The sequence below is a fragment of the Scomber scombrus genome, chromosome 14 (assembly GCF_963691925.1).
Source record: "Scomber scombrus chromosome 14, fScoSco1.1, whole genome shotgun sequence".
Classification (NCBI taxonomy): domain Eukaryota; kingdom Metazoa; phylum Chordata; class Actinopteri; order Scombriformes; family Scombridae; genus Scomber; species Scomber scombrus.
Genome location: NC_084983.1, coordinates 5,169,566 through 5,277,094, shown reverse-complemented (window position 1 = coordinate 5,277,094; position 107,529 = coordinate 5,169,566). Strand labels below are relative to the sequence as shown.

The window sequence follows — 107,529 nt, the reverse complement described above, 5'->3', positions numbered from 1 at the left end:
TATGCAGAGTGTTAAGGCCATGAATGAACTGCATTGTACTCAAGGTTTGGGTTATCTTGTTCCTGCTTATCTATACATTTTCCAGTTGTGAGGATTTGTATGTTTGTCTAAATCTGTAGAAGATACTGAATTGTTAGGCAGATTTTTGTTCTGCGATACAGAATTTGATTTTATGTGTGACTTGTGTCTATGGAGGGCAAGCCCAGAGGTTCATTCCAGGAAGCAGGTCTAACCTTGAACTCTGAGTTGATGAACCATGAGACAGGAAACTGAGTTTTTGGGTCAAGAACAGCTGATCAGTTCAATCCTCTGAGTGTTGTTCACTCTGAGGTAAGTGCATTAGTGGTGAATAACAAAAGCAGTCATTAATGGAGCCCTGATACTGTGACTCACCATGGCAACAGGTAAATGAAAGGCAGAGCCTCTATTTTAATCCAGTGAATGTCTAGATATTAATGCATGTGTATGTGTACCGTGCACATTTCAGTTTTATTCAGGGTTGTCCATTAATTCATCAACTAACTTAATGATGTGTATCAGGCTGCAGCTACATTACATTTAAATATATTTGTTCAGCTTTAATCTGACGGGGGATAAAACACAACAACCGAAGATGAAAAATATAGTTAAAGATTTAAAATATATATAGATCAAAGACACAGAGACATGACTGCAAGCTCTCAGTTTGATCCAGTAATAATGTGTTTGGTGATATGAATTTGAAAGTAAAATAGATTTTTAAATTTTAGACATCTATTTGTATGTTGGCTCAGCAGTATTCAGTGATGCTGCTTGATCCTGATGACTCACAAACATTAACATATAATCTCCAGTATTACAGGAATGTTCCATCAGTGCAACCAACTACATCATGAATGATAATTATTCATTGATTCTACGTGTCTAAAGCGTCATACCCATTTTTTTGATTTACACATAATGTGTAATAAACATGTCAGTGCAGGAGCTGCTCTGACAAACTGACAGCTGCTTTGTGCACATTCACAGTGTTATTCTGAGCTAAGGATGAATGAATGAGGAAATGAAACAGCGGGTCTGGCTCTGTAAGAGGGAGGAGAAAAATACTTAGGGTTTGTAGAAGAAAACCTGCCAGCGAGCAGGTTAGCTTCACAGTAAGTTACCATGGTAACTGAACAAGAGTTGAAGTTGAAAACAGTTTCTCTCATCTCAAGAGTTTTCATTAAACCTTTTTTCTTGAATACACCCCAGGACTCTTTCAGGAAATTCAGCTGTCATATTGATTCCCCTTCACTGATTCATTCATGTTTCATTTATATTTCTGAATGAAACCTTTTTAAAAGTCTGCAGAATTTGACTATGCGATACATGAGTCAATGAGCACAGGCTTTATCTGCAACACACACACATACATGTATGCACCTACCCTTAGAATGATCACTTGTCTCACACTCACATGCTGTTTGCAGGAAAGCCATCAGCTTCTGACTGACTGCAGGACAAACAGGCTCGCTGGCTTGAGATGCGAGGAGATCCAGAGCAGATGGTCATATTGCTATAAACAGACCGAGACAAACAACAGTAGGTTTGCTGATGATTCAAATGGCATATGCGCAGGGATGTAGAACAATCTTTTAGGCAGTTATCGCTTTTCACCACACAATCTGAATTCATACGAAGACAAAAGAAGACTCGTTCAAAGTGGTGTTTTCTTTAAAAATAACAGTACAAAAATGCTTCCAGTACTTTTTCCAGATAGTTCAACAATAATTACAGTTTACAGCATTCAAAAATAACATTTCATGAGTGAGCCACTTTTAGGAATATGGCAACCGCCACTTATCGCATGATTTTTCTTGTCCATTGCACCAAATGTGTCTTTTTTCTCAGGCTGGTACATTTCATATTTATTTTCTTCTTTTTTTTTTTAAGCAGCAGATTTATCTTGAAAACATGCAGGTTTTTTAGAAGGCTGGTAAGGCATTTGAATATTCAACACGTTTGCTTTGGTTTCAAATGTAAATCTTCCAGAGGAGTGTCAGTGAGTGTGGATAACTGTACCGTTTCCTTTTTTTTCCTTTTTAAATAGTGTGTTAATTATTAACAGCCTCTTTGTTTTGTCAGTATAAAAAACAAAAAAAAACCTCATTACAATTTCTTTCACTTCCATGGGACTGGAGAGGCATCTGGGTGACAGTGATCAAAGCTTTGTACAGTTTCATAAAATCTACTCTACTATGTGACAATGTCTGACAAGTGTGAGGTGACCAGCACCTCCATTCTCTGCTCTAGTAGCTGAACATCTGCTGTGCGGAGCCGGTCTGCTGCTGGGGGTTGGGTGGCTGGTTCTGGCTGGGCCGTCCCGGCTCTTGGCCCTGATTCTGGGCCTCATGACTGTCCCCTTGAGCACCTTCCACCACAGGGGTGACCTGGGTGCCGTCGGCTGCAGGTACGGGCCTCCAGGCCAGAGTCGGAGCCTCCAGCTGGTGACTCATGGGGTTGACGAGAGTGGTGAGGTTGATGAAGTGGGCGACCGACTGGGGCGCCGTGCCCCCGCTGGGACCCACCGTCTCTGGGACGAGTTCGGCGGGCCGATTGTGGAGCATGGCGGAGCCGCTGACGGTGTCGAAGGTGACGGTGAGGATGGAGTTGTCCAGTGTGAGGGGCCGGTCGCTGGCTGTCAGGTGGCCCACGGCTACAGGCTGCAGGCTGGTAAACTGGGTGGCGGCGTGGCTGGTGATGGGTGTGACGGTGATGTTGGTCAGGCCCACCGAGCTGTTGGGGGAGGAGCCTGATTGGGCGTTGGAGTCGGAGAGGACCACCACCTGACAGAACAACATCAGATAAATGAGAAAAAACAGGAGCACAGCAGCAACACAGTGTGAAACGTAACTACACCCATATTTCTTTTCTTTTTAAATCAGTCCACTTGCTTTACATCAAGCCTCTATTTTATGTGGTCTTCAAAAAAAGAGATTGTACATGTTATTTTGACAATAAACCTTTTTGCCAATCTTCAAATCTACCTGCTGGATACTCTGCACAGCAGAGCTCGTCTCGGTCTCATCTCCGACAATGACTGCATTAAATTCAGTGATGGACTCGGGCCTGTGCTCAGTGAAGTCAACGAATTCGTCAGATTCAGAGAGCTCTGGCTCGGCCTGAACCCTAGGCCTCTTCTTGGTGTGTCGGGATGGTCGACTGGACCTCTCCTGAGACATGCCATCTTTTTCCAGGGTCAGGGTGGACTGAGGAAGAAGGTGAAAACATGTCATGATAGAATCAGGTTAGGGTTACCCTCACCCTGCCTGGCTGATCTGGTTCCTACTCACCTGGGGTACAGTTTAAATCTCCATTTTAATTAAATTTGTCTTTTCCCCAACTCAAACATGTAACACAGGATTAATGTAAAAGCAGGAGTAATGCTACGATAGATAATTAAGGAACAAACACTATGCAGTGCGTACAGGCCTGATTCAGCTCATACAGTGAATAAACAGGAACTGAGTGTATATTTGCACTCTAACAGCTCTATATTTAGTGTGCGGTCAAACACATAATATAAGGAACATGACAGGCAGTATCATCAGGCATCAACATCATTTCAACATCTGATTCTTCCATTAGAAATGTACATTGAGCTCAGTAGCTGCTTCATGATCATAAGGGGGCGAATGACCTGCAGCAAAGGTCTCTTGCCAGAATCCAACCAGGGACACTGCCATTATGTGGCATGCGCAGTAACCACCCGGCTACCAAGACACACCAGTATGTTTGATTGTTAAGTGTGTGAGTGTGTGCACTGCACTGGTAAAGTAATCCACAACTTTAATCTAACCTGCACAATGCTGATAGATGAATCATTGATTGTCGGAGGTTCCTGAAGATCGTCAAACTCATCGATTCTCACAGACACCACCTGGTGGCGAAAAGGAAAACAACAACAGTTCAGGAAGAATACTTTTAGAGCTCAATAACACCAACAGAGCTGGGTTTACACATTGTTCCAACAGCACTGATTAACTCACCTCGGGGTGTTTGCGTCGGAGGTGGCGGTTCATGGATGCGCGGGTGGACACCTTGGTCCCACAGAGGTGACACGACTGGGCCTCCACCTTCTCATGGGTCAGGTGGACGTGCTTCTGCAGCATGTACTCTGTCAGGTACTTCTTATCACACGTGATACATGTCCATGTCTTACCCACTGCAGTTAGAGACAAGGAAACAGACCGTTCAGCATGATAAATGCACTGATGTTAACAATCTGCACCACTAGCGGTGGAGTTAAATACATTCACACGTGTGACTTCATAATTGTCTTTTCCAAGGGTGTAGGTTTGTGGTGGGGACCTTTTTGTTGGATGTTCAAAATAAACTCTGCTGCTCTCTATCTCCATCTAAAAAAAAAAAAACACCAAAAAAAAAACCCACGTGCAAACCTGGCAACTCTGCATAGATCTTACCAGTAAAGTTTTATGGAGTTAAAATGACAGGATCATTTGATATTGTTACAAATATTGATAAGGACAATTCAGCCATTCTGTGCCCATGCCATTTACCCTTGGTCAGGCTCTTCATTGTAGAACCCCAAAACTTACAAAAGGAAGTAGAGGTTTATCACAAGTCAAAAATACAAGTGAATACATTAATAAATAATAATGTTAGTTGTTAAATTTTAATGAAGCATGAATATGAATTTGGTCAATCTGATCAAACATGGTTTTACTGGGGAGTTATGTGCTGAACTATGGTTTGGACAGAACGAGACTATCTTGTTTCATCAATTCTCTAGTTTTTGTGCCAAGATAAACTAATGACTGGTGACTGTAGCTTCGTCTTTACCAAGATGTCACGAAATGTCAAACTCTTCCTTTAATTAGTTTTAACAGTTGATAAAAAAAGAGAACCCCCCCGATCCAATTTTCCCCGATTTTGTGTGATGTTCCTGGTCTTAGCACACACTTTTAATCATTTACCTAAATTCTACAATCCCCAAGCAACATTTCTGATTTTGTATTGTGTGTATATGAATATGATATTGTTGTGTCCATCGAGTCAAATATGTAACATTACCATTAGCTGCAGCTAACATGAATATTAAAACTACAACTAGTACTGCTAATTATAGCTCGCTAACTGGAAGTTCTTTATTTAATTAACATTGTGGGTAAGGTGATATTAAATGGCTTACATCTCCATAATGTCATAGAGAACACAAGGAAGTCCAATACTTATTTCCTTTGAAAACCTTAATGACAACAATATATATATTTATAAAGAAAATCATTCATCAAGGTTTCTTCATAACCATTAATTACAATGTATCTGACAAACTGTCAGCTTCTATAAACTATGATTTTTTTAATGCATTAGTGCCAGCTAGTTACATTTTAGCTGTGTGATATCTGTTGCACTCTATTTCAATTATTTAACTGAAAGTATTATTTATATCATATATGTGACTTGTGTGAGAACTTTTCATTATCTTTTGCCAGTTTTGGATCTTTATACTCAATAACGGTATGAATGGAGCTGTTTGGTGCAAAGTGTATGGCAGAGCTATTATGTTGGATTGTAAGGTTGTTTATTCCAGGTTTAAAGATTATTTTTTGCATCCACACTGGGTTTTGACTTGCCCCCCCCCAATCCCAAATCCAGGCATACACGTCCATCTGTTTGAACTGGAGAGCTTTGTTCAGGCTTTCATCCAAAATCATTACGTAACCAGCCTGTCTGGACACCTCTCTGACACCAAGTAACTTGAAGTAAGACATAATTCCAAATGTGACAGGTTACACACACTTTGTTTCCCCACTACTAAATTATGTTGCTATTCTGCTGTCGGGAATCATGGCTCTGAAAAGCTCACCTCTGTTACCACATGAGCTGTACTAATAATATGAGTCCAATGTTTTCATTGGATGTGCCAATGGACTGGTTGGGCAATTTTTTGAAGTTGTCTTGCAGCTATACTGATGATTGTTGTGCTGGCTTCTGCAGGATTGAAATATGTACCAGTGTGTTGAACGGCCTTTTCTTGATGCTTTTTCACTTAAGCATGGCTGACCAATGTTGCCAAAGTCTAAAGTTCTGGTGCAGAGCCTTGTTGTTTGAAAGCCATACAGTATTAAACACACACTTCCCAGGCACTTTTTGCGGATAAGGAAACTGCTAGTGCATGCTAACTTCACTCATTCAGACATTCCCGCCGCCAACTAGCTGTATACGCCAATGTGTGTATCACGTGATACTAGGTGAAGTTTCAATGGTCACACAACCTCCTGCATGACGTACATGTTTTGGGATTTTTATGAGTGCCTTTTAAACTATAAACAAAAACAGTGTACATTACAAACTTTTCCAAAACACTTTAAATTTCAAACCATTTCCCAGCCTGGAAAAGAGTTATCCAGGAATTTCATGATCGTGGGAACCCTCTCTCTCCTTTCTCAACCTTTAACTTTTAGACTTTTACAGAAAATATGTCCTTTTATTTTTAAGTGGTGGTTTGGTTTTTCTATGACCACATAAATCAGGCTGCAGGATCACTTGCTGTCCAACCATAACTACTGAATCTTCTGGCTCTGAACATACCAGGGGCAAAAAAGCCAAATTATAGGCTCCCACGTTCAACTCATGACAGCCTTCTCATAGTCAGAGTGACAAACTGAGAAGTGTGTACCAGTCTGGTTTTAGTATGTCATGAAACACTTGCCTGTATGGATGAGCTTGTGTGTCTCTAGGGTCGTCCTTTCACTGAAGGTCTTCCCACACAGCTCACACATGAAGTCCTTTATACCTGCATGCAAAATGACACATGAACAAATATACAGCATAAACATTGATATGATGGAATTTCTGTGAAGTTGGCACCATCAAAGTCAGTTTGACTATATTGATCGCACATGTTTTTATTTACTCACACCTTTCTTGAATCAGTTACACACACACACACACGTTCTGACTCACCCGTGTGTCTCTTGTAATGTTTCAGCATGTTGACCTTCTGGGCGAACTTGCGGTTACACTCCTTGCACTCGTACTCTTTGATGCCCTTGTGAAGCTTCATGTGGTGCCTCAGAGCGTGCTTGGTTTTCATGCCTGCACGGGAAGAACATATCCACAATGTGGCGACAATCCAAACACTGACTAGTATGTGTTCATTGTGGTGTGTGTGTGTGTGTGTGTGTGTGTGTGTGTGTGATGCAGCGGTGACAACCGGACCTTTCCCGCACTCTGCACACAGGAAGTCTCGGATGTCGTCGTGGACCCTGAGGTGCTCTTTCAGCATGTCCTTCCTCGCGAATGATTTGTTGCACTTATCACAGCTGTGGCTCTTCACCCCTGGATGATCAAATACAAAAAAAGAAACACATGCAAACACTCAATTAAAACTAAAGATGGCTCCATTACAGAATGTTACTTTTCCGTGTCCACTCCTTGTAATGCACAGGTGAGATATACATTATCCTGAGTCATGTATGAAATTTTTATCTATCACAATGTATTCATAAATTTGGGAGGGAACCCAGTCAACTCTCTCCTGTGTGTTAATTTCCACCATAACATTCAGTACATTACATTACATGCCTGTAGGCAGGCGGCTTTCTCCAGCAGGTGGATTTCCTAAATGTCATGTAAACCAGGTACGCTGGTTTCTAATAATAGGGGAAGAACCTGTTTCACATAATGATGCGTTCCTGTATTTAAAATCATTCAATCATTCAGCCTTGGAATCTAAATCTGTCAGTTTTCAGCCTCTGAATGCAACGTGCAATGTGACACATATGCTCACCGGTGTGGATGATCTTGTGTCTTTCCAGGTTACCGATACTATTGAAGATTCTCCCACAAATTTCACATGGGTGGATGTACCTTTAAGAAAGATCAGCAAGTTTGAAATGATAACAGTTAATCTGTGCTGCTGCTTGATCATTTCATATTTCACTTTCACTTTAACTCAAAGTTAGCTTCGGTAGCAAATGAAACCATTTAGTTTAAGTGAAAATAGCACAGTAGCTCTTACACATCCTGAGACTGAAACCTTATTTTTGACATTTGAAACTGCTAAGTGAACCTTGAAGTGAGGTTGGTTTATGAACTGCCGTTTCCAAGAATTAAATTTCACTCTCTACTTTTAAGATGAAAAAAATGCTACAATTCCATTACAACTATGTGATAAGATCAAAAGCTAAAAAAAAAGTAAATAAAAAAAGAGATTAGAGTTGATAAATAAATAAGTTGCCAACTATTACATTAATCACCAATGTTTTAATAATCGATTATTAATTTTGAGTTATTTGTAAGAAGAAAATGTCCAAATTCTTTGCTTCCAGCTTCTTGAATGTAGACTAGTATAGAAAACTGAACTAATCGATTGATTGAGAAAATAATCATCAGGTTAATCAATAATGAAAATAATTGTCAGTTGCAGCCCTAAAAGAGATAATGGCTTTCACATGGATTTTCTACATTAGTGTACTTCAAAATAATGCCTCTAATATTTTGTGCATTCAGTATACAACAGATCCCAGCTGACATTCCTATCTCAATTCTTACCCACTATCTCAGCCTTGACCGGACCAGCTTAAACAAACATAAACGTAAGCTAGAACATGTTTTCTTTCTGCCTCCTGTTTCTTACTTCTGCACTGCGGGGTCGGGCAGCTGCTCTCTGTGGATGACAAGGTGAGCGTTGTACGTGGCCTTCAGTGCGAAGCGGCGATTACAGATCCCGCAGCTGTAGCCTCTCTCTTTGTGCTGCTCCATGATGTGCTTCAGGTACTCTCGGCCCTTTGCGAATGACAGCTGGAGACGCAGATGCGGGAGGGTTCAGGTATTTGTGTGGGATTGTTGGTGAAAAACTAATGCAGATATCGTAAGTTTAGATTAGTCTGCAGGCCTGACAGGACGAAGCTTACTTGACATTTCTTGCAGTTGTACTTGTGGAGCTCCTGGTCGTCGTCGTCTTCGTCGTCGAGGTCCGTGTCGTCGCTGTCGCCCGCCGAAATGCCGATCTTCTTGATGAAGTCCTCTCTCTCCTGCTCGTTCATTAAGGCGATGTCCTGGAACAAAAGGAACTCTTTGAAATTAAATTACTAAAGTGAGTGACAGCTAAGATCCAGAGGGAGTGTCAAAAGATCATTTAATGAGGGGCAAATTTACAAATGGTATCGCCTCTCATCTGACAGATTTATCTACAATGATATACTGATATACTTGGTGTTTTGTAGGAAAAGTGCCTCTTACATTAATGACAAAATGTTTAATGAGCACATATCTACATGGAAACTACTGGAGATGAAGCTGTTTAATGTGACTGCCAGAGAAATCATGTGTTTCATAGTGGTGCAGGGTTTCATTGAGCCTTCTCTTTACACTCTCTCACCTTGAAGTGAACGTGAATGTGATCCCGCAGGACGTCCACGCGGAAGAACTTGCGGCCGCAGATCTCGCAGGTGTACTTCTTATCACCGTGAGTCAACAGATGTTTGTTCATGTTACTCCTGCAAGAGAACACCTGTGCAAACAAACACACGCAGACACGTACGTCACCCATGAACCCGCTGTGCGTTTCGTTCCAGAAGTGGTCACTAATCTTTTCTGCTGTGCTAAGCGCTCACCTTGCCACAGATGGGACAGGGTGAAGGTTCCTTCCTGTACTTGGTCCCTTCCTCTCCGTTGGCTTCCAGCTCCTCTTTCTTCATGTGCTTCGGCCCTGTACAAAATGTATTGTTATTTTAGTTCAGCTATGAGCTTAAAGAAACATGCTGACATGCAACTTATGTGTAGGTTGATGCAGGTTGCAGCTCTCTGCAACATTATAAATGGGAAAAAAAACTGTTTCCATATTTTTCTTGAGGGAATACATATTATGGGCTTTGTGTTTGAGGTGGTGTAACCTCTATTCAATAGTTAGTGATATTTATCTGACCTTTCCTGACTGTGTGGTAATTTGGTGCTCAGTGCAGCATGTGTGTTACACACAGGTGGGAGGTTCCCTCAAGATAAGGCAACACAAAGCAAGTAAATACTTCCAGTAAATGTGCAGGAATTATTACATAATGCTTAAAATAGAAATAAACTACTCTGGAACCAGTAGGTGTGTTTAGATTGGTATCAAAAAATAACTTTGTGGTTAAAGCAGAGAAATCAGAAAAGCAATGAATTAATATATCTGCTAATCTTAGTGAGTAAGTAAATATCTTTTTACACACGGGTTGCTTCACATTGACACACAAACAGTATGTGTTGTCCACAGCTGCTTTTTAAAAAGCTTCTCCTTCAGTTCACTAAATCCTGGTTGATAAATCTGCCATAATGCACGGCTATTTACCTTCATTAGATCTTGACACCAGGCTGCTACTACCTTCCCACAAACACCTTTATACATATCTGACTGGTTATTCTGCCGGTTAAAGTGGGAATCATCACTGTGGCCTCTTATACAGTGAGAATGTTACTGTTACTGAAATAGCCCCAGATTGATCATAAACAGCTTGACCAAACTAATTTTTTTAATTATCTACTGTCATCATACTAATTAACTGTTAAACCCCCACACCATCTGTCTCTGGTTACAGATTTGTGGAGCAGTGTGTTCACTTTGTGGCACTCTGCACCTCCAGACAAAAATATGATTATAATGCAGACACCTTATCTTAAGACTTTGTTATCATGCTTCGCTTTGATTGGCACAGCTGTTTAAGAGCTATGAGAAAGAGAGAGAGGGTGTATTCATTAATCACCACACACACCCATCATTATTCACCTTCACTCAGCCCTTTTTGTAATTTGCACTGCGGCACACACTGTACATGCACCAAAGTAGCAGGTGTGCTTGGAGACGCCCACACGGTCCACATGTCCACTTGCACTTGTTTTGATTGCATGATATAAAAAAAGGGAGGCCCCTAGGTTAATCTTTCCTAAATTGTATATACCGAAACAATAATCCTAAATGAAACTCACCCACTCCGTGCCTCCTGTGGTGCTCCTGCATCACGTCTTTGCGGTAGAACATCTTGTTGCAGATTTCACAGGAGTAGAGCTTCTCGCCGTGCTTCTTCTTGTGCTTGGAAAGGTTGCTGTTGGTGGAGAAGAACCGCGAACAGATATCACACTGGAACGTCTTGTCGTCTGGAGAGAGAGAGAGAGGGAGAAGGAGAGAGAGAGAGAGAGAGAAGGCGACGGAGTGAATGAAAAATCAAGATCCGGCCGGAATGAGATCAAAAACATTTGGGAAAAACAGGAGGGAAAAAGTCTCCTACCTGTCCGGCAGTTATGGAACTTTAAGGCATTTTCCAGGCGAAATGATTTCTCACATGTGTTGCATTTATATTTGTACTCCATGTCAGGCTGGTACATAAAAAGAAGACATTTCATAAATAAATTAACCTGCAGTAACAGTATCTAAAACCCCTTTAGTTAGTTTAGAGTGTTACCCACCATATTCTTGCTGTGCTTGTAAGAGATGTGCTGCTTCAGACTCTCCTTGCGACTGAACAACTTGTCACATTCATCACATTTGAACAACTTATCACCTGGAAGGATATAAATAATTCTGTAATAATAACACCATACATCCGCTCATTCCCAACCTCAATAAGAGATGATGAATTTAACTCGGTCTCAAAAGCCAAAATGAATTTTTCAGCTCGCTGATCTCCACGTACCGTGAGATCGGATGTGTCTGTTCAGATTGCTGCTGTTCTGGAAGACCTTGTTGCAGAGGGAGCAGCGGTAAACCCTCTTGTGCTCTCTGGCCTTGTGTCTCTTCAGGACAACCCCGCTGCTGTCTGAAGCCCCCAGCAGGTTGCTGCTTTCTGCTGTCGTTACTGTTGCTGCTGCTGTCTCTGTAGCCACCGGCTTCGAGCTCTCCACTGGTGGCTTCACATCTGCACACATCAAGAATCCAACGTCAAAGAGAAATTGATAGTACATGAAGCATCGGGGTGGTAATGAGTGTTCAACTGATACTATATGTCTGAGCCCAACGCTGATATTGATGTTTGAGTGTGTAAAATCTGGTAAAATGGTGGAAAAATGAACTGTATTCTTTAAAAAGACAGTAACAGTATAGACAAAATGACAGAAAGATTATAAAATTACTAAATGCAAACTGTAAGTAGAAAAACAAGCAAATACAAATGTATCTAATTTAAATTAAGTACATGACTAAGAGTCACCAGCCATGCTAGCTGCTGTGACAGGCTATACTTGGTTTGAGCTAAATGCTAACTTCTGTGTGCAAAATGCTCACAGTAACAATGCTAAAATGCTAAAACAGAGCCAGAACTATATAATGTTTACCAAGTTCACCATCTTAAGTTTAGCATATTAACACGCCAATATTTGCTAGTTAGCACGTAGCACAGAGTACAGCTGAATTTGATGGCTATGTCAATAGTTTTTACAGGCATTTAGCCACACCACTAGCATAGCTAAAAATAAAAAAAGGTCCAAAATACACAAAAATGCAGCCTATAACACATTTTGGTCACACATAAGAGTTATTTTTAATTTTTTATTGGCTAATTTTTGTATTAACAATAAAAAACATGAAGCTTAAATAACGCTAATTAAATAATGCTAAAACATAGTTTTACAGGCATTTAGCCACACCACCACTAGCATGGCTAAAAATAAAAAGTTCAAATATATATATAAAAATGCAGCCTTTAAAGCATTTTTTGTCATGGCTAATTTTTGTATTCACTATAAACAAACAAAAAAGAAAAAACAGAAGCTTAAATAACACTAACACGGCTCAACAGGAATTATTTCATAATTCGGTGCTTTATTTAAGTGTCCCTTGATCATTGCTCCTTCTCTGACCAGCTAGTGATTTGCAACATTTTCCAAGAATACCATTTACCAACACCTGCAGAGTGTGCTTGAACCTGTCGCAACCTGCTCAGCTCAGTGTGTAAAAGAGAGGGTGAACCTGATGGTGATAGTGCAGTAAAAAGCTAATTATTTTCCCACCGTAGAAAGAAAAGAGTGAGGGTTGTATCTGTGACATTTGTGGTATGTGTCTGAACTATATTATTAAATGCAACCACATACGGTAGAATAAATAGTATCTCTGCTTTTTATGTTGTACATTTGTGAGCGAATAAATGTTGTATATCAGTAAAAAAAATCATGTTTGCTCTTTCTTTGACTGACACTAAATCTTGATGTTTTATCATCGATATTTTACTGTTCATGCCTAGCAGGTTTTTCCTCACCTTTGTTTTTGCCTTTGGCAGGTGTGGCTCCAGGTCTACGTCCCTTGGCTCTCCTACCCCTGCCTTGCCCTCTCTTGGGGGCAGGTTTAGCAGCAGGGGGGGCGTCCTCCTCATCAGGGCCTACCAGGCTCTCCTCCTGGGGCAGGAGCAAGTCGTCCGGAAGCTCCGTTACGGTCTTTGCCTCATCCAGATGACTCAGCATGTGGCCTGAGATCAGCAGAAGCAGGTAGGGGAATCAGAACATGCAACCATGACACAGCATTTCCTCAGTTCAAAGATGTTTTGAAAGGGATGAGCATCCCTCTTCTGCTGGACTCACTGTGGAGAAAAACTGCTGAAAACTACAGCAATCTAATGCAATCAAAAGCATAAAAAACCACAGCTATAACCTTAAACGTAGCTTCCTACTAAATAAAAGAAGAGCTGACATTTGTAAGATGTGCAGACTGGAGGTGACAGATGTTTTGAATGAGCTTACCTGCATTGTTTTCTTCAGCCACCGGGGGCAGGAGGGCTCTAGTTTTCTCTGAGGTCTCTGTTTGGGAAGATGAAGATGTCAGATCTGAGCAAAAGAAAGACAAACTATAAAAGAGCTCACTGTTGCCATGGCGCCTACAAAAAGCACTGGTGCTGTAATGTCATCTACCTGGTGGAAGTGGTGGGGGCTGAAGTGGATACTTAAGCATAGGCTTCTCCATCTTCCTGGCATAAAAAGCTCCATACCAGACCCTCAGCTCTGTTCCTGGGAGCACGTCCTGGGAAACAAACAGCAGAGGCAAAGAGGATGAGCATAAACTCCAATGAAACCCTGAAATCTTTAACAAACAGCAGTAGCCCTTAAGGATGGATGCACGTACCTGGGAGGTGTTGAAGTATATCTCATCGTCTTGCTGGTAAGCCGTCAGATTTTGGTGTTTGTAGTTGGCGGCAGGTCGTACCATCATCATCCAGTTGCAGTCTTCTTCACTGCTGGAGTCAAAACACACTATAGCGCCAACCTTCTGGAAGATCTGTTCACATGGGTGGGTGGGTGAAGGATTAAAAGGGAAGGAAGTTAAAATAAACAAAGAGCGATCACATACACCCATATAAAGCAATTTTGTAGGGTACATGTAAACTCAGGCTGCACCTTCAGAGGGAACGCTCCTTCTGTCTCCAGCTGGGGGACACGCTTAGCCTCAAAAGGCCCAAACCGGGTCCTCTTGACCAGCCGTCGCTGGACAAACACCCCCTCCGCTCCGTCAGCCACCTGTCGGATCTCCAAGCTGCTTGGCAACGAGGACCTGATCCAGGACAAAAACAATAAAATCAGATGCATATTGAAATATCTCAACAACTACTGAACAGACTGCCATGAAGTTTTATATTAACATTTAGGCTCCTCAGAGGTTGATTCCTGCTCACTTTGGTGATGCTCTGAGTTTCCTTCCAGCACAACCATCAGTTTAATATTGTGATTCAGAATAAAATATCTCGACTGCTATCTGAAGGATTGCCATTGCCAATATCTCAATGTCTACTTGATGGAATGGGATCACACTTCGTGCAGATATTCATGGTTCCAAGACAATGTGTTAAAGAACATTGGTAGATGCCACCATGAGGATGGTTTTATTCAAATATCTATGGGATGGATTACCATGAAATTTGATTAAGAAATGTTGATTCCCTGAACTTTCATCTAGCACCAACATCAAGCCTCCCTAATTTATTGATTTATCAATTAGTCCTTTGTTCTATAAAATATCAGAAAATGTTGAAAAATGTTGACTACTGTTAAGTAACGACCAAGACGCAACCTAAGATGATTTATATTGTCCTGACAGACAGAGTAACAACCAAAGTTTACAATCAAGACTAAAGAAACAAGTTAATATTCACATTTGAGAAGCTGGAACAAGAGATTTATACCGTTTTCCACAAAATATGACTAAAAATGATTAATCGATTATCAACATAGTTGAATTTTCTGCTGATCAACTAATTGATTTATCAACTAATCGCTGCAGCTCTATTTGTGTTTAGTGCTGACTAGCAGATATTAGTGTGTTAATGCTCTAAATTAAAATGGTAAAAATTAGAGAAGTTACTTGAGTCCAGCCTCACAGATCTGTTAACATGTCTGTAGACTCTTAAGTCTTGTTAGACATCTACATCACCTTCACCTTGTGCTGTGGGAATACAATCGCTCCATTATATCTTCACGGATTTTTAAAAATAAAATGTGGGTTTGCCTTAAGATACAAATTTAATACATGTGGGATGAAGACTGTAGTGAGCTTTGTATTTATTACAATCTTTGAAAAGCATCTATGGAAGATTTAGAATATTTATAACATAACACTTGTGAAGGCATGTATTTTTATACATCTCTTGCTCGAGGACACTTCAGCAGGGTTGATGCTGCAGGGAGGTTTGGATATCTCTGTGCTTTTGTTAGATCTTAAAAAAAACTGACTTAAGCTCAATGAATGAAAGAAATGATTCGTTTGATTCCGGGTCAGTTAAGTTCACACAGATTCAATCATTCACTCACCGAGCCCGGCTGAGGACGAAGGAGTCCTCGACGGTCACCAGCGGTCCCAGCTCAGGACACTCAGAGTCATGGTACTGGCCACAGTCATCACACCCTGCAACACACATCACACCTGTCACCACTGGCCATCTCACACATTATCACATACACACACACACTGTCAGAACTGGGTTCATACTCACAGATGAACTCATCTGGCGTCTGCTCAGCCATTATGTCAACCTACAAACACAGGAAAACATATTAGTAACATTTCATTAATAGGATGGAGTCAAATAATGAAGAATAGTGTAAATGTGTGTGTGAGGGAATGAGACTTTTGAGTGTGTGTTTGAATATAAGTGAACTTCCAAGCCTGCACACGCGTTTAAAGTGAGACACTGGAGCAGTACTGGATGTATCAGTCCTCCCGCCTCCACAACACAGTACTATCACAACATGTAGTGTTTAACGTTAGGGTGTGAGCTGTAACTACACTTGGAGCACGCATGTTAACGTATGCAGTCCAGTTTAGGAGATGGGATCCAGGATTTCAGCGGTTCCCAAACTCTAGCCGGGTTTTAACTCCGATCTAAGCGGCTCCTCTTCACCAAAATGTAACAAAGAACAGTCGGCATGGCGGATGGACCGGAGACGCAAACCTCCAAACCGGAGTCGATGCTCGTCTCTAGCCGGCAGTGATCAGTGGAGGCGGCTCAGGACGCCTCACAGCTGGCCAGACTCTCCAGCTGCACCTTCTCTACCAAACTGCGGAGACTATTTGTGGATATTGGGTGTATGTTTGTGTGAAAACGCGTTACCTTTTCTGCAAAAGACCCTTCATTTGTCGAATCCTGACTCCGGGTTCCAATCCGCTCCAGAAACGGCGCAGGACCGGAAACGAGCCGCGCCGAGTGCATTATGGGGCATGTAGGCTCATCCGAAGTAACATAAAGCAGCTAAATTAAGCTCTAATTAGGCAATTAGAGGTGTCATTTAGGTCGTTAAACTAAATAACAACATGTTAGGATCACTAAAACATATGAATGTGATCTTATAATTTACAACAAAGCCTGTTTTTGGTGTTATTTATTTTACTAATGGGATAAATTACATTCACAACACTCAGCTCTCAATTGTGGCTTTTTATCCAGATTGCAGTGGCTGATTTTACCATGGAACACACAGCAGTGGAAGAAGTATTCACACCATTTACTTAAGTATGAGTAGTAATATAACTGTAGACTTACTTGACTATGCATTCACAATCTTACTTCAGTTTAAGTACAGATCTATCATATATCATTATGCCATATGGCTCCTTTTGTGGTGTTTTGTGGTATATATATGTATAGATGCATTAACCTGTGAACAGCTTTATTTTGTTGAAAGAGGTCAAAGAGGAGCTGAACTAACGCTACAAAATAAACAAAATTATCATGTGTCAACTAGTTAAATCTGCAAAAACCTGTTTATTCTAAAGGTTTTCACAACTTGCACATCTGTCTGTAACTGCGTTCTAAAAAACTTTTCTTGCAGTGCACTGAGAGGATTTCAACCTGGTTTTAATTACCCTGTTTAAAAAATGTTGAGTATCTTGAAACAGCAAAGACTAACACTGGTTCGGCACTTGAATTATGGCATTAGAAAACTCTTCAAACAAGTTTTGGATATTTATACTACACTAGAAGAAATTTTTGCACTTAATAAGAAAGAATAACAATGGAGATTTTTTTTTCATTAAGAATTAATTCATGTGCTAGAGGCTGATGTTTTTTTAAGATATTCCTTAAAATATCAATAACTAGAGGTCAGATGAATGTATTGGAGAAAAAAACACAATATATCCCTCTGAAATGTATTAGCATAAAATGGAAATATTTAAGTAAAGTACCATGTTAAATACAGTTCTTACATGTACTTTCCACTACTGATTACATTATTTTAACCAGCACAGAGGGATACTGCAGACCTCTGTTAAACAACTAAAGTAACAACATGTACAGATTTATAAGTCACAGGAGCACTGTAGAGGATCCACAGCAGACAGGATACACAAAGTGGCACCACAGTCTCAGTTATCCAATCAATATTTATTGCCGAAAATGAAAGAACTCAATATGTTCATTAGTTACAATCCCTGCAGGGAAATGACTGACACTCTGCATCAGCAGTTAACTCAGTCAGTTTCTGTGCACAGAGCAGATGCCATTTGAGGAAGAAAAAAAAAGAAAAACATCAGGAAGCAGTTTATTAATCACATACAGTTCTACTGCTTACTGAATGCATAACAGCAGCCAATGCTTGCAGGCTGCCATAAGCCGGGGCTCTAAAGCTGAGCATGATTAAAACAACCTGTTTCCCCCTCTTTTCCTTTAAGTTAGAAAAAATGATTCTGTCTCAATGCTTAGAGTTTCTTTTGGTATGATTCTGGGTTTGTTAATATTAAAAAACAAACAAATAAAAACAAAAAAAACAGCTTGCAGTTAATGATGATGATGGAGGGTGGGTGATGAAGAGCGGGGGGGGGATCACAGCTGTCATGTAAATAGACACAAAGATAACTACACACTGTATCTGCACGAGTGTTGTCATAAACAGAGTGTTTTTTTTTAAAATTCTCAGATAGTCTGGTAATGTAAACACTCAGTGAACAGATATGTAATGTGCATAAGCTTCTTGATTATAGACACTGCTGACGGTGCAGGAACACACTTGTCTCTCACAGTCATTCCAACTGTCTTTCAGTCTTCCGCCGGCTCAGGAGCCACCGGTCGAGTCAAAGAATGAGTCCGGACCACGTGTGACGACGTCCTCGGAGTAACTGTAAGGCGATCTGTTGTGTCTGCATCACGTTGCCTATCTCTTTACTGCAGAATTCTTTATTTCATTGAAGAAACAGTAGTTAACACGATGTACGAACATGTCTTCAACAAGCTGCTTACAAAAAAAATACAATCATTAGCTGGATTAAAAAAAGAAAAATTACAACAACAAAAAGAGAGAGAGCAGACAGAATATTTGGCTGCTCTCAAAGGTGTTCACACTTTTTTCTGGTTCAGGTGTTCAAAGCTACATAGTTGTTTTTAAAAACACAATAAAACATTAATGAAAGATTTCATTCAGATCAAATGCAGGACTGAAAGAGCGTCGAACGAGTTTCATTAGTGAAACAAGCGTAGTCGAGTGTAATGTCACAGTCCCTGAATAACAGTTCCCTTTTGACACATTGACAACCCTGCTGATAACAGTAGTGTACAGGAGGAATCTTTTAGGAAGACTAAGAAGAAAAGTTGCATATCGTTTGAAAACACTGCAGAAAGGAGTAAACATAAAAACTCATGTATAGCTAAAGTTTCATGTTAGCCACAGTGTCGCTGCTTATTTTTTTGGAAGGGTGTTAACTTAATGGCTGGTGTTGCATGATAACCATCACAACTAATTTGAAATGAATGGTTTTGATATATTTGCTATACATAAGGCTGCCATTTTTTCTTGGTAACATTTCTTATATGCTAATCACATATAGCTGCTGTACTCATCTTCATTCATTAGGGTTAAAATTACAAGGAATTTAAATGAAGTGTAAAAAAAAAAAACATTGGATGCTTGATAGAAATACCATATTTCATAGTATTAGTGTCAAAAAGTAGTCGTATTACTTTCTCTCACTTGTAGCTGTCATGCAGTGAACAGATCGTCTCCCTTTGTGAATGCTTCTTTAAAAAAAACATGAATCAGAACTACAGAAGAGTCTCTATCACAAGAGCAGCTCCTGTCATTGCACGGTAAAGAAAGGTACTGAAATTGTGCAAATCATACAAATACCACTCTGCTCTTCATCTTTGGTCCTGTTGGTCCATTGTAGGAAAACCTACGGTTCACAGCAGGGATGGTTTTAAAGTCTTTACCCTCAGAGGTAAATAGTGATAGCCCACATCAGTCCCCTCAAGTTGGTAACAAGGCCACTAAAGAACTTTTAGAGATTTCAAAATGTTGCATAAAATTAAATAAAAAGAAACATGCAACGACAATATCATCTGAAATGCCATGAATCCGAGACAGGATACCTTCATGCACACACTTGCTTTGGGTGGAATGTCTGCTTCTTATAAGAAGCAATGAAGCAGGACACGGCAATAAAAGCAGATTTTTTTCCCCCATCTGCACAGCTTTCCCCATTCACAATACACAAGCCCCAGTTTGCAGGTCAGGCATTAGGGGGAGTAAGATAGCTAAGGGAAGTTTGCCAGTGCAAGTTTGAGGTGGAGATGGTGGTGTTGGTAGTAGTTGTGGGAAGGATTGGGGTGAGAGTAGTGAGGGGTGGTAGTAGGGGGGGGGGGGGGGGTCACGCGTGTGGCTCCCCAATGGAGGTAGAGCCATTAGCTTTGCTCTTATTCCTACTCTTGCGGTTGAGCATACGGCTAAGCGTGGCTGTTCGGCTGGCCCGCTCCACTGCGGCAGGAGACTCCAGGTATACCAGATCATTGTGGGACTGGCTCATCCCCGGGTCCTTGCGCTGGTGACGCCGCCGGAAGAAGAGCTTGGCGCTCTTCTGAAGGAAGCTGCCTGTAGCGACAGAAGCAGAGGACAGGAAATAAGTCTTTGTGTTATCTTGACAATATGTCAACATGACTCTGCTCGAGGCAAAATATAAACTCAGGCATGTGTCATATTCTGTTCAAGTATGTCAAGTAGCAGCAATTTGAAGCAGCAGCGGCACAGAAATATGTGTTAGTTGGAAATTGTTGTTTACAGCTGGTGGGGGAAAAAAAAAAATCTGAGAAAATGTGCAATTTATTCCTCTATTCCTAATCACCAACTAACACACAGTGAACTGTACCAACATAGAGCAGCCACATAGTCCAACCTGACTACAAGGCCATTCCTCCTCAGCATAGGATAACATAGCATAGGATGCTCAATATCTGTGAATATTTTTAGGTCAATACAGCTTAACATAGACTAATAAAACTAATCCATGACAAATGAAGAAAGAGATCAGCGTCCTGCACCTCAATAAATAACTCCTACAGCAAAAGGGCTGAACAATATACTACACAACAAATGATCTTTATCGATATTTCAATATGAGATGTCAAATTTACATGATGTGAGTGATGATCTTACCGTGCAGCATCATATTTAATATCAATATTTATCATGTTAATATTGATGAACATATTAAAGTGGACATTAGTAGGAACTGACATCACATTCACAGTACTTTGTTTATATTGTGCAGCCTCATAACACTTCTAAACTCTATTATCTGCTAATATCTAACTGATTTTGATGAATTTCACACTGCATAAAAAAAACTATGTTATCTAGTCTACTGATTTAGTGAACAGACACTACACATACTAGTAGGAGTATGATACTACAGTACAGTACATGTAACTTGTGAGGTAACTTACTCATCTGGACATAATGTGAGCTTAGCACTGCTTTCCTCTAAGATGGCAGTGATGACAGTTCAAAAAAAGGAAAAAAAGGTTGACAAAGTAGGAGGAAAAGAGAAAAGAACATAAAAAACAGACTGCATCACTGAGGAACAACAGATGGCTATGAAATCAGCCAAATGGAGAAAACTGATTAAGGTCTGCCTTTAAGGATTTAAAGTGAGATTTTATAAAATAATAGTAAAAGCAGTTATTCGTAGCATAAGGGCTAGTGAGTCTGTTCTGTGACCTCTCACCTCTGTTCTTTTTGCAGCTGGCCTCAGACATACACATGGACAGCGAGGTATGGTCTAATTCCTCTCCTGTTTGGCTCTCCCAGTCCTCCGGGGGTCGGCCTATTCCGCTCGGGCCTTCCTGGGGCTCCGACGTGTCCGGGGGGCTACTGGCGCCTGTTGCAATTGCTGTGGTCACATCCTGAGTAGAGCTGCCCTCTGACATCGAGGCATCCATCGCTGCGGCGTAGCCCGCCATCAGAGCGAGCTCATCATCCTGAGACAAGGGCGTCTGCAAAATGAAGCACATTAAAATCTATTTGCATGGGCAGCTCTCAGGGCCTGTGTTCACCTCTTATTACATGTACAGTCATTTAGGCAGGAGGACAGCAGCACAGGCACACAAACTGGTTTTCCACTGGAGTTTTAATATTCACTGGCCCATGAACGTATTTCCAGAATAAGGAGTCTCTCCCTGCTCCAAACAAAGCACACTTTGTATCATTTTTTTCCTTTTCATGATCAACCAGTTTAGAGAACACAATGGAAAAAAAAAGTTGGTGGAAACAGATTTTTTAGATCAACAAACACTAGAGACTGCATGGCCACTCCTTAATTCCTATGAATGTTCCTCTCATTGTAACTGTGTATATGAAGGAATAACAGTGAGATTAATCCACTGGAGTGAAACAGTATAAAGTGTTCCTCTGGTTCATGAGTTCATCCTTACTTTGGCGATGCCAGAGATGATGATGGTGCTCTTCTTCACCGGGGATTTGAGCTTCTGCTTGGCGGGACTGGTGGAGTTGTCTGATGGCGGCCTCGGCCACCGGGTCGGTGCCGTTGAGCATCAGCAGCTCTGTGTCAGAGGAGGACAAGGCCTTGCTGACTGTTGCGCCCATCATAGACGCCTGCTCTGAAACACGACGCTCCGACAGCTTAGGCTTGTTGACCACGACTTTCTGGGTAGAGTCTGAGGGAGCACAAAATTATTTTAATCAACTTTTTCATGGAAATGATGCAAGTTCAAATCATAGACTGTTATGATATGCAAAGTGTCCCAATTCCAATGGACAGTGCATTGTAGTAAAGCAGGAACGTGCAGGGTTTTTTGGCGATTGTTGCAGTATTTAAAGCGGTCTTTCGGGAACAAAACGAGACTTTCAGGAAAATTATAGAGACAAAGTTAATATTAACTTAATTATCACATCATCTCAATATTGACATGTGGAGGCATTTACTATAGAACTGTAATAGATATGTAATCATATGAAAGAAAATTGTCTTTGCTTTGAGTAACTGCACATTTACAACAAGATTCAAATACTAGTCATCAAATATCAGCTGATGAATAACAACCTTGTTGCCAATGCAAGTAACGTCTGATCTGCTGGGTGTTGAGATGTCTGGTTTTCAAAAAACTGAAATTCCTGCCAATAGTTTGGTTTTGGAAAAGTTCCTCCACATCCACGTAAAATGTGAGAACACTCAGCATCTCTTCACAAAGACTGTTGCAACTACTACTGCAGAAAAACAGAATTAATAGAAACCTCCACAAGCATCTCTAAGTGTTTGTACATCAAAGGGACAAACGCTCTCTCTGAGTAAGGCTCTGTTATTCCTGTCAGTGCTCTGGTGCTCTACCTAGGTTTAGAAGAGGGAGCGGTCGACCCGGCTTACTCTTCACAGCAGTGATGGTTGTGACCACTGTGCCGCAGGGCATGACTGTACGGTCCATCTCCACCCTCTTAGTGGAGGCTGGGGTGGGAGGATGCCAGGACCTCACCTCACTGGGATCCAGGTAGGTAAACTGAGGAATATGGTTGTTAAATGAAAACCTCAGATACACAAAGATGAAATGAATATGTGATAATATTCAATGTTAACTGGCATGATAGTCTTACGTCAGTAGTAAGTGATCCGGTCACTGTGTCTTTGGTCATGAGTGCAAATGTTTGCTGTCCTTTGGGTTGCTTCTTTACAAGATCAAAAGGCACTGACACCTGACCTAGTAAGGAATCTGAAAAAGAGGAAACACACCTAATTTAGGCTGGTGGCATCAAAACATGACTACAGCTTGAATACAACACAAGTATCAAACGGAATTTCCTGAGTGTTCCTTACTCTCTTGAGGTTCACCTTCATTCAGCAGCTGAATATTGAGCTCTTTTGATCGTCCATTCAATTCACTGTTGAGACAGAAAAATCGAAGAATATTTAGGAAATGCAAGAAAATACAGATGTTGGTTGACTTTATAGATTAAAAAAAGGGTCAAACTTACAAGATAAACGGCTGGTCCCAGGCAGGATTAGTTGTGTTCTTCAGAGTGGAGGTGTTAAACTTCTGTGGAGGGTCATCTAACTGCAGGACACACAGAGGACTCATGCTGCCTACAAACAGAGTAGAGAGCATCTCAGTCAGCATCACAGAAAAAACAGACAGTGTGTGATCCAAGAGGTAATTTCTAATTCATTCGACAATCTTTTGAAAGCTGAACGAACAAAACTACTACTTGATTTAAAGGGCAAAAGGAAGGTCAACCTACATGGTTTCGCAAATGAATTATGCATAGGTTAGAGGAGACTCACAATGTTCTGCTTGAGTGCTCTTCTTCAGCACACAAACTCAGAGGACTTCTATTTAATGGAGCACTTAAAAAGGAACTTTATCAGCCGCAAGCAAACCTCCAATACTGTGAAAGTGATGTGTCCTAATGAATACAACATCAGCAAGAAACCTTCAAGCTTCCACCTTCGAGCATCTACTGCAGCTGCCTTGAATCTGGCTTCCAGCCTACAGGAAGTCTCACTAGTGAAGCTTAACAGTATAACTGCTCTTCACTTAAAGGAAAGCCTCATCAGATAGAAGGAGAAGCCTGCAATGCTGTGTCATGTCTCTGCTGTTGGGCAGTATACTGGAGAAGATTTCTGGACTCCTGAAAACTGCTGAGTCACAATTAGAAAGTGACTCATCACAGGAACTAACAAAACAAGGTTGTTGTGGCTGCTGTGATCTAACATGATGATAAGGTCTAAGAGAGACTTCGTGACTGGACCATGATTTTAAACAGCCCTCCATCATCTCTAAACATTTAGTTTCATGATGCAAACTGGTGCAATTAGCTGACAGCATTGGTTTGTTTTTACTCTGATAATAAGGGAAGCTCACATTAGTGCAGGGCTACCATCACACTGGGTGCGGCGATCCTGAAAAGGCACCATTAACATACAGTCAACAAATGTCAGCTTTGATCAGTAGATTACTACTTTTGACAGAAAAACAAATCTCCTCCATGTTATCTGGAGCTCCTCTGGGTAGGACACCCAGACTGCTTTAGTAAAAATAAACAGCCAGACAGCCAGACCCACCCCATATACTGGTACCATAAAAAAAGATTGTTGTACAGAATGTTGAGTAATTATTAAAAAAAGCATGTTTAATTTGTATTTTATTTGTAATTTTGGGGTTAAATACATAACTGGCTAAATAACTGAAAAGATGGAGAAATTTAAGTTAAAACTGGAATCATTTTAAGTATTATTATTATTAGTAGTAGCATCATTGTGGGATTGCAAAAAAAGGTACTAAACCCTGCCTAGATATTTGTATTTATGCACATGAATCAATAGAATAAGTGAAGCTGGAATTTATTCTATAACCAATTTCACATGTATTATTATATATGCATGAAGAAATGGAAATGGTTAAATCTGCCTCTTGAGATGATTATATGGCTATGGCTGGAACATACACAACCCACACAGCTCATTACTTTTTAAATCAGCCCCACCACTGTTGTTAACGCTACTTAATGATGCTGAACACCATCATGAAATTAGAGGTCCTCATCTTTCTGATTTAGACATCCACACACTGAATTCTGTACCATTTTGACTTAATAGAGGTAGTAAGTTTCTGACAGAGGATGGGAAAATAATCAAACCAATCCTTTCCACAGCTGTACAATATTTGAGGTGATTACAATAAACCAGAGTTGTGGTTCTGAGATGTAGTCTAACACATTAACTGACCACTGTGCCCACAAAGAGACTGACATGGCAAAGAGAATAAAGAGAATAAGGAAGCAGCTTTGGCCATTTCATCACAACTCGGCTGTTTCTAATGGCTGAGCAGAAAAGCATCTGACCTGCAGCATCTTCCTCTTGATTGAGTGTCACTCGGATGTTTTTCACCAGCAGTTTCCAGTCGTGGGCGCGGGGAGGTTTAGGGGGGGAGACCACTTTGTTGTGGGCTTCCTGTTGGGAGACACTATTGTAAGTAAAAAGCCAAATACTCTGTTCACAGCTCAAATAAAATAGGTACAGTGATACAACACATACATCAGAGGGATTTGAGAGCTTTATCTGAATCCTACACCTTTATCAGTATTGGCTGAAAAAGTGTCAATGTGTGAGGACGTATGAATGAACTGTAAGTGTGTGGAACAGGTCCTGGGCCATGTGATAAGATAGTCCACAGAGCTAGTACAGTACGTCTGTGAGCCAATGCAATAAATTCAAGGCAGATTTGTCCTCATCACGTCCTGAATGCAAAAGACTGGCAGCATCACTCACTGCTTGTCACCGCTTCTCACCAGATTCAAACTGTTTGGCACGAGGTCTTACATGAACTTAGCCAGATGTTGGGTGTTGTTGTTGGGCTGAATAGTATATCAGATGATTACTGTCTTTCTGTACAATAAAAATTATATTATGAAATTGTTACACTTGTTTGACAAGTATAATCCCCTAATAGGAATTAAGTTTAAATATGATGCTAAAATTAATAAAAATGAAAAGTAATGCTAAATTAAAATTCTGTTTACCATATTATCATTATCATCATCATGGCTGCCAATGTACTGAAAAGCTTTTTGGATTTTTGGATTTATTTTGGCAAATTTTGGTGCAGCAACTTCTACATTTCAGTGGTTGCTTAGAAACTTCTCTACTTCTCTACTCTGACAGCGTGTGACTGTCACATGACCTCCTCTCATATTAGTCATGAAGTGCTTTGCTTTAGAAATGTTTTTTAGCATCTATCGTTCTTCATGTCAAAGCATTCCCTCTTTATTTCTGTCACATTACAGAGCTCTGATGGATTCACTTTTTGGTCTTCTACTATTGACACTCTTAAATGTGTTGTTTTTTTATGTTAAGATTTCTGAAAGCAGGACCTGAAGCAGTGTGGTGTTTTTTTTTAGAATGAATCTTGCACACAAACAAAGCAGAACATGGAGCCTTATATTGCAATTGTAGGGCATGGATTATGCTAATGGTCACATCTCATGGACGTGGACCTCCGTATGAACAGGCGGCATTCATCAGGCTGATATGAGCAAATTTAAGTTCAGCCAGTTAAGAGAGTTTGTTGAATCCGACTCACACGTGCAAACCTCACAGAAAAAAATACAAGTAAGAATACAAAATGTGTTTGCATGTAGTCCCATGTTTATTTAAACTTGCTTTTTAAATATACAGTGGACCAGACATGTTAGGTGATTTGTTTAAACTGGTTTACCTTTGTTTTGTTCGTGTTTGTACAAATGTCTGTGTACACTGTATTTAGTTACTACTTATCTTGACACGATAATACATTGTGGCGTCCTTATCTTATTTGTTTCTTTTTATGTTTAACAGCAGTCATGTCCTTTTTCTATATATTATTTGTTCCTTATTACAAAACTTTTCATCAATCTCATAAACTAACTACAGTACAGTTTGCTTGTTGTAAATGTATTATAGATTAAACTATTACTGGTTTATCTACATCCTTCACTCCAACCTGCTGTGTATTCATAATATTCTTTGTAAGACAGAGTATTTAACAGTAGTTTGCATGAAAGATGAAGACTCTATGGAAAAAATCCTGCTTACAGAATGCGCAATAGTCCATGATTTGAATTTTCATTCATTCATTCATTGAATGTTGAGTAGGACTATGGAGAAATCTGCATTAGGCATAAACATTTTTAACCTCGAAAGACCCCAAAAAACATCATGTTCTAAAACAGACTGAGGACATCAATATATCTGATTGCTTAAAACTAGATTCATTTATAAACATAATTGGAGGCTTGGTTGGACCTGGGTGACAGACATGATCTAGTACTGTGACTTCAGGAGAAAGCAGATCATCAGCTGGTGCTGGAACCAACTAAAGGATTCATTACTCAAGAAAATAATGAGTAGTTTCATGGAAGCAATAATCAATTTTATCCTGAGACTTCAGTTAGAGCTCAGTGAGAGAAATGATCATGCCTAACAGTCTAGAAATATAACTGTTTATTCAATGCTTTTAATTACAGATGAACACATGATGCATTTTCCAATTAGAAGCACGTGGCGAGACTTCATGTGACAACTGCACAAAAAGCACACCAGTAAAAAACCTTTTTGTATACTTATGTCATAATAATTAACTGAATTTACTCTTAGTACATTAGTGAAGGTTGTTAGTGAGGCATGTGGTCACCATGATTGACTGCTGTATTTATGAATCTTTGCGGAGACGATAGCTTAGCACGTTTAACACATTTGCAATAACGCTTGAGAAGACTCTAAATTGTAATCAAATAAGTCAAAGTGACGCCTGATTTTACTAATCGCCTTGTGAGATCTGACCGGCCATGACAGGCTTGTACACACTTGTCGGAGAAGATGTTATACATCAGGCCAATTCCTCAACTCACCTTGACCTCTGAGGCCTGAGCAGGCCTGCAGCTCAGCAACACAGAGGGACGTGTAGCACATAACAGCTGCCTCAACTGCTCCTTTACTGCTGCTACACTCAAACAGTTGGCATTGTCCTGATAGAGAAAGAGATGATGATATAAAAAAAAAATCACACATTAAAAACATGTTGGTAGTATTATATCAAAAACATTATCTGGAGTAAAAAAGAAAAGAAAAAGAAAAGTCCTTTAATTGACTGGACTGATTAAAAATACGGCATTTTACTTTTCATATCTTGGTAATAACTTACTTACTTAATTTACATGACTTAACAAACATGACATTTAACAGAAATGTGTTCTTATAAAAACAGATAATCACCGTCCCACATTCAGTTTATTATAACAGAAAGTCAACCGTCAATTTCTTTTCACTTTGGTTAAGTAAAACAACTCTTCCTGTAGGAGTGTGTTAGTCTTTTTTTGGTGTATCAGCACTTTTCTACAGCTGTAAAATGTACCTGGGTGAAACAGGGTGTCACCTGCAGCCCCTCTGCCTCCAGGTGAGACACTCCCCAGTTCAATTTGACCTCATCTTTAGCTTCTTGCATCCGAAGATCCAGCTGAAGAACACAGGAGGAAAAAAGTTAAAGATGCTTTATGTGCTCATATGTGTAACTCATCATAAAGCTGAATATTTTCTGACTGAAATTAAGAGTTTGTTTAGGATTATTGTGGTTAGTAAATGCTTTGTAACTCATACAACTGATGACTCAAATATCCGAGTACTAAACCCTCAAACAACTGTTAAACTGTCTCTACTGCACATATTTTCATGAATTCAAACTTAATTCACCTCACCATACAGAAATTTGGCAGTAAACCATTTTATAGTCACTAAAAATGAGAGCATTACTCCAAACTGTGTAATAGAATCTAATTCAATGAGATTCAGTTATATAATCTAATGTAAGAAAGCATGTAAAGAATGATTTTTGCTAGTAGATAACTGTGTCTGCCAAATTGACTTTTAGAAATAGTTCTCCTAAGTAGATATGATCTTGGATACCATTAACAACAGGTAATGTCCAGGTTCCTTGGGTTTATGGAGCTTTATTCTTTAGTTAACAGCCTAAACTGATTTAACATACAGTACCAGTCAAATGTTTGGACACACTTTCTCATTCAAATGAATGTTGACTGGTACTGTATGTACATGTATGTATTACAGTATACTCCTTAATAATTACTTTGATCAGTTTTCAATCTCAAAAAGGAATACAAATGACAAATGTAGGCCAACGAAGAAGAAGATGTGAGGTAATGTAATGCCTCTATCTTCAGCCTGACAAATAGAAGGATTTATTAGAGAAGGTCAGCAAGGTGAGAGTCAGCACACGGTTCAGCTGACAAAGGAAGTGAAAGAAGAGGAGAGAAAAGAGAGTAACAGAAAACAGACCAGACCATCCTGTCCCAGCATGCCTGGATTCCAGTGTAAGACTGAACAGCCGCCTCTGTGATGCCAAACAAAGGCCTCATCAGATAGAAATGAGGACGCTTAGATGGATCCAAAAGAACAATATCCCAGTCTGCATTGATACGACCCCAATCAGTTCATATAAAACAGCTTCAACTGGAAGGTTAGCATAATAAAAGAAATCCATCCTCAGAAACTGTATTGTTTGCCAAAAAGCAGATTATTGCCTTGATTGAATATGTGACCAATAAAATGATTTAATGGTTCAAATCATGTGACAAAAGCACCTGCTGAACTTTGTAAACGTAGTATTTGCATTACAAAGGTGAAGACAAATACCACATGTGTGACATGGGTGTCATCGTAGGCAACAGAGCACGTGATGCGCTGCAGTGGTGTGTTAAAAGACAAAGTACACTCAGGGCTTCACCACAGGGGACTGGGTGTATTATTGTGTCCACATACTGTAAACTCCCGCTGCTTCTGTTCCACGTACCCCTGCACGCATAACATGACCAGCCAGGACCATTCTAGCTTGGTTCTCAGTCAAAAGCTAACAAATGTTCCAGTGGGTGGATGGAGACATTTGAAAAGGCTTTCTGACTGTTCTAGAGTCGAAACAGTGAGAGTGAAAAAAAAAGGGAAAAGAGTCTTCCTTTATGTTCCTCTAACAACACCAGCTGATCCACAACCAAAACAAAACACTAATCCTGACTTTAGCTTTCTAGCCTCTCACTCAGTGTGTATTCATGGCACAATGAGCTCAGGAGCACAGAGAGAGGTGACAAGCACCTTATAGGTTTAAAAATAGCCTTAATACAATTGGGTTAGCCTGCATAGCCGCTCGCATCCATACACCACTGAAGATTTAACACTGAATCTAAGAACACGATGACAGCTTACCACAGCTGAATGCACACTAACCATTACATATCTCATCACATCACCTTTGATGGAACTTCATGCCCACACAGCATCCGAGTCTAACGAGGGAAGACTTGTGAAAGATGGTGGGTGAGTCGCGGGAGTGTTTTACTGAGCGCGCTCCGATTTGTGCTTTGAAATAAAAACAAAACGCTGCTTCACTTTTTTTTTTCCAGGGAAGAACAAGCCGTTATTAGTAATTTGTGTCATATCTTCAGATAGTCATCAATCCTGTATGAGCCGCTGACAAATGTGAATGGAGACAAAGTGGCCAATCTTACTGGAAATGGGCCTGACAGTCGTTTTAATGAGGTCTTAGGGACATTTGCCAAGTACAGAAAGATAACCCGACCACTTAGTCTAATGTTCCTGCAGGCAGTCATCCAATGCTGGGCACTGGCAGCACATCATGTTCAATAAAATCTGCCATTAAACTAAACCGCCCTTCCAAAGGATGTCAAAGACATTTCACCCGCCAACCAAAAAAAGAAAAAAGGAAAAAAAAGAAAATCTGTACAGTTTATCTTGATGAACTTCATGACTTTGATATATGTTCTGTGACCAACGGTAGATGTTTTACCTGCAGCTCCAGTGGAGCCATACACACGGTGTATTTACAAGGATCTGCTGAAGCCACGGCTGTCGATGCTGCGCTGAGACAGAACTGAAGCTTCTCCCCGACCACGCTGCAGCAGGCGGCCTGTTGGGAGAACACAGCGAGGCGTTTAGTGTAATATAAATCTACCGAGGATGCTCGGGCTGAGGCGGCGACAACATTTGCATGCAACCCACATGTAGTTAAAACAGCTTCAGTGGAGAGAGAAATTATATTTTGCACCAAACTGCAAGGTGCAGTGTGTGTCTATCCATGTGTGAAAGGCATCAATAATGCTTCATTGACGATAACTTTTATGTTACTGTGTGTGTGTGTGTGTGTGCAGAGTCTTGTGCAAGAAACCCAAACATGCTGAAATAAGACCAGTGAGATGTGTTTACCACACTAACTTTTACTAAAGTTGATTCAAAAGCTAAATATTTGTCTTAGGAGACCTCCACGCTGAACTGTGAAAAAGGAAAAACATCTGTACAGGAAAAACATCTGTATGAGCCTTCAAAGACATTTTCAGCTCATTCAATCATCTGTGAGGACAATAAATCACCTTCACTGCAGAGGAATGCATCTGTAGCCAAGTAAATCATCCCCACACACTGGTTAAGTGTCCTCAAGCTTGAAATATGCTGTATTTATTCAGTGCATTCATCCTGAATTCACTGTCAGACGAGTGTGTGTGTGTCCAGTTTACTATTAGATTAGTGTGAAGGGAAATCTAAACATAAACATAGGTGCTGGTGCATTCCTGTCTGCATGCTCCTCCTTAGAGCTGAGCTTGACAGCCATGTAAGCTTCTTAACACACACACACACACACACACACACACACACACACACACACACACACACACACACACACACACACACACACACACACACACACACACACACACTGCAGGTGGGTAAAAATAAGCCTCTGTTCATTAAATTCCTCTCACTAACAACAACAGAGCACCTGGTATTTTGGTCCATATCATGATGATCACAAAGAAAAAGGCTGAGCTAGCGTTGAAAGAACAGCATAGCTGACCGCGCCAACAACACAGCGAGCAATTTGTCCCTGTCTGACCTCTCTAAAAAAAATAAAAGTCCTCCAGTGGCGGTTTGTTTCACACTCACAGTCTGTAGCAGGTTGGCACATAATCTGTGTGACAGCATCGTGCAAGTGTTTCACAGCCTTTTTTAAGTTAATTACAGTACAAATCTGAATGAAATCGGAGTCATTCAGAGTGTCAGATTTTTTGTCGAGCATGTGGACACCTGAGAAAAATGCCGCTCAGATTCACTTGTCACCTCCAGTATCAAAGTTTTAAAAGTTGATGAGTCACTGTTTGGTTGTGGCAGGCTCAAACGCAGAAATGAAATAAGGAACAGCCTTTGTTCAAGAAGGTACATAAACATGAAACTTGCAGATCTATAAAAGGTCTTGCTGTATCCTTATTAATGAATAAGCTGACAAGGAAACCAAATGTGTATTTTTTTCAGTGGCTGAAGGAGGATCGTTTGATCGTTTCACAGAGATAACACAAGACAGCCATAATTCCATAAAGGTGATTTTCAGAGAAGGAAAAGCCGCCCAGGTTAATTAATAACAGCAACCCTTTATAGAAAGTGTACCTTGTGCTGAGCAGACTTCTGAAAGTGGGACACTTGGCTGACTGCGAGTTCTGATGCCTCAACGCCATCCTCTTCAAATGTCAACAGGACAGGACTCTGAGGGGACAGAAGACACATACACTTTAAAAAAAATCAGTGAACTTGAAGCTACAAAATGTGCAATAATCTGGGCTGTAAGGTATAACATTGACAACATCCACGGATATGTTCTGACTTGACCTTCCAATGACTTGAGGAAAAAACAGGTAGATAAGAATTAGCTTTATTAGCCAAGTAAGATCTTCTGTGTATTAATGGTCTCTTCTGTGTATTAATGTATCTCTGTGTATTTACACAAAGTAACAACACAACAATTTTCAGGAATAAACACAAGGATTGATAGGAGAAACCGACACTGTGACATGTAAACTGGATACATGATGCAAATAGTGCAAAGATGGTTTACAAGAGGGTGGCAGAAGACGATGTAAATGTTCCACAGCTGAGTGTGCATTAAAACAAGCCAGAGTAGAGTCACATTAATGGTGTTAATCATTAAAAAAATGGTGTAGGACTGGTTTGAACTGACTGAGCCATTAAAAGCTGGGTGTATGACAGCAATGATGAAATTATTTTAACATCCTGTGACAAGCTACACTTTTTTCCCCTTCTTTTTATTGAAGTCACCTGTCACAGGCTATAGTGGTGGCCTGGTGGTCATGAGACTTACCCCACGCTTCCTCGATTGGTCATTTAAAGCCCTGCACCATGCTCCTTTCCACTGACTCTCCCAGCTTTTCAGTGACAGCGCCCATCCCAGCAGAGCCGTGGCTTCCTCCTCCTCCGCATTGTCCTTTACCGCTTTCTGTTTTATTCCTAAAGAGCCATGTTGGAAATACTGTAGGAAATACAGTATGAGAGTAACCAGCGATGCGATGAAAAGCGTGACCATGCATAGCCACTGCGGATCCTCCAAACCAAAATATGAACTGGAACTTTCCAAGTCGGACATGCTTTGCAATTAAAACGATGACTACAGCTTAACACACCTCCTCTGCGAATCTGCCTTGCATCCTCATAGTAATCATTTGGTGAGGGGGAAAAAGCCCAATTCAATGACAGCAATCTCCCATAATAACTGATAACTGCGCTGATCTCAACCCCCAAAACAAATTATCCTTATTGTTACCCATGTTGCAGTAATCCATATAGCAGCTAATACAAAGCCATATAAAAGTCCAAAAAACTATGGGAGCAGGTTCCAGAGCGCTAGTACAAACACCTGAAGGTACTTTCTGTCTTCAAATAAACCTGCAGGGTAACACACTCTCCTCCTCTCATTGAATAACGTTGTTAGCTTAGTGGGCTAATCTTCGCTACGCTTCGCTATTCTTCAATAGCTACAAAACCGCCAAAGTCCCCCCCCAAAAAATGAATTATATCCAAAGTCCGCAGTTAAGCTCCTCCAAACGATATCCAAATATCGAACAAGAGTCCCGGGAAAGCATTTTGAAAGGTAAGAGAGCAGTCCCAGCCGCTGGACGGGGTTTGCGGCGCAGTCTGACTGTAAAAGTTACCGTTTACAAACGGATATGTGGCACGAACTCTAACTCCCAGCATGCGCAGCGACAAATGTAGGCGTTTGTTTTTTTGTATGTTCGTCGTGAGAACCTACGCGTATTTACCAAATACACCAACATATGGTACATAGAAATGTATATTTTAAATAATATAAATGAATTGTACAATAATATGTAAATAAAGTCGAATTAAAAGGCGCGGTTCAGAAAAACGTCTCTGATAGTGTTTTGAACAACGCGACTTGCCGTAGATTGAGCACTGTCATCATTACCACATCACCAAACATTTAGCAAGCTAGTTTCTACTGCAATGTCTCACTGCTCAGTGCTCTCAGGTTACATTTGGAGGTAGGGTAGCCTTTGTTAGAGTCTATTTAGTATTTTATTATACTGTAATAAGCTTTGCAGGATAGGCCCCGCCCGTCCGTAGAGGTAAACAAAGTGGAATTGTTTTTGTTTTGTATCCGCGTCACAGTAGCCATCATCACTGACCGAGACGTCGCTGGCAAATGGAAATAAGTAACATTTCGAAATGAATTGTCGCTCGGAAGTTCTTGAAGTAACGGTGGAGGCGAGGCAGGTGGAAGAGGCTATGCTGGCTTTGCTGCACACCATTTTACTGCATCGCAGCACCGGCAAGTTTCACTATAAAAAGGAGGGCACCTACTCCATCGGGACCGTTGGTACACTGGACATCGACTGTGACTTCATCGATTTCTCCTTTGTCAGGGTGTCCTCAGAGGAGCTGGACAGAGTGATCAGGAAAGCTGTGTCTGAATTCAAGGTAACCGGTAGCTTTAACGTGTGATTATTGATGGTAATGCTTACCCAGGCCTATCATTTGATGTTATTGTATGCTCTGTGTTTACAGGATGCTTTGAGCAACACTGGCAGCGATGGCATGGGGCAGATCTCTCTGGAGTTCTACCAGAAGAAGAAATCTCGTTGGCCTTTTTCCGATGAGTGCATTCCCTGGGAGGTGTGGAGCATCAAGGTCAACGTGGTCAACCTGGCTAACGAGCAGGAGAGACAGATCTGCAGGGAGAAAGTGGGCGAGAAGCTGGGCGAGAAGGTGATCAACGTGGTCGAGGTGATAAATCGCCACGAGTACCTGCCAAAGATGCCCACTCAGTCTGAAGTGGACAATGTGTTTGACACCAGTCTCAAAGATGTCCAGCCATACCTGTACAAAATCACATACCAGATCACTGACTGTCTGGGCACCTCTGTCAGCACCACCATGAGAAGGCTGATTAAAGACACCCTGGCACTGTGAGGATACTCAACAACACATATATGGATGCTTTTACTCAACTGTATCTGTAGTCACAACTGACAACCTTTCTGTGCTTCAGAAACAGCTCTGTTCTTGCTACAGTGAAGCAGTGTCAATGTAAACACCTATTCAGTCACTTTTTGATGTCTCTGCTCTGGTTCTGGTATTGATTGTATGTCCCATTTCTTGATTATGTCATGTCAGTTATTTTAAGGATATCTGGTTTGGTTTTTCGTTTGTTCTTTCCAGATTATCTTCATTTTTTATCATTTAGAAATGCAATGTTGACACAGTAGCAAATTACACAATGTATCAGTTTAATTCTTTAAAAAGGTTGTGTTGCTGAGAATGCCTAATCTGTAAATTATTGTAAATTTTTTTGACAATAAATGTTGTTCGTTGTAATTGATGGTCATTATAGTCTCCTCGGAGTAGAGTTTGCTTCTATAAATCTGTCCTAACCTTAGAAAAGAGGACAACTGCCACCTCTTTCATGCAGAAGATATGGCTGAGTTTGGGAACAGATTTCCTCATCCATGGGAAAACTTCCTCTCTACAAACTATTTCATTGAGAGTGTGACCTTACACATGGGTAGGGCAGGATTTCCAGTTTGCCTTTTTCCAAATTAAAGCAAACACTTCCTTAGGTCACTCCCTAGTTTCCAGTCACAAATTGTCACAGCGGCCCACAGCTTGAAAAACATCCCTTTAACTCGGGTTTGTCTGCCAACAGGATAACGTGTGTGTTTTCACATATTTCAGTTCCACAGGTAGGTGAATCTACAAAGAACAGATGCAAGAAGGTGTTTGTGAACATATGCAGTGCTTTCATGTGCAACACAAACTCATACATCTTATTATATGTGATTGAGGAGAGCAGGTGAGGGATTGTGACTGAGATTTGGTAATACACAACAGGAATGATCTTTGACCTTAATTTAAGAACATGTGTATCACTAAGTCCAGGGCCTTAAACATTGTCTATCATGTAAATACTTATATCTGCTATATATAGAGCATACACTAAGTTAAAACAGTATTTTGGTGACAATGTAAAAAAGGATGCAGAAAATCAAAGTAAACATGGTTAACTGTTTGATTTAGATTGAAATAAGCTCTATAGTTTGGATACTTGGACCTGAGGTATAATTTTCCATGCAAAACTGAATAATTCAAACACCACAAATGTTTGTATATATACTCCATTGTTACTCTTTATTACAGAAATGAAGCACAAAAACTGTAGAAAAACCTAAACACAAAACAGCTGCAAGTCTCCAAAAGCAACAATAATGCAACCAATGCTGATACAAATATTCATTATTGCAGGTAGAGCACAGAAATACTAAAAAGATAAAACTTTCTGTTTACTAACAAAATTGGTACAAAATCGAGAATACAAACACTTCCATGTACACGATTCTAAATATTTCCGTGAAACTTTCAGGAAAGTTCCTCACAAGAAATTAAGAGCACTATTTTCAATACAGATTTCCTCAAAAAAAAAAAAAGGAAAAAAAAAAATTTAACATCACAATGCAATGTGTGTTGCTCACTGAGTGGAAAGCAGGATTCCCCACAGTTCGTGTGGAGCAGTCTTTGAATTCAACATATTCCAGATAGTAATAATTTATACACATTTCTAATCCATCAAGCCAAAGCAGAAGTATATACTTGTACAAGAATACATTGTGAAACAACTGGAATACAATCAAAACACAATCTTTATAATAAATCTTTAGGAAGCAGGAACACTCGCTCACCATTCATAGAATAAAAGATTTTCGCCTGCACGCGGCCTCCCTGTTCTTGACTTTACCCCCCTCTAAATGCCTGAGTCATAAGTCATCTGGAACTCTATTGTGCTTTTACTTAAAATAATATATCCACAAAATATTTTTAAAGGTTGCATAAGGCCATCGAAGCACTGTAAAGCTCAGATCAGATCAGTGTATGAGTATTAACACAACACTGGGTTGCACTGGGGTGGCTGACTTTAATGATTCAGAAATTTTGACAATGTCTAATAAATAGAAATCAATGTTTTTTTCCATATGTATTATTAAAGTTGAACCATACATTGCATTGCTATACTGCAGTGTGCTTTAAAAAGACTTCTCTTGGTATAAGTATTTCATTTATAGCAAGATTTATTTCTATAAGCTGATGTGATGAGCCAAATACTTGAATGATGTTACAGTATCTTGTATTTAGGACACTATCATATCAAACCATAAGGTCCACTCAGCCCATTACTTTCACTGACACTTTCACTTTACTGGTAAGCTGGTCTAAGCACCTTCCAATAATAAAATCTTTCAGCAACATTAAGAGTGATTTATTCCTAATGTGAAAAAGAAATGTTCTCAAATCTTACACACGTTACCAATGATTGCACTGTCTCCTTTACATACAATTATTCACCAGGCTCATAATTATAGAGATAAATTATAAGAACTGAATGAAAACAAGGTTAAACAAGGGGCATATATGGTAGTAAACACATTTCCTGTTCTGTCTTATTGTAATAAATACATCATGTTTTGGTTGAATGGTCTCCAGGCTAGTCCCTGCAGACTTACCTGCTATATGTAAAACAGGTATGTGAGATGCGCTTGTGATACAGTATGTGTTATAACTTTATCTGTTATACTGAGGATCTTGTTCTACCAGCCCAATGAACACATTGACCCAAAAGGCAATTAGGAACCAAAAAAAAAAAAAAACACATTTCCAAGGAATGCCAAGTATGAACAAACAAAATATACTATTAAGCCAATTTATCACTTCTACTTCTGAATCCTGAAACCATAATTATGGCAAGTGAAGGATCCAAAGCAAACATTTTGAACTTAACCTCTTTCGTTTCATAACAGAATCAAACTGTTAAACAAAGTGCATATTGAATACATTGTTGAGGCCACCGTTATTATCTTTAAGGGATGTCACTCACACTAGGAGACTGATCTGATACAAAAGCAAAAGCACTAATCTTAAATTCAACTGCAGCCTCCAAAAAAAATTTAAAGCACTTTTTTTTCTCCACACTCTGAGAAAACAACATATACAGTTGTACTTTTAAGTCAAATGTGGTACAGCTGAAGTAAAGAGGGTCGCAACTCTATACCTTGTTTTCTCATGAACACCTAAATAGGTAAATACATATAGACAACTAAAATAGGTTCAAAATAGATAGGTTATAGATAGTTTTATAAGGAAAATAAACCATTTATAATCATCTCGTCTCACAGAGGAATCTAGCACTTGATTGCACATTCACGTTTACACCTCTAATGATCATGGCCACTTTAATATATGACATTGGAGGCAAGCAAATAAGCTATACATTCAAAGTCTTCCTTTTTGTAGGCTGAGGTGTTTTATTCTAATATTAAGTATTGTCTTTTGAGGGAAAATGCACTACTATCATTTGTCTGATGATCACATGTGGCTGTGACTCTGCTCGTGGCTCCAGAGACTGAACGCCGTCTTGAAGGTTCTGTGGCAGAGTTTGCACATGTACTGCCGCTTAAACGTCAGGGCAGAGAGCGATGGGGCATGGTAAAAGAGTGTGTCTGATTCCTGAGGACCACTTGAATTCTCCATGCTGTTTGACCTCGACAGGGGGCTGTGGCCGCTGGTTTGCCGTTCCAGCTCAGGCCTCTTTGTCGTGTTTACTGATGAGCTACCAGGCTCGGAGCTGCTGGACTCCTCGGCTATTGTTGCAGCGATCGGTGCCGTCTGGGTGGATATGAGCACGGAGGCCTGCGGGGAGGGACGTTCGGAGCTCTGAGGGGTCATGGGAGGGGAGGGAGACAGAGGCGAGGGGTGTCTGTCGATCTCTTTGGCTCCGGGTTCGCCAGCAGTGGACATGTGGGACTGGAAGTGGCTCCAAAGGCGGAAGTTGGTCCTGAAGGCTTTGTTGCAGATGTGACAGATGAATGGTTTGATGTGGCATAGCAGCTCCTGGTGTCGCTCCAGGTCTTTGCGAGAGCTGAAAAGATTTCCGCATTTCTCGCATGGCCACACACCGGGTTCCTCCAGCCCAAATTTGGCAGACTCTGCGTTTTCCATCTCACTCACAGCCTCCTCTAATGGCTCCTCCTTCACCACCAGCTTGCCATGATGGCCCATGCTCAGGTCCTCAGGCACATAGGATGAGGAGTCTTCTGAATCGAACATAGGTGGACCTGAGGAGTCACTGTAAGTAATCTTCTCCCTTGAGCTTCCAGTTGCTAAAGGCTCGTCACTGAAATGCTCCTCCCTGAGCATTTCAGAGTCCTCGTCATTGTTCTCCTGCTCCCTCAGATGAATCTGGTCTTTAGCAGTCATCATGTTTTGGTTGTGGACCTCCACCTGGTGTCGCCATATGCTGAAGGAGGACTTGAAGGTCCGCATGCATTCTAGGCACGTCAGTTTCTTGTACTTACAATGTGCCTCATGGTCCTTCTTGACTGTTGGATTAGAGAATCGGAGGCCACAGTAAGGACACACAGTGGCATGACGACAGCCCCTCTCATGATCACCCTGTTCAAAGATTGAAGACAGCTTCATATTACAAAGCCGACAAGTGTAAACACCAGCGTCTGTGTTCTTCTCATGAATGATCTCATCCTCGTCCTGGTAGAGGACACTTTCTCTTGGTGTGTCCTCCTCAGGTTTTTCAGCAGGATGTGTCCTTAAATGCTGTCTGTACTGAGACTGGAACACAAACACTTTCCCACAGTAAGGACATATGAAGCTGGGCCTTGATCGCTTTTTGGTATGTGCAGGAGATTGTAATCCTTGTTTATTCCTCTTTAACTTCCAAAGCAAAGCTTTCTTTATTTCTCTCTCTCGCACAATATCTATCAACTTCTTTTGAAATTTTTCATCTAGCACAGAGGAGCTGGAGGATGAGGCTGGGTTTTGTACCACACCGTGCTGCGTTTGGCAGTGTGTCCACACTTTAAAGTTGGTATGGAAGCGTTTGTGGCAAATGTCGCAAGCATACGGCTTTTCGGGGTTGTGATACATATTTACATGACGATGTAGTCCAGCACTGGACCTGAAAACCTTTAAACAATTCCAGCATTTGAATATCTTGTTCTGAGGCGGCTCCTCGTTGTTCTCATTAGAGTCACTGCTGGCACTCTGAGGTACAGTTTCTGACGTGCTCTGAGGTACAGTTTCTGACATGTTCTCATCAAGCGAGAGGGCATGTTCTTTAAATATTTTGCTCTTCTTGAACGGGTACCTCCTGTTGTCTGGCCTGTCCTTCCGTTTCACAAGAGGATTGAAGTCTGGCCTTGAACCTTGGTCATAATTTGTTTGCAAGTCTTTAAGGTTGACTGGCAAAGCATCTCCAACTGTGATTCGAATAATATCCATTGGGTCAGCGAGTGGACTGCTGGGCTCAGCTTTCACACTAACCTCTCTATCGACCTGAGTTTCTTCATAATACCTGCTGGGGTACTTTGACCTGAGAACCAGAGGAGATGTTCTTTTTGTGTTGCCATTGTGAGCAGATGTTTCTGGCCCAGATGCTTTTGATACCATTTTAACAACAGACTGCTCACGATTTTGCAGCTCCTTGAGCTCCAGAGTGGGTGAGAAGACTGGAACAGGGCTGTCCATGGATAATGATCTTCGGAGTAGGCTTTTTATGAGCGGCCCGCTCCTGTCAATGGTCTGGCTTGGCTCACAGGCCTGACCCTGAAAGGGCACTTTGGTATTACGGTGGGGCTCCTCATTCTCCTCTTTAGTGTCCTGGTCGGTGGCAGACGGCAGCCTGATGTGCTGCACTTCAGCATCACTGAAAGACACAGATGACGTCAGCTGGGGTCTAACAGATGAAATGTGTGATGAATTCCCTTTTAATATGGAGGCGTATGGATAGGTGGACTTCCTTTCAGAAGCGTCACACTGTTCAGATGATTTCCTGGTAATAGATTCAGAGTTCCTGACCGGTTCAAAGGAGTTGTGTTCCGATGGAGGCTGTGCTAACTCACGGCCAGAGTGGAGAGACGATGATCTCTCTGATGTTTTACTCTGATAATTTGAGCGGGAGGGATGGGTCGTGTCATTCCGGACCCGACACACAATGACGCTCCTTGTCTGGACATCATTCTCGTCCCCTTCTGTGAACGAAAGCCTTTTTCGAGACACACAGTAGGATGCATGTGGCCTTGTTGATACAATGTTGGTGAGGAAAGGGATTCCAAGGCTGTAGCCCAGTTCTTGAATGGCTGCCAGACTGCCTTTGTCCACAAAGAGTGAAGAGGAGTAAATGTAATTCAGAACTATCTCAAAGGCGTCGGGCTCACAGAAGTCCAGGTTCACAACTTTAAGCGAATCTGCGTCCATCCGAGTGAACAGGGATTGGAAATATTCACTGCTGGAGGCCAAAACACTCTTATGGGCCTGGTACCTCTGGTCCGCCACAACCAGGACTACATCACACATCTGTCCCCGCAGGCGCTGCTCATTGAGAAGCCCTAACACTGAGAGGGCATGGGAGGGATTACTGTAATGCACTAGGCTCTCCATGGCTGAAAGACAAGACAAGAAGATTATATTTTATTACAGGAATATAAATACAAAAGTAATCATTAAGCGTGTGTGGAGCTTAAGCACCTGCTCTATTGCCCTCTCATCAGTGTATGTCTGTGTCTGTTGGTCTCATGCCACAACACCCACAGTGTCAGTAATACTGTACTATTATATCATCTCAGCATAAAAACATGACCTCTGTCAATTGTGCTACCATGTAAAAGTTAAATAGGTGGAGTCCAATATCACATGAATTAAATATTACATCTAAAACAAAATCAATACAAATGTATAGTCTATGAAAAGCAAATAAAAATCTATTACAAGGTAGGGTCTCTATTGTATTTCACATAAGACATTAAGGAAATTACTTTTCATATTTAGCAATAATGTGATTTAGATTATAAGTTAGATATAATTTATCATCTGCCACATGATAGTAAATAAAGCCAACTAGATCATTTGATATTGCTCAGTGAATGTGCATTAAGTGTGTGGTCACTGATATAAATAAATGGTACTGTAATGCTTCTATAACTGTATAATCAACTGCTCTGCAACATCCTTTCACTTTCACTGTACTTTTTTGGGTTGTATATTTTAATGTCTTAAATTTAAATTAATTTGTAATAGTGATTTATAAAATAAATTGTATAATATTTTAAGTAGGAGACATGACTGTTTCCTGGGTCATTATGTTTGTGGTGGTTGTTGTTTGTGATGATCACTAGAGGTCATAGTTGAACCATCTCATTTACCACAACATGGAGCGCAGGCATGCAGAAAGACATACACAGCAAGTTTATGGGCATTACATCATGTTATTGGTCAGGAAAAGGAATGAAAATGCAGATCGGTCAAGCTTCCCTCAGCGACTCAGGCCAATGCAGGAAGTTTGAAGGAATTACAGTTAAAGCGGGGGCAGTGTCTGTCAAGCCTTTCAACCACTGGCAGGGTTTCCCGCCTAGCCTGAAATAAAGACCACCTCCACGAATGCCAGAAATACTTTGTAATACAGAGCGAACGCCAAATCTGCTAACTAATTTGATTATGACACATGATGAGTCAGGATCTGGCTGCTTTACCGTCTAGTCTAAAAAGTTTCCTGGGAAAATCCCTACATTTGTAACTGCTTTTACATGACAACATGATCCCTCTGTCTGGTGGTGAAGTACACATTCAGAATAGTGTTGTTACATTATGAAGATGCACAGAGCCCGGCAATAAATCACAACTCCATGAAGATTTAATGAGCTTTTGTTGAAATTGATTTCGGAGATGTTGATTCAACTATTCAGCTAGTCATATTAAAGGCTGTAGATTGATGTGCTGTTGAGTTGTATTGCATTATGCTGATAGAGTGGAAAAATAAACAGCACAACATAAAGAGCTCTTTCTCTCTCTATATATAATGTAAGATAACTCCACAGAACCACAAGCTACAGCCTCTTAAATAACCATGAATTTGGGTTATGGTTAACAGCTGCAATAAAAACGAAACTTCATGACAATCATGAAGGTAGCAGATGTTGAATGCTGCTTCAGGCTGAATTAGTTTAAGCCTGGTGTGGCTTATAAGCTGACAATTAAGAGTATTTAGCATCCAGTAATAAGACACAGATTTATTCATTTTGTTTGCATGGTTCTAATGCAGTCTATCAACCATCAGGGACATACTGTATATAGTCAAGTCAAGTAGTAGAGCCCAGTATTATACAGAAGCAATTCAAAGCACTTTATAGAGTGATAAAAACAGTGAAACAGTAAAAGTCTGGGTAGGACATAGGTACAGACAGGAAGGAACACAGACAGACACAAACACACACACACACACACACACACACACACACACACACACACACACACACACACACACACACACACACACACACACACACACACACAGCTCTTCAACAGGGCAGAAGATGTACATTCTGTCATAGGCCTCTACTGGTTGCATTGAAGTTATCTAACTTTTCTAAATACAAGAACAACTGCATCAACATAAGATTATCTTCTTACTACTTATGACTTCATCACTGTTATCATTATCATTATTATTATTATTTACAATGTTTGCTTTTCACACGGGGGCGTTTATTTTGAAAACTGTGAGCGGAAGGCATGTTACTTGTGTTGACTATTTCTGACACTTGTTATAACAACAGCACCATGAGCAGAAGCTTCATTCATTCATCTAAATACTGCCATCAAGCCGCGGCTGTCTCCTCAACAAAAAAACGTGTAGCCCTTGTGTCAGCTTCTATGAGGAAGTCAGGTATTAGATCATCCATGAGACTAGACGTGGCTCAATTTTTCTCGTCGCAAGTAACTTCTCTCCAGCCGAGACGTCGCTCCTCAGTTTGGACGGACAGACAGGCGTTTCTCTATTTTTTGTGGGTATATTGCGAAAGAAGCGATTGAACGGCCGTTTGCACATGAAGAGGGGAAAAGTTGAGCTCTACCGCGGTAGGCGGGGACGGAGTGAATTATACCCGCTACACCCGGTGGTGGTGGTAGTGCTGGGGTTTGTTTGGCTTTTTTTTTTTTTTTTTTTTTTTTTTTACCCGTCCACCTCCAAAGCGTTTCAACTCGGCCTGACACCGCGCAGTTGCTCAGTGCAAAACAGGTTGTAGCTAGTCCGGTTTTACAGCAGCACAATCCCCCTTTTCGAGTTACGTCAGGGAGGAAAAGGAAAAGGCTTCTCCGCCAACTGTTCCATGTTTCAGCCTCCCCGCTACTGTTGGTTTAACGTTAAGTTTGGTCGGCGCTCCTCACTTACCATGCCCGTCGTCAGTACGCTCTTTCCTCCACACGGCCAGGACTTTATTCAGTGTTGTGTAGGTTTCTGCGCGCTGGTCGTGATTCCATCCATCTTGAATTTGACGTCATCCCACACCAGGGATGAGGTCATCGCAAAGAACGCTCGTCACGTGCGCTGCGCTCTCATAGGCTGGTGACGGACCAGGAGGCGGGACCGACGGAAGACTTGACACTGAAGCTAATTTAAAGGGATAGGTCATATTTTTCATCTCAGCAGTCAGTGTGTCTGCTTATTTTTTTCTTTTAGGCACAAGGTTTTTATGAAAAGCAATGGCAGCTAATTGAAGTTACATTCCATACTGACTTTTTTCCTTTTTAAATTCCCCTTTGATGTTAAAAAAAATAAACACAAATGTTCACTATTATTATATATTCAAATAAACTAAGCCCACTTTTTAATTTTAGTAAATGAAATAAACTCTTTTGAACACCTCTGTTATGTATCCAGCTACTTTATTCGTTAGCTTTGCCTCTGTCTATGTCAACTTTATACTGTGAGTTGCAGATATAATAAATATGCATGTAACTACAAGCCCCCTTAACCCCACTGAAACTAATTAAGTCCTTGACTGAATGGATGCCACAATAGCAAGGCAGTAAGTTTGTGTCATTAATGGCATCCAGTGGGGACATGTTGTTATGTTTATTTGGCCTACAGACGTCTTCATGGAGCGCTCTGTCAGCTGCACAACCTGACAACAGCCTCATGACCCAATCAGGTGGGGCACTGATGCTAAGAAGACCGATTGCACCCTTGCTAAAGCTTGCTTTTATAATTTTTATAATAAAGTCTGAACTAAATCACAAAAATGATGTTCTATTGAGCTGATGATTTTAATTTTGTGGTGTAACTGTTCTGAGAGTAGTGACTTAAGTATATCCAGCTCATGCCTTGCACCCCCTACACACACACACACACACACACACACACTCCAGCACTTGAGCAGTACCCAGTCATTATCATCTAATGACTGAAGCAAGTTTAATCAAGCACATTTTCACACCTCATTACTATGAAAGGAAGCATCATTATTTTAATCACTGCATTGGCCAAGAATGAAAATGTGCATGAAAAGATTTCAAAGAATATAGATCTGTCGAGTTTTCTTTCATCAAATGTAAACAGATATTGATGTTCATAATGTCAAAGTGATGACAAAATCTTGATGTAGTCTATTTTTTGTTAGAACATATCTTTGACAGCCAAAGGATCTCGCTTTTCCTTCGTATAATGAGTGTGAAGGTCATATTTTTCATGGCAGGAAAGATGACAGGGAAGTTCTCACTCCCCCTTGCTTGACATTATTGGCTGACACAGAATGTTAATGCCAGCAGCGTAGCAGGCACTGCCATGGTTACCTGTGTGGAAACCAAATCATTAGGGACTTTGACTCCTCCCATGCCATGTCTCTCTCCCTGGCATCATAAACATGTTTACTGATCCCCAAACTGCCAAAGAATGAGTCAAATGACAACTTAATTATTCTACAGACATAAAAATGAGGCTTGAGCTTTCTTTGTGAATACCATGTGAATCAAAGGCTATTTTCCTCTTTGTAATAACTGACTCACCAGCTTGTCATGCTGCTATACTTCATGGCAATGCAAGATATTCAATTCTGTGGTTTGTAATGTTCTGCAGAAATGAACATCATTTCAGTACAATGACACATATAACTTATATTACCATACATTTTATACTTACCTGATGGCTGCTGTGATTTTGTGATCCATAAGGGACAGGTGGTGGAACAAGGGGAGGAGACAGACAGCCACACAGGAATTAATCTTTGAATACACCCTGAACAGTGAGTTAGCATCAACCTTACGAGAAACATGCACATACAATGTGATCCTTAAATATATAGCTTAGATTATGAGAAAAATGGGTTGGATGCTCTCCACCTGGGTGGCCGTGGCCCTGCTGGTTCTCTGCAGGGGACAAAATATTGAACATGAAGGTAGGCCTCAAGACAGACATGATTTATTACTATTAGAAGGTTATTTTTGTTTTGATTTATGTATTTATTTTTGCTTTACCCGCTATAGTTTGTTTTTAATATTTGTAATGTCAAAAGATGGTAGTTTAGACATGCATCATGTTTTATTTAAGTCAAAATCAAGGAGCATTATTTAAGACTAATTCAAAATATAAGTGAAATTTAGCTTCATTATACAGCCAGAGAGGATCTACCAAAGGCACTTATCCAACAGGCAAATTGACAAAATGTATTTCATTCTAGGAAAAAGCCTTTCTGCATCTGGCTACCATCTATGTATTCACAATGAGACGAGCATTGTGAGCTTCGTCGCGTTGCATAAAGTCCCCTATACTGTGACAAAGCCTTGTGGTGGCTGGCTCCTGTGGAAGACATGCACAGTCACACTCTACAAGATGACCTATCAGTCTGAGTACAAGACAGTGATGAAACAGGTGACCAGGTGCTGCGAGGGATACGTACAGGTCGGCCGTTACTGTGCCCTGCGTGAGTGTGCTGCACATCATTTATCTATCACCAGGTTTAAAGATAACAGCAGAACATGCACAGTTGTGTTTGGTCTTACATTTCAAGTCTTTGTACATGTGTTGGTAAAATCTGATGATATGGCATCACATACTGCACACAGACGAGCAGCATTCATTGTGTGACACTGCGTACAAGACACCAGATGGAAGCTCACAAACTGCTACAAATATCTCACGGCTAATGTATGGTACGTAACATGTTATTTCCTTTGAATGAAGCTGTAAACAGGACTGGGGAGTTCACTGCCAAGCCAGGATCCTGTCCAAATGCAGATGGATTGTATCCCAGATCTGAGGTCTGTGACTGGGACATAGACTGCCCAGGTTGGCAAAAATGCTGCCAGAGATCGGGGTGCTTTGTCTGCAGTGATCCTGCAAGTTAGTATATATCCTGATTGTATTTATGACTTATAGAAATATACAGCCATTATGGTTTTGCTTTTATTAAAGAGTATGTTCTCCCTAAATGATGAAAAGTTGTGAGAAAGTGGTGTCTAGTCATGCAGTTAGTCTCAGAGAGAACAACATAGGTGAATGGAATGTTGTTTATCATGTTCAAAGCTGAGGAGAGTGAGCCTATGGAGTTTCTGGGGTGTAACTGTGGCTACAAGTGACAATTAAGGGATAATACTTCATGCTAAAACATAGTGTAACAGTATAGCACAAGCAGAGGAAATTCATAAACATAAACAACCTGACTCAGTTATGACATTAATTTTAATTCAAATTATTATTATTATTATTAGTAGTAGTACACGCGCTGAGGAAATAGCCTCAGTGGAAATTATTGAGGGCAACACCTCAGTGGAAAGTAACCCCACCATTGATTTTTCTGACTTTCATTTTCCATGCTTTCATCTCCAAACCAGGTCAAATTAATGCAAACATGTCTGCATGCTAGATAACCACGAGGTCTAAGTGGGAAAATATGGGTTTTGGTTGTGATTTGGGTGAACTATCCCTTTAAATAACCTTTTTAATCATTCAGGCTCAGCTAATTATTCTGAGAATGGAGGATACCGCTTCAATGTGACAGTGACAGTGAAGACAGATTACCACCAACTAACGTCCAAGGAAAGAGGTCTTCTGAATCACACAAGATTACTGCAAGCAATGGTACTACTATTACTCATATGAATACATTATATGATTTATACATTATATGAATATTGCCTATTGTCTACATGCCTATTTTAGGGTCATTTCAAGTTTTTTTTTAATCATTAATTGCACATTGATTGTTGTATCTGTGTATCTCGAATAGGTGACTGGAGCTCTGCAGTCTGATATGTCAGTCTATTACCTCAGCTCATGGCCTGTGCATCCATATAGAACAGCTACTGCACTGCTGGTCGCCTGCAACTTTACTCTTTCACTGTACAATGTCACATCAAGGCTGCATCTTCTCCTCAAACACATACAGGAGGTGTCATCTGTAACCGTGAAAGGTGAGGAGACACGCTTGTTCTGTACGGCAGCACTGATCTCTCACTAAGGGGCTTTTTTTTTATTGTTTTTTTTCTCTGGAGAGATGACATTCTTGTAGAGTTTTGAGTATGAATCATGCTGCACAGAACACGTTGTTCAGGAAAAAATGACTCAGTCGCACCACAGTTTCCTTCTCCCACCACTTACTTGAGTGACAGTCATCTGTGGGATGTTTCCTGCAATAGCGGAAAATAACACCAGAGCGAGCACACACAGACACACATACACACAAGCACGCATACACTTCCACACGTTCATATATTAATCATGAATCAGTCATTCTTGTTACATTTGCACAAAAGCACGGTAAATATACACCAACACACACTGCATTGCCTTCAAACTGTTTACTTACAGATAATTAATTTCCCTTTCTACATTGTGTGCACATGTCTAATTTTATGCCAGCATGATAACATTCTGAGATTATTTTCAGACACCTCTGGTCTCCTCAGCCTTTGAATTACATATTAAAGAAAGTCCAACTTGCACATTGCATTTAATTTGCAGTATTTATACCTGAAACCATTACAGTAAAAATACCCCAAAAAAAGATTTTGGCACCATAACTCCACAAACTTAAATTCAATAACTGTTAGGTGAAGTATTTGTATTTTTTTTAATTGACACATTCCCATGGATGATTTCTTGTTGTCGTAGCGCCTTCTGCAAACATGAACCTGAATCCAACAGGATGCACATGTCATTGTAAATCCTGTCTAGCTTCCTCATATTTCTCTATATTTTAATTGCAGATGTAGATGAGTGTGCACACCCTGCTCTCCGTCAGTGCTCCCTTCAGGCAGAATGTAACAACACAGTGGGCTCCTACCGGTGCGCCTGCCGTGGAGGATACGTTGATGTTGATCCCGGCAACCCTGGAGCTCATTGCACAGGTGCGGGTGACTGGGTGGTACATTTCAAGAAGCGGGGAATATACTATATACAGTAATCAAGATGGTTAGAGTCGAAAATAAATACCCCCTAAGCATTCACTGAACACTTCCTTAATCATTCCCCTCTCATCCCTTTGATACTACTTTGACCAAATATGTTTACATTATGCAAGCCTTAAAATTTATGGCAGATCCTGAATAATGCAAATAAAAATGTGGGTTAATTATCAGACCTTTTTTACTTGGAGTTACATCGTCTTTATGGTTTAAGAATTCATAATATGACCAGAAATGATAGACAATATGCAGACAGTACATGACAAATAGGTAGAGTGCATCAACATTTAAACCTTTTGATTAACTGATAGTGATCAAGAGCAAGATCTTGGCCACAGATTAGAGCCACGTGTCTCGTATTTTTTGTGTTTTATCAGATAAACGTGTCGAAGGATGCATAGCCGGTAGATTGTTGTGGGGAATTCCAGCCGTTAACTGACAAGTGAGAGTGCACTGGAAGATTATATGTAAACTAATGTTTTTCTCTTCATCGTCTTATAAGTCTCATCATAGGGAAAGACCCTTAGGTTCTCAGTATCTTGCTGAAAAGGTGAAATTGAATGCAAAGAAACAAACTTAAAAACATGGCAGGGAAACATTCATCACCTGCGCTAACAACAGATGTGCAAAAGACAGAAAAGCACAAGACATGTTGCATCAGACACAAACAGAAATTCTGTGGTAGGACAAGAATGACAAGGTTATGCAAGACTTGTCTTTGACAAAGCTGAAGGGGAACAAAAAACAGTAGATGCACTGACAATTAGAGATGGCAACATGGCAGCCAAAGTAGTTCCTCAAGTTTCTCATATCTGCTTCAACCAGTAAATTGTGGTTAGCTTGAACCTAAATGTAATTCCGTCATCACCTCAGACCACAACTTGTGGCTGGGTGAAGACAAATGACTTCTTTTGTTTTTAAACACAGATATACTTAAATGTTACCAATTTGATATCACCCACAGTATTATCTCTAAAATTAACATTTTGCATAGGAAACTTAAGATTTAACACTGACACTTTTTTCCCCAGCTGACATCACTGCATGGACCCCCCTGCCGTGCTTCCCTCCAACCATGAACATGAACTACACTCCAGCTTCCACCACAACACAGGACCCTCCAGGGAGCAGCACTGTGGGTCCCTTCAACTCCACTGACATCAACATGACTACTACAGCTCTGAGTAATACAAGCTCTGTCCCTTATAATTCATCACATGCTCCTCACTGGACGAGTTCTGCACCTTATACCAGCATGAGCTCAACTGTCGAGTCACCTCTGCCAACAACCGCATGCTGTAAGAAATATTTTATTTTTATCTCAGAGCTGTTCAGAACCTCCTGGAGGGATCACACACAATTTTTGTTGGGCATTTAAAGAGATAGCCAATTCAATGATTCAGTTGCATAAAAATTACATAACTATCAATTTGGAATTAACTTAACAACAACCACAATTACTATACTGTATGGATACCTTGTATAAGTTGAAGGTTGTAGTTCTACAGTGAAAACATCTGCAATACTCATTTTTGTACAACATTAAATCAACAGCATTTATATTCAGAAGTTTTTATATAAATGATAACAAAAAGGAGCAAAAACACACTATATGTAAAACTACAAAGGAGATAACAGAATCAAAGATGGCCACCAGGACCACGTGGCATGTGTCTTTGTTTTGCCTCCACGTGTTCAATCATTAACAGACATGTTAGCTCAAAAACAGAAGAGTGTGTAAAGCGGGAGATTGGAGCTTCCTCTTTGTGTGGGCCTATGTTTAAGAAAGAGTGTGTGTGAGAAAAAGATAGAAGGTTGAAAGTTACATTTGGAGGCATAAACTAACATCAACTTAGCTGTGTTGCTCTTCAATAAACTTAATAACATGCCATAACAGTAAAGCTCAGTGAATACATTAACTAAATCAGTACATGTACATTGAAATTTTTAAAAATGGATCAAGTCTTCTGCTTCTTCATGTGCTGTTATGCTATGATGTGATGCTTTGCTTTTTAATCCTACCGATCTATGGGGACGAGGGGCTTGTTAGTGTGCTGCTTTGTGATCCTGCCAGTTTTGGGTGAGCCATGCCGGGATAAATTGTGGTTTTGTATCGCTGAGAAGATCAGTTGTGCTGGCTGTGCGGCTTCTGTGTTGTAGCCACTGGGGCTAAATAACTTGAATAACGCAGGACCTCGCGTCTTCTGCGGTTCTGTGTGCGTCTGCTTTGAACAGTCCACATGTGAAAGCAGAGAGCTGAGCTATGCCCTCAGCTGCAGTGAAGAGAAGAAAACTCTATTCTCAGAAAGAAACAAAGGTCAGCTGATCCTTTAATTTACCTGGTGACATCATGGAGGGTCATAGGTCACACTGACCAATGGTGATTGGTGGTGAAAAGGATTGTTAGTGATGTAAATTTGTTAAGGTGAGATGCAGAGAGAGTGGTACTTAAGAGTGATAAGACCGGAGTGATAAGACCTGGAGTGTCCAAGAGTGTTGGTTCACTCACTCACTTGGATGACAATACTGATGACTCACTTTGCAGGCTTTTCTCCTTCAGACAGGTGTTGCTGAGGAAGTAGGTCAACACATGTTGCAAAATCTCAGTCCTAATGGCTGTATCATGGTTTTTGGTCGACAGTATGGCTAAACTTGTGTTGGATGGGGACATGTGTATGACTAGCTCTGTAAAGACATCATGGGGTTTCATAAGCTAGTATTTTGCAATAGTGGTCTTACTGACAGAAAATAACACCAAGAAGTTGATCCAAGTGTACTTACAAAGTTAGACAGTGGCGTCTGAGTCACATCAATATTCAGGCTTTTCTCAGCTATTACTGAGTTCAGAATTATTGAGTTTGCTGCTGTAGCTGATAAACCCAAGTTCAGTTATGTATGTATTGCAAGAAAAGTAAAGGACCCTGAGCTACCATCTGTCTTACTGTCAGTACATTTTTGGACTGTGTTGTTAGCTATGTGTGTGAGGGGTGAACTGTAGAGAAGATTGATACCACTCTAATGTTAGAGATTGGAATCCATCTTCTCATCTAGCTCTCTGCAAGAAAGCAATAAGTGTATCTCTCAAAATGTTAAACTACTGCTTAATCCACAATGAATAAATGGCACCATCTTCTCTGCTCCTGTTACCCCACCACCACCTTCCAGCTCCTCCCAACATCTCCAGTTTAGAGTCGGCCAATATCACTGGGACTTCCTTCTGCATAACCTGGTCCAGCCAGTTTCAAACAAACCAGACCTATCGAGTGGTTCTAAGCAACAGGTCAGAGGTCAATGTTTGGGAGACCGGTGACACAATGATGGAAATGAGAGGACTGCTGCCTGGAGAGCTCTACAATGTCACTGTCACACCTCATTCCTGCGGAAGCCAAGGACACACCCTTCATATATTAGTCAGAACTGGTAAGATCTGTGCACATAAATCAGTAGTCTCATTGTGCCACTGTTTGTATATGAACCTGAAATGGTTTAATCTAATAGGATATACAGGAAAAGAGGCTAAGTTGTATATTCACACCTTATAGTAAATTGTTTCTTTGGCCGAATAAATTTTTTCATGACCTACTATTATTGATTTAATGATAATATTACTAAAAGGATTATACAAACATAGGAAATTTAGAAAGGAAAGGAAAGGACCTGTTACCCAGATTTTGTTTTTGAAAATAAGATAAGATTCAGTCACTGATTCATACCCTCAAGGAATAACAAAGGCAATACAATGGCTCTGAATGACTAATATTTGATAAAGAGTCCATTTTCAACCAATAAGCCCAGGGCTGGTAAGAGGGCTGACATTTAATTTGGAAAATGTGTCTATTGTACTAAGTAAGACTTTTCTTTATAGATGCTCAGACTCTTGACGCCACCGCTCGAATTACCCAAATCCAGTTCACTGCTGACCTGCAGACCACCAGCAGCCAGGCCTACAAAAACCTCTCTGCGAGCATTGTAGCTGAGGTAGGCGTGTTATGAGGATTATCCAGACAGAATGGAATGTATCTAAAAATCCTTAAATTTCCACACACAGTAAACATATCAGTTTCAATGAACTAACATGACAAGTGTTATTATTTCATCCATTATGATTCTGATTGTGAGCATGTTTTCTTTGCCACCAACAGATCTACCGATCTCTATCTCCAGAGATGAAGGACATGGTGGATTCCAGCCAGGTGAGAATCGAGATCAGAGGCTTTTCTCCAGGCAGTGTGGTGGTCACCTTCAGAATTATCTTCCCCCCTGATCAAAGCCAAGACATCAAAAATGTGTCCAATGCTCTGCTGAACTCCCTGATGAACAGCTCCAAATACACTGTGGATGAAAACAACACAAGCATAAATGGTATGTCTCTTCTAAGTGTCTTTGATACTGAATATACGTGTAAAGCAAAAGAAAAAATGGCTTTAAAGAATACTCTCTGAATGTATCTTGTGAGTCAAAAAGATGTTAGCAAAAATACAGACTAAGGTGCAGGGAGGATTGTGCTGTAGTTGGATTTTGACCCACACCAGACCAGGGACTAAAAGACAAGATATCCAAGCCGTTTCTTCCTCAATTTTGATACTTTTGGTTTCGATTTATGTGAATTGCCCAACTATGGTAATCTAGCAGAAAATTACTAGAGTAAGTGCTGTCCACAATGACACAGACATTCCGTAGAACACACTTTCTGTTATTACACAATTTCTGTTGGCTTTTTCTTCTTTTTTGGGCTCAGCTTTTTGTACTTGCAGAAAAGGTGTTTTTTCAGTTTTGTGTCATAAAGCAATAAATGTTTGCTTTCAAAATCAATCGAAAGATTTAGAAGTGTCAGACATACTAAAATGTAGTGCTGGGGCTTATTGTCTGGTTATCAAGTGGAAAAACCATTTGGAAGCCAGAAACCTAGAGTACATTACCTAAGAACAGAGGAAAGCCTGACTTATTAAGCCAGAATATTTTGTTTTTTGTAGATTTTGATGAATGTGCTTCAGGGGAAAATGACTGTTCCCAGTGGGCGAAATGTACAAACATCTGGGCTTCCTACACGTGTAATTGCATGGACGGATTTAAAGACAACAACTCACAAAGGCCTGGACGAGCCTGTCAAGGTAATGCCTCACAATCTGATAGTGGTGGAATATATGCACTAAATTTAAGGGTAACAGTATAATATGTTTGCATTTTTTAACCAGGATATCTTTTCTTGTGCAGTTATATTGGAAACAACAACAATACCACTACCACCAACAACATCATTTTCAGTTAGCACCACCACTTTCTCTCAAATAACACTCTCAAGCAGTGATCCAGCTTTAACCACTGTAACCACCACAGTCAGCTCTACCACACTGGTTTCAACCACTCCTCCAGTCACACAAACTGTTGCTACTAAAGGAATCCCAGTTGTAACCACTGCCCCAACCACCACCTCATCTACTCCTACAATCACCTCTACTGCACCAACAACCGCCTCTACTGCACCAGCAATCACCTCTATTGCCTCTATAACCACCTTTACTACCCCTATAACCACTTCCACTGCACCAGCAACCACCTCTACTGCACTAGCAACCACCCCTACTGCACCAGTAATCACCACTACTGCCCCTATAACCGCATCTACTACCTCTTTAACCTCCTCTACTGCACCAGCAATCCTCCCTATTGCCCCTATAACCACCCCTACTGCACCAGTAATCACCAGTACTGCCCCTATAACCACAACTACTACCTCTACAACCACCTCTACTGTACCAGCAATCACCTCTATTGCCCCTATAACCACCTCTACTGCACCAGCAACCACCTCTACTGCCCCAATAACCACCTCTACTGCACCAGTCACCTCTACTGCCCCAATAACCACCTCTACTGCACCAGCAGTCACCTCTACTGCCCCAATAACCACCTCAACTGCTCCTATAACCACCACTACTGCACCAGTGACCACCTCTACTGCCCCGACAACCACCACTTCTTTCCTTGCACCCACCACTTCTTTCCTTGCACCCACCACTTCTTTCCTTGCACCCACCGCTTCTACCCCAACCAAAACCACAACTACTACAACCACCACTACTACCTCAACAACAACCACAACTCCTGCAATACCAACCATGACTTTTAGCCCTACAACCACCATCACTAACCCCACTACCACTGCTATGGCTAAAACTAATGCTACTGCCCTTAGAACTGTCATCAATGCCTATACAGGGGCTATCTCAGTCCAGTGCAGGATTGCTGCCATCACTGTGACAGTTGCCAAGGACTTTTTAATGAGCAGCAGTATAAGGGAGAGCGCCCTGTACCTGGGCAAGGAGGAATGCGGTATCAACAACAGCAATGCCACCCATGCCCAGCTGACCGTAGCGTGGGATGAGTGTGACACTACGCTTGTGCATGTAAGTTTTTTTTCTCTTCTGAAAAATGTCACAAGAAGGAAACTTTTGCTTCTTGTAGATACTATCCTTCCCACTATTCTATCTCTGAAACTGAAGTGCATTAACCCGGAAAATAACCCAAACTGCTTCTGACATCTGGTATTTTAGAATGACACCTACTACACAGCATCTGTAACCCTGATCAACAACATGGACCCATACATCTTACCCAATGGAACAGTGGAGGTACCCAGAATACGCCTGGAGGTTCCCATCATGTGCACCTACATGAGGAGCATGCTCATGTCTGCTGACTTCGGCTCCATGGGGTACGTTCCACTTGCTGTCATGATTACTCAGCATACTAGCTTTCCAGTTTTCATTTCACTAATAGCAGCAGAGCAGATAGAGATATAGAACTTTGTTATTGGGTAAATAACACAAAGGACTAGTGCTTCTTAGAATGTGTAAAATTATGTAACAGATCAATCAATCAAGATAGTGCAGGCAGTGCTTTGCAGTCGTATGGAGGGCTGTATATGTTTTTTTCCCCTCACCCACCTCCAGGTATGCCATGATCAAAGATGTCATCACAGGCTCGGGGTCATTCCAGGTGACCGTGCAGCTGATGAACGGTACAGTGCCTCTACCCCACAACTACAGCTTGTCTCCAGACGAGGCCCTGGTGCTGGAGGTCAGCCTCAACACCTCCTCACCGCAGATTAAAGTAGTCATCAACATGTGCTGGGCCACCCCGACCCCAAACCCTGCAGACACCAATCGTGACATCTTCCTGAACAACAGGTCTGTTACTGTCTACAGCACTATGTGTACTTAGATTACATTAATGTCAGTAATAAATGAACTCTTTCTTTACTGTTTTTTACAATTGTTGCTATGACATTTACAAATGATTAACTTATACAATTATTATGATTACAGATATCACTACTATTACCACTACTTCATAGTTTCTCAGCTTTGGGGTTGAAAATAAAATACTAGTATAACTGATACTCTAATGGCTAGGGTGATAGCCAGTTCCTCCTTAAGATGAACAGCAGAGAGATGGATTGTGGGGTGGTTAGATTTATGTGCACTATAGAGCTGGAACAACTCTGCACTAGTGGTGAATTTGCTGGGATATGTGTACATATCCTAAATTAGTAAAGGAAGTCCTATATTTAGATGAATCTTATGTGCGATACCGCCAAACCTCGCTGTCAGTAACTCAGTGTCAATTCCTGACTCAAAAAAGTATTCTTTGATATCATCAAGTGAAATCATATCAGTGCAAGTCCACCAGTGTCTGTATATGTCAAAAAACACTGACATACAGTAGCAGTCGAAAAGTTGGACATCCTTTTTCATTACAGGGAATGGGAAGGTGTGTTCAAACTTCAACTGATACTGTATATGAAATGTACATTTTTGGTTGTCATTCTATTGATTTAAGAGAATTAAAAAAAATTCTGACTCAGTTTTTCATTGTCCATGCTCCACAGATGCTCCCTAAACACATACACTCAGGTGCTGATGAATGGGAACTCCAGCACATCCCGCGTGTCTGTACAGATATTCTCCATCGTCAAACTTAATATGATCTATTTGCACTGCCAGGTGCAGGTCTGTGTGCAGATTGGATCTGCTACCTGTGTTCCTGTGAGTACATCCTCTATACAAAAAATGTAGTTGCAGCTCCAAAAAGATGGATGAACGTCAAACAATTGATTGACTGAGGCATGTCAATTTTCAAAGAAGAGATTTCTGCTCTGTCAGTGATATTTATGATTATCTTTGCTTATGTTCACTTTCAGGACTGTGTACAAAGAACATCTCGATTTTCAAACACAATTGGAACCGCTGTCGGTTCTACTGGGCCAATACTCAGGTCTGAGAATGGTGAGTGCTCCTATACAGAATAACAATATCTAACATTTTATGTGTGGTTCTGTTATAAAAGAAATACTTTTAAGCTTACAAGCCTCTGCTGTGCTAAATTGACTCAAAGATAGGATTGAATTCCATTTAACAATGGTACTGCAGCTTCCACTCTGCTTCTTACAGGCTGGCTAGTTTTTAAAATGGAAAAGCCACAAAGGTCTTCAGTATCCATTATAAACCTGAGAGTCTCATTTTAGAATGTGAATGGGCTCTTGAATTAGACCAGCAGTGCTGCTGTCTCTGTCATTAGTCTGGTGGAGAGGGAAGTTGGAGTAGATTGATGTAAAATACACATTTCAGAAAACCCTGAAAATGTCATAAAGTATTTATTTGAAGAGAACTGTTTTTTTTTAAATCATATACTTTTCAGTTGAAGTTGACTTTTCAGTTGTTTAATCAGCCTTTGGTCATATTTTACTGTCTGCCGTATATGTGTTTGTTATAAGAGTACTTATAAAAGTCACAGTGTCTATATAATCTTCTAACGTATCAATTTAAGTCATTTTCAGATGAATCCTTTTTTCTTTGTCACTGATTTTTAATACTTTGACTTGACACATATCCTTTCAGAGTCCTTTGATGAGGAATTAAACTCTCTGCAGCTAGTTGGATTGTCCTGTCTTGGAGTGGGCCTGTCACTCTTCTTCATCATTGGTTTCGTCTGCCTTTTCTACTACCAGAGGAATCGCATTGGACACTACAACTTCAGCGTCAAACCCAAGGAGGAGAACTTCACCTACCTTGTGTTTAACACTTAGAGGTGCAGCAGTCACAAGATGAATGTTGTTGCAGCAGATACATTTGGTATGATGTTACACTACAACTGCCACTAAGGGGCACTATTGCACCATTTACACATTGCAAATCTTTGCACATTGAACATCTATGAAGAACACATTATATTTACATTTCACCTGCCCATTGACATATATTAACGATATTAAAATGATAGAATAGTTTCATGCTGGGTTGTCAAATATAAACACTATAAATATTTTATGAATATTTTTAAATTAAAACAAACATAAATATGTATGATTTGTGACATATTTTAAAGATTAAAATATTTTAAGCCACTTTTTGCATATCTGTGAACAAACATATTGAATACTGTATATGAAATTTAATATAATATATTCATAATATTAAAAAGACCCTCTGAGTATGAAGAACATTTCAATACATTTGTAATGCTATGAGTTTGCACTAAGCTTGTTTGTATTGTGTGTGGCTGTATAAATGATCATGTTGATGTAGTCCAGTATGTTTAAAATATACCATTTACAATCCTGTTCAAGCACAATTATCACTTTATTTTCCTTTAGCTGCTATTTTTCTACAATTACAGTTTTAATATTTGTACTGTTACACATCAGAAATATTCATTCTACTCTCACTTGTACAAATTGTTCATTTGTGCTGTAAGTGCTTTGACAATAATAAACATGTCCTGTATGAGTGCAGACACTAGAGGGTGCTGCTGTCACAGTTCCTCAGCTCCGAGAATCAATGCAATGCAAGGTGGCTTCCTGCATGCACAGAGAAAACATGTTCAAATGTTTACAGGAGACGACATAACGTATGAGGTGATACGAGAAGAGGTTGCTATTATAGGTGACATTATGGGATGCGGTGGAGGTGGCAGAGAGAGAGGAGGGGTGTCATGTTCTCTGTTAATCAGATCATCGGTTAAGAAGAAAGATCACTAGTAAGCCTTTCTCAGTTGAGCAGAGCTGAAGAGGGGAATCCAGCCCTCCCTCCCTCCCCTCTTCCACCCTTCTCCTCCCCACACTTCCCATAATCCCGCATTGTTGACTACAGGGTCATAAATGCAGCTCCTGGATCGACGGCGGGTGGTGAATACTAAACAGGAGAGGCTTTCTCTTTGAGAGGGAGGTCCCTGGAGACATGTGGGGAGGCGGGAGAGAGGGGGAGCTTACTACCATCTGGAGGGCTGCTACTGCTCTGTCTCCTAATTAACCCATTCAGCCTCACTGTCTGAGACCTGGCAACCCGTTTCTATGGCAACAGCCCAGTGCAAGGATGGAGGGAGTGATGGATGGAGATGGAGAGAGGGAGAGCGGGGAACCATTTCAGTTCAAAAACGTGAAATGTGACTTTATTATTGATTTAGAACAAAGAAAAAAAAAAACAGTCAAATTTTGTGATGCAAATTTGAACTCCAAATTAATTTCCTCTACCTCATCCAATGAGTGTTCTGGATTTAAAAACACTGTACATCTGATCATTAATAACCTTCACACCTAGAGTGGTGACAACTAGCAAGAGCATTGTTAAATACAAGAAATGAGTGTCTGGGGAGTGATTTGTAAATTCATAAGGCCTTGGAGATTAAGGAGGAGATGGGTGGTGGCGGTGGTGGCGGTGGTGGCGGTGGGGGGTAAAGTAGTTTTCCACTCTGTCCATCTAGGCAATATTCCGGAAAACAGCAGAGCCACATCCCTTCATAATGGCTGCAACCTGATCTGTGTGTCCTTCCTCCCCCTCTTCCTCACATCCGTTTCTCTCCGTTCATCCAGGTCAAGGCGGCCTTGAGACACACACTCATTCATCATACTTTATGGGCTGCGTGCGTGCAGGATAAGCAGGGATCTCCAAAGGCTTTCAGACATCAACTCACACAGGTCATTACTAATTAAACATCCTTATTGTGTTTTCATAGACCTTCCTCCAGGCAGCTGGGATGTGTAATGGATTGTAATCCTTAAATGTGAGGAGTGTAATTGTACTGTCTAGGGTCTCTTGACAAATCTAGGTCACCTGATGGTTAATTCTCAATCACCTGATGTGACTTTTGTTTGTCATTCAATTCCATCGATGTATACATATTTGGTGTCGATGCTGCTTGAGGCTGAAATTCCAGATGTGAAGTTTTTTTTAAAGGGGTTTGGTGGTCTTCAATCTGAATGATTGCATTAATAATCCACCCACAAAAGTGAATGGAACAGCAAAAATAGAGCTTTTCCACTCATATTTTTCTTACTACCAATATCTGCAGTGTAACACAACAGAAATGCTGGAGATCCACTCTCCTTGCACGGCCCTTTGAATTATTTGTGAATATTTCATGAAGACGGCTGACTCACTGATTAAGACTGATGGGTTGAGAGTTACTTCCCCTCCCTGAGCATTTGTTAAAGACAACAGCCTCTCCGTACACAATTCCACAAACCCCAGAAAGCTTCAGCATCAAGGCATGCCTCATACTGTATGGGAGGAGACACCACATCTGAAGCACAGAGCTCAGCTATGCAGTATGGGCACTTTATGTGTGTGTGTTTGTTTGTGTGTGTGTGTGTGTGTGTGTGTGTGTGTGTGTGTGTGTGTGTGGGAATGGAGTGAGGGGATGTGAGCATAATCATATATATTGTCATTTACAGTTTCCTATAATGTTAACAGCAGAATAAGTGGAGGCCAGTTTAATGAAGAACAACATGAACTGTGACAAGGAAACAGCTTCTCTGCACCAAAACTTCAAACCAGCTGCTTTATTGAGTCTCCCTCCTGCTTCTTAATCTCTCTTTCCTTTACAAACCGTACTGTAAGCCATAAATGAAATATCAGTACCTGACTTAATGAGGCACCCAAAAAACCCTGCTAGAAATCATTTCCACAAATGCTGCTTGTGCTTTTTAAGGAAAGTAGGCAGTCCATCCCTCGTTCCTTTTTTGTTGTTGGCTTGGACATCTGACGGGAGCGCACAGTAACGGGTTCAGTCCTAGTTTTTTCGTCCAGCAGGGATACATATGGTGGAATAAACAGGGTTGTTCGACAGTGGACCAGCTCTAGTTCCTGACTAGTTTCAGAGCAGTGTTTTGGATCAAACTTGAGAGGGCTGGGTATGAAACCTCTATACATTCTTTGGTACTGACAGAAATATGTCCATAGCACAGCAGTACTGCAAGCTGGCACTGAATGTCTGGTCAGCATCTTCATTTGTTCTTTGATCAAATAGTTCTTTTTTATTTCATTTCAATCAAAATACTGCCAATTTCAGACCATTTTATTTTGGCAGTTTGTGTATATGCAACATTAAATATCCATTTAGACATATTTTATGATATATATAAAATACTCTGCTTTGACAATTAAATATTTCTGTCTAATATAGTTTTCCCACAAAAAGCTCAAACACCCAGACAACAATTCTTAACATTCCATCTGCTCTTTCTATATATATTTGATTATTTTTAATCTCAAAAGTTAAAGTTCATTCATATGTTTGTGCTCTCTTGTGTATGCTGCATACTGGACCAGATCGGCTTTCAGGCTAAGTCTGCGGGTACATCCCCCCTGTTAAACTCAGATTGAAGATGAGTACAGAGAAACTTCCTTTCTTCAGCATAGAAATGTGAAAACAGCCTTTTTCTGTCAAACTCTGTACATACATCACTCTGGAGGAACTATAAGCAAGTCACATTTGACAGGAGGGGGCATCTGAAAAGTTTAGGTTATTTTGTTAAATGAAAAAAAACAAAACGTTTTTTGTAGAAAAATGTAAGCTGTCGAAAACTATTCCTGAACATTTTCAACACCCGGTCAGTTTCAATTACTCTAACCATACTGTAGTTTCTCCCTTTGTCATGCACTTAAACATCATGGTGTCACATTGCATCTAAATATAAGGGTCCTGTGTCTATGCTACATGCTGAACTCTTCCTCACTTACCCCTATCTGAAAAATGACTAACCATACAACGAAAACTACAATACAGTATGGCAATCTGCAATTTATGCTTATTTATTTACACTAAAACTGATCAATGTACAGTACAGTTGTTTAGGTATTTGTTATATAAGCACTTGATGGTGTGGTATTTCTAATAATATTGACATAATAATTTAAAATAAAATTGCATGAAACCAGAAAATGATGTAGCACCTTCGTGATAATGCCATGGGTCAAACAGCTGTGACCTATGAGCCAAAAGCTGTTTCAAACATGCATGTAAGCGGAAAGTTTTTTTGGTTTTTGTGGTGGGGAAATAACTTCCTTTTTCTAATCCGACTCAGTTGCAAATACTAGATATTTACAGTACAGAGCAGCAGTCTCTGTATAAGGTGTCGCTGCCTCCGTCCACACACACAAGCAGAACTACTCAGTCTGGTTCATATCTAGGGCAAAGCGTACGACTCCGCCGCTCCTCCGAGGTTCGGGCATGTCCATCGGTGGCTGTGGGTCTCCTCCAGAAGCACCCGGGGAATGATGATGACTGGGTCGGAGAATCTCGTCATTAGCATCTCTAGGAGGCAGCATATGGTTAAGATACCAGAAGAAGAAAGAGACAGAAAGAGACACACGATGAGGCATTTCTCTCAACAATAAGTCATTGGGTTGAGTCCAGCTGAGCACCCTGTGACCGCTCATTTCAGAGGAGAATATCAGGCTTCTGTTTGAGGGAGGAAAACTCAAGCTAGAGCATGACTAGAGCCTTCTTTGCCTGTTTTATCTTGTCACAAATATGACAAAAACATCCCTCAGGAACAATCTCTAGAATAAAGTGAATCACGAAATTGTTGCTTTGAAAACTATTACTTTAAAATCCAAGTAAAAACACATATTTTGGTCTATTTCTAACAATGCATTGGACAGCTTTGCAATCACATCAATACAGGCCATTGGCTGGAATCGATACTTTGAACCATCCAATTAGTCGCAGTGACGTGATAAATTACAGGATGCCAATAGTGCAATGAGGGTCTCGGGGTGTTCGGTGAAGGAAAGCTACACGATAAGATGTGCTACAATCTCTATTCCAAATCACGTCTGAATGGAGATTAATAAGCAGTGAAAATAGGAGTGAAAATCATTAACATGCACTTACAATTTCCTTTGAACTGTTTCTTTCCAAAGCAGAGCCTTTTCCCTCATTCCATTCATACTTACCCCCCCCCCCCCCAGGGTGAGTTCATCTTACTGTATATCCAAACTAACACACATTTTTGGGTATCATGCAAAAGTCTAGATCAAATTATTAGACATGAAATCAGATTGCAGGTCCAACAGAAAACAGTGGCAGCATGCTTTCAGAAACACATTTTGGATGAAAAAATGTGATCATTATAATGTAAACACAGTATGAAACGTTTATCCACTGACTGAGATGCAACTCTATGAAATAGTATTGCATGTGATTGCGTGGGTATGAGTAACCTGCCTCATAAATGAGTGTAGAAGTGACCTCTACATTCCCACCTGAGTGGATAATTGTTTATGCAATCATGCAGTTTGTTTTAACCATGAAAAGTGGGTGCATTGTAGCGGCTGACAGAGGGTCAAAGATGGTTGGAGATGACTGGACTAAACCTGAGGCCTCTCTTAAGAAAAGAGACTTCAAGGAACATTACATGTAGGATGTTACAGAAGGCAGTCAGACAGCCCGATTCACCCTCTACTCTATGTGTCCATATGGAAGAGAAATACACAGGCTATGACCTGACGAGTGGTGGACCACCAAGAAAAACAAAAAAAACTGTGCCACTGTAATAGAAAAAAGAAAAGTAAATCATAACTCCATGAGCATGTATGAATGGGAATGAGTTGCATTTGTGGCTCATGGTCAGTTTCTTTTAAGTCGCTCTTGCGGTTACCTGGGATTGGGTAGTGCACAGCCCCACAGATGTTGCTTTAGAGTCTGCACCCAGCCAATATCTCGGATTGGCTGGCAAAGTTGTATGTAGTGGTACTGTTTTAGCACAACCCTTCAAATGAATCAGAATGTCACTCATTAGCACACAACAAATTGGACACAGCATCATCCAAATGTGACATCCTCAAAATACTCTAACAAAGATTAGATATGAGAAAGAACTATGTGATGTCAGCAAATGTAATATCACACAAGTGAGATTGTTCTTTTTTTTTTTTAAGCATAAAGGAAAATCATTTGTATAATAACTTGTAAGAAGCACATGACATTTTTTGTAATGCTGGGATAAGTTTCTGGACACCCTTTGACATGCATGTTGCTCTATAAGTCGGATGAGTTCTTGGAATATATTAGATACATGATGCACAAATAATATATTCTTCAGTTCTCATGTGAGGGCGACATGCAGGGCCTGGAAAGGATGTCAGAGCTCATGACAGAATGCGGCGCAATCTCGGATAAGCATAGAAAGAAGTTGTGAGGGCAAAAATTCTCTTCCATGTGGAGTTATTTAAGAAATACGATAGACAAAGACTGGACAGGAGAAACGCTGACAGATACCTGCAACCACTGATCAGTCGTTCACCATTCTTCTTAACGAAAAAGAATCCAGAAGACATTGATTTTTCTGCTTTTTTTTGCATTTATTTGTAATGTTTCATTAAATATGAGCAAGCAGATAGAAACACAAGCACGTCACAGTCAATCAACTTTTTGTTTTTTTTTTCTCCCCCAAGACATAATTTTCTTCACCATACTTTCTATCCTTATTGGCCTAATAGTCACAAAGATAGCACCGGGTGTGTGGCGTGCTAAGCACTGTTTACATTTACTGCCCCCTACAAGCCCCGCCCTCCCTTGTGTTACATGACATAGCATCCCAACAACCAAAGGCTGCAAAAATGCTAACGAGTCGGGCCCGTTCCCTGATGGGGCACGTGCACAGCTTGGGTAGACATGATGGTGCTGATGGTTGCCACAGAGAGTAGAGACACACGGCCGTCCAATCAGAATGGTAGGATGGAGGGAAGGATGCCGAGCAGCAGAACTAATGAGAAGGGTGGAGTGTGTGTGGGTGGAGCACAATGATGGGTTGACCCATGACAAGACTGCACAGTGCTCTTCTAATCCACAAACAAAAGCCTGTAAAAAAAATGGTGCCTCTATATATATATGCTAAGAAATCAGCTTGATGCTCTAGGGCTCAGCCTAGGACTCAGCCAACGTGAAGCCCTGCTATTATATATATATAGACAAATATAAGCTATATATACAAGGGAGGGTATAGTTAGTTTGAACAGGTAAACAGTAACAATACAACTTACTTCATGTTCCCTTTCTCTTCAACACATCTCACTGAGGAAATTTGGAGGAAACCAGAAGTACAGCTTGATTTGCTTTGCTAGACACACAAAACACAGCACCACCATGTTGAACTTGGCCAGACAAAGCAAAAGTAAATCCGGTGTTCAATCAGCATTATTTCAAATAAACCTCTCAAACCAACATACTGTCATACAAACCTAATCCGACCTGGAAATTTGAGCCAAACCAAGTGCCAAGTGCAGAGAGCGATGAACAGAGAAGCAGTTACACACCACTTATTATGGCATATTAGAGTAAGAGAGGTATTGGCAGATATACTGTAGCTTATTATTATAAAGAAAATGAGATAGTACGTTTTTCACAACTTCAAGACTTGTTATACTTGTGAGCAAACGGCAGTGAATTGTTCATATGTTTGCAACGTGAATCCGTGCTTCATCCCTCTTTAAAGGTGATGAAAAGTGCTATTAAGCAGCAGTATCAGCTGTTTGCTATCGTCCCATGACAGTCTAATCACATTGGTTATGGTCCCCCCTCGGCGGAGCAATTACAAAAAAAGCCAAAAGGAGGTGTGTGTGTTTGTGCGTGCGTTCGAGCACATGCGAACTCCAATTGCGTAACGGCTGTGAAGCTTTACACAGAGATCAGTGTTGTTAATGAAGGCTGCGTTGGTCGTGTTTACACAGAGTTATGCTAGTTGAGATTGACAGCTCTGCATGCTGTGTGCTTGGCAGATCACCCAACTCTTCACTTTCCGATTCTGTGAAATGACTCTAATATTAAATGTCATCGAGACTGCACGGAAGCATTATCTAATTCAGAGGGAATACTCATCTGCTATGCAAAACACTGGCGTTAAATGCATAATCAGTTTAGTGTGACCCAGATGGCTCGTTGGCAACTAATTGGGGTGTTACAAAATAGCCTTGAGAGAACTCAAATATGGGAAAATGAATGAGTTTAACACGAAATGATGAAATGATGAATGTGACACCTGGGTGCTTTTTTTTTTTTTTAACATGATGAATTAAGAATCATTTTACAACAGAGTTTAGTTAAAACCGAGACATCTGATTACAAAGTGACATTTTAATAAAGCGTTGTGATATTGCTCAACAGACTTGGAGCCCTGTGAGCTCCACCATTAACAGAGAAACAGTAGCAAAGATGGCAGAGCAGGTACAAAAACAAGCCATGGATCAGACATTCATGAATAACCAAGCAGGACATTTATCAAAGATTTTCAGATGTTCAGATCTTTTGCTGTAAATTTAGCGAGTGCAGTAACCATTTCCAAAGTGCCAATTTGATTATCTTGTCTTCAAAAAAAAAAAAAAAAGATGAAGAAGAAAAAAAATCCTTGATAAACTCAAAGCAATCTGTTCGGTTGATCAAAGCCAACCCTACAGAATTGCTTGTATTTGGGCCCATGCAACAAGAGCCATCCATTGGCTAGCCAGGCAGCCAGTAGCCATGGCAACCTGGAGATGGAGGCGAGCAGAGTGGGGATGGTGGGTGGCATCAAATGGCGGAGGAAGAGGATGCTCACGCCCACTCGTAACTATAGCGATCTAGCATAGCGTGAGGCGGGAGGAGCAATGACATGTCATGTCTAAACCCCGACATCTTTATTTCTATTGTTGTGGTACGAACGTAGCCAAGAGGTAGTGAAAGACGGAGGAGAAGAAGAATGAGTGGATAGGGAGAGATCGAGCAAAGAAGAAAGAAGAAGGTGAGAGAGACTAAAGAGGAGGACACAGAGACAAGAGAGGAGGAAAACTGAAGAGGTAAAGATGAGAACCTGTAATTAATTTTGCAGCCTCTGTGTTTGTTCCCCCCCCCCCCGAAAAAAATAAAAAATAAAAATAAAAGAAGAAGTAGTGCTAAATGATTTTTACTCTTTTGCCTCAGCCAGTTTGTTGTTCATCTCTTTACTTTTCTCCTTGTCCCCCACCGCCGGCCGGTTCTCGCTCTGGTTCTCCGAGGTGGTCTTCTTGGAGCCCTTCAGCCCGGCGCTCTGCTTATCTTTGGCTTTCTTCCCTGGTTTGCCCTGGCCTGCCGCTGTGGCTCCAGCCTTTTTGGGTTTAGAGCGAGGGGCACTATACCTGTCAACCTAAGGATGTCGGACAGCGGAAATGAGACTCCTGAACCGAAATGCCTGAGTTATGGCTATAAGCACACACATGAGTGAATCCCCCCCCTTCCCCTTAATTCATTTTAAAGCATGATAGAATAGTCTGTTCTCACCTGTTTGGAAGGGTCTATGTAAGGCTCGCTGTACAAACTGCGTATCCTCCTCCTCTCCATGGCCTTGTTGTCAGCCGGCTGCAGCGGGGCTTGCCCCTTGAAGGTAGCGTTGTAGCTGGTCTCTTGACTGGTTTTCCCATCCGGTGGCAGGTACTGGGACTTGGCCCGGATCATCTTTGCCGGCTTCACATCTCTGTAAGCCTTGAATTCAGTTCTGTGGTGGAAAAAAGAAAAAGTCAGCTCTAACACCCATGAATACAGATTGAAAGTCATCATGACAGTGCACATGTGAGGGAGATGATCTGGGTAACACTCTTCTGTCAATTTTCTTCTAGATTTATACCACTATCATCAGTCTTCAAGGTATCAATCTTATTATCTAACTCCCTGCAAAAATCTCTATTAAAAAAAAATACTAAGGCGGTATGACACAGACGTGATAATCCCTGGCCAGAGAAAAGAAGTGAAGTGAGTGGTGCATTAGTACTGTAGAGCAGAGTATGTCAGAGAGGTACTGTAGGTGGGAGGAGGTCTGCACCACAGTCTGTAGTCCTCACACAGCAGTTCTGAAGAAGGTCAGCAGTATGTCATTCACACAGAAGCCTGCCTGCTGCATCTGTTCTGTATCAGTCTCCTCACATTTAAAAAGGCCTAAAGGTAAACTGAACCACAGAGGACAACCACAACAGCTTGATACCAGGTGCATATTAAAGTCATTTGCTTTAATATATAATACACTGCATCACTCTATCTCGCTTTCCTTTACACCTTTTTTTTTCTCTGCAGTGCACTGTTTTCCCTCAGCATTACTCATCCATCCATTTGCAACAAACTACCATATGTTACACATACAGAAACTGTGATTTTATTTTGTATCAGTGATATTAGAGCTGTAAGTAACAATCGGCTGATTATTTTCTCAATGAATCCATTTATCATTTAGTCCATTAGATATACTCACAATCTCCTCTAAGATTAAATATATTAAATTTATTATCACATAAGACAAAGAAAGAGCAGCAAATCCTCACAAATGAGAAGCTGTAACCAGCTAATATTTTAATATTACTGTATGTTATTAAAGAAGAAAACACAGATTCTGCTTACAGAAATCCTCAAATTCTCCTTACAGAAGACACATATGAGTATAAATATTAATTATAGTATAAAACAGATAAAGAGCTGAAATGTGCCTTTGCTTCAAATGTTAGTATAATGTCTGTACTGTGGGGTTAGTTGCTCAGAAAACTAATATAAGATGTTCTAATATGTTTACATTTTTTCTTTTTTCTGTCCTCTTGGCCTGGTCTCTCTTTTACCAGGCTACATAAAGGAAAAATGGAAAAAATTAAACAAATAATATCTGAATATAAAATCTGAATATCTGCCTATATAATAATAAGCACATTTTTGAATGAACTAAACAGATCCATGTGCTCTGGCTGTACTTTGAGCCAAAGTTCACTTCTACAGAGAATGAAAAAATGGGAAATGACAGCATGCCACCGCATATTAATTTCTACTCACTTCTGTTCTTTCTTCACTTAGCTAATTAGTCTCAACATGATACGAAACTGTAATTAAATAACGAAGAGAAGAAAATATAAGTACACCCATACGCATCCCAGAATTTAGCCTCTGTGTTCTCATTTGAAAAACATTTAAAATTGTTTTCATGGTTTTTTGCTTCTCCGGTAATAGGATGCTGTGATGCTGCTGCTAATTAGAAAGGAAAACAGGCTGCTTGCTGGTCCAGGCCAGTCAGCTGCCACCTATCATTCATCCCCAGAGGCTCCAGTGCCATCACAAACACATACTGTAAATCTCTCCAACCCCCCCCCAACACAACACAATTCAGCACAAACACTCATCCACGCAACCGTGAGGCTCAGTGAGACGCCATCCCTTCCCTTCCTTGAGTAAGTAAAGAAAAACCACTATATTAGGCAACACCATTAAGTGCGGACAGAGGAGCGGACAAGGCTAAGCTGCTGCACTGGAGCCTCATTAGAACAATTTGTAAGCCCGATTCATACGCCAAGACATAAAATCAATAAACGGCAACGATGGAAAACAGCCTTGGAGACTGTGTGATCCTGTTTAATGTGTTGTGTTGTGATTTTTAGAAACATCTTCTAATGTGTTTTATTGAGGAAGAGAGGTAATAAGAGTTTAGTTATCTGACTTTGGATCACAGTGAAGGAGCTGACCTCTAGTTGTTCTTGTGGTGGAGCGTCATGGGATAGCACGTGGAAGTGGAAGGATGAGCAACAACAAACTGTGAGACAAGTGAATCAAAGAGCTGGATTAACCCTTTTTTTAAGTGGTTTATAATGATGTATTTAATTAATATCTATGTTGGTAATACTGGTGAATAAACCAGTGATTAAAGAGTTACCGAAGCTGCTCAACTATTTCCATTTGTGCATCAACAGAATTTCAATAAAGGCGTCTGACATTTACAAGTTATTCATTAAATATCCACACGCTTTAACTTTTTCCATTCTATCTTTTCAACAATATAATTAGTCCCCATTAATCTAATCATAAATTAGCCTTCAAGCGCTAACATTTAAGCTGTTCGTGTATTAAACAAGACAGAGGCGTGAAATGTCATTTTAACATAATGTGAAAAGCAAAGTGTTTACATCATAAAGGCTGGTGACAGCGGCGAGGCTGCTGAATAGAGAAATCCCTCCAGTGTGTGTGTCTGGTGTGTGTGTGTGTGAGAGGTGGAAATCACATACAGAGAGCGATTACGTAACAGGACTGAAGTCCACTTTCAATGCTTGACTGGGCCAAGAAGCCACAATGCAAAGACAGGTTATACAACAATGTCCAAGGCCAAGTGTATAAAAGGAGTCACATGACCCCTAGAGGGTGTGAGAGAAAGACAGAGGAGAGAAAGGGACAGATTGTGAGTGCTGACAGGGTTCACAGTGTGAAACACCGGTCTGTACAGTAACATAGCTGCTATTCATGGACGTATGACTGGTTAACAATAACGCCTGTGTCTCGCAGGTCAGTGTGTACTTGGTACTAGTTTAAAAAATAATTGTTGGGAAAGCTTTGCTTGGTTCAATTCAGTTGCCGTCATGACTCATGTCAAGGAGCTTCATCTAGCTACTGTACGTATCATGAGCGTGAAAACATAACATGAGGCTGTTCCCCTCAGCTCTGGAAACATCATCTCAGTGCCTCAGGACACAGTTAACACACTTCTTCTATCACTGAAATTAGCCTTTCATTGAGACTAAAGCATTAGCTTATATTAGTCCTTATGAGTACTGATATTATTTTTATGAATGACAAAGTCGGTTTGTCGGTCGAAACTTAAAAATCCACAAAAATGTTGGATGGATTGAATCTCTCCAGAGTTTCAATCGTAAAAACTTTTATGATTCTTAACTTCTTATCAAGTGACATCATCAGGTTTTATTTGAGCAAGGCTTTGGTTTATGACCAGGTACCAACACTATTGACAGTCCCAACAGTGATAAACTAAATTACTAAAGAGTGAGAGTTTATTAGTTACCACTATACATTGCAATCAAATCCAGAAAAATGACTATTCTGTACAATAATCACAATACGTCCAATGTTTGAATTTTGTTGGGAGTGTGTCTTACAGGTGAAAGGTGATTCTAATAACTCTGCTCTGCTCATGTATGTATGGGGAAACCAAATTAAAAACTCATCTCAATATAAAACAGTTAATGTAATAAAGGACTACTGTACTGTACTGCATTACAACATGGAGGTGCACATGAAAAACTGGCACCTCGTTATGTCTCACTTGCAGTTTAAAATGGAAACCACCAGTCCTCTGAGATTGTTGCATAGCAGAAGACTGAAGAAATGAACATCAGTGATGATACAATTTTAAACAGTGCAGCGTTCAGCTCATTGGCTGTATATAAATAATATAGAGCGCAGTATATAAATTCTTTACAGTCGATGATTCAAACCCACTTATCATGTGCTGCCAGCTAGATGGTAACAAAACTGTCATTTGATAAATGGCAGCTTCATGCTCCAGAAAAAAGCACTGCAGCATCAGATAGCAAACCTCAACCTGCTACTAAAGCACAATTACCTGCTCCTGTGTATTTAAATATATAACTAACAAGTAAACAACTAACTAATGTCTATTAAATGCCTGTTAAAATACTGGAGATATGATATATTACATTATTATTAATTAGAAAACAACTTTAAAAATTCACAAAAAATGAAATTAGTATGTCTTAACAACCGCTTTTAAATCACCTATTACTATTTCCTATTTCAGCATCGTCTCCTGCGTTATTATATTAGAAGATGTTCAGTTCCATGAGTCACTGAGTCTCAGGCTATGCATATCATACTGCCTGATATATCTCGCCGTATGACTAAAGCTGTTTTGAACGACCCCGCTGACCCGCTGTGGTGGAGGGGATGTGCTGAGAAAGGCCTCGTCACTACGACCGAACGCTGGCACTGACAGGGGGTGGAACGGCGCCAGGGTACAGCACCGCTGAGCTGAATGTATCCCTTGCTCTACAACGTGCCACAATCTGGACCGCTCACCAACAGAGAGCCGTGAGAGAAAAGAATAAAAACAAATCTCGGCAAATTTCTGCCCCCCGTTGGAATCAAACTGCGTGGAGACGCTCAAGTCGTCCCGATGAATAATCGGAAAATAAAAGCATGATGACAGGTCGCAACATGGAGTAGAGTGTAAAAATTAAATCGAATTAATTTCAGTAAAAGTTTCCCACTGAGGAAGACTTAACAAGTATTTCAAAACGAGTATTCTGGACTGTTTCTGTCAGACAAAACAAGCTGTTTGAGGATGCTATGTGAAACTGTTAAAGGGTAATTCTTCACAATTTTCATCAATTGTTATAATATTATTAGAATCCGGAAAATAATAGTTGGTTGCAACTTTAATGTCTGCATATGGATGCAGTATAACAAGTCATTTTGCTTTTGTATGTGACTCTGTGTAAGCTATAAATACATCCGTGCTCTGACACCGCTGAGACTAACTTCTGTGCAGTCATCAGTAATAGTGACCACAGCGATTTCTGAGACTAATTCTACACCAGTGCTGGCACCAGAGATAAAGGGTCCTGCCGGCTTCTCTCGGAGTATTCCAGGGAATCAACCGGCCTACGAGCAGCACCGCAGCTTTACTTCCTAACTGTGTTGTGTGTCAGCGGGTGTGTAGAGCCTGGCTGCTGGTCAATCCTCCCTCCCTCCTTCTTCTTTTGGGATCACTTTGGCTTCATCTCTATCTCTCAGTGTCTCAAAGGAAACAGTGTAACATTGTAGTATTACAGGGGATTTTTCATTGGTTTTCATTGGATGGCTCCAATGCAAATTTCCATACAAACAACAATCATACTATAGCTTACAAACTGTGTCAAAAGTGTGTCGTTGAGCATTTTTGTTGTGCACTTTAGAATAAAGGTGCCAGTTTTTCACTGAGTGTAGGTTATTAACAGAGGTCAGTGTTTAGTTACAGCTCTGTGTTTTACTGGATTACACTATCTTACATAATTCATTCATACCCAGAATCAAATCAGAAGATATTTCCATGTGAATTAACTGTAATCAGATATGATGAAGTCAGATTAGTTGAGTTATATAAGACAGTTAGCTTTTAGCTGGCAGAGCTGTGACTTGATGCAACAAATGAATATCAGCTGAGATTTTAGGATTACATTCTGGCAACAATATGTGGAGATCTCACACAGCTAAAGCATACTGGTTTTATTTTTAGGGAGGAGAAATATCAAAGCGCTTTTACAGCAAATGAGTTTTGTAGTTGGGACATAAGAGACGTTTTTTTTTCTGTTACGTCCCGTCTGTCTGATATCAGAGCTGAAGCAGAATGGGTGTTTCCGCATTCACCGCTTGTCAGTAGAAACATGAGGCTTTGCCGGCTCTCAAAGAGGATCATTTTTAAATCCACCAGAATCCACTGGCCTCTTTACAGTGTACTCTCTGGTTGCCACAAAAGCCACGATCTGTAAACGTGACATACATTCATTTAGAGTTGATGAAGCGTCCTCGTCTGGCGGAGAGGGAGGGTTTTATTTTTTCCAGGTGAAAAATATGAGAGAAGAAAAATCAAAAAGAACTTCTGAGACTCCGCTGCCGTGAAAAATGTCGAGCTGTGGTACGTGACACAAATTATAATAAAAAATTCATGCTTCTTCAGCCTCTCTCACATCCTGAACTCAACCAACCTACATTATCTGTCTTACTGTCTGTGATGAAACCTCCTCTCCATCTCCATCATTTTCATCTTCACGCATCACATAATGGAACAAATAACACTGACAAGATGAAGAGTGGGCTTTTTGACAGCAGTACCGCTAACAAAAAGAAGACATTAACAAAGGCTCCAGCAGCTACTGCCTCACACTCATGACTTATTCTCATGCAAAAAATGGCATTTTAAATGTAATGCAGGAAGCTGGCTGCATAAAGGTTAGAGAGGGGGTTTGTGACTAGAATGCTTACTGTAGGCAAGAAGAAAAATAGTTAACGATGGTTGGCAGTAAAATATTATAGTTGGCTTTATGATTTCCCAGGTACACTGCAGGAAAAGAGCCTTTGTGTTCAGCAAGCTCTCTGCGGAAAAAAAATAAATGTTTATAAAAATTGCAAGTGTCCTCCTAAGAACGGAGCTTTATGTTTAATTGGCACAGTGGAAAACAGCACAATGGTATGGAGGGCTGACTTTGAATAGACAATGAATGTGCTCCATAAATTAAAGTTGGTTCCAAAGTTTTACTGGAACTACGGCCTGAATGATGCAGGATTTTTGAAGCTGATACAGATACATTTGAGTTTAAAAAAATCTGATACCAGGCGATATTCCCTTTCTACATAAACATATACATTTTGTAGCATCAAAGTAGGGCTAAGCAATTTGAGCAACATATCAAATTGCAGATTCTTGTCTATAAATAAAACAGGCCTGTAGGCTTTGTATTACATTGTATTAAGCACACAGTATTAGACAATATAATATAGAAGCAATAGAACCAAACTTTCCTATTTAAACTATAGTTCTCTAGAAAAGCTGACCAATTAAAGCTTAATTTATGATATTAAGAAGATATTACATTAGTGGTATATTAACCTTACTCAATATAATTCAAATATAATCATGATATTAAAAAGTGATGTTAAATTTACTGATAACAGCTGTTACTTCTGCTATATTTAAGATAATAATGACCAGCTGCTATAGTGACTAAATCTCAACAATGCATCTGCAAGTCAAGCAAGTTGATTGTGGATTCAGCTCCTGTCGGGAAGTGGGTGTGTGACAGAGATGAAAGCAGATTCAAATGTACCACATATTGCTATAAATAGAATAAGAAACTGCCATCAGAGTAACATCAGTGCGTGTTTACCTGCATGCAGCCCAGAGAGGCATCATTTCAGTTTAAGTTGCACTTTGCAGGATAGGCTGCTGCACAGTCTCAGTTCAGAGGTTTTAAGATAACATAAGCTTAAACATGGGAGATACAGACGACTCTGTCTGGTCACCAGCTGTATGTCATTTACACTGGACCACTGCCAAGCTATCACAATGACGTAGATCATTAACTTACAAAGATACAACCTCTCTGCTTCCCGTTTTTTGAACAGGAGAAGGTCACGGTCCAATCCTTATTTTTTAAAACATCAAAAATGATAGATAGTGGCGTTTCTTCTTCATCAAAACCATCTTTGACACCAGCATAGCAAGTCACAGAATGGAAATGAATTAACTGAACTGTGACGAAGAAATGTACTGGGAGAGAAACTGCAAAATAAACATATGGTCCCTGCTGTTCCTAAACTACCTGAAACACACATTTGCCAATTTTTGTTACTTGTTTTATGATACCAACATATCTATAATGAGTTATTTTATAGCTGATTTATAAGTCTAGCTCTAACTGCAACTAGAGGAGGACCCTAGACTGAACCCAGCATCTTCAAACAGCCCAGATTAGAATAAAAAAGCAGCCAAAGGGAAAGCGGTTCTCTGTGTTTATGTGAAGGTAAATTTACTTCATGGTCTATTTAACAATTTCCTCCAAGACAGATAGATGTTTGTGCCTCTCTGCAGTCTGAAGGTTATTAGACAGGACGTCAGGACTGACTGAAGCACCACTACATACTGTAACTGACTTTCAGATATCTGATGCATCATTTGCTGCTACACTAAATGCTCATTGTTGCAGTATATATATTAGCTTTATATAAATCATACATAATATAATATAACATTATGTATGATGATGTCCAAATAAAGCTTTAGCGTAACAGAATACAGTGATATAAACATTGCAAATGATTAATATTCATTTCAAATGCATTGTCCAGTCCTGAGGGTGCAGCCATTGGTTTAGAAAGTTGACAGAAAGTTCATGAGAATATAACGAGTTAAAACTGCACTGATGCAACTACTGAGTCATAGAGAAGTGATATCAAGAAAAGTCACAGCATACTCTCACACAAATGTCTTTTTACTGCATGTGTTGTGTGTTCATGTAAATAAGTGTGCTTGTTACTGTGTGCTCATATCTGCTGTATTAACCCACAGCTGACCTGCTTCGAGTCTCCGCTGGCAGAGGAAAAACAGAAGGCTGAGTGGGTTTGTGCTTGTCACGGTGCTGCCATTTCATGCCGTTGGGTGGGGTGGGGGGGTGGAGGGGGTGGGGGTAGGAGGGGTAGTGCCCTGAGCTGCACCCCCGCCGACTGCTCAGCAACGCAGGCGTGGCAGTAAGGCACCAAACAGCTGTACTGTAAAGACTCACTCATCTCACAAGACACAACGCACCTCTGCCGCCCCAATCACACTTCAGCCATACTTCCATATGTGCAATCTGTGATATCACTGAGCCAAAATGTAATAAACTTAACACTGCGAAATAAATGTTAAAATAAAAAATAAAACACTGAACTATTTAAAAAAATCCACTAAAAACCAGACTGCAGCAGTACAATAAACCAACTACCAGCCTTCATTAAACATAAATGCACTCTATAACCCCTTCAATAATACATGCCTCCAAGAGGCATGTGCACATGTGTATAGTGACTGTGATGTTTGTGACTGGATGCTCATTCATCCACCAGTCTCCATCATCCTGGGGAACGTTGCATAATAGGACAGAGATTAGCCTGGTGGACCTAAACATCAACAGTGCTTGGCAACAGTTCCGCCTTGAGCTTTTCATGTCATTTAATTAACTCCTGTGAAGAAAAAGATTGATAGCGCTGTAATGTTTTCACAGACCTACCTCCCAGCTGTGTGCTCCAAGAAAACAGACTCCCCAATTGTTTCGTTGTTTTTCTATAGATTGAGTGATCCCCAATTCAATCCTGTACTGTACAAAAACACATTTTACAGTAGAAAGAGGCCAGAAATGCAGCTACTGACAAAGCTTGAGTGTGATTTCCATATAATAAAGTTTTTCTCCTGAGCACAGACTCACTTTTGTACATTGACTTACAGAACCAATCAAAAGTTTGGAAACACTTTTGAATGAGAAAATGTGTAAGTATTTAATGTGTAAAACTTCTAATCTAATAATTAAGCATTCTCCCAGTGTCCACCATGACTAAGAGTATTTGCATGACACCAATTTTGACCTCTATGACCTTTTATGGGCGCCTGAAGAGCCTCTGAACTCTCTGGTTGGTTAGTCTACATAATGACATGCAGTGTAAACTCACTTGTATGAGCTCCCGCCTGTAATCTCCTGTTTGATCTGTCTGTTCACAGCATCCACCGCTGCCCTGCCTTTGCCCTCTCCCTCCACCTTCGGGACAACTTTCTTCTCCACCTCCGCTGCTTTACTGGACCGCTTTTTCCTCTCCTGCGTCTGGACCAGGTCTTTCTCCTGCACCTTGTCAGCGATGGCGCTCTTCTCCACTCCGGGATCAGCATCCGCCGCATGCTGTTTGACGTGCCTGGACTTCTCCGGTGCCCGCTCATCACCTGCGGAGGTGTTTGGGGGAGGTTTCTGTATCCAGGGATGGTCGTACCGTTTTGGGATGGGCCAGGGCTTGTAGTCCTTCTGGTACTGGGTCTCGCTGTTGAACGGTGTTTCAGGTCCGTGGTACTCGTTCTTGGGTTTACAGCTCGGTTCGGGTCGCACTCTCCAATGCTTAAAGTCCTCGCGCATCACCGAGCTACACACGCGCTCTTCGGAGACGCACCTTCGCGGCGCGCGTGCCGTGTTGGCGCTGGACTCAGCGCGAGGCGGCTGCGTTTCTATGGTGACCCGGGCCTGCGGAGGCTGCAGCTGGATGTGCTGCATCTCAGAGACGTCCGTGTACTTGGTGAAGACCAAAGGCACCGCAATGTCAGCCTTGTCCAGCTGGTTCCAGAAGCGGGACATGCAGCACGCCCTGCTGATGCAGGGCCACGCCATGCTGAGGCTCACACAGCTCCACTAACAGAAGAAGAGCACCGGATCCGAGACGAGGCAGAAATATTGCTCAACCCTCCGGTATCCTGCCGTGAGAGAAACAAGATGTCCGTGTATGTGGTTGCACAGATGACTCCAATGCTGTTGGCGTTAGATTAGATGATGAGGTGAATCCATTGCGCTTGTAAATTGCACTGACATGGATTTCAAAGGAGTCTATCAAAAACAAACCGTGTGCTGATGTTTTGTGCACAGCTCGTGTCCGTGTCCGCTCTGTCCCGTGCGTCCTGCTACATCACTCCACGACAGAGTACTGCAAGGGAAAACGGCCCCGCCCGCCTGCTCAGCATCCCGGAGACAAAACAGGAGCCGAGATGGAAAATGAAAGTCAAGCCAGACAGAATATGAAAGAACTTCCGGGATATCCCACCCCCTAAAATCCACCATGGAGTAGGATCATTAAAAAACGCACAAAAGAAAACAAAACCCATTATAAATGATATATCATATAGCCCTTATATGCTGGTTTATTCATTTCCCGCTGCGCATTTGTAGCCATACACACTCAATGAAGCCTGCTGCTTCAATTTTGAAAATGGGAAAAACAATAATTTCCGATATGAGGCTGATAAACACAGGAAGCTTGACCTGAACGCGGTGTTTTCACGCACTCTGCGTTAGTGGTTACAGGAGGAGGGACGTTCAAGAGATGCGCTCTTTCTATTCGTTAATATTTAATCAAAACAAAATGAGAAAAATGAGTAGTGAAAATGACAAACGTTCTTCTCTGATATGTAAAAAGGTAGAACAACATATTTTAGAAGGATAGATAATAAAATATCACAGAAGAAATATAAAGCCTTCACCAGATTAACACATAGCATAGGCCTATATGTGAAAGTCATGTTTTTATATGCAATAAAGGTATGAAATATGGTTTTCTTATTTGAATAGTCACATCAAATCTATAACATGGTCCTCTGACTCTGATTCATGCACAATTGTCTTTGAGACATAGAGTGTGTATGCATTAGACTGTGCCAGCAAATAGTAGAGCACATGAATAATGCCAACTCATTACACACCCTGAGGGCCTGTTTCACACTGGAATACAATTTCTAAGACATCTGAAAGACAAGCACGTTATTAAAATAGCGCTTTTCTTCTATAAAGACGTCTGGCAGCTCATGTTTAGAAGCAACAATCACTTTTAAACATTAAAACATTCCCCCCTTTTTTAAAGCTGCATTCACTTTGCAAGTGGGTGAAGGGTGTAATAACTGACTGACTGAGAGAGGTTTCAACAATCAAATTGTTAGTGAGATAATTAAAGTAGATAATCCTTGAATAAATTAATAATTTATGAAGATGTAATCAAAGCAAAAGCAAAGCAGCATGACAATCAAACACAGTGGCTCTGGCAAATGTCAATCTAACAGAAGCTGATGAGGAAAATGGATGAAAAGATAAAGAAGACAAAAAGACTGAGAGGTGTTTTTACATTGACTCGATTAGTGATGGTTGGCTCCTCCACTATCTCCTGCTATCTGTTTTCCTTCTTCATAAACACCTCAGAGAACCTTTTACTGTGTTTTACTTAACTATACTCAACACACCTTCATTATGGACTGAGATACAAGGCTGTACTAAACTTTAAGTGAGTATTACCTTCATTTAAAAGTTTTTCATTCAAGGCTGATAATGACTTTTAAGGAATGTGTCAAACCTCTACTGATGACCTTTATCACTCTCATCACCCTGGAGCAGTTTTATGATTGCACAACCAGCTGCGGCTTCCTTTACAACTTTAAAGACCAACACATCATACAGTCATGCCGTGAGTGCCTGCCTTCCATGCGGTGAATGACATTAAAAAAAAGAAAAAAAGTAAAGTCAACATAAAAAGGCCTTTGACATTCTCCACTTCCCCTTTTTGTATGACTTGAATGTTTGAATGGTGTGCTCTGTGTTTCAGCAGCTCCTTACTCACAGGGTTAAAGGTCTGATGAGGTAGATATGGATTGACAAATCAAACCTTATATTGAGTTTCTGAGATAACACTGTCAATAGGAGGTAATGGTGGAAAGGTGAAAGGGCAGACTTTGGACTCACTCCACAACTTGTCTTCTTTGCCAGCGGCTGCAGCGCCTCGGTTTTGTCTCTCTCTGCTCGTGGAAAACATGAAGATTGATTTCGCTCCAGCCGACGTGCCCATCCAAAGGAGGCTGCAGACGGCCGCGGTGGGGCAGTGGGTCTTCTCCTTCCTTGGACTGGGTGAGTGTGTATGTTTATATGTGTGTGTGTGTGTGTGTGTGGGGGGGGGGGTGTGTGTATAGTTGAGTGCACTGGACATATCAGGAAATAGGGATGATACTGACCCAAGACCTACAAATCTGCTGCAGTTAGTTCCTCATTTCTTCACAGTAAATGCTAAAACATCTTGAGCTACAGCTGATCTTGGGTAAAGTGAGTAAATATGAGAAGAAGCAAATTACTGACCACTGTATGGCCAGGAGAGGGAGCCATGCAGGACATGACCAGAGCTGATCTGGTCAGTAAGGTCAAATAGATCATATATTCTTTAAAAACAGACTTTCAATCATTCTTTTCAATCAAGCCTGAATCTAAGTCCACTTATTGTAATGATTAAACTCTGAAAGTCAGGTGCTGTATATGATTCCCAGAGGTACTACTGTACTGTGTACTTTAAATAATCCAAAACCTATCAGATTATCAGAGGTGAAAACTGATGATCTAATAGAAAACACATTATACTAGGTAGCAGTAAAATCTCTAATGGTGATGCAATCATCTGAGTCTGTCAACTCAGGCTCACTTTATTGCACTAAAATAGAACGATTCATATGCTTTAACATGCAAACTTGACACCATTCATCCACAGCATGTCTGCTATCAGTAACCAGCCGAGGCAGACTCCCACTACCATTCATAAAATGTATAAAGCCTTGCATACATGATCCTGTAGTAACCATTCATGTAGTGTCTGATGCATTTTTTATGCCAGACAGAAACAGAACGGATGGTTGGAGGTTGTCTAATGCATTTATTTACAGTGTGCTTGCTGCTCACCACACAAATTCCACTGCTTGTCTTTCTCCCCTCAGCACCAACATGCATCTTCCTGTTCTTTTACCTGCTGTTCACACGGTTCTGGTTGATCAGCGTGCTGTACACCGTCTGGTGGTTCTTTGACTATGACACTCCTTCACGGGGAGGCCGCAGGATACCTTTCGTGTGTGGCCTCAAACTATGGGATTACATGCGGGATTATTTCCCCGTCAAGGTGAGATGTAAACAGTTGTAAAACGGTTGATATGCGAGGCCCACATGTATATTGTATATGCACAACACCTCCCCTGAGCGCCCTAAAGTCCATGTAAGGTGGGATGGAATTTACCTCTGCAGGTCTCTCTGCTAGTTAATTTTTATCTAATCTTTAATCTCCAGCTACATACGAGCAGTTGCTTTATCTCTGTCCTTGGCAGCAAATGGACCACTCACGGATGACGCCCCTCAGTTCCCATATAGTCATGTGCTGTATATGTGCACATATCTTCCCAAAAACATTTGAGATGTCTGATTGAACACGATGCTGCAGGCTGTGTCTATGTTTATCTGCTCCGATTTAAATCATTTTCACTGAAAATACAAATGGACTCTAAGATAATATGACAACCAGGATTAGAGTGCATATAAGACGCAGTGCCAAATATGTGAAGTGTAAATAGACATTTAGAAAATATTCTGTTTTTATAATTAAGTCAGTACACTTGAGTGATTTGCATACAAAAAAATAAAACTTTAATGGTCCATTTGTTGTTGCATTAAAGGAATAGTCTGCATTTTTGCAAGGCTTTCAAAGGAGCAGGAGGAAATAGCTAGCCTGGCTTTGTTGCAGTTATTAATGTTTTATAGAGGGTTATGTGCTAGACTATTATTAACATCCTGGAATCTTCTAGTCATTGTCATAAAATTGTGTACTGATATCCATACTGCCCAGAAGATGAATCCTCATGATTTTAGTGACCCCCTGATTATTTTGGCACCACAATCAGATGAACATTTTTAATTTTGTCAATATTTGAGTTTTTTACCAAATACTTGCCAATCTATCAGTGTCAGCTGCACTTTGGATTTTAGCAACATTAGCAAGGTAATATGCTAAACATATGGTGAACATGGGAAACATGGTACACCTTATACCTGCTTAACATCAGCATGTTGGCACTGTCATAGTGAGCTTGTTGGTATACCGACATCAGCATTCAGCTCAGAGCTCCATTGTGCAGACAGCATCACAGCAGGACTATAGACTCTTAATCTTGTTTACCTTTGGACAGACCCCTAACTGGTCCCCCTAGATGAAGAGTGCTATCAATCTTCATCAATTCTATTCATTCCTCTATCCACATTGAGTGTCTAAGCATAGAGGACATTGTATCGCTGCACAGATTGTAAATCCCCCTGAGGCAAATTTGTGATTTATTATATTTGGCTTTACAAATAAACATTGACTTGACTCTTTCTTAGCTATTGGCAAGAAAACAAATAAGCTTTTTTCCCAAGATGCAAAACTATTCCTTTAATCTAATAGCAGCACAGTTCCTTTCTCTTTTACAGCCATATCTTTATTAATATATATTTTTAAGTGCTTCCAACAGCAAAGAAACAAAGATAACAGAATGCAAAGAACAATAAATTGAAAACCATATATAATCAGTAAATATAAGTGAAATTAAAATAAATATAATTGGAAAAAAATACAAAAACAAGTGAAATTCTGTTTTACACAGGGGCTTCCCCTATTGATACATCATGGTTTGCGTGTTCCCTTTCATTATTTGCACATCGTAGTTAATCTAAAAGATAAAGTTCACATAGAGCTGACCAATCAAGCATTAACAAGAGTGAGTTCAGGTGACTGCAGAGGACCACTAACATTTATACCGTGTCCATCACATTCATCAAATTACTCCATATTGTCCATATATTCTATAAAAGGAGCACAACTGTTTTCAAAAAATGAGTTTTACCTTTAATGATACAAGTATTTCTTTCTTGAGGTAAAGTTGTAGACAGACCTTTAATCCAGTTAATGATTTTGGTTTACTGATCGTATTCCAATAGAGTGACATAACCCTTGTATAATCTCCCTCCAAAACTGTTTAACTTTGTCGCGTTCCCAAACACGGTATAAAAAAAGGAGTTAAATAAAAAGGTGCCCTGCTAGAGATTTACTCTGGCTGCTCACCAGAAGCTGCTGCAAACCAGAAATAGTCAGTGTTGAGCTGAATTAAGCTGGAGAACACAGAAAGCACACCCATGCTGAGAAGAAAATAAATCACATAACTGTAACATTCAAGTGACCATGAAACGTCTGCTAGAAACTGGACACTACACACAATATACTTTATTCAGTGATCCTGGGTCAATACATCTAACTCATTCCCAGTGTTGTGCAGGTTCCCATAAAAAAACTGACTCTGCAGGTTCAGCATTGAAATTCAACACATCATTTGGAAGCACAGTATACTTACTGTCTGGCAGCCTCTTGTGTCCCTCTAGTGGTCATGCATGATTACTACACATACATGACTGGAGGTACATTTATATTACTGGCTTTTTTTTTAAATCATGAAAATCCATTTTATATCAGATTGTCTTTACTGTTAGATGTTGGGTGTAAGATTTATTTTAACCTTGAAAAATGTCTGGCGAGCACCTCGTCTGAGGAAATGAAAAAAAGAACAACATCCCCTGCTGACAAAAACACCACATTACACGGGTCCCCATCTTACCCCCGAGGCAAGACTGATACTTTGGACTGTGCTGATAAGTGAGAGTGCAACAACAACACAAGGTCAACAGCATTTTAAAACATAGACCATATAAGTGCTGCTACGAACCATTTGGTTTATTAATCAGATATCTATTTTATGATTGTTTTAAAGATGAAACAGATTGAGTTGAGTTAATTGATAAACAGACATGCATTTAATTTCACATAAGATCTTACATTGAGTTTATCATATACTTTTAAAAAGTCCACTAGGTCAGAATATGTTTCCCTCAGATATTTAGACTCATTAGTGTCAGTCATAAGTTTACATTAACTAACCTTTACATCTATAAATGATAACAGTGTATATTGACTGAACTAATTAAAGACCCCAATCACCTAGTATACAGTAGACCAAGGTCCAAAATGTGCATTTTATATACAGAAAAAAAGGGGAAAGCAACCGATTTTAAATCCTAATCATGATTCTTCATTTATATACTTTTAAAAACCTGCTTTACAGTCGACTAGAACAGCTGTAGGGGAAAATAGCACAAGAGGTGAAAATACATGAGCTATAAAACCTCAAAATATCTAATAATAAAAGTCAAGATGAGTGATGATAAGGCAGTTACAGCAGTGAGGACCATAAAAGCAGAACCATATAATAATAAAAGCCAGGAGAAGACTGGTACAGAAGTAATAATAACAGTCATAATACATTAAGTAACACATACAATAACAAAAAAAGTATGTAAAATAAACTCATTATATAATGCAGCACTACAGACTACAGAAGAAGAAAAAAAAGCACACCTGACACCTGACTCAGCTATAATTGATCAGTATAAGATTTATATTTTGTTTTTCTTGGGTGTTGATATTCGACCCTCCTCTGCATCCCTGTAATGACACGATTCAAGACAATTAAACATGACCAACAACATTATGGGAGGAAATAAATGGGGATAACGTGCAAATAACGAGGGGCAATTCACTTGCTGGAATTGCAGCGATGTCATACTTTAATTGGTTTTCAATCAGCACTAATTAGGGTTCGTCTTCTTTTAAACTACATAGCAAGTTAGTGGAGTTTCTGCTTTGGAGGGACCAAGAATTTAATCATATCTTACATGTATACCAGACAGACTATAATTTGTACTCTCTTCACTCTGAAAAGATAGGATAAATACAAGTTAAGTCATTTCCAAGTATAAAAACCTCCAAAATTCCAAACACCAATCTCACGTATCCAGTACAGAGTGAATCATGTCCAATGTCATCTGACTTGTATGCCATGTTAAGTCTGAAACAAAGATTCAATGTACGGCTGAAGAGAAGCAGTGTGTTTGAGAAAGCCTAATTAGTTTCATTGGTGTGTCCTTCACCACCATTTCTAATTACAGCATCATCAGATCAGACAACAGACTCAGCAGCTGACGTGTAATAGAAACACATTCACGCAATTTGAATTTGACTCATTTCGGTGAATCAGACTTATGACCACTAAATGTCTCACGTTGCTGGAGTTGAAATGTCATCATGTTACACAGGGTCACTCTGAGCAGATATCAATACATCACAACGTGTTTTAAAAAATGACATGAAATGCACTCATTTGCTCCCTTGCTTAGATACTGTTGTCATGTTTATGCATTACATATGAAGCTCCAGACAGCCAAGAGACAGTTAGGTTAGTATAGCTAGAAACAGGGAGAAGAAGCTAGTTTTGCTCTGTCTAAAGGAAATAAAATCCACCACAAACGAGATATAACATCTTATTTAGTGAGCTTTATAGGTGCTGATCTTCTCATCCAAGCTAGTAAGCATATTTCTAAAAAAGAAACATCAAACTATTCCTTTAAAATAAATTCATTTTAGAGAAATACAAATGACACACATACTGTACAGTAGATGGATTTTGAGAAAAATACAGTAACTCTGGTAAATTTGTAGAAAAATTGGCTTAAAATTTGTTGGACCAGAGGAGGGCTTTGGGTTGGGTTTTTTTTTGGGGGGGGGAGGTTTAAACACTGCACTTTCTTAAGTTTGTTATCCTGGATCTACTGTACCAGCCAAAGCTTTGGATACACCTTCCCATTCCCCATTCCATACTTCGATGAAGAAGTGTATTTAGTGTGTCCTCACCAAAAAAGTCAAGTGAAACTCTGTATTGGGGGTCTTTGATCCGCCGAATGTTTGCCGATTAGAAACATCATGTCTCGGCAGAGAAAATAGGACATGCTATGGTGACAAGGACGCAGGAGAACTCTGTGATTGGTCAATAGCAGACTGTTATTTTGTTTATAAACAGGTTTGAGGCTTATTAGTGGAACTAGAGCCAATGATTAACTTTGTGAGGGGCCACCATCCGCAAACACACAAAAGAATGTACTAGCTTTGGGAATGTCCAATGTCATGACTTGCTTTTACAAATCACATCCCAAATGTGACCAGCTATAAGAAAATAGCATTGTATCAACACTGGGTATATTTAATCACTCTTGTTTAGTAAGAAAGTACAGTAACTCTTGTTTGAAAGTCAAAAAAGTAATACAAGTTAAAAATAAAATAAAAATAACAAGCGAAATGAACTAAAAAATATAAGAAAATGTGTGAAATCCTGTCTTCGACGCAGCATATTTGTCGCTGAGAAGGCAGCATAGCCTCCAGATAAAGGGTTTAAATGTTACCTTAACAGCACTGTGGCCTTGAAATACTAATCTCACACACAGATACACACGGTGAGGGAAGCACATTTGTTTTGTTTTTTTACACGAGGGCACAATGCTCGCCCTACGCTGCAAAACAAACCACAGAACATGACTCTTGACACAGACCTTTAGTGCCTCCCAGTATATCCTCAATAATATAATCACGTAAACAACGCTCCATAGGTGAGATAACTTATCGTTTACAGTTGATGGTCAAGAATCATTATTTCCGACAATACGGAGAAATATTACTCAATGGTCATGGATTTATGACTCGCCCTATGGCTTCTTTAAGATAACGATCACATTATCTGACATAGTTCATTTGGACCTTTTAGAGTTTATCACTACTGTAAGTAAACAAATGACTCTCTAATCAATACTTCCTGACTCTAATGATCAACCTGGGTGACACTGCTGTAGAGGAATATTTCTGAAGTATAGAATTTCACTGTACATACAAAGATGGTACAACATCCTCACAGACAAGCCAAAGGCACCATGTGCATATCACTCTGTATACACTGGCTTCTGTAGCTGTGTGTGTTTTTGCATTAGACAAACACAGCCTTGATCCATGGTTTGACCAGGAAGTTATACTACTGAGAATTCAAATATACCATATGGACATGAAATACTGTGAAATAGAGTATATGTTGATTTATATTATGATGCCTCAGATGTATCATTTAAAAAAATCTGACATCAGAAAGATGGTGCATAAAAAGAAAAATGCAGGATTGTGCAAAAATTGTCTTCAAAAAGAGTGAAGCAGTCATGGGCAGTAACAGTTGGATGGTTGGACAGTAAAAAGGGATTCTAGGGGCACACATTTGGCAGTTCGACGTGTTTTCGGACAGTTTGCAGAGGTCTGTGAGGAGGGACAGGAAGGGATGAGTGAAGGGTCAAAGACTGTGTTGAAACTGGGCTAGTACAGCACATGTTTGGGCAGCAGCCAGGTGAACACTGCCAGCTCTTTTAGCAAGATCTATATGATTTGCAGTAAAATGTTCTACACGATTAACCTGTGGTGGTGCCTACATTTTAAATCCAACATATATTTGCACATATGGATCTATATTCAATGGCATTTTTTTGTGTGGACTTTTTACAGTTGGTGAAGACAGCTGACCTGGACCCCAGGCAGAACTACATACTTGGCTTCCATCCACATGGCGTGCTGGTGGCAGGAGCCTTTACCAACTTCTGCACCTACGCCACAGGCTTCAGACAGCTGTATCCCGGACTTAGAAGCTACCTGCTCATGTTGCCCCTTTGGTTCAAATCCCCATTCTTCAGAGACTACATCATGTGTGCAGGTTGGGGCCAGGGACCTATCAGTCAGATTCCCCCAGTATCTCTCCCATCCAAATGAGTAGACAGAATAAAGATTTTGCCCTTGCAGTAAATACATGCTCGATTTTACAGCAATCACATCTAACAATGATCTAAAGTACTTACATTGATTGTTCTGTATCATTACTTCTTTTCTTTTGCAACACTGCAGGTCTGATTCCTTCTGACAAAGAGAGCGCCAGTTACCCGCTCCGCAAGAAGGGTGGCGGTAACGCTGTTGTGATAGCAGTCGGTGGGGCCCCAGAGGCTCTTGATGCCCACCCTGGAACCTACAATGTTCTCTTGGCTCAGAAGAAAGGTTTCATCAAGATGGCCATGGAGCACGGGTAAGAGCAGAGAGCCCTGAGGATAGAGGAACATTTTCCGTTCAATACAACTTATTCTCAGAGGTCTTGTGGCTTATCGAAAGGATTGTGTCCATCTATTTATTTAAGGTTTCTTGCGGCTTGAGTATGGCCTCTTGAAACAGAGGCTTATTCAAGTCCCTCACATGGAATTTCCTGGGAAAGCACATAGTCTGTTATGAGATCGATCCAGAATGAGACACAGATGTAAAACATTTCAAATACTGGGCGATATTAGTTAATGAATTAAACAAAAAAACCTTTCCCTTTATGAAACTTTTGCAGTGCTCACCTGGTGCCAGTCTTCTCCTTCGGTGAGAACGAAGTGTTCGATCAAATAGAAAATCAAAGAGGGACCTGGCTTCGATGGACACAGGAACGACTGCAAAGGATCATGGGTATCTCTCTGCCTCTCTTCCATGCGCGTGGAATTTTTCAGTACTCCTTTGGTCTCATGCCCTACAGAAAACCCATCAGTACAATCGGTGAGTATACCTCTGCTCATGTGACAGGTTACAATCTGCAGTTCGATTGCTTCAGCACTGATTGCTTTAATCTAAGGATTATGTGCAATCGTGTCAATTACAGTTAACACACCCTGCAGTAAATAAAACAGTGGATACCTTCCTTGCTTGAGAGTTTGTCTGTCTGGCAGAAACTCAAGGTACATTAGAACTGCGCCCCTGCTTATGTATTTCACAACCAGCTGTTGATTTTGGCCTCTCATGTCAATTGGCAAAGCGAGTTTCAGTGAACGTGAGCATGAGTCAGATAAAGCGCTGGATTTAGCCAGAAGAAGAAGGTAGAGATGTGGCCTAACATATATTATGGCTGTGTACCAACCTAATAAACAGACCTCTAATGACATCAAATAGAAGGTATTGCAAATCACTAAGTCCACTGACTCAGACTGTTTTTTCATGTCTCTGTGCAGTCGGAAAGCCAATTAATGTGGAGAAGAATGAGACGCCAACGGCCGAGGACCTTGATGCACTCCACCAGCTGTACATGGACGAACTCAGCAATCTGTTTGAGGAGCACAAGGGCAACTACGGAGTGGACAAGGACACACACCTGAACTTTGTGTAAACCAGACTGATAGAGGATGGAGTGGATTTGAATGGCTATTTATTTCTAAAACTTAGATGCTGCAGGTTCAGATAAATACAGCTTTTGATTGGCTCCTTAAACCAAACTTTGCTCTGGCATGTTAATAAAAAACAAGCTGTTATTGGTTGATCAATAAGACTAAGTGCTATAACTGTTTATTAAAGGTGGGATTCAACTATTAAAGGAAAGCACATCTTCATATAAAAGTGTGTTCATTCAGACTGTCTGGCAATTTTCATGAGTGTGGGAAATTGAAACACTAATGACTTTTGGCATTGATTACTACAGTCAAGTTTTCGTCACTTAGTCTCCCAGTTTAGGCATCTGTCTGGGGTTTTGGATGTTGTGTAAGACCTGACACTTTCAAAACAGAGTCATGGGTTGAATTTGGTTGCAACACCATATGGAGACACTGTAAAAAAAACAAAACAAAAAAAAACACGTCAAGTACCAATTGCTACCAACATGGAAAATAAAAATATTGTATATACAACTGACTCTGACTTTTCATTCTCATCCTGTGATATATCTCAACATTTACTGGTGCAAAGTTTTATAGAGACATTCATGGTTTCTGGACAATTTATCCAAATTAATTTAGTGCTAACTTTTCCTCTGATGACACCAACAACCCAACTACTATTAGGCAGATTATCATAAAATTTGGTGCAGATATTCATATCCCCTTTAGGATAAAGCGTAATTGGTTTGGTGATGCGTCATCTTTTCATCTTACACCGTCATCATCATCATCATCATCATCATCATCAGGTCAATATTTTAGATTTGCAGAAGTACCTGCAAACATGATACCATTCTCATCTTCCTCAGCTGTGCTTTGTGTTTAATGCTAATGTGAAAATGTTAGCATGCTAACATCAATGAACATGATCAACATTGCACCTGCTTTACATCACTATGTCAGCATTGCCATTGGAAGAATGTTAGAATTTAGCTCAAATTCCCAGTATGGTTTGGATTTTCTCATCTCACTTTTGGCAAGAATGAGAATAAGTGTTAATGTGTGTTGAACTATTCCCTTAATATTGACCTTGCTTTGTTATTAATTAAGACAGAGATAGTAATATAAAGCTGTAAAACCAAATGAGAACACACACTTAGATCCTTTATTAATAATCTTTATCATAATTACTGACTGATATGTGCACTCTGATCAGTCTCCCTTAGACATTAATTGTCTAATATCTAGGAGACTTTATGACAACTAATGTAGATCAAACATGTTAATTACATTTAGTACGTGTCACATTGATCCTTTTATTAGATCTAAGTACCGCACAAAGTCAAGAGCCTGATTTTTTGATCATGTTCCCAAATGATAAGACTGTCTGTGAACTTTGGCAGACACTTTTTTATGAGATGGCAGGGTTCTGATATTTCCAAATGAAATGGGTGGCTGAGTGGACAATGCACTGATCCTTTCAACACAGTCTGGGCATGATCTGTGGTGTATGTGCGCGTGTGTGTGTGTCTATGTGTGTGTGTCTATGTGTGTGTGTGTGTGTGTGTTGGGCTGATAAAAATGCTGACTAAAAGAACATACTTACAGCAGTACTGTGATGCAAAAGAGACAAATAATTGGAATGTTGTAATGAATGTTACATTTGAGAATAAAAATCGAGTACGTATGAAGGTGAAAGACAGAGATTAGGATAGAGAAGGAAAGTGACCTTAACCTGATGATGTGAAAGCATTTTAAACCAGCTAAAACTATCATTTGTTGGTGTGCAAGAATAATTTCATGCAGTTAATTGCATTCATATATTTGATAATAACATTTTGTCAGTATAAAAAGATGAGTAGATTCTGACTCTTTAGGCAGATTCGTCATTGGGTGGTTGTGAGAGAGTCAGGGAAACAGCTTATTGACTTATTTTTGAAGAAAGGGGTTAAAGTACAGAAGGATCCATGCTCTGTGTTAACTGGATCATTTAGCTCATATCTTATCTTTGTTTTCTTCTTAAAAGAACAAAACAAAGACTTCCGGTTCCCTGAGTCATTAGAAATATATATATATATAGCCTACAAATATAACAACAGTGGCTTTTATTATTAATCACACACTTTTAACAAAGAGAAGTTGTAATATGACTACAGATATAATTGCTTATTGAGTATCTATGGAAAGGAAGCATGCCTGATAACGGGTATCTGCTCTACAGATACACAGCATGGATTATATAAGAGCATGGAACAATAACACATGTAAACAGGTTGGATTAATTGAGGTATTGCATAATATATAAAGAAGTCAGTGAAAAGTAGACTTGAACTGAACATTTGAACACATCACATCCTAAAAAAAACCCCTTTACAATCTTTGTCAGAATAAACATTTGAATCAGAAATAACCGAATAAAAGAACAAATGATATTAACAGTAGAGACTTATGTAAAATCGAAAGGTTATATCACTGAATACTTTTATCATCTGATGTCCCAAACTGTTAGATTGAGACATTTCTCAACAGTGGGCTCATGCCAAGGACTGTATGATTGATTTTTATCCAAAAAAAGTTTTGATTCCTGGCCCTTGACCCACCAGATATGTGCTATCAGTTCAACTTTTTAGAATGAACTGCATAAGTACAAGTAAGTACAAAGTGCAAAAGATTTTTTTTTTTTACACTAGACTAGATAAAATATTTAATTTGCTGAAATCATAGGTCTCAAGGACAGACTGGGGCTGTCCATTTATTGGTTCGTTTTGCACTTTTTTGTAAATATGCTGTTGCTGTTGCTATGCTATTATGTGGTGTCAGACTTCCAGGGTTCAGGGTTTATGTTAGATGTTAAATATTCATACTGGACTCATTTTTGTGTCTGTTTCTGTAGATGTAATCTTGACTTGATGTGATATGGTACATTTAGACCTGAGATTTGAGGATGAGATACCCAGTGGTGAAAAGTAACCAAGTACATTTTCTCAAATACTGTACTTGAGTGCAGTTTTGAGTTACTTGTACTTTACTTGAGCATTTACAATTCATGCTCTAAAGTAGAATATTATACTTTTTACTCGACTCCACTTATTTGACAGCTGGAGTTACTGGCAACTTTCCAGATGAAGATTTTACATTAAAAAAAAAACATGATAAAGATTAAACCTGTGCTGCCCAACCTTTTGGCTTGTGATCTCTAACAAACAGGCAGTGTAAGGTTGGTGGCCCTTATCACATTTCACATGTCTGTGAGCTTTTTTGCAATTCCACCAGAGATTTCCCCTTTAAAATTGTCAAATGGTTTCATTTAAAAAACAGCTTTGAGGAGGTAAAACTTGTGACTATTTCACAATAAAAAGCTAATTTTGTGTAGCAGAATGTTGGTTTTTGCCCTTTCCTACTCCATTAATCATCTCACAAGCTCAGATTTATCTTTAGGGTGGTCTGACCCCTTGGTTGGCTCACACTGGACTAAACTACCCAAAACTAGCTCCACCTCAGCCAGCTAGAACAGTAAAGTACTACATAGGCTTTGATGCATCAGTATTAATCTAATTAAGTAATGTTGATAATATATCAGTCACAGGGGACATTTTTCTGCAGAAATGCACTTTAACTTACACTAAACTTACACTAAACTTCAGTACATAAGTGGACTTTTAAATGCAGGACTTAAAGGATCTGAATAATTCTCCCACCTTTAATCATGCCTCTTGATTTACCAGTAGTCATTGTAGCCATTAGTCCTGCATCCACCTCCAACAAGTCCTGGCTTGGTGAGTATCTCACTGTGCCAGCTGGCAGACTCAGTCCCTGTTGGACCACTGGATTTACCTGCAAGCTCGAGATTGGCAGCCTGTGTAGAATTAACACAATGTAACTCACAGCCCCCCCCCACCATGCCCAGAGGCCAAGAGGGCATGACTGTTCAGTGCAACAAATGTTACAAATCTGACAAGCTCTCAATTGCAATATGCTCTGATCATATACAGTAGCAAGCCCAATGCTGAGGAAAGAGCAATTAGTTACATTTGATGCATTGGCACTGAACATGGGTCAGGTGGGCAGTAGTGAACTGTGTTGCAATGTGTTCATAAAGTAGTTAGAAATATGATCAAGTAATAAGTTCTAAGGGAACATAAAGTGATACCATTGGACAACTTGGGCAACTGCAGCCAGAAGATGTTGCCGAGCATGGTTCAAACTAGGACCATCAAACTGATGAGGTGAAGACCATAAAACAACAGGGAACTCCCAGAAAACTCCCGCACTCCCTGGTATAAGGACCTCTGAACTGAAATAAATACATAAATGAATGAATAAATGAATGAATAAGTAACTGGCTTCAGAAGTGTTGCCCCGAGGGAGCAGATGGTCAGCAAGGAGCTCAGTTGGGAGAAAGAGAAAAAGGGGTACCATCAGAGCTGGATAGAAAACTAAAAGAAAGGAAAGATCAAATGATACTGGAGGGCAGAGTACAATTGAGTCACAGAGTTGTGAGAGGTGGAGAATGGTGGGATCACAGAGACCTGGGAGAAGGAGACTAAAGATATTAAAGTTATCATTGACAAGACTTTCATGGCCTTCAACACAGAGTGGGAAACTGGTGGACTGTGAGACAGGAGGGCGTCGCCACAGAGCTGAAAACTCTGGAGGAGGACTTTCACCTAGAGAAAATAATCAACCCGCTTTTTCCTCTGCCACCCCTTCCCCATGATTTTGGTACACTGAAGAAGACCCTGTTCATGTACAAGTATACCAACAATCTGGAAATATCTTAACAACAGATTTATGTAAAATATTCAACTCTTCTTAGCCCTGATCGTGCAATGAAAAGTTGAATTGATTCCATGTCTGTACTCTAAGCCTGTGGTTCTCAAAGTGGGGGTCTGGGGACACCCAGGGGTCCTTGAGAGGGTCACAGGGGGTCTCCATCAAAAAGGGAAAAAAATGAATTTTTAACAAGTAACACATTGATAGAATGACAATTTTGGCAATGGATTTCATGGGGTCCGTGGTCAACTTTGTGTCAGTGTAGGGGTCAAGGATGTGAACATGTTTAAGAACCAATGCTCTAGGTGAAAGGGAGGGTCATATAATAATATTAATAACACTGAGGAGGGTCTTGTTTTTTGAACAAATGACATGTAAGATTCAGGCCCTCTCCCCAGCACTATCATTTTTGTACTGCCCCTTGTTCTCAGTCCCTACAGACCGCCAATGGAAAACATAACATTAACAAGAAAGACAAATACAAAAAACAAGTATTAACCCAAATAACCATATCCTTATAAGAAAATATATGTTTTACAATGATTCCAAAGCCGAAAAAATATTATACAGTCTGTCACACGCACAATATTAACCTATTGTCAAATTAGAATAATCTGATCTACTTTCAAAATTCTGACATTATAAATATCGAGTTGTTGGATTATTAAAATATGCCTTTTCATTTATGACAGAAACACAGCTGACATGTATCTCCATTTAACCGAAAAACTGAGGCTTACACCTGATGTATAGGTAAGGGGGGGTGGGGGGGGCAGCAGGAATGGTCAATAAGTGTTGGATGTTTTTCACAGTTCATCCACGTGACATGCGCCCTTAAATACAGAGAGCGAGGCTCAGCAGCCCACACACCGTTTCTCCCTGCTGCCCACCTGCAGACGTAAGTGTAGTGAGAACGCCTTGAGGTCTGCAGAGCTCCTCAGGATCATTACTAAAACATTTTTCTGTTCACTTGTCTCAGTCTGAGGCTCCTCCCAGCAGTGATTAAATGCCCGCTCCGCGCTTCAGTCTGTGCAGTTGAAAGCAGTCATGACAGAGGAGCTGTAGAGTTGGACTTCTATCATCCTGACAGCAAGTTGACAAAACAACAATCTGAGCTCTTCTTTTCGGGCACCTTCACCATCCAAGAAGCCTCAACTATGAAGACCATTCTTGCTGCATACTCAGGCTTCCTCAAAGGTAAGAGAGCTCGAATATTGTTGGATCAAGCTGCAGCAAGCAAACACACACGAGTGGTCAAACAAATTCGGGAGCAGTCAACATGCCCGTTTTTTTTTATCTGTCAAGCGTTGTGATCTTAGTAAAACACGTTTTTTTTTTTTTTAAAGGAAGCCTTAAAACAACACAATATCATCATTATTAGGATTAAAACAGTAAGATTTTTAGAGGGATACAGCAGATCTTTCAATTGGGGGTTCATTACAATTTAAAAAGTCACTGTAAAATTGAAAGAAAAATCCAAACTCCTTGTAAAAAAAAAAGGTGTCAAACATCACTATTAATATTGAGGATTATATACCTTGAAGATACTGTAATTTCAAGTGATGGTACAAAAGATGGAACAGGCTTTACAATAAAGTGAGGGGAGAGACATTTACTTCTCATTTTCACAATCTTTGATTTGTGGTCTGTGGCTTTTTCATTTGCAACCTGATTTTTCAAATGTTAAAGTTTTTCTGCAGTTGATATAGTTTAAAATTTAGACTAATTAAAAATTAATTGTGACTGGAAAATTGAGTGTTTTCGCCTGTGGAAATGAACATTTGTACCTGTTCTGCATGTGCTACATGGTTTGATGATGCAACCTCGTCCTGTCAAGTTCTGCCTTACTGAGAAAGTGACGATTTTCTTCTCTGTTAGAACAGAAATTCCTGCTTTTAATTCACAAATATAAAAAGTGTCAATGCATTGATAATGATGACAGCTCAGTAAACACATCAACATCTGTCAAAGTTGCTGTTGAAGTGGGGTGTGCATCTGGAGATGAGTCCCGCAGTGCGGTAAGGCTCCGTGTAGTAACTCCTACACCCAGTGGAGCTTACTCCCTCAACATTTAAGTCATCTACCAGTCTAACACACACCAGTAAGAGAAAGTCATCTTTTAGAAAGATAAAGCACATGGTCCACCTGTTTGCTTAACCTGTAGTACAAGATAGTGTTTGTGTACCCCTCTCTCTGATGACCACTTTGACCTGTAGTGGGCAGGTTTAGCTATGAACTGGTCAAATCTGTCGCTCTCCATCAGTCGCTGGCACAGCCTCAAGCAGTGATGGTCCTAAGGAGTCATAGAATCATAGTTTACAGGTATTACCACCGGCAGCTTGCTGCTGGGTTATTTTCAGTGTGCGCAGATGGGATTAGAAGCCAGTGTTTTCCTAGAGGGGAGAGATCTTCTTATTGGCTCTCTCTAAAGTGCTATGAGCGCTTTAGAGGGAGCCTCATATGTCTGTTGCTTTTATGCTTCTGCCTTTCATACGGTCTCATCACATGTCGCTGCAAGGGTTTGCTTACATGGACTTGTGACTGAAAAGTGCTAGTGGGTAACTGAGGCCGTGGGTCTGCGCTCGGCCGAGGCAGACCGATGAAGGGCAGATTGGTTGTATCATCCTCACTGTGTTCTAGGAATGTTCACACTGGCTCTTGGAAAGTATTATTAGGACTACATCTTTTCACTGGATTTATTACCATGTGCTCCTTTTTTCAACATGGATATTTGATAGCTTTGATTAAACTTATTTTTCCTTTTTTTTTGATCTCCAGGTACAGGCTCCAGCATCCTCTCTGCCCTGCAGGACGTTCCCTCTGGCTTTTGGCCCTGCAGATCCAAGATGGAAAAACATCTTCAGGTCATCTCCGTGCTACAGTGGGTCATCACCTTCTTAACATTGGGTAAGAGAGAGTGAGTGTGTATGTATAGGGGGCTGCTGTGTGTTTAATTTAAGCTGAAAGCATAGAAACCTAGAAGACTTAGCTTGTAGTCTCATTAGTCTCATAATAAGGAGGTCAGATCACTAAGCTGTACACATACTTGTTAATGACTCCTGGGCTTTCTTTCACCTGATTTGCCTTTAACAGCATATTTTAGCCTTTAATTGCATTTAGATATGATTGTATCTTCTCCCCTCTCTCCCTCCAGGTGCATGTTGCACCGTGCTGTTGATCTACATGTTCTGCACTGACTGCTGGCTTATCGCTGCCATTTACACCGCCTGGCTCATCATTGACTGGAACACCCCGAAACAAGGTAATACATTAAAAATGTCAATTAAAAACACAGTTTATAAGTCAGAATTTTGCATCTAAAAATGTTACAGTGGTTGATAATTACATGTGAGGGTTAAAATGTCTAATAATGTGACAGCACATGAATGAAAGCACTGAAATGATTTGGATATCAGCATAACAGCTGGCAACTGAATGCTGTAGGACTTAACTCTGTTATTTAAGCATTGTGTAACATATTCTGTAATAATTAGCACAAGATTTATTTTATATGTGATTTATAGAGCTGAAGGGAGTTGTATGTAGTGTCATTTATTTTTTAATAAAAGTAACATTTGCTGGTTCATGCTTTCTCAAATATGAGAATTTGAATGAGGAACTGTTTTGTTTTAGTAAAATAAAACACTTTTTAGACTAAATAATGAATCAGTTATTCGACAATGATAATCAACAGCTGTAGTTTTGATGTTCTGAGTTGTAAAAGAGTATTATTATTATTATTTTTTTAATCTGTATTTTTGTCCTCAGGCGGCAGGAGATCCTCTTGGGTGAGGAACTGGACAGTATGGAGATATTTCCGAGACTACTTCCCAGTGAGGGTAAGTCATTTTGCCAGTGTATTGGTGCACCAGTGCTAAAATACTGTATCCAGCCCCAACCTTGACAACTCAAGAGCAGAGTTTCAAAAGGGAAGCAACCTGTAAAAGAAGATGAACCTTGGAAACCTGCTCAGCTTTTGTGCCATTTTTGCTGACTTTGCACAAAAAAAAAAGTAGACTTATGTCTGATATCTCCTGCTGATGGAAGTCACTATTATATGATTTTCAGCTCGTTCATTGATTTCCAGTCATGCAGCGGGTTGTCATTATAGATAAGTTTATCAGGGGTTGATCGGGTATCAGCTGGCAGCTCCATGCTGTTCCTTGTCCCGCGTTGATTATGATGAGGGTTTGACGTTCGTTGGGAGTTTTAGACTTTGTCCCACCTGATAGGCCAAGAAACAGCTTGTTTTTTCTGTCCGTTTCATATTTTAGATGAGAGGATATTCATGGTCCAGGCTAAAGGGGAGAGCGTCATTGCATGCTCACACAAGCGCACACACACAACCACACACACTGCATGTAGGGAGGGGAAGTAAAGTAACTGTGTATGACTACTGCTGAAAAAGACAAGTCTTTTTTTTCAGTCAGTAGTCATAGGACATTACTGAATCATCACTTTTATACAGACAGATATGTGAACAAACTTTTTACTTTTTAATCCCCCCCCCCCCTCACTTCTCAGAATACTAATGAAACAGGCTTTCATACAGCTTGTGTGATTCCCTCAATTCTTCATGTAATGTTTTACCTGTGATATCAAAGCAAATATCAACGATTGACTGTGTTTCAGTGCTTGACACCAACTCAGTGATCACTTCACTCCTTTTTAGATGAGCTTATCTACTGTATACAGAGCAGAAGCTAAAGTGCTGACTCATTTAAGGAGGGGAATTTTAAGTCCTGCCTTGTCCAGATGAACTTTGGCTGCCACATTGATCTGATCTGATTTGTGTCATGTAGTCGTGTGTGGTCGTGTGTGGACCTGTGGACCAATGTAGGTTGATGAGATCATCCTTTTGCCAACCAGACGTTTGGTGCCAGCTGGCTCTCGTGTGTCACTTTACGAAATTTTAATATTGCTGAAAGACATCTTCAGTGTTGAAATATTAGTAACTGGCTACTGACATATTCTGATGTCTTTGTTCGGAAGTTCATGTCTGGTAGCGGGTCAGTTAAAGGTGCATTACGTGGGTGTTTTACTGTCCCACAGTTCAAAAGAACCAGAATATACTGTAACTGCAAGGGAATTGATTTGTTATAGGGGGAGAGTTCTCTATTGTGAACAAATGACTATTATTCATATGAGTTGGAAGCCTTCTGGACAAAGTTCAATCAAGACTTAAAATTGACCTGAGGACTGTTGGAAGTCGGGTTACATGAAGGTCTGTATAAGTCTCAACACTAAAGACAAAGACTCCTCTGTAATATTAGTGCTTATTTGTAATAAGCAGTGAATCTAGTCTAACCTCGATCACTTTACTTTCTCCTCTAACTATACTAAGTGTTAAATGTCTGCAGTCACATCTGCCATGCCAGCCAGGTGGAGTCCTGTGGCACTATGGGAATCGTGAATGTGATCTCATTTGCTGATGTGGTTATGTAACAGCTGTGTTTGACTAGCTCCCGACTGAGCTTTGTGTACACATTGTGATGGATCTAAGTCTACAGCGCAGATCAGAGCGGTTACATTTTCTAATGAGATTCTTCTTCAGTGTTACAACTTCAATGTGAAACAATGTAAACTTAGACTTTTAATGACAGGGTTAAAGTAATGCTGAATGTTGTACTTTATTGCTGCCAATCTGATCAGGTGCACAAGATGTGTACTAGGTCATTATTTTATGGCTGCACTTTTGCAGACAGAGTACAGTCATGTTGAGTTTGAGCTGATAAGGATGTCCTTGTTCTACTAAAACACAAGCTGTGTCCTAAATCCATACTGAATACTAACTCTAAGCAGGAATGTCTCTGCGTTGTAAAAATTATCATCACATATATATTCATACAAATACATACTCATGCATGCAGTGAAAGGGGTAGCTATGTATTTATAGACTGAACATGTCATAAAGCAGGGGGGGGGGGGGGGGGGGGGGGGGGGTATTTGGCCATTTGGCCATTTGGCCATTTGGCCATTGGTCAGACAAAGAAATAGAAGTGGAAATGTAACATTGGGCTTAAGGAAAATGTTATTAGTATTTTTCACATTTTATAGTCCAAAAAATGAATAATGATGAATAATTGGCAGATTAAAAAAAAAATTGTTAGTGGGAGCCTTATATCCTGCTTTGTTGGTATAAAAAGGTAAAATATGTAGATGGCCTAAATACTAAGTGCAAAACATAGTATAATATAAAGATTCTTATAATTATAATAGGTTTATTTGCACAGCACTTCAAAAACACTGTACAAATCAGCAGACAACAACCAGTAAAACATCAGGCATAAAATCAGTCTTCACTATAGTGTTTACTGTATACAATACTATACATTGTGTTTAGTATGGAATTAGGACACATAGCCTCTGTTCTCAAGCCTTTTATCCATAAAGCTCACTAACGTGGCTCTCTCATATTAGATGTTCCTGAGGTAACAGTGTCCCCCTCATATGGAAATCAGCCTCATACTGGTCCTCTTTGTGCTATTGTCCTTCAGCTCATTAAAACCCACAACTTGCTGCCCAGCCGGAACTACATATTTGGCTACCATCCCCACGGCATCTTCTGTTTCGGTGCTTTCTGCAACTTTGGGACCGAGGCCACGGGCTTCTCCAAGAAATTCCCAGGCATCAAGCCCTCCCTGGCCACCCTGGCGGGCAACTTCCGCATGCCCGTCCTTCGCGACTACCTGATGTCTGGAGGTGAGATGATTTGACGAGCCGTGGGGTCTTACTTGAGTGATAACTCTGTCTGTTTGAGACCTTTGAACAGACCTTTGTACTATTGCACAGCTGAAATGGCTTTTGTTTACTTGAAGCAGCTGATTTATAGAGCTTTACATGTTCTGTTCTGAGGGGCTGTTTGCTCTTAAAGCTTCATTTTTGCCCATAGAACCCTCATAGGATTTGATTTTGGTCTGTCTTGTTGTCTTATGCAGATATATATCGAAACTTCAATTCTAATCATACTCTTTCCACATCTTTTTTTCTTCCTCTCAGGTATCTGCCCGGTGAACAAGCACTCTATTGACTACCTGCTGTCTCGAAACGGGACAGGAAACGCTGTGGTCATCGTCGTTGGAGGAGCGGCAGAGTCTCTGCACTGTGCACCAGGCATGAATTCCGTCACCCTGAAGAACCGTAAAGGCTTCGTGAGATTGGCCCTAAAGAAAGGGTAAGCTTGAGCACACAACATCCCAAAAAACAAGGACACGTGCAGTAACGGCGACTAAACATAGCCTTGACGCAATCTGTTTTTAACATGGAAATGTCACTCTCAGGGCTGCAGTGATTTGGAATAAATAAAACCTGCAGATTATTACTCGCAGAAAGGTTAAAACTACCTCACAGAGAACATTACCAAATCTGTTATGAATGTGCAGTGTTTTCCCTCGTGAAGCTTTGAACTCCTCGTGGCATTCAGTACCATTTTGGACAGACTGTGTGTGGGCATCGAGTCCCTTTTAATCACTATAACAAACTGTACTATGATGGGAAGTGGTCCAGGTTTGTCTTGCAAACCCAGACAAGCCTGATTCGCTCTCAAATATAGCTGAGGATTATAACTGTGTACACCTTTTTCCAAAGAAGCTTACAGTGTGTTAGAAAACACATAGAGCTATGCAAAACTTCACTCATAGGCTAGCATGAATGTAAGCTGAAATAAGCCCAGGCTGTGAGTTGAGGCCACAGTGGGTCTAACTCCTGGAACTTTTATAGCTGGGTGTTGATGCCAAAGCCAATTGAATAATTCTAGTCAAGTGGTTTTGTAAGGACGATTGAGTAAAAAGTCCAAAAAAAAGCTATGTAACCAAACATGTAACCAAAAAAGGCCTTCATTTATTTCACCTCATCCAAAGTAGATGAGTTTACAGTACACTGAATTTTCTGGTTGCAGTCTTAAAATCTGCTGTGCAGATGGCAAGTGGTATAGAATAATGTTTTTAACTCAGGACTCCACAAGGGTCACAAGCAACAAGAACTACAAAATTGCTCCACAAAATTATGTTTATTTTATGGGATATTTATCTTTTTCTTATTTCTTGTAAAATACTGTATACTTGTATCTATCCAGGCTTTGAAATTGTGGAATATACTAAAAGTATTTAAATAAAATAGTCTCAGTAAAAATCACTCGTGTGCTCAGAGCTAATAGAAATACAGCATATGATATGAGCTCTGATGAGGGATTGTCAGTTGACTGTGCATTGTTTTTTTTAAGGGTCACAAACCAGAGGTTTACAACCACTGGTGTTGACAATGCTCTATGGATAGGTTTAATGAAAAAAGTAAAAACTAAAACATTTAGAGACGTTGAGGCGATATTGAGTTGTAATGTTTGTTTATTTATTGCACATAAAGAAAAAAAATACATAATACAAAAAAAGTAATACATGCAGATTTTTTTTTTAGATTAAGAAAAGCAATAACTAACAGAAGAGAAAATGTGCAGAAGGAGCCAATAAAAGCCATCCTATGGTGAGACATACAACATAAAAACTTTAGAGTAAAGAAATACAGACAAATACATACAAAAGCTACAAAAACTATAACAAAAAAAACTAAGGTGTTATAAGTGTAACAAAAAAAATGAATGAAATGATTTGAACTATTTACTCTGAACAGGTCAAATGTTACATTTCAGGCTTGGCTACTGACAATGTTTCGTGACTGCTTTAATCTTTTCATGTACTGTATTTAGCCAAGACAAAAACTATTTTACTCAACTAACTGTTGACTAATAATGAATCTGACTATCAATTCAAAAATGAGAAATGTCTACGCTTTCGCAACTTGAGGTTAAGTCATTCAGCCTACGTGACGAGTGAGCTTAACTATTTCACGATGGTTAGCACATTTCATACAAGCCTTGACAAAACCAACTCCCTCTGGATTTCTTTGTTTTTTTTTGTTTTGCAACTTCAGCCAGCTGGGCAGTGATGTCGTAGTCTCATAGCCTGACTTATCTCCACACTTAATGTAATGCTATACCAACACGATGTGGAGACCTTTGTATTAAATCAAAACCATTCAGTTCTGGATGGTCGCTGATATGTCACGTATTAAACCAAGCCTTTTAGTGAGATAGTTGTTTGCACAGCCGTTGGATTTCACAGATATGGCAGTATGTAATAATAGGCTATTTAAATAATGATATGACAAGTCTGTTAAGTTTGTTTAAGGTGGGAAAGTGTAAAGAGGTACCTCAGATGACCCCTATGCCAATTAGGATCTTATCATTGTTTCATTCTTTTCATTCCTTTGCTCCCTCAGGTCTGACTTGGTTCCAGTGTATTCCTTTGGAGAAAACGATGCCTACAAACAGGTGATCTTCGAGGAGGGGACCTGGTGGAGAGCTGTCCAAAGGAGGTTACAGAAAATCTTAGGCTTCGCCCCGTGCGTTTTCCATGGATGCGGCCTCATCTTTGGCAACTCTTGGGGCATCGTACCATATTGCAAGCCCATCACCACCATAGGCAAGTTCATCTCCTAATATTTGGTTTGAGTGTACTTCCAGATTTGAAGAAGTACAGATTAGGATTATCTTTTAAAAATGTCAACAATCCCAAAAATCTGCTATTACAGTTCAGTTTATTACAGGACAGTGACCGACAAACAGTTAAAATATTAACAGAACACAAAGTCAATATTTGCTCTGTCTGACCATAGGAATGTATTAATGGTTAACACTGAAGGTTCTGATCATTTCAACTTAAGTTTCTTTTGATTAACCCTTTGTTCTTCTTCTTGTCTTTTTAAATATAGTCGGGGAGCCAATCACAGTGCCAAAAATTGAAGATCCAACTGAGGACATAGTGGATCTGTACCATGCAATGTATATCAAGTCCCTACAGTGCCTTTTTGACAAGTACAAGACCCGCTTTGGCCTGAAAGAGAGTGATGTCCTGTACATCCAGTGAACGAACAAAGGGCCCCCCCCCGTGGAAGCTCTGAACATGGAGAACTGTGGTAGAATCTTCAGACCCCTCCGCCCCCCCTTCCCCTCCCTGTCATCGTCCAATCTTGGTGCCCGGTTTGGATTATCTCTGGACTACAAACTCTACACATGAGCATGTTTTGCTAAAGAAACCTTTGCTTTCTGCGTTGTCACACACACACACACACACACACACACACACACACACACACAAACACACACACACACACACACACACACACACACACACACACACACACACACACACACATTCACACACATACGCACGCACACACGCACACAGCCATGGTTCCTTCTCAGGAAACGATAGGCTTGAAGAAATAGTGGCCTCTCCCTGCTGTTGTCACCAGGTTAAACAGTCTTGGTTGGACCAACAGACAGGTTACACTGCATTCCACATCAAAACATGTGCCTTTTGTGTCTATTTTCATTTATTTTTAAATGACGGCATCAAGTTTGGGCTGTCTTATCAGTGCAGAGGGGGGTGAGCTCCACTAGATGGAGCTGGAAGGTAACATCCAGGACGTAAAAAGAAGTGCCAATATTTTCTCGAACTCATGTAATTCTCCCCAAGCTCTGTAAGATCCTATAATATGCTAAACGCACAAACAATGCAATTAAAAGATAGTAACTTTATTAATGGGATAATGAGCCCAAAGGTTAATTGAGCCAAAGAACTATGTTGTCCTCACATGTGTTTCTACTGCATGTAAGCTGACTCAGTGGATTCATATTGTGCACGGCCAACGCACAGTCCATGTGTGCCTGTGATTGTATAATGCCATAAAGTATTAATTGTATTCTGCAGAGAGGAAAAAAAGCCTGTTTTAGTGCTTATCTCTAAATGAATATTTCTGAAGCACTTTTTTTATTGCTGATTACCTTCTGAGGGTTTTTTTTGTCTAAAGAAAATGCCTTTTGATATGAGAATGATCCCAAATCAGCCATTGTGCTGCTTGGCTTGATTTTCCTTTCTTGTCCTACTGGTGTCCAGGTCTGGATGGGTTTGTCTTCTCTATGCAGTGAAAACTACAGCAGTCACTTGTATGTTCAAGTGTTCTGGGAAGTTTTCAGCTGCAGTTGAAGAAGATGGAGTAGTTTTGTGGGTGAAAATCCTGATGTTTGATGATTCCAGAGTACTGTGTCTCTCTTTGTATCCATGCCAAAGGTGATAATTGAAAAAGGAAGGAATTACAGTAGGTATTGCCTTATTTGCTGGTAATATATATATATGAGGGTGTCATTACTTATTTAAAATAAGTGTATGTGGGTGTGGGATATATACTGGGAATTATCAAAATAAGTGAGTTGGTGTCATGTTGTGAAGGTGGATGGTGAAGAATTTCCAGTTTCACCATGGTGACTTGATATAAAGAGCAGTGTAATCCCTGTGCAATAAATTTGCAAGCAATAAACACAGCGAGACCTGTCTATATGATGAATGACATCATCATTTGCCTGCCTATATTTAAATTAAACTTTTGTATGTTTTCAGAAGGAAATGTGTGTGTATTGTGTCTTGTTTTTGAACACTTTTCATCCAAGAGGTTCTATACTTATTATACTTCATTGTGAGGATTAACTCTTGAGTCCTTACCATACAAATGTATCCATAAGTAGCTGCAAATCTGCTAAAACATTTTATATAATACTAACCATTTTATATATGGAGAATATTATGTATTTGTGTCATCATTCCATCGAATAGAAATATTCCAGGTGACTTTATTCAATACACATTTATACCCAAATTAGTTCTGACATTTATTGCACAGTATAGGTTTATATTAAAGGGCTCAAAAGCAGGTGAGTGAGGCTTGATAACAGCAGTACTGAAACTGGTAGTGATGCAAGAAGTGAGACTCTTTACTTCAGTAAGTAGTAGTACCACAGTATAAAATACTTTATTACAAGAGAAAGTCCAGTTTTTAAAAGTTTACTTTAAAGTACAATAGCTGTATATAATAAATGCAGTGATATAACTGGTATGTAGGTATAAGTATATACAAAATGTAAATACTCAAACAAAGTACAAGTAATTAAAGCTTTACATAAGTCCAGTACTTATGTTAATGTGATTATACTTTCCACCACTGTTAACTGGTCAGTATTGAGGCTATAAAACTACCTGATTAAATAAAGCTAAAATAAGTACAATAATAATTTTGATGTTGATTAATAAAAAAAGAAAATCTTCTGTGTAAAAAAAAACAGTTGTATAGACAACTTGACCATCATAGTATCAGTTATATTCTGTTTGTAGTTCAACAGGTCAAATATTGGAGACAAAGGATGCAGAGGAAAGCAGAAAACAATCAATGCTTCCTGACAGGGCCAATGACCTAGAGGTCCACAGCATTGCTCTTATGAGGCTGATGCTGCCCTCTAATGGTTATTTAGTATACTGCAGTCACAGTGATAAAATCCTTCATGTAGTAGGTATGCCCACTTCTGATCACTACACACACGTATCTGACATCTCTTGTTGTAACTGTGCAGATACACATTTTATAAAACATTTAATCAGTTATTTTCTTCGATAATACTTCTGCACTTTTACGCTAGTATGATTTTGAATACAAGCCCTTTAATATTATCTTTATATCTTGGAGTCATCTTCTCATCCCATCAACTGCATGAGGAAT

At 40.2% G+C, this 107,529-nt stretch overlaps 8 protein-coding genes across 9 annotated transcripts; 4 read left to right on the top strand and 4 right to left on the bottom strand.

Moving 5' to 3' along the window:
* Positions 1–1,721: 1,721 nt before the first annotated feature.
* On the bottom strand, positions 1,722–16,773 carry prdm15 (PR domain containing 15). Of its 2 annotated transcripts, XM_062433073.1 has the most exons (24): positions 16,548–16,773; positions 15,930–15,969; positions 15,748–15,841; positions 14,341–14,494; positions 14,069–14,221; positions 13,858–13,966; positions 13,690–13,773; positions 13,212–13,418; positions 11,655–11,876; positions 11,428–11,522; positions 11,250–11,337; positions 10,951–11,118; positions 9,603–9,697; positions 9,368–9,499; positions 8,901–9,044; positions 8,624–8,787; positions 7,775–7,854; positions 7,204–7,323; positions 6,949–7,080; positions 6,695–6,778; positions 4,008–4,183; positions 3,818–3,898; positions 3,006–3,227; positions 1,722–2,804 (listed from the first exon to the last, which is right to left on the bottom strand). In XM_062433073.1, the coding sequence occupies exons 1-24, from the start codon at positions 16,644–16,646 to the stop codon at positions 2,268–2,270; spliced, it is 3,480 nt and encodes a 1,159-aa protein (XP_062289057.1). In that variant the 5' UTR covers positions 16,647–16,773; the 3' UTR covers positions 1,722–2,267. The 2 variants fall into 2 exon arrangements, with proteins under 2 accessions (XP_062289057.1, XP_062289059.1); XM_062433075.1 differs by lacking the exon at positions 16,548–16,773 and having other exon boundaries at positions 13,690–13,746; positions 15,930–16,092.
* Positions 16,774–17,806: 1,033 nt separating this feature from the next.
* Positions 17,807–34,249, bottom strand: LOC133994299 (C2 domain-containing protein 2). Its single transcript, XM_062433547.1, is given in 14 exon segments — positions 17,807–20,295; positions 21,428–21,695; positions 22,134–22,196; positions 22,198–22,376; positions 23,048–23,213; positions 23,308–23,423; positions 23,528–23,592; positions 23,686–23,794; positions 25,552–25,660; positions 28,096–28,212; positions 28,599–28,700; positions 31,059–31,178; positions 32,708–32,803; positions 33,417–34,249. Coding segments are annotated over 14 exon segments (2,013 nt in total). The 5' UTR covers positions 33,699–34,249; the 3' UTR covers positions 17,807–20,074.
* A 283-nt stretch (positions 34,250–34,532) lies between these two features.
* Positions 34,533–35,949, top strand: atg101 (autophagy related 101). Its single transcript, XM_062433240.1, has 2 exons — positions 34,533–35,050; positions 35,138–35,949. Exons 1-2 carry the CDS (start codon positions 34,799–34,801, stop codon positions 35,540–35,542), a joined length of 657 nt encoding a protein of 218 aa, XP_062289224.1. The 5' UTR covers positions 34,533–34,798; the 3' UTR covers positions 35,543–35,949.
* A 2,696-nt stretch (positions 35,950–38,645) lies between these two features.
* Positions 38,646–44,936, bottom strand: zbtb21 (zinc finger and BTB domain containing 21). The gene is made up of 2 exons (XM_062433434.1): positions 44,856–44,936; positions 38,646–42,072 (listed from the first exon to the last, which is right to left on the bottom strand). The coding sequence occupies exon 2, from the start codon at positions 42,068–42,070 to the stop codon at positions 38,984–38,986; it is 3,087 nt and encodes a 1,028-aa protein (XP_062289418.1). The 5' UTR covers positions 42,071–42,072; positions 44,856–44,936; the 3' UTR covers positions 38,646–38,983.
* A 1,845-nt stretch (positions 44,937–46,781) lies between these two features.
* Positions 46,782–58,952, top strand: umodl1 (uromodulin-like 1). The gene is made up of 17 exons (XM_062433720.1): positions 46,782–46,857; positions 47,140–47,382; positions 47,643–47,801; positions 48,412–48,539; positions 48,688–48,871; positions 49,667–49,807; positions 50,896–51,162; positions 53,030–53,284; positions 53,730–53,842; positions 54,007–54,226; positions 54,838–54,993; positions 55,898–56,271; positions 56,419–56,579; positions 56,818–57,054; positions 57,756–57,912; positions 58,068–58,152; positions 58,765–58,952. The coding sequence occupies exons 1-17, from the start codon at positions 46,782–46,784 to the stop codon at positions 58,950–58,952; spliced, it is 3,144 nt and encodes a 1,047-aa protein (XP_062289704.1).
* A 4,357-nt stretch (positions 58,953–63,309) lies between these two features.
* On the bottom strand, positions 63,310–78,870 carry map6a (microtubule-associated protein 6a). The gene is made up of 5 exons (XM_062433379.1): positions 78,170–78,870; positions 68,438–68,651; positions 68,089–68,303; positions 64,806–64,916; positions 63,310–63,457 (listed from the first exon to the last, which is right to left on the bottom strand). Exons 1-5 carry the CDS (start codon positions 78,868–78,870, stop codon positions 63,310–63,312), a joined length of 1,389 nt encoding a protein of 462 aa, XP_062289363.1.
* Positions 78,871–80,731: 1,861 nt separating this feature from the next.
* mogat2 (monoacylglycerol O-acyltransferase 2) lies at positions 80,732–90,646 on the top strand. Its single transcript, XM_062433381.1, has 6 exons — positions 80,732–81,141; positions 81,993–82,171; positions 88,496–88,700; positions 88,889–89,063; positions 89,367–89,566; positions 90,016–90,646. The coding sequence occupies exons 1-6, from the start codon at positions 81,048–81,050 to the stop codon at positions 90,168–90,170; spliced, it is 1,008 nt and encodes a 335-aa protein (XP_062289365.1). The 5' UTR covers positions 80,732–81,047; the 3' UTR covers positions 90,171–90,646.
* A 5,168-nt stretch (positions 90,647–95,814) lies between these two features.
* On the top strand, positions 95,815–106,386 carry dgat2 (diacylglycerol O-acyltransferase 2). Its single transcript, XM_062433078.1, has 8 exons — positions 95,815–96,123; positions 97,705–97,833; positions 98,081–98,188; positions 98,695–98,765; positions 101,424–101,628; positions 101,926–102,100; positions 104,200–104,402; positions 104,692–106,386. The coding sequence occupies exons 1-8, from the start codon at positions 96,084–96,086 to the stop codon at positions 104,844–104,846; spliced, it is 1,086 nt and encodes a 361-aa protein (XP_062289062.1). The 5' UTR covers positions 95,815–96,083; the 3' UTR covers positions 104,847–106,386.
* The last annotated feature ends 1,143 nt before the right edge of the window (positions 106,387–107,529 follow it).

Excerpts from the sequence above, each read along its gene's own strand:
- prdm15 (XM_062433073.1), bottom strand. The coding sequence starts at position 16,646 with ATGCACTCGGCGCGGCTCGTTTCCGGTCCTGCGCCGTTTCTGGAGCGG. Across the intron at positions 15,842-15,929 it reads GACGCCAGATGAGTTCATCT|GGTGTGATGACTGTGGCCAG; the intron begins GTGAGTATGAAC and ends TGTGTGTTGCAG. Across the intron at positions 7,855-8,623 it reads CCCGACCCCGCAGTGCAGAA|GTACATCCACCCATGTGAAA; the intron begins GTAAGAAACAGG and ends TCTTTCTTAAAG.
- atg101 (XM_062433240.1), top strand. The coding sequence starts at position 34,799 with ATGAATTGTCGCTCGGAAGTTCTTGAAGTAACGGTGGAGGCGAGGCAG. Across the intron at positions 35,051-35,137 it reads AAGCTGTGTCTGAATTCAAG|GATGCTTTGAGCAACACTGG; the intron begins GTAACCGGTAGC and ends CTGTGTTTACAG.
- zbtb21 (XM_062433434.1), bottom strand. The coding sequence starts at position 42,070 with ATGGAGAGCCTAGTGCATTACAGTAATCCCTCCCATGCCCTCTCAGTG.
- umodl1 (XM_062433720.1), top strand. The coding sequence starts at position 46,782 with ATGGGTTGGATGCTCTCCACCTGGGTGGCCGTGGCCCTGCTGGTTCTC. Across the intron at positions 49,808-50,895 it reads CCCTGGAGCTCATTGCACAG|CTGACATCACTGCATGGACC; the intron begins GTGCGGGTGACT and ends TTTTTTCCCCAG. Across the intron at positions 53,285-53,729 it reads TCATATATTAGTCAGAACTG|ATGCTCAGACTCTTGACGCC; the intron begins GTAAGATCTGTG and ends TTTTCTTTATAG.
- map6a (XM_062433379.1), bottom strand. The coding sequence starts at position 78,870 with ATGGCGTGGCCCTGCATCAGCAGGGCGTGCTGCATGTCCCGCTTCTGG. Across the intron at positions 68,304-68,437 it reads ACATAGACCCTTCCAAACAG|GTTGACAGGTATAGTGCCCC; the intron begins GTGAGAACAGAC and ends CGACATCCTTAG. Across the intron at positions 63,458-64,805 it reads TGTGCACTACCCAATCCCAG|AGATGCTAATGACGAGATTC; the intron begins GTAACCGCAAGA and ends GCTGCCTCCTAG.
- mogat2 (XM_062433381.1), top strand. The coding sequence starts at position 81,048 with ATGAAGATTGATTTCGCTCCAGCCGACGTGCCCATCCAAAGGAGGCTG. Across the intron at positions 81,142-81,992 it reads CTTCTCCTTCCTTGGACTGG|CACCAACATGCATCTTCCTG; the intron begins GTGAGTGTGTAT and ends TTCTCCCCTCAG. Across the intron at positions 88,701-88,888 it reads AGACTACATCATGTGTGCAG|GTCTGATTCCTTCTGACAAA; the intron begins GTTGGGGCCAGG and ends GCAACACTGCAG.
- dgat2 (XM_062433078.1), top strand. The coding sequence starts at position 96,084 with ATGAAGACCATTCTTGCTGCATACTCAGGCTTCCTCAAAG. Across the intron at positions 101,629-101,925 it reads CGACTACCTGATGTCTGGAG|GTATCTGCCCGGTGAACAAG; the intron begins GTGAGATGATTT and ends TCTTCCTCTCAG. Across the intron at positions 104,403-104,691 it reads CAAGCCCATCACCACCATAG|TCGGGGAGCCAATCACAGTG; the intron begins GCAAGTTCATCT and ends TTTTAAATATAG.